At 43.3% G+C, this 144,179-nt stretch overlaps 1 protein-coding gene across 3 annotated transcripts; it reads right to left on the bottom strand.

Annotated features, from left to right (window-relative positions):
* Window positions 1–52,684: 52,684 nt before the first annotated feature.
* On the bottom strand, window positions 52,685–143,558 carry WAC (WW domain containing adaptor with coiled-coil). Of its 3 annotated transcripts, none has more exons than XM_077268459.1 (14): window positions 143,192–143,558; window positions 143,001–143,034; window positions 138,500–138,686; window positions 127,527–127,621; window positions 126,254–126,369; window positions 123,894–123,988; window positions 101,468–101,779; window positions 74,238–74,492; window positions 58,246–58,368; window positions 57,946–58,094; window positions 56,330–56,451; window positions 55,415–55,604; window positions 54,733–54,860; window positions 52,685–54,275 (listed from the first exon to the last, which is right to left on the bottom strand). In XM_077268459.1, exons 1-14 carry the CDS (start codon window positions 143,230–143,232, stop codon window positions 54,206–54,208), a joined length of 1,917 nt encoding a protein of 638 aa, XP_077124574.1. In that variant the 5' UTR covers window positions 143,233–143,558; the 3' UTR covers window positions 52,685–54,205. The 3 variants fall into 3 exon arrangements, with proteins under 3 accessions (XP_077124574.1, XP_077124575.1, XP_077124577.1); XM_077268460.1 differs by having other exon boundaries at window positions 143,230–143,369; XM_077268462.1 differs by lacking the exon at window positions 101,468–101,779 and having other exon boundaries at window positions 143,192–143,522.
* Window positions 143,559–144,179: the final 621 nt, after the last annotated feature.

The following is a 144,179-nucleotide window of genomic DNA, read 5'->3' as shown; positions in this document are numbered from 1 at the left end:
TAAAAGTTGAACTTGTTAGCAATTCCATGTATTGGCGCCGTTCCGATCCAGAGACAATGGGGCCGCTACTGCCACAATCTGCACATCACTATATAATCCCCAGCTTGCCATAATACATGAAATCTAAGCAACACTCCCCTACATACAGTATATAAAGAGACGCCAGCCCTCCAGGCTGCAGATGGGGTCAGAGTCCTCCAGGAGAGAGGTTTAGGCTCCACTGGAGGCTGCTACATCTCTCTGAGCCCTTTACCTTCAGGCTGATTTGCAGTGTTAGACAAGGGACAGTAATTATTTTACAAATGCACATTTCAAGGAGATGTCGTCATTTTTTTCCTCTACTTGATTTGTAACAAAATAAAATGTATTTTAATTTCGGTTATTTGAAGTAGCTGGGTAAACATTCTCGGGTCATGATTACATCATTTTTGCCATGGATTAAAAGAGGCAGAGGAACATAAAAAATGCAAAATATCCCAGATAATGATTAGTCCTTTTTGAGCATCAAAGGAAATATATCTATATATATCAGGTTTTTTTTTCTACTCCATCTGAGAGCAGTGTGATGTAGAGGCAGAGACCCTGATTCCAGTGATGTATCACTCACTGGGCTACTTGCTGCAGTTTCGATAAAAATCCCTGATATTTCTACTGTAGATCTAGCAGTTCTCTGAATGCTGAGCTCTGTATAACTCCGCCTACACCACTGATTGGCCTGCTTTCTGTGTATATATGCAGATAGCAGCCAATCACTGGTGGGGGCAGGGTTAAACAAAGCTCATGAAGACTTCATGGCAGCAGATTTACTAGTCCTGTAGTGATAATCTCCTGATGATAAAAGTCATTTTATAAGAGCTACAGCCAGCAGCCCAGTGACACATCTCTGGAATCAGGGTCTCTGTCTACATACAATGCTAATCTGGAATTAGGTGGGAAAAAACATAATTTGCTGCCAGTGGAAGATCAGGAAATCAGTGATACTGGTCAGTTGTCCTTTAGCACCAGCACAGAATGGATTTATTACACAGCGCTTATTCATATCCGTGGATTGTCGGTTACTGCAGGGCAGTGGCGTAACTACAAAGTTATGGGCCCCGGTGCGAACTTCCAAATGGGCCCCCCCCCCTACCCCCCCACCTTCCCCCGCCCCCACAACCCCCCCACCTTCCCCCGCCCCGCTTCCCCTAGATACGCCTCGGACTGTTGCAGGAATCTCCTGCACTGCAACATGGTGTTGGGTGCCAGCACAGCCCGCACAGTGGTATATCCAGCACAGCCCGCACAGTGGTATATCCAGCACAGCCCGCACAGTGGTATATCCAGCACAGACCGCACAGTGGTATATCCAGCACAGCCCTCACAGTGGTATATCCAGCACAGCCCGCACAGGGGTATATACAGCACAGACCGCACAGTGGTATATCCAGCACAGACCGCACAGTGGTATATCCAGCACAGCCCTCACAGTGGTATATCCAGCACAGCCCGCACAGGGGTATATACAGCACAGCCCGCACAGGGGTATATCCAGCACAGCCCTCACAGTGGTATATCCAGCACAGCCCGCACAGTGGTATATCCAGCACAGACCGCACAGTGGTATATCCAGCACAGACCGCACAGTGGTATATCCAGCACAGACCGCACAGTGGTATATACAGCACAGCCCGCACAGTGGTATATACAGCACAGCCCGCACAGTGGTATATCCAGCAGAGCCCGCACAGTGGTATATCCAGCAGAGCCCGCACAGTGGTATATACAGCACGGCCCGCACAGTGGTATATACAGCACAGACCGCACAGTGGTATATCCAGCACAGCCCGCACAGTGGTATATCCAGCACAGCCCGCACAGTGGTATATACAGCACAGCCCGCACAGGGGTATATACAGCACAGCCCGCACAGGGGTATATACAGCACAGCCCGCACAGGGGTATATACAGCACAGCCAGCACAGGGGGTATATACAGCACAGCCCTCACAGTGGTATATCCAGCACAGCCCGCACAGTGGTATATACAGCAGAGCCCGCACAGTGGTATATACAGCACAGCCCGCACAGTGGTATATACAGCACAGCCCGCACAGTGGTATATACAGCACAGCCCGCACAGTGGTATATACAGCACAGCCCGCACAGTGGTATATACAGCAGAGCCCGCACAGTGGTATATACAGCACAGCCCGCACAGTGGTATATAGAGCACAGCCCGCAGTGGTACATAGAGCACAGCCCTCACAGTGGTATATAGAGCACAGCCCGCACAGTGGTATATAGAGCACAGCCCGCACAGTGGTATATAGAGCACAGCCCGCACAGTGTTATATACAGCAGAGCCCGCACAGTGGTATATAGAGCACAGCCCGCACAGTGGTATATACAGCACAGCCCGCACAGTGGTATATAGAGCACAGCCCGCACAGTGTTATATACAGCAGAGCCCGCACAGTGGTATATAGAGCACAGCCCGCACAGTGTTATATACAGCAGAGCCCGCACAGTGGTATATACAGCACAGCCCGCACAGTGTTATATACAGCAGAGCCCGCACAGTGGTATATACAGCAGAGCCCGCACAGTGGTATATACAGCAGAGCCCGCACAGGGATATATACAGCAGAGCCCGCACAGGGATATATACAGCAGAGTCCCCACAGGGGTATATACAGCAGAGCCCGCACAGGGATATATAGAGCACAGCCCACATCTCATCTCATCCCCCCCCCGATAATGGCCCCACAGTCCGGTTAAAAAGAAAAAAAAAAAAAAACTCTCCTCACCTTTCCTTTTGCCCGCGCTGCTCCTGGCGGCTGCAGTCTGCCCAGGACACTGCAGGTGCGCGATGATATGACGTCATCGCGCACCCGCAGTGTACTGTCAGAGGCAGAGCGGGGAATGATGGGAGAGGAAGCGTCAGGTGACGCTCTCTCCTCCCATCATTGCATTGAACTATACCGGTGTCATAGACGCCGGTATAGTTAAATGCGGCGGCGGCGGCGGCACTGGGGGGGGTTCCGGGGGAGGAACAGTGCAGCGGCCCACTACTGGCATCGGCTCTTCTGGCATTTGCCAGAAGTGCCCGATGGCCAGCCTGGCCCTGCTCAGACCTGCCGGCCCGGGGCCCCTGACCTGCGGGGCCCGGTCGCAATGGCGACCGCTGCGACCGCGGTAGTTACGCCCCTGCTGCAGGGCATAACAGCCGTCCGGAGGCAAGAGCAGGACATGTAACCACACTGACCACGAGGATCACCGACAAAGGACCATTCTTCTAGCATTCTTCAAGAGGCTGTATCAAAATATTTTGATGTCGTTTTTTTTTTTTTAGCTGGAAAACCATCATAGTTCAGACCACAAAATCTCTCCCATCGGAACAGACTTGTCTCTAATCATCCCTGTCTCACAATCAGCAGAATTACCCTCTAATAAGGCTATGGTTCCACAGTGATTATTTTGTGACGCTGCAGATTTTCTGCAGCATTTCATGCTTCAATTAGCTACATTAGATTACTTGTGTTGTTTTGTTGCATTTTTTGTGTTTATTTTATGTGTTTGTATCGTATTTTTTTATCTTCACTTTTGCTTCTTTTTGTATATTGTGTTTTAAATCTACATTGTCTTGTAAATTTTCTGTCTGCTGAGCTATGATAACGTTTTATTGATAATGTCGTGTGGATCACATCCATTTCTGCTAAAGAATATAGAAACATATATGCATTTTTTATATGCTGATTTTCTGCATCTCATTAAAATCTATAGGCAAACCCCACAATTAAAATACATATTAACCGCTAGAGAAAATTACATGCTGCAGATTTCATAAACTCAATGCATGTCACATTTTTTAGTGTTAAAAAAGTCGCATGGGTGTGAGAGTCCCATACATGTCAGAAGCAAAAACATGCCATGATTATGACAGTCGTCTGAAACCCGTTTGTATAATTTAGTTATGGTTTTAGATCTCAGTGCATGGATCTCCTAAGGCTATGTGCACACGTTGCGGATTTTGCTGCGGATCTGCAGCTGCGGGTCCGCAGCAGCTTTCCATGCTTTTATAGTACAATGTAAGCCTATGGAAAACGCAATCCGCAGTGCACATCCGCAGCATGTCAATTCTTTGTGCAGATTCCGCTGCGGTTTACACCTGCTCCTCTATAGGAATCCGCAGGTGTAAAACCGCATGTGGAATCCGCAAAAATTCCGCATAAAAACCGCGGTAATTCCGCGGTAAAAGGCACTGCATTTTACCTGCGGATTTCTAAAATCCGCTGCGGAAAAATCCGCAGAGCTCCTTTCTACGTGTGCACATACCCTCATGGGTGAGCTGACTTTTTTGCCTTTTTGGCTGTACATGTCACCCACTTTACTGGAACTGTAATATGGGGGTTTTTTACATGCAAATATCCAGCAGAACGTTGCCTAAATGAGTGCGTCTCAATCTCAGATGCAGCAGCTAGTTGTAAGTGAGGTGAGGATAGGGAGGCGGTTATCATAGAAGTGACCATATGCTGCAGTCTGTCCTGGGGAGGGTCAGGAAAGGATAGTTTTGTTTGTTTTTAAAACAGCAACCGGGGAACTGGGGTTTTTGAAACTGGAAAACTCCTTTAAAGGGGTATTCCCATATCCATTATTCTATCCCAATATGTGGTAGGTGTAAAAATAAAAATATTAGCAAATACCTCCAATTAGAAATGTAGTATAGTTTTTCTGATTCACCATGTCTCTTTCCTCATGTGCAGGCATTTAAGGACCTTAGGTATCCATGATTATGACCACTGATATAGTGACAGCTAGTTGACAGTAGCCATAACCATGGATCTCTAAGGTCCTGCAATGCCTGCACATAAGGAAAGACATAGAGAATCAGAAAAACTATACTACATTTCAAATTTTAAGTATTTTCTAATATTATTATTACATTACATTATTACTACATATTAGAATAGGCTGTTAGAGATGGGAATACCCATTTAACGCTTGTAACCTCTGCTGCTTGACTGCAACTTAACCTGTCAGATCAGTCAGTAAGGATTGAGGGTGCTTTTACATATTTAGCATCAGACACCAGGAATGGATCCAAAATGCAGAAGAAGTGAAAGTGTTTCAGTTATTATTTTTCTCTGGGTTTGTTCCCCTCTGGTTTTTAGCTGACAAATACTGATGTAAATTATTGCCCCAAATATTCAGTGTGTGAATGAGGCGAAGAAGCCGCTGGCAATCCTGTGATATACTGTAAGTCCTTACTCCAAGGATGAGTGCACACTCACAGGTGCTGTGCCGTAATGCTCGTCTTCTTTTCTCCATCTTCATCACCAGAGCAAGGGCAATCCCTGGGGCAAAACTGTGGCCGGCAGATGTTCTGCCGTATGACTCAGTGATATGTGATGGACCCCGAAAGAAAGAAAATGAATCCGACAGACGCATAAAAAATAAATACACGGAGCATTGCAATTAGGTGTCAAAGGTTCTCAACTTAATTTAAATTTACATGACACCGACAATAGCACAACCCCCGACTCACGAAGAGTCACCCCCCGGCACTCAGGAGAGGAAAAACCCCTGTGGTGGAAACCTCTAGGGAACCATGGCTGGAGAATCACCCTTCCCTTGGGCTTAGAGAGTTAGTGCCGATATAACAGATGCAAATTTTACAATTTGTACATTTTACCAGATTTACAGTAAATTACATAATAAATATAGACTATAAGTGAGATAAACCGGATGTGGGAGAGATCTGGCTGCGATATCGGTCACCACATTGACTGCTAAACCCAATTTGGTTGATCTGATTCCCAGTTGGATCTACCATCTCTCCCTTACAGATCCTGGTCCAAGTCTCAGGAAGTTGGACACTTGGTTAAAAGGATTTTTCATTATGCATGACCCGTAATAGGAGAAATACCCCCTCCTCCCTTCTCCCATCCCAATTTATCACCCATGTGTGTCAGTGTGGATCTGCAGGGGATTCAGTTCAGAAAGCACTTGCTCTGAGCAAGCAAGAGCTGTCAGTCAGGCTAATGGGTGGTGTGTGGCATTTGGACCCAACCTTTATTAATAAATTGGGTACTTTAGCCTGCCATTAGGAACTTTTTTGTGCATTTTTTATACTAAGATACAGGCAGCCACAGACTGGTGATAGGTAATCTAATTTAGAATGGTTGTATAATCAGTTTTTGAACGTTTATACTCAATCATCACTCACCTAACCTGATTGACAGCTCCTCAGTGTCCCTCCTCCTCCGCTGCTGCTGAGAGCTCACACTGCTCAGTACAAGCTGCAGTGGTCAGTCAGGCAGACTTAATATACTTGAGCTGCTTTATGAGACTCATAAAATGGTATTTTTTTTATATCAGGATTATACAGTAACTTTGAAAAGGATTACCAAAGTAAGTATATTTATAAGGCAAGGACTGAGAACCGTGTCTGAAATGCGTATGCTTTTTCTATGGGGTAGTGGAAGGATTATTTCTACCTAGATTTTAATGTCACACGAAAAAGTGGTTTTAAAAGATCCTCATGCTGGAATCTCATTTTCTTCTGGATCTACGTGCAGTTGGTGTCCTTATCCTGCAGCTGACCTTCTCTTTCTATTCAACTAAAGTAAGCACTCCAGTTTCATCAAGTCTAAAAGATCTACATAAATAAGGAAAGTAGTTTGCATTGTGAAATCTGGTAACAGATCCATTTTAAATCCTACAAACATGAAATGAACAGTAGATAAAGATTTCTACATCCCATCCTATAGGAATGGTACATCTTGCAGAGTGCAAGTGCTGAACTCCCAACGCCAGTTCTTCAATATTTACTATGCCTTATTCTTCACGTAGCAGAAGCAACTGCTGCTAATGACATGTGTTTCAATGTAGAAATTCCCTCCTCTACCTACAATTATGTAGCACAGCAAGCACAGCCATTTATTATTGTAAATATTGAAATTTGTCTCTGTCGCCACCGTCTCGTATAGGGAAACCTTTGTGTAAATATATGCACGTTAACATATCCTAAGAGGTGAGAAAACGTGCCTTGGTTTGTTTAGCTTCTGTGTTTTATAAATCATTAGTCAAACCTTTCATTCATGGTTCAAAGAAAGACACTAAACTGAGAATAAACAGGGTGCTTTCTACATAAGGGATAGACTTTCTAAATGTTATGGTCTTCTGAAAAAAAATTGGGAGAAACTTTTTTTTTTTTCTTTTTTTAATTTAGTTTTTTAATCTTTGAGGAGCATGGCTTTTCTTAACGAGACCAGTTGTGTATGGACATTTATTTGTAGTGTTCCATGGGAAAAAGTATGAAATTAGCTTTCCCCCAAAAAGAAAACTATTGATGACTGCCAAAGCACAGTCACATGAGTAACGCACCAACCAGGGAGACAAATACCTAAACCTGACAGGTCCCTGTTCAGACTAGGAAACCCCTTTCTCTGACTCTGGTCTGTCTCTGTCTGACTGCAGATTTTGGCACCCTAGGATAACACAATGGCGCACCCACTCGACGGCAACTTACCCTGAATATCCTTAGCAGCTCCTAGGATCGCTAGAGTAGCTCTTCAATACGAAATTTAGGAATCAAACACAAAACAGCTGCAACTAACTCAAACTACAACAACGTGAATGATTCCAACAAAGTATTTCACCAGCAGGAAACATTAATAATGGAAAGTATTTAAAGCTGCACCCGAAAGGTGATAGGACAGACAAAATGAGTAAATGAAAAATGAAAAACACCTGTTGCCCGAAACCAACAGCAACAAAGATAATAGAACTAAAGGACACAAAGAAAAGGTGAATCTGTGGCTCAGTGGAAATAGACACTGACCACAGAATATAGATTCAAAGGTTCAAATCCAGAAGCATGACAACTATCCTGCTAGTAGTGACTGCCACCTTGTGATGAGAGCTACTGATTAAATTAATGGGCACAATTTCACAAGATGAAGGAGTGTTTGGTTGCTCGTTCATTGAGTGAACGGCAGCCTGTTTACACGGCAAGATAATTAAGAAATGTGTGTTTTTCACAAGGCTCGTTCACAATTGTCTTGCAATGTACTGTGAGTGCCCATTAAAGCTTAGTTCGTTGATAGGGCCTGCTTGCTATCCTTTTTGTTTTTACTGAAAGTAAAATTTTTCTTCTGTTCTAAAAAATGGAACATAGACAGACCCCATCATAATTGGACTCCATAGTTCTATTGGCATAACTGATGCAATAGATCGCTTATTCTGTTTGTTCCTAGAATGGAACAGATAAATGGGTTGTCTGAACAGACAAGTGAACTGAGTCTAGAGGCCCCAAACACATTAGGTAGCTGTCGGCCAAGCACTCCTGTTTTTTCTATGGCTTACATCCATGGAAAACAAAACAAATCTCCCATTGAAATTCAACAGACCAGATCCTTCTCTTCCCCAATATCATCTATTGGGAAAAAGTCAAGACAAGTCATCCACATGATACTGTAGGCCAATAGTGCCAATATCAGCAAGTTCAGCTGACTTTAGTCTAATATGCATGAGGGCCTTAAAGACCTTTCACCAAATCATCATCATTTTGTACTCTTAACTTATTCTCACTGCTCTCAAGTATTCCGATGTTGTTTTTGGTTGGTATCTATTTTTTAGTCAGCCATAATGTTCCAGAGATATGAGCCTTATTATTTAGTGCTTACCTTTATGGTCTTCACTAAGGGGTGTTGCTCACAAGGTAATAATGCAGAAAACTCTAGAGACACGCCCCCTAGGAACTCTGTGAACCACACCCTTTAGTAATGAACATAAAAGTTAGCACTAAAATAAAAGGTCTTTACCTCTGGAACCATACGGCTGATTCAAAAGAAGCTAAAGGGATTACTCAGGGAAACAGCGAGAATAAAGTAACAGCGAAATCTGGATACTTTTGACTTGGTGACAAGTCTTCTTTGAGTTCTAAAAAAAGCCAAATGGAACGGTTCAGGTCCATTTACAGTACACTGCATGATTATCAAGAACGAATGTTCCTAGGAGTTTGTTATATGATAATCATGCAGTGCCCTCCCAATGAACGAACAAAACGCTAATTCATTAGATGAATTGATCTTTTTGTTTGCGCAAAGGATTATTGTTCGCGGCGGCACATCATCCTGTATCTATGACAGTGTGCTAAGTTCTCCTGTGTAAACAGGCTATTAAACGACTGCTAACAATTAAAGTTTCACTCTGTAACGCTATAGCATGCAAACATTAAATATATGAAATTAGAATTGCATCACTGCTCTAGAAAATAGGAAAAAATGAAGATACATAGCATATAAATTGGCCAATTCAAGGTATGCCCAGCGGCCATGACAAGGCGATCTTCTTTTGCTGGGAATCGTCAGTGTCAGTCTTTGATATTTATTAAATGACCACTGACCAGCAAAGATTTTGCCGGTTGGTAGTGGTTTAACGCTGCACATCACTCAGTGTAAGTGGATGCTTACTGTTCCCTAAATCACTTTACTAGACATACACATGAGATAGCTGTCAGCCAATAACTATAGTTTTTAACTTCTCCATAAGTTGATATGCTCATGTTTGTTTCTACAGAGAGATAAGATCATTGCTGGTTATCTTCCATACATAAAGGATCAGGAATTTTGAAATTCGTCATGTCCAGTCCTGCTTTTTTCTGTGGTCCCACAATTCGATTCTCTAGCCACTCTCTAAACGCAGAAACCACAAGCTGGATACATCACAAGCCATCTCCTGAAACGTTCATCGTACACACATTGTAGTTAAAGCCGAGCCCAAGTACTTGACGCTACAGATAATAAAAGATCATTATTGTAAGTGTAAGCTTTTGGGCCCCAATGCAAAATCTCCAATGGGGTTCCCAATTAGCACAGGTCTTTAATAGTAATAGTTTTTACATTGGGCAGAGGGACCATTGGGGACCCCTAGCCTCCTGTGTCGGGGTGCGATTGCAGCCTCTGCAACTATTACAGATATGCCCCTGCTCCCAGGACTTCAGAAACTAAAGTATGGTGGACTTTAAGGTATCATTTGGATCATTGTCCTGGTTTAAGGTACAAAAAATGCACAAGCTTCAGGTTCCTCACAGAAGGAATTACTTTTTCTCCTAAGATTTCCTAATACTTGATTACAGCCATTTTGCACTCCATGCACTGTGGATTTTCTGTCTGAGGAGCCAAAGTAGCCCAGAGCTTCACCGAGCCCCCGTCATGCTTCACTGTAGGCAGGGTATTCTTTACACTGTATGTTTCATTCTACCTTGTCCAGACAGGATCCCTAAACCTGAAAAGTTCCACTTCCATTTCAGTGGCTTAATTTTATTGTTTTGATTATATTGGAGTTGATTTTTTAGTGCTTTTGAATCAGTAGAGGTAGAAGTGTACATCAGATATAGAAACTTTCAGCATGTAATGTGCAACTTACTATACAAACTGAGCCTCTAGGAACTGCTGACATCAAATTTTGCTACAGGTCTTTTCCAGTCAGTCAAGGTTTTTTTTATTATAACCTGCCTCCTCGGGAATTTGTGGGTGGATGGTGATCTGGTCATATAAGTTTCTTTTGCTGCCATGCCCTAGCCCAAATGATTAATAGGTGTTATGTGGATCTGGTATCTGGTAGTATTTACTTACTGGTAGTGTTGCCAGTGTTCATTTAACTTTGTCCTTGCCATCATTGCTTTAACCTGTATCTCTAGGAACTTTTAATATTTTGCTATCTTTTTGTATCCTTTTCCTTGTTTGTGCAAGGCAATGATCTCTTCTCTTAACTTTTTGGACCATTCCCTTGGCTTCGCCATATTTCTAACATGTAATGTAATATCATAGTCAACAAACCTCTAGCCAGTCCCAGGTATTTGATGTGCTTTTTTCTCTTTATTAATTAGTCTCATTAGTTCCATCAGGTGAGTCAACATCTGAATTATAAATGCTCTCGGGAGGGATTCTCTTCAGGGGTTGAATAACTGTGATGCGGCAATAGTCAGTAAAAGTGGCATCTTGTGTTGAATTTGAAGAAACCACTTGTAATATTATACATTTACTTTAACCTAAGAATGGCATGGCGCAAAGATTTCCATAGATTAAAGTTTATAACTTTATTCAACAGAGCTCATTTTGACCACCCAAGAAATCCAAGTAAGGTGATAAGTCAGTGACCTCACCATATTCATATAAAACCTGGTGGTTGATTATTTTTCTAAGAGCTTTTATGTTAGTTGGTCAATTTTTCCCAATAGCTAGACTTACGCTGAAGACATTTAGTGGACAGCAAACGTCCTATACATTCCCAGTTTTATCTTTCACAAAAAGTCATATATGAGCTTTTAGGACTAATTTAAGAGCACGCGTAACATTTGTTGCAACCGTAGAGATCACCGTGTTATTAGCTTTGTTCTACAAGGTGCCAATCAGAGTCATGAGAATAAATGGAAGGCATGGCGTATATAGTGTATTTCTGCCATTTTCGCCATTATTTAATAAACCTTCCCTTTTAACGTTTTTTCCCCTTTTTTCCCCCGTGAGCTCAGCACATGCACTCTCAGATCATATTTAAGAGCATAACAGTTTTATTTTTACGACATTATATTATATCACACCAGGGTCGTGGTTGCCAAATGTTATTTTCCACCAGCAACCCAAACCTCCTTTTTTTTTCTTTCCGGAATGATTGCACCATTAAAATGGTTAATAGTCCTTTGTTCACGTGGTCTACACTCCAGGTTATATGGCTGTAATGGGCTCGCCTGAGTTTCTACTCCTCTGACACAAATAATTACGGGTAGTTATTTTCCTTCACTTACTCTGCAGTTCACAAAGCTCTTTACAGAGGCCTCCAGGGATAGTTTGCTCTTGACCTCTCCCCTTTCCTCTCCTTTGCTCAGCAGGTAATTAAATTACGTTAACACAAGACTGCTCTCATTTAATGGACAGCTAACTGACAGGTAAAACAGTTGTTACGTTTGCAAACCATCTGGCCACTTTTGCTAGATACAATATCGGTTTTCCTAAATCTATCTGGGGAATTGCATTGTAAACCCAGTTGGTCCACGTGAAGTATTCTCCCTAATAACTTCATTAGCCTCGGACCTTTAATCAGTAAATAAACTTTGTCAGCTTTTCATGGGCATTATTTTATTTACTCACTTCCTTAAAAAAAAAGGGCTAATCCACTGTTTTCTTTTCATTTAAGAGGGTGCTGGTTGAGGGACGGCAGGAGTACAGAGTCATAAGCCATGAAAGTGCAATGGTGGAATTATTGGATGTATGGCCACAGCTCGCAAGTTCATTGCTTTCTTAAATAACACTTATTGCAACTCCCTACGAGAGGGAGCAGAAAACAGACAATGGAAAAACAACACACATAATAACACTGCCACTGGAGTTGTCCCGGACCTGCTAATTCCCATGAACCCTGCCATTATACATTAATCACTGGTGTCTATAAAGTAGTTGTATATGTTGGAAATGGCACAAGGCCACTGGGATTGATCACGCGAATAGCACAATTCTCTCCCATTGTATATTGTGGAAATAGACTCTCTCATAGCAAAGCGAAAATCTTCACTCCCCTCTCCTTGTATACCCCCTTTAACTACTTCCATGCACTCACGCAAGTGAAAGGGGGTCATAAAAATGATCTTGTGCCCCAAACATGTCCAGGTTAACTGTATGTATATTGCTGCCTTGTAATGTCGTTAAACCGTGTATTGTTGTATTTAATGTGCCGTATCTAGTGCTGCTATGTACATATATTTATATGTTGTGTAGATAGGGAAAGTACAGTACCACAGGATGGACACTAGATAGGGTACAACAGTGTACATAGTTTACATAGGAGGAGCCAACCGTGGATAAGATAGAGGGTTTTCCTGTTCCTAGTCAGTAGGGTCCATAGAGCCCAGTCAGGGTGGTCAGCTCCATAACATTATAAGCAAAGAGCCCAGCCATAGAGGGCCAGTGGGCCAGAAGCGCAGCAGAATAAGTGAGCAGGTCGCTCCAAGATGTGGCACCTTTCTACATGAGCAGATGCCCTCATGTCTGGGGTGAAACGGACAAGGGAACTCCTGAATGTAGTGAAGCTGAACAGGGAGGCAGTTGCAGTACCGGTCAAGATGGTATGACCCGGGTACCAACTGAAGGACATAGGGAAGAGCACAGGGAAAGCGAAGGATGTGAACTGGGCAGAACTCTGTGTTGATGCTGTAACTGCTGTGGACATGCTGCGATTCAAAAGGAGTAAAGTTCTACATTTAAGGTTGGAATTGGACTCTGTCTCTGTATGTGCCAGATCAAAGGAAGGCATGCCTCTGTGTCTAAGGGAGGCCTCGGAGAAGCAAGCAAGGGAGACAGTGGGACTGTATATATGTGATGCGGGTGGTTAGGGTGCGCTAAAGCAGACACCTGTGAGGGCCATGACTACGGCTCTGGCTGCCGCTCACACATCCTCCATCAGCCAAGCTCATTGCACCTACTCAGATTGGCAGTACTACTGCTCGCGTTGTGGAGGGTAAGGTAAGTTTTGTTCCTAGTATTTATTTAAAGGAATTTACCAGTATTTAAAAAAATTGATGACTTTATCCTTAAGATAGGTCATCAATAAAACTGGGGTCCTGAATCTGGGCATGAATTGAAGGGAGTGCGCTTGGAGTGCACCAAAAGTGGTGTACCTCCATACATTAGGTAGCTTCCATGAATGGCACGACTGTCTTCCATACAAGTGAATAGGAGAGAGTCTGCAGTACCATTCAAGGACACTACACTATATGCACACCTATATCACTTCTGTGGCACCATAGCGCTTCAATCTCCTGATTGTTGGGGGTTTGACACCCCGGTATATACAGTAGGTCATCAGTTTTAGGCCGGTTTCACACGTCATGATATTTCCAGTATCGGAAAAAAATGGTACCGGAGATATCGTGTCCGTCTGTGTACTGTGTGCGGCACACATGTGGCAACCGTGTGCCGCCCTTGTGCCACATCAGTACCAGACGGACGGCCACCGGGGAAGCAGCACTACAGTAAGCACTGTTCCCCTGCGTGTGGTGCTGAAGCCGGCTGTCATCCCTTCTGCCATGCGCGTGATTACGGGAGAATGAATGAAAGAAAAACCCGACGTGGGGTCCCCCTATGTTTTTAAACCAACCAGGCAAAACTCACAGGTGCGGGCTGCTATTCTTAGGCTGGTAAGGGGCCATGGATATGGGCCCCTCAGCCTAAAAACAGCAACCCGCAGCTGCCCAGAAAAGGCGCATCTATTAGATGCGCCAAATGTGGAGCTTTGCCTGGTTCTTCCCATTTGCCCTGTAGTGGTGGCAAGTGGGGTAATGAGGGGTTAATGTCACCTTCCTTTTGTAAGGTGACATTAAGCTGGCTTAGTAATGGAGAGGTGTCAATAAAGCACCTCTCCATTACTAATCCTATAGTTTTTAAAGAGTTAATACAACACCACACAGTAAGAATAGTCTTTTCATTAAATAAAACAATAAACACAGTTTTGCCATCTTTATTAGTCTGCCAATCCAAGCGAAGCCCTCGATCTCCTGTAAAAAAATAAAAAATAAAAAAACAACACTATACGCATACCTGTCCGGCGTATAGTCAGTCTCACGCTGTAATCCATATCTGGGGAATGTACAGTTTACAACCTGGACCGGTGCTAATGTGACTGCCCCTGGCTGTAAACTACTGGGGAATGAATGAGACGCTGCGGGCGCAGGCTCAGTAACTAGCGGTGACGTCACTGAGTCTGTGCTCGCTGCTTCTAGCGTTTTATGCCAGAAGTTTTGATGAATCGTGTCTTTTGTTTCCATTTTTTCACTTTGTTTGCACATCGTTAATGTGTCTATCGATCCTGTGATTTAGATGTTTTCACAATTTTTACTGCTTAACCATGTACAGCCCAATTTATAGTAAGTCTTACACTTCTTCACATTGTATTAAACTGTCACTTTTGTGGACTCTCTGTACAAATTTGTATATGTCCGCAGAGGCTAAACCTATGTTGTTATATTCACTCTGGATTCTAGATGTAAAATCTGGTATTTTATAAATACTTTGATAATGACAATTCCAACGGAGAGATAGCGCTTTCGAAGCTGCAGGGTATTATCAGAATGTAAGGTTTTCCCACGCAGCTGAACAATTGCTGCAGTGTATGAGGACTGGCCCTGACTTTCTTATTTTATGTATTTTTTTATTTTATATATGTATATATTATATTTTATTTATTATATTTTTTTCCTTTCATTTTCAGCATAAGTTTTCTGCCAAAGTAGACATTGCTTGAATGTAAGACAAGGTTACAGTATCTATAGTATAGACCAGGAGGAGCAGCGCAGTAGAACAAATATACAGAGAAGATGATCCTTTGCTGGTCCTAGAGAGCATAAAGAAAACCTCAATCTTCTCTTCTCTAATATTTCACATGAGATCTATGATGTGGGTAAGACAAGAATATTATATAACTGGAGAAAGCCAGTGGTCTGTAAAAAGTCAGCAATAAGCAGTCCTTAAATAGAACCTGTCAGCAGGATTTAGCACTATAAAGTAAAGGTATGGCCATAATGATGCTGATACACTGATTAAATTGATACTTTTGGGGCAGGAATCTGATCAGTGGTTCTTGTTCAATCATGTTTTAAGTTTTCTTCTGATGACGTCTTCTGTGCATCGAGGCGGGCCTGGGGGGAGTGTAGGGTCTTCTTTTGCTCCAACCCCTTCCTCTGCCTCCCGTGTTTCTACAGGTCACTGATTCTTTAGTGACCTGCCTCAATTTTGAAATTTTGCGCCGCTGCCATTACTGGTGTGGTTGGTACATACACAGTTCAATTCCAAAGTTGGTCTTCTAGTCTTCAATAAAATGGCAGCGGAGGTGGTGCATGTGTGGATCAACATGTCAGCCCAAATAAGTGCCAAGATAAGTTCCACTGTACATCACCATAGTCACTGAGGTTTATCATGATAACTGTTAGATATGTAACAGTTATTCATTGAACCCCTTCTCCCATAGCATCCACTCTTGTTATGTATAGCCCCGCCACTTATTACATGGTATCCTCTATTGTTTAGCGCTGTATGTAAAGAAAAAAATTGGCGTCTACAGATGTGCACCAATGTGTTCCTCATGTTACCTGTCACATGACCTTCCAAAAATATCATGTGGCATGTGACATGGTGCTTCAGGGGCTACTAGTGATGAGTAGTGTTGAGCATTCCGATACCGCAATTATCGGGTATCGGCCGATATTTGCTGTATCGGAATTCCGATACCGAGTTCCGATATTTTTGTGATATCGGAAATCGGAATCGGAAGTTCCCAGTGTATGGTTCCCAGGGTCTGAAGGAGAGGAGACTCTCCTTCAGGCCCTGGGATCCATATTCATGTAAAAAATAAAGAATAAAAATAAAAAATATGGATATACTCACCCCTCCGGGGGACCCTGGACCTTAGCGATGTAACCGGCAGCCTCCGTTCCTAAGAATGCAGTGAGTGTAGGACCTGCGATGACGTCGGGGCTTGTGATTGGTCGCGTGAGCGGTCACATGAGCGGTCACGCGACCAATCACAAGCCGCGACGTCATCGAAGGTCCTTCACTCTGCATTCTTAGGAACGGAGGCAGACGCTTGGACCGGTGAGAGCGAGGGGCCGTCCGAGGGGTGAGTATATCAATATTTTTTTATTTTTATTCTTTATTTTATACATGAATATGGATCCCAGGGCCTGAAGGAGAGTTTCCTCTCCTTCAGACCCTGGGAACCATCTAGGATACCTTCCGATATTTGTGTCCCATTGACTTGTATTGGTATCGGGTATCGTATCGGCGAGATCCGATATTTTGCCGGTATCGGCCGATCCAATCCGATACCGATACTTTCGTGAGTGCTCGGAGATTTAGTTTTTGCCTGCAGGTGCATGATTTACGGCTGCTAGACAGCCTGAATACATGTGGGGATTCCCTAAGAACCAGGCAACCCCCACATGTACTCAGGCTGTCTAGCAGCCATAAATCATGCACCTGCAGGCAAAAACTAAATCTCCGAGCACTCACAAATACTCGGAGACCACCCGAGCATGCTCGGGAAAACCCGAGCAACGAGTATACTCGCTCATCACTAATTTCTACCCTTTCTGCGCCCCTGATCTACAGCCAGAACATCAAAATTTATTTTCACTGAAACACTAGATTATTTCAGAGAATGATACATCTTGCTGCATTTGTGCAGTGGGGCTCTGATTCATGCTGCCTGCGGTTTGGGCAGCATGAATTAGACGACAGGTTCCCTTTAACCCTTATGCAGTTACTTGAGGGGCTTCATATGTCACCCAGTCAGTGGCCTCACAATGCAATTACCGGACCGGATGATGATTGATTACAGCAGTTAAGGCCCCGTCTCACTTAGCGATTTACCAACGATCACGACCAGCGATATGACCTGGCCGTGATCGTTGGTAAGTCGCTGTGTGGTCGCTGGGGAGCTGTCACACAGACCGCTCTCCCCAGCGACCAACGATCAGGGGAACGAGTTCGGCATCGTTGAAACTGTCTTCAACGATGCCGAAGTCCCCCTGCAGCACCCGGGTAACCAGGGTAAACATCGGGTTACTAAGCGCAGGGCCGCGCTTAGTAACCCGATGTTTACCCTGGTTACCAAAAAAAACAAACAGTACATACTCGCCTTTCGGTGTCCAGGTCCCTTGCCGTCTGCTTCCTGCTCTGACTGAGCCGCCGTACAGTGAGAGCAGAGCGCAGCAGTGACGTCACTGCTGTGCTCTCACTTCTCACTGTACGGCCGGCAGTCAGTGAGAGCAGGAAGCAGACAGCAAGGGACCTGACGGACATCAGAAGGCGAGTATGTACTGTTTGTTTTTTTTTACATTTACGCTGGTAACCAGGGTAAACATCGGGTTACTAAGCGCGGCCCTGCGCTTAGTAACCCGATGTTTACCCTGGTTACCAGTGAAGACATCGCTGGATCGGTGTCACACACACCGATTCAGCAATGTCAGCGGGGCCTCAACGACCAAAAAAAGGTCCAGGCCATTCCGACACGACCAGCGATCTCGCAGCAGGGGCCTGATCGCTGGTACGTGTCACACATAGCGAGATCGCTATGGAGGTCGCTGTTGCGTCACAAAACTTGTGACTCAGCAGCGATCTCGCTAGCGATCTCGCTATGTGAGACGGGGCCTTTAAAGGCATAATGAAGGCTCCCAGGTCTGCCATCCTAGCTCTCCTGTTACGTCCTGAGAGATACTGTTCTCAAGAGAAGTCTGACAATAACAATACACAACAATACGCAAATACAGACTACAGTAAGCTCCACACAGCTCCATCAACAGAAAGAAACAAAAGTTGTTTGACTCAGAATATGGCGTCAAAACTTTGCTTTATTTCTTAAAAGGTATCACCATAATTGTACTGACCCACAGATGTTAACAAGTCATTTTTACAGCACAGCAATTGCTATAATGATTCAAGATTTCAAGATCATAAAGAGCACAAGATACAGATGCAACCTTTCTCCTCTTCTTTACAACCACAGTGAAGAAATAATCTTGAGGAAGCTGGCCTTAGATGATTCGAGGGTTAGGGTAAAAATATGCAGAAGAACCATCAGCAATCTAAGATATGCCGATGATATAACCCTCCTGGCAGACAGTGAAGAAGGACCAAAAAAAGCTAATCGTGAAGTTGAAAGAAGAAAGCAAAAAGATGCAACTTTAACTGAGCATCAATAAAACCAAAATTATAACTAGCACGCATGAGGATGTCCACAAAAAGATCAAGAATGAAGAAATAGAAGCTTTATTTTTCTTCTGTCACTCAATCAAGGTAGTCATTCGGCAGCAGAGATCAAGCGCCAATTAGCTCTGGGGCTTGCAAACATAATGAGTATTGACCAAATATGGAAATGCAAGTCACCGTCAAACAGCAATATATGGCTGTTAGACATGGACACTCACAAAAGTAGATAGAAGACAATTTGATGCCTTTTAGCTGTCATGCTGGAGAAGACGTCCAATCCAATTGACTACTAAATAGAGGACAAATCCAATGGACTACTAAATTTACCAACAAAGTTGTTCTTGTTCATACAAACCCAGAATTGTCTCAGGAAAGCAATATCACCACACATTAACTGACCTATTTTGGACATATGGTGAGGGCAAATTCATTAGAAGAGATGTTACTCAGAATGGTTAGTGGTAAAAGAATGCACCAATTCCTAATGTTCTTATGAATCATACATTCTCTTTTCGCCTGCACTACCCATTCCCTAACTTGGGTAATTTTCTATTTCGACGATGGGGAGAGAAATGTGTGAGGTGACAGTATTGGAGTATTAGAGGAAAGAGGGTGGAACAGTATGGGAGGGCAAATGTGAGTGGTCAGTATGGGAGGGAGTGTGAAAGAACAGTATGGGGGAAAGTGCAGCAGTATGGGGAAGAGAAAAGTGTGGGGGAACAGTATGGGGAAAATTGAGAGGGGATAGCATGAAGGGAGAAAGTTTGAGGGGATAGTTTGGGGAGAAATGTGTGGGGGATAGTATGTGGAAAAGTGTGAAGGGACAGTATGGGGAGAAAGTGTGAGGAGACAGTGTAGAGAAGAAATGTGTGAAGGGACAGTATGTGGGGATTGTGAGTATAAAGTATGGTGTAAGAAATATGTTAGGGGACAGTATTGGGGAGAACATTGTGCAGAGACAGTATGAGGAGAGAAGTGTGAGAGGGCAGTATATGGGGAAAAAGAGGGAAGGGAAGTATGGCAAGAGAAATGTGTGAGTGGATAGCATGGTGGAGAAAGTGTGAGGGGTCAGTATAGGGAAGAAATATGTGAAGGGACAGTATGGGGGAGTGAGAATGGACCGTATGGAGAAAGAAATCTGTGAGGGGACAGTATGGGGATAAAATTGTGAGAACACAGTATGAAGGGAAATTGTGTGAAGGGACACTATAGTGGAGAATGCGTAAGGGGACCGTATTGGGGAGAAATGTCTTAGGAGACCATATAGGGGAGAAATGTGTGAGGGGCAGTATGGGAAGAAATATGTAAGTGGACAGTATGGGGGAGAAAAGTGTAAGAGGACAGAATGAGGTGAGAAAAGTGTAAGGGAACACTATGGGGAGAAAACTGAGTGGACATTATGTGGGAGAAAGTTATCAGGGTATTGTAAGGGGAAGAAATATAAAGTATAAAGTGTAGTGTAAGAGGACGGTATGGGGGAGTGTGATGGGACAGTGTAAGGAGAAAAGTGTGAGCAAATACGTGAGGAGATAGTATGGAGAAAGAAATGTATGAGGCGACAGTATTGTGGAGAAAAGTGTGAGGGAACAGTATGAGGAAAAATGTTAGAAGGGACAATATGGGGGGAGAAATGTGTGAGGGGACACTATGGAGGTAGAAATATGTGAGGAGACAGTATGGGGAGAAATGTGTGAGGGCACAGTATGGGGAGAAATTTGTGAGGGAACAGTATGGAGGGAGAAATTTTTGAAGGGTCAGAATGGTTGGAAAAATGTGTGAGGAGACAGTATGGGGTGTATTGTGAGAGGATAATATGGGGGGAGTGTTATGGGACAGGAAAAAAGTGAGTGGACAGTATGGAATAAAAGTTTGAGGGGACAGTATGTGGGAGAGAAGTGTGAGAGAAAACTATGAGGGAGAAATATGTGAGGTGACAGTGCAGCGCCCCAGAGTCCTGGTCGTTGCAGTACTGTGGCTCCGCCACTATGGGGAGCTATGGTGCGTCCGATGGCACTGAAGGAGTTCATCTGATCAGGTATCACAGACACCAATACATTTCACAGCTGGGCCTCCGGGGGGAGCTAAGGGTGCTATTCATTAGGCCACTCCCCACCATAGTGGGTAAACTGGGGGTCAGGCAGGAAGTTAGATCAGAAAGCTGACTGGGTTGGAACCAGGCAACACCTTGTGGCAGAGGGTGTTGTAGGGGAAGACACAGTAGGGTCTCTGTCAGGGGTGGGATCCTGACAGAGGCTTGGCAACGAGAACGAACGTAACGGGACCGTGCCTGCTCCGGGTAGCGGCAGTACCCAAGAAAGGATTAGAAGAGAGATAGATTGTGCTGAGTGAGAAACGGGATCACGCAAAAGGAGAAATACCAGTAGGAGTCGTGCTGTAAGACCGAAGCAACATCCTACTGAGGCGCACTACCGGTGGCCGGAACGCCGAGGGAATAGAATAACATTCAGCTTCAAGCAATACTCCAAACAGCGGCAGGGCAATCAGTCTCAGGCGGGCTGTCTAACTCAAATCACCTATGAAGTCTTGGGAGGCAATTGCGGGAGAGGGGCGTCTCTAGGGTCCCGGAAGAACTCCAGGCCTACCCGTCAAACGGGTGCCGTTCCTACCCGAACCTCAGGGAGGGACGGAAGATTAGCAGAACATCATCTAATCGAGTTGTGAGGGAACATCAGAAACAGACACAACAGTTGTGGGGTACTTTCCGTAAGCACAGCAGGGAAGGACTACAACACATAGCGCTAGGGGGAAGGCACAGATTTCCTCCTGTGAAGAGAACTCTGGAAGTGCCATTGGACCGGCCGGACTTGCACAGCCTGGTGAACCGTATTCTGGACTGAGGACTCAGAGATCTTCAGTAAAGAGGTAAAGAGACTGCAACCTGGTGTCCTCATTATTTACCGCGACCTGCACCCCACAACTGCACCGTTACAACATCTCTTATTTCACCGGACGTCCCCCACTGACAGACAGGGCCACGGACCGGGTCTAGCCACCGTGACAACCCCAGGACTGAGACCTAGAGGCCCGGCTCCGGGTACCCCTAGGCCCTGCGGCGGTGTGGGTGTGCTCTAGAACTTGGCGTCACGAACAGGATCTACTTAAGCCTGAAGAATCAGGTCATGTGTGCCTTGGAACTGTGATTTATTGTGCTTGAACTGTACTGTATTGAGAGACTGTGTATTGCCATTGACCGAGAGAAGTTCCCGCCAAAAGCCGCCACCATTGCTTCGCCAGAGAAGAAGGAGGGCGTGCCATGGGAGGAGACTACCAGAGTGGCGCGAGAAATGGCTACCGCCCCCTGCGCTTCTGGCTGCAAAGTGAGGACCTGCCTTCAAGCAGAGGACAACCCCCTGATTTGCAACGGCGGGAAGCAGGAGATGGAGAAGCTCGGCCCTGGAGAAATGGCAGAGTCCGATGCATGCACTGCCACCGATCAGCAGATCATGATGAAGAACAGCGAGTGCTGGAACGGGGAAGGAGCAGTCCCGGGTTGCCCTCGCTTATCGGAGGCGGACCCGTGCTCCCTGCAGCCGGAGGAGCCGAAGTCCCTGGAACAGATAGCAGAGCTGAGTCCACCAATCCCGACCTCGGAGTCAGCGGAGGAAGAACCACAGCGAGCGGAGCCGCAGTCCGGGCAGCAGCCGACTCCAGCGTTCTTGTCAGCGGACTGGATCGACACCGGTGGAACCACATCAGGCGCAGGTACGACAGATACCCCTGCCCCAACGCTCGATCCCGCTCCCGCGACCGATCCTCCCCGCAGCAGTAATCCTTCGTTCACCATCGAGCGGGTGGTCCTCGGCCCCAGCGCGATCGGGAAGTTGTTGCCGCCACTACCAACCAGGTGGGGGGAGCCCATAGAGATGGGCCCGGATAGAGTGATGTTCCGGTGGGACACCCCCTGGGTTGAGCAGGATGGGGTTCCGGTGGATGGTCTCACCATCGCGATACTTACCTGGGACCAGTACAATCAATGCGTGCTCCAGCACTGGAAACAGCGAAATGAAGTTGAACAACGGGAGACGCAACGCAAGAAGTCTGTGCATGGCAGGAAAGACGTGGTAAAGCGAGGAAGGGTGTCGGCCTTCCACCCAAAGAAAGGATGGGGCTCAATACAGGAACCGGGCCTATCGACTGCCACAGTAGTCGGGGGCCCGGAGCCAAGGCCTCCTGAGTAAGAATAAACCTCGAAACCATGATAATGTATATAGTTCTTCGTTTAACTGTTTGTTCCTGTTTTGCTGCTGAACCCGTCTAGGGTTAACTTTTAAAGGGATCCATTTGTTGACCCGGGATCCCAATTGTTTGGTTTGTTTTTCCACTTTTTGTTTCCTGTTATCAAGAACTGCCGCAATCATGAACAGTGCATGATGCAAACTTTTTGTATATAGTTAGCACCTTATTAAAGGCGCTTCCTACTGGTTTTACTTAAAGACTCTTTGCGAAGATACCATACCGGAGCTTTTGCTGAGTAAGGACTGGTAGCTTGAGAAGAAATGCTACCTCATAGAGACTTGGTCCCCTCTTAAAGGGGATGTTCACGTGTTGCACTTAAACGGTGATATTGCTTTAAGACGGGTAGCAATAATGTTTGATGAAAGAAAGTAATGATAATGTGTACATGAGAAAGTTATATGTATCCAACCAGTTAATTGTGAAGAAATGATGATGATGTTTCTCGGAAGAAAAGGAATGATTGATAATGTTGATAGAAAGTGGGGATAGAAGGTAAACCCTGAGTCCTCCATAGTAAGTTGGTTATTGTAAAGAAAGAGTTAGTAATGTGTTACAGAGGACAGAAAGTGAACCCGTAGGGGTTAGGTAGTGAGTCCTCCTAGGAGCTATACGTAGATGGCTCAGTGCTCTTAAACAGAAAGTATGTTATGTTCTATACCATGTATAGCAGTTGAAAAGGCAGTAGGTCCTGGCTGAACGGGACGGTCCTGTAACAGAAAGGAGAGGCAGTAGGTCTGGTGCCGATAGGACAGGCGGTCCTGCAGACTCAAAGAAGGAGAATGAAAAAGTTAACTTACCTTATAATGTGATTATAGGAAGGCCTTTGGTGGATACAGAGTGTATGTCCTTAAGGGCAATGTTAAAGTATTGTTCAGCAATTTTTGCACTTAGTAGAATACCCGGTTGGGTAACAGGAGTTATTTATAGCCTGTAATTTATAATGTTTAACCATGTTTTGTAACGTTCAAGTGTCCTCACCTCCCATAAAGGGAAGCTTGTTCAAGTATATGTATTGTTATTTGCACTCAACAAAATTGTATGTCTTTTTGCTAAACTTGTATTGTTGTTTTCTTCCCAGTCCCGGAGTACTGTGTTTAACCAGGGGGGAGTGCAGCGCCCCAGAGTCCTGGTCGTTGCAGTACTGTGGCTCCGCCACTATGGGGAGCTATGGTGCGTCCGATGGCACTGAAGGAGTTCATCTGATCAGGTATCACAGACACCAATACATTTCACAGCCGGGCCTCCGGGGGGAGCTAAGGGTGCTATTCATTAGGCCACTCCCCACCATAGTGGGTAAACTGGGGGTCAGGCAGGAAGATAGATCAGAAAGCTGACTGGGTTGGAACCAGGCAACACCTTGTGGCAGAGGGTGTTGTAGGGGAAGACACAGTAGGGTCTCTGTCAGGGGTGGGATCCTGACAGAGGCTTGGCAACGAGAACGAACGTAACGGGACCGTGCCTGCTCCGGGTAGCGGCGTTACCCAAGAAAGGATTAGAAGAGAGATAGATTGTGCTGAGTGAGAAACGGGATCACGCAAAAGGAGAAATACCAGTAGGAGTCGTGCTGTAAGACCGAAGCAACATCCTACTGAGGCGCACTACCGGTGGCCGGAACGCCGAGGGAGTAGAATAACATTCAGCTTCAAGCAATACTCCAAACAGCGGCAGGACAGTCAGTCTCAGGCGGGCTGTCTAACTCAAATCACCTATGAAGTCTTGGGAGGCAATTGCGGGAGAGGGGCGTCTCTAGGGTCCCGGAAGAACTCCAGGCCTACCCGTCAAACGGGTGCCGTTCCTACCCGAACCTCAGGGAGGGACGGAAGATTAGCAGAACATCATCTAATCGAGTTGTGAGGGAACATCAGAAACAGACACAACAGTTGTGGGGTACTTTCCGTAAGCACAGCAGGGAAGGACTACAACACATAGCGCTAGGGGGAAGGCACAGATTTCCTCCTGTGAAGAGAACTCTGGAAGTGCCATTGGACCGGCCGGACTTGCGCAGCCTGGTGAACCGTATTCTGGACTGAGGACTCAGAGATCTTCAGGAAAGAGGTAAAGAGACTGCAACCTGGTGTCTTCATTATTTACCGCGACCTGCACCCCACAACTGCACCGTTACAACATCTCTTATTTCACCGGACGTCCCCCACTGACAGACAGGGCCACGGACCGGGTCTAGCCACCGTGACAACCCCAGGACTGAGACCTAGAGGCCCGGCTCCGGGTATCCCTAGGCCCTGCGGCGGTGTGGGGGCGCTCTAACAGTATAAAGGAAAAATGTATGCGGAAACAGTATGGGGAACAATGTTTGATGGGACAATATGGGTGGAAATGTGTGAGTGGACAGTATGGAGGTAGAAATATTTTAGGAGACAGTATGGGGAGAAAAGTTTTAGTGAACAGTATGGGAAAAAATGTGTGATGGGACAGTATGGGTGAGAGTAATGTGAGTTGACAGTATTCGGGAAAAAGTGTGAGGGGACAGTATGAGGGAAAATTGTGAGGTGGCACACTAAAAAGACTGAGTAATATGGGGGGGCAGTTTAGGAGGACAGTGGGAAGGGACTGCAAGGATGGGACAGTATGCAGGTGGAGTGTGAGTAGATGACACAGCATAGACAGTGGGCAGTATAGGGGGACACCGTGTGAGGGACAGTTTGAAGAGGAAGCTCCGTATGGAAAGGGGGCCGCATGGTAGGTGACACTTAAGATATAGACTGTGAGTTGGTTATAGCTAATGAGGGTAGATGATAAAGTCGAACAATGTGGCAGTTATAGCAAATAAGGGAGGACAGTGAAGGTTATAGTCCAGGGTTACAGTATGAAGTCAATATTTTATAGGAAATGACAATGTGGAGGCCATGTACCATAAAACAGACAGTATGGGGCTCATATTTTGTGCAGGGAGCACAGTGAAGGGCATTAATTTATTGAGGGGCACAGCATGGGGCACATATTTTAATCCAGGAGCATTAATAATAATCTTTATTTTTATATAGCGCTAACATATTCTGCAGCGCTTTACAGTTTGCACACATTATCATCGCTGTCCCCGTTGGGGCTCACAATCTAAACTCCCTATCAGTATGTCTTTGGAATGTGGGAGGAAACCGGAGAACCCGGAGGAAACCCACGCAAACACGGAGAGAACATACAAACTCTTTGCAGATGTTGTCCTGGGTGGGATTAGAACCCAGGACTCCAGCGCTGCACTGCTAACGACTGCACCACCGTGCTGCCCATTACATTATAATTGCACTGTTATTTTTAAGGGAACAGTGCCGGGATCTGTTGCAGAAGACTGGAGAAGAGATAATTCTTCTCCCTAATTTCATTGCTTTATTTTTATTCTTTAAGTCATACACTGTGTCCCCTTCTATGGGGCCCTATGTGGTTGCTGAGTTTGCCTACAACTTGTCTCAGCCTGGAATTGGAAAGAGTTATTGGGGAACTTTCCTGGACACTCTATGATTATATTATTTGGGCATTATATGGAAAAACCATAAGACTGGAGAGTCAGCAGGAGGTACTGTACAAGGGACCAATCCACCCATAGTTGCCATATTATGCCTATATCCAACCTAAAGTTAGCACAGATGTTTTCTGGTTAGTCAGTCTCAGTTTTTCATTTATCTATTTATTTTATGGCTGATATAGTCCTATTTACCTACAGATCATGCTTCGCTTCCTAAGGAAACAATATTGAAAGGAAACAGTAATAATTATTCTTCCCAAAAAAATAAGATGATTTTGCTACTTTTTTTCCAGTGTTCTCTTAATTTGCCATTAGTAAGATCAGATACGCAAATCTTTTTTATATCTGAAAACGAGATCATCTTGAGGTCACGCTGGGGATTCTCTTTGTAATCTTTCTTGGAAAATCAAAGTAAAATTTGAGAACTACTTATTTTAAGTACTCTCGTGTAGTTTCCTTATCTATCTGGAATTTGTCTTTTCTTGAGGGCGCCTACACTATTTGCTAATAGTATTCTGAAAAGCCTGTTTCTTGTCTCAATTACCAGGATGGATCTTCTGGTCTACAAGTATGACTACTTGTATTTATCACTGTTAGGGTTTTAATGGTAATATGGTATTTTCCAACTGTTATACCGCAGTCTGTCTACGTCTTGAGTTGTGGCAGCTTCTAACAGTCCCAGAAACCTACATTGAAGACGACTTGTCATTTGAGTCCATTACACTGTGGACATATGTTTACCTCACAAAACCACACTAACATATGGCAGCTCAGCAGAGAACCTTTTGAACAAAAAAAAAGTATGAATTCTGAGCTATCATCTTACCCAGCTCTGGTGGTCCTTCCAATGTGCAGAAGGAACATACATATGGGGGCCAACTAGGGGATCCAGAGACTATTGTATGTATTCTAGGTCATGAGTGATGGATAACTGGAGAAAGCCACTTTCCAGAGGTCGTGTTATAATGTAACTACTACTATTGATGTTGGTTTAGGCAGTATGATTAAACACAGAAAAGTATTTCTGGGGTTGTTTTTTGAAGAGGTGATGAAAAATCAGGTCCACAACTAAAACAAAAGCAGTGCAAAAGTATAGCTGTGATGTAAGCGGTTTTCAGGAATATTTTATGAATAGAATACATTGTTTTGATGACAAATTAACTTAAATTAAATAATTTGGGATAAAAAGCAGAGTACTTCATATTATATCAATATGGCTGGTTTATATATGTTTAGATCTTTGTGACGCAACAAGGAATGCATTAACAAAAAAGTATGTATCGTTTAAATTATTTTGTATCACACTTTTTTTTTTTATTTATTACAAGAAAAAAATATTTTATCGCTAAGGATGACATTACCTGGTTTCTGCAGCTCTCTTTTCAGCTTTACTGTGTAGACTGAAACCGGGTCAGCAGAGACAATTCATTAGTATTAAATTACATTTTTATTGTATTATATTATAAGAAAGCAACACGACTTAAAAAAGAAACAGATAATAAATCATTCTTTGATCATGTGATAATCAAGTATTCAAATCATATAATTATTTTACTTATAGAAATGCTATCAGATGAGATAAATAATTTATTAAATTACCCTTGCAGTAGGAAATAAGATAAAATAAAAAATAACAAGCACTCTCCTGTTTAATCCTCTAGAGCTCCAGCGCTGACGCTCCAGTTGGTTCCCACCAGTTCATGTTTAGTTTCCAGTAACGATGACCTACATCCGCACATCTGCTGCAGCCAATCACTGCTGAGGCCAGTAACTAACTAAAACTTTATCACATCTGCTAGTCCTTCTGAAATAAGATCATTCTGGATGAATTGTATGCTTTTGGCCAGCTAAAGCTGTAGATTATCAAATATCTGACAGTAAAATTATCTATTTGATTCTTGTAGATATTTAGGACTATCTTCCAAGTCCTCATCACAGTGGTTGCCCAAGCCTCAAAGATGTGCAAAGTGTCAAGTCAAAGCTGTCAGCGGGAACATTAAAATTCCCAAGTCCCAACCTTGCAATAGGTTCACAGTGTCACAAGCAGTGAATGGTCAGGAATTGACATGTAAAAGCTCAATAATAAATGTGTTTCTACTAAGCTCCCGAATCCTTCAAATCGTGCCTTCAACCCCTAGAAAGAGATATTATGGAACTAAAGGAGTTGTATTAGATAAACTGGAAGTTGTAAAGGACTTCATCCTACTCGGATCAATGATCATTCACGATGTAGCGACGACACCCGACGTCCGGAAGTCATTAGCAGAATAGCTATGGGCAAATCAACAATGAAGTGACTGGTCAAGGTCCTCAAATAGAGAAACATTTCACTGGCAATGAAGTCACGGCTCGTACATAGTTTGGTTATTTCTGTGATAACATACGGATGCAAAACCTGGACGATAAAGAAACAAGACAGAAGAAGAATCGACGCTTTTGAAATGTGGTTATGGAGAAGAGTTTATCAATACCATGGATGACAAGAAGAACGAACAAAAATGTTTTGGAACAAATCTAGCCAGACATGTCACTTGAAGCAAGGATCACCAAGCTACGACTTGCCTGCTTTGGACACATCATACAAAGAGAGCAATCATTGGAGAAGGACATCATGTTTGAAAGAATAGAACGAACAAGGCGAAGTGGAAGACCAGCAATTCGATGGCTTGATACAATAAAAATCATGACGAGAAGACCCTGGTGGAACTATCCAGACTTGCACAAGATTGGTTTTTCAGACAGATTGTTCATCCATCAACACGCAATAAAAAAAATGAGATAACAAAATCAGTGCCAACCTGCATGTACCAGAATTAGTCTGTGGACAGAAGTGGGGCAATTACTGGAAAAATATAATATTATAGAAACCCTTTAATTTGCATTCTCTTTCTATTTAAATTTGAAAAAAAAAATGATAGACCACTTTTTATTATTGATTACCATACTGAAATTTAAAAGGGTTTTCCAGACTAGGGTAAAATTTCTGCAGCATGCAGAATCTTAACAGTGGGTAATATACTCACTAGTAGGAGTCTGCTCTGCTTAGCAATTTGTCACATGACAGCTCATATTCTATTAGCATGATTGCAGTCACATGTCGACCAAACTATTTTCTTACTTCTCTCAATGTTCTTTTCCAAACATCTGTCAACTCACTAATAGCATTCGGCATGCTACAATGCAAAAAATTTTTTTTTTGCCCTAACCAGGAAAATCCCTTTTAAGTCATCAGGTCTTCTAAATTTGGGTTAATTAAAACTTGAAGTCATTTATTGATCTTTTTTCTCCTCAGCAGTATCTGAAGACCGGCTTAAATTCCACATAAATTCAGTAGCACTGCTACTACTGGAATATTTATTCTGTCTCAACGTCTTTGTTAAATAAACTTTTCGAACACATTTTTTGCTTATTTTCATCTGGATTGCTTATATATGATTAGTCTTCAAGATATTGCTGGGAAAATAAACCCTCCCTTATAAAATATAAAAATTCAACATCTATTTCACTAGCTAGAAAAACAGAATAGTATTATCACATGGTGTAATAACTAGGACTCAAAATACAGTCATGGCAGCAATTCGGAACTCCAATCTTCATTTTACTGGCAATGTAGAATACAAAAAAGATTACGATAAGGGTGCAGTCAGAGGGTCGTGTAACACGGACGAGGATCACATTCCAGGTTACGGACTGGCCGGTGGCTCTCCTGATCTGAGGGAACAGCTACATAGAAATACATGCTATCTTGCTTTGGTCAGGAGAGCCGGCCAACCACTCCGAGCAGTACGTTGTGATGGACTTATGTGTTATACGGCTATCTGATTACATCCTCAGAAGGATATTCACCTGCTCAACTGTGAAGACGCCAACCCAGGTGCCAAAGGCTTGTCTGCCATTAATTTTATGTGCTGTACAGTTATGGTCAAAAGCTTTGAGACTGACACAAATTTTGTTTTTCACAGTTTGCTGCATCTGTGTTTTTAGATCTTTTGATGGTTACTGAAGTCCAATTTCATAAGTTTTTAAGCTTTTATTAAATAGATCAAGTTTACACAAAGACTCGATAGTTACAGTTTCAACCATTAAGCTATGTTCACATGTCCAGCGATGATCCATTAGAACGGATGCAGCAGCAATCCGTTGGCAAAAAAAAGTTGAGCAGACACAACTTTTTAGTCCATTTTTCAAAAACTGATCCCTGTTGGATACGTTTTTTTTTTAACATTGAAGCCTATGAACAACGGATCTGTTAATTAGCCATCTGAAGAGCTACTTCTCCCAACAATCCAGGAGCAATATGGTGATGAACAATGCTTTTTACGGCATTATGGACACCAAGTCACAAAGCCAAAGTGGTAAGTAAGTAGCTCGGAGAACAAAACATTGAGTTCTGGGTAAATGGCTAAAAGACTCCTCAAATCTCAATCCCATTGAGAACTTGTGGTTAATCTTCAAAATGAAGGTGGATAAACCAAAAACACAGAAATTGTGATAAACTTCAAGCACTGATAAGGCAAGAAAGAGTTGCCATCAGTCAGGATTTGGCACAGAAGCTGATATCCAGTTGCTAGAGCGAAGGGCAGAAGTCTGGATAAATAAGGGTCAACACATAACTACTGAATTTTCATAAAAACTTGGTGTATTTGTCAATTAATGTGTAAAAACTTATGAAACGATTATAATAGTACTTCAGTAACCATAGAAAATCTGACTAACAGATCTAAAAATACTAACACATTTTGGCTTTGGTGTGAAAACTAAAATATGACTCAGTCTCAAAACTTTTGGTCACGACTGTACATTGCAACTATACCATGTCTGACATGCAATGAAATAATTTTTCCTATTGTATTGGTTGCTTTTGGAGATGTATACATAGAAGTTGCAAATAGGGTTGAGCGAAACGGATCGGGCATTTTCAAAAATCGCCGACTTTCAGCAAAGTCGGGTTTCATGAAACCCGACCCGATCCCACTGTGGGATCGGCTATGCGGTTGGTGATCTTTGTGCCAAAGTCACGTTTCATATGACGCTTTCCCCGCCATTTTTTCAGCCAATGAAGGAGTGTGGGCAGCATGATGACATAGGTTTTGGCTTGCTTTCTGCGGCATCACAGGGGGGAGAGAGGAGGAGGAGGTTCCCCATTGACTTGCATTGGGTTTCGTGTTTCGGTCGATCCCCGACTTTGCGCGATAATCGGCCGATTTTACTCGACTCGACTTATGACAAAGTCGGGTTTCGCGAAACCCGACTCGATCCTAAAAAAGTAAAAGTCGCTCAACCCTAGTTGCAAAGGTGGTAGACAAATTGCACCCTGACCCCTAATGGCATGTCTGCCACTTAAGACCTTTTACAAGACTACCATGGTTAGTGTAGGACGTATTACAGATTTTGAATTGTATTCAACGAGCTTGAAATTGAGTCCTAATATATTCCCCAAAATGTATTTTATAGGCATTGTACTTTATTATTTATTGATTTAACCATAAATGCATGGCTGTATATTTTGATTTATATAAGTCAATTTTCTTGCAATTTAATTAAAGCTTGACGGAATGAGGGTGGTCCGCTTACATTTTCTGATTAGTAAGAGTTGGCAAACAAGAGCAGGAGCATTGCCAGGGTCCCCAAGGCTACTTGTAGTAAATGAAGATCTTTCCTGTTAAATTTAATCAATCAAGCAGTCGAGAGATAAGTCAGTCCGAGCACATTTTTGGAGTCTCTGTGAAAGCTAGGAGTCACTTCCAAATATTTGCACTTGGCCTAAGTGACTTTTATAGATTACAGAGCAACATCATCACAGTCAACATTTGGCAAAGTCTTATCGGGCATTCAACATATTTATAAGTATAAAGTTCACTTGGATTGTTTGCATTGTTTTCCTGTTCTCGGAGAAAGGGCATCACAGACTAGGGGCACATGAGTAACACGGCACCCATAGCAGATTACGGGGACGCCACTAACTTCATACAGAGTTATTTTTTATCACATTCCTATAGGACTCAATGTAAAAAAAAATACCCCTATATTCAGCATATGTGTTTAGTATGCTCTTGGTGTATGTGCCAAATTCATCCATAGGACACGTCATGCCCTTTGTCATCCCTCAGGTCAGAATATGTTGACAAAACTTTTATTGTACCAATATAATACAGTGTAGTCTGCTTCCGTCTCCTATTAATCAGCTCTAAAAACTACTGCACGAGACAATTCACTTAACAGGACAGCTATATTTCTGTGTAGAATGTATGGCTTTCATTGCAGGACCTCTGGGTTGCATCCACAGAGTAGGTGCTGGACAATGTAAGACGTTGAGGGAAGAGGTGCCAACAAGTCATGTAAGAATGGGAACGAGACTGACGGGGAGAATGACTAAATCAAGTCCAATAGCAAAATCAAGGAATAACCGGGTTCAACTTCAGAGGTTTAGGAAAAACATAGGGTAAAGATGGTAGTCAATTCACGTGGTTAGTCTGAAAGGTGTAGAAGAAGAAGCGATCTCAACACCATTTGCCCCTGTTCTTGTACTCTCGTGTATTTGTTTGCGGTTTTTTTTTTTCGGGCGTAGTGCTTATCTTCCTATCGAAGCAGTGCGCTCAAGATCATGTTTTTGCACACAAAAATGCTATATTTTGGGCTCAAAAAGGGCGGGAGACATGCGGAGGGCATAAAAGAGTGACCAAGTAAGGAGTGAGAGGGTGGCACTTGTCAGTTGTGTTAGTGCCTTAGTAAGATGGAAGTAAAGTGGTCCCACAAAGTGTATTTATGACCCTGGCATTTTTTCAAGATGAAGAAAGATGGGAGCTGTAAATTCCTGAGTTCTGGTAGCAAACTCAGAAAATGATCTTATCCACTGAACCATGAGTATTGGGTTAGTAGCACAGGAGGTACTGGATCGACGGAGATTTGAGGAAGCAACAAGGTTAGTACTGAGGCAGAAACCAGAATAGGGCCTCAGTGGCCAGAGTAGATAGAGGCAGACTTACTGGGACGGTCGAGAGCCATGAAGAGTGAGCCTGTGATACCCTGTGTGCGTCCACAAGGGAAGTCCATGAAGCAAGTGAATAAGACTTTGCTGGGTACAGTATGGTATGTGATCTGCTACAGAAGGAGAGATCAGGCGGTAAAGCAACTAACTAAGGGAAAAGTCATACTCATCAAGTATTTCACTTCTAAATGGGAAGAAGCTGATAATAAATTAAAGTTGTTTTTATGATGTTTTGGCTTGTCGGGAGGCCAAGATCGCAAGGGAGTGCAAGTCCCTGTCTCCTCGTCCTGGACCTTACAGAATGGCATCCAAAGGTTAATCCAGTAGGGTAAATTGAACTAAACTGGGTAGAAATCAGAGGTCAATCCTATATATAGGTACCATTGGCTGCTGAACCTGTTTGGCTTTGGTCCACTGGCTGACAATTACGTATTAGTTTAAGTTTTGGTGAGTTTTTGGGCAAAAAATCTCAACATTTTAATGTTCAGCAGAGTGGATGGGATATATAAAAATCTCCTACTCACTGTACTTTTTGGTACACTGAAATCTGCAACAAGTCAGTTTCTCTTGCCGGTATGCTGAGACTTACAGGTGGATTTTCCCCAAAAAATTGCAGAAAAAACACGTGTGGATCAATAAAGTTTTGTCAAACCAACACACCAGGACGTATCAAAAACAAAGCAGCTTAACTTTAAAGAAAACCTGTCAGCAGAATTGTGCTAGGTAAACTACAGTCTGTCAGCTTGGGGCTGTTATACTGATTCAAAATTCCTCTATGATGAGGAACATATTTGTGGTTGGGGCAGCCTGTGGGCAAGTCTTTCCTTAGTTTTTCTGGCCTAGAGCAGGAAGATAAGACTCTGCCTACAGTCCTGACCCGGAGCACGAGCATATCATTAACTGAAAACTTCTAACACTGATTACACAAGAACCACAAGACAGATTTCTTCACCCCAGGTATCATTTTAATGATCACCCCCGGTATCATTTTAGTGAGTATAACAATATCAACATGACATTGCCTGTAGTTTACTCAGCAAAATACTGCTGACAGGTTCACTTTAAAGCACTTACTGAGTGCTATGAAACTGGCAAAAGAGAGCCAGAAAAACTGTAAGGCATCGAAATCCCAATGTAAAGTAGTATAACATTTTATCATACAATGAAAATTATTCCTTGTATGAAATTAAAAAACATCTTTTTTTTGTTGCAGAAATAGCTCCACTTTAGTCAACAGGCAAAGTCGGGTATTGCAGCACCACTTGTTTACTGCGATAGAACGTCTTTAGGAGACCACAAGGCATTTATTGAAGAGGGGAAACTCTGAGCAAAAAGAGTAAAACAAACTATAAAACAAACTTTTGCTATTGGTGAAATATTATGACATTTTCTTGCATATTTCATAGGAATCAGGCAAATTCACACCTCAGACAGGAAACTGTATTGTGCTGCATTCACCATTCATACTCCGCCGCTGCCTTGGCCAGACGCGGCACTTAGGATAAAAGTCGTTTTCTCAGAACTTTTGCTCCACTGGAAAAGTGTGTGAGACACGGTGTCACCATAGTTTTATAGACATGGCCGCGTGTCAACACCCAAAAGAGATTCAGTACACATAGCAGAGACTTCGACATGTCCTAAAATGCCTTCTGCAGGGCTGGACTGAGGGGCAGCAGGTGAGAGGGACTAGCAGGACAGATGGATTCTCTGGGGAAAAGCATGGTGCCTTTCTCTTACACAAGCTCTTAGAAATGTTTCTTTAATAAAAGTGCTGGTGACATGTATGACGCTGGCAATGAGATAAAAATGATGAAAACATTTCAGCCATAATACATTGAAATTAATAAAACGGTCTCATTTATCAGAACTTTCTGACAGAAATCTTATCTTGTCACCCACAGCAACCAATCACAGCACAGCTTTTATTTCCTAAACTACTCTGGAAAAATGAAAGCTGAGCACTGATTGGTTGCTATGGGAAACAAAGCAAGTTTTCCATCGTTTTGGATAAATTAGCATAGAGATGAGCCAAATAAATTTGCAGGACACAGTTCAGTATTCTGTTTCCACCATCGTGGAGCCCGGTGAACCACCTTCTACCTGGATCTCTATTTCCTCTTTTTGTCCAGGCTCGCCGTCATGGGAGCAACAATGGCAACACACTAGAAAGTCTAGTCAAAGGAGCTGCCAGGGAGCCAACAGGTTGAAGGTGGTTCATAGGGCTCCCGTTTGGTGGACACAGAATGCTGGCCCTGCCCAACGCCACCTCCTCCTACTTAACTGATGGCTCCATTGTCTGAAGTCACACAGCACAGAGGCTGTCAGTGGAGTAAGAGGAGGCGGTGCTGGTTGGGGAATAGATCTGGAGTGACAGAGGCTTCAGATCTACCATAGCTCTTCAGCCTCATTTGCATAATAATTCAAATGCCGATTTCTCAGCAACAGGGAAACAAATTGGCCATGTAAAGGTATTGCTGGACTTGTCTTTGAAAAAGCTACATGCACACGGTTTGGGAGGTTGAAATACTGCTGATGAATTCCCTTTAAAGTCATTTTTGTTTTTTCCCGTTTTGCTGTAATTTGTACCAAATTAATTAAAGGGAATCTGTCACCCCAAAAATCGTATATGAGCTAAGGCCACCGGCATCAGAGGCTTATCTACCGCATTCTGTAATGCTGTAGATAAGCCCCCGATGTATCCTGAAAGGTAAGAAAAACGGGTTACATTATACTCACCCAGGGGCGGTCCTGCTGCGGTCCGGTCCGATGGGTTGTCGCGGTCCGGCGCCTCCTATCTTCTTACGATGACGTCCTCTTCTTGTCTTCCTGTCGCGGCTCCGGCGCAGGCGTACTTTGTCTGTCCTGTTGAGGGCAGCGTAAAGTACTGCAGTGCGCAGGCGCTGGGCCTCTCTGACCTTTCCCGGCGCCTGCGCACTGCAGTACTTTGCTCTGCCCTCAACAGGGCAAAGTACGCCTGCGCCGGAGCCGCGACAGGAAAACAAGAAGAGGACGTCATCGTAAGAAGATGAGGCCCCGGACCCGGACTGCGACGCCCATCGGACCCAGACCGCAGCTGGACCGCCCCTGGGTGAGTATAATCTAACCTCTTTTTCTCATCTTTCAGGATACATCGGGGGCTTATCCACAGCATTACAGAATGCTATAGATGAGCCCCTGATGCCAGTGGGCTTAGCTCATATACGATTTTTGGGGTGACAGGTTCACTTTAAAGTGTCACACAAAGCTTCATAAATTTGACACATCTTTACCTAAAATCCTTCTGTCTTCAGCTGATTTCCTACTTTTCACTCCACTCACTGGAGGGAGAATTTTTTTAGTCACAGTTCACAGATCTGCCTTAGGCTATGTTCACATACAGCGTTTCTTTATGGTTTTTTACTGCATAGCAAAAGCTATAAGATTTCAGAAATCTCATGCACACGCTTGTTTTTTTTCCTGACTGTGAGAACTTTTTAGGGACTCTATAGCGACGGGGTCTGTTCCGCAGGACTGGCGCATAGCAAATGTGGAGCCAATATTCAAAAAGGGCTCTAAAAGTGACCCTGGAAATTATAGACCAGTAAGTCTAACCTCTACTGTTGGTAAAATATTTGAAGGGTTTCTGAAGGATGTTATTCTGGATTATCTCAATGAGAATAACTGTTTAACTCCATATCAGCATGGGTTTATGAGAAATCGCTCCTGTCAAACCAATCTAATCAGTTTTTATGAAGAGGTAAGCTAAAGGCTGGACCACGGTGAGTCATTGGACGTGGTATATCTCGATTTTTCCAAAGCGTTTGATACCGTGCCGCACAAGAGGTTGGTACACAAAATGAGAATGCTTGGTCTGGGGGAAAATGTGTGTAAATGGGTTAGTAACTGGCTTAGTGATAGAAAGCAGAGGGTGGTTATAAATGGTATAGTCTCTAACTGGGTCGCTGTGACCAGTGGGGTACCGCAGGGGTCGGTATTGGGACCTGTTCTCTTCAACATATTCATTAATGATCTGGTAGAAGGTTTACACAGTAAAATATTGATATTTGCAGATGATACAAAACTATGTAAAGCAGTTAATACAAGAGAAGATAGTATTCTGCTACAGATGGATCTGGATAAGTTGGAAACTTGGGCTGAAAGGTGGCAGATGAGGTTTAACAATGATAAATGTAAGGTTATACACATGGGAAGAAGGAATCAATGTCACCATTACACACTGAATGGGAAACCACTGGGTAAATCTGACATGGAGAAGGACTTGGGGATCCTAGTTAATGATAAACTTACCTGGAGCAGCCAGTGCCAGGCAGCAGCTGCCAAGGCAAACAGGATCATGGGGTGCATTAAAAGAGGTCTGGATACACATGATGAGAGCATTATACTGCCTCTGTACAAATCCCTAGTTAGACCGCACATGGAGTGCTGTGTACAGTTTTGGGCACCGGTGCTCAAGAAGGATATAATGGAACTAGAGAGAGTACAAAGGAGGGCAACAAAATTAATAAAGGGGATGGGAGAACTACAATACCCAGATAGATTAGCGAAATTAGGATTATTTAGTCTAGAAAAAAGACGACTGAGGGGCGATCTAATAACCATAAGTATATAAGGGGACAATACAAATATCTCGCTGAGGATCTGTTTATACCAAGGAAGGTGACGGGCACAAGGGGGCATTCTTTGCGTCTGGAGGAGAGAAGGTTTTTCCACCAACATAGAAGAGGATTCTTTACTGTTAGGGCAGTGAGAATCTGGAATTGCTTGCCTGAGGAGGTGGTGATGGCGAACTCAGTCGAGGGGTTCAAGAGAGGCCTGGATGTCTTCGTGGAGCAGAACAATATTGTATCATGCAATTATTAGGTTCTGTAGAAGGACGTAGATCTGGGGATTTATTATGATGGAATATAGGAATATAGGCTGAACTGGATGGACAAATGTCTTTTTTCGGCCTTACTAACTATGTAACTATGTAACTGCAGAGGTTTTTTTAAAATCTGCAGCATGTCAATTTTTTCAGTGTTTTAGCAGCATTTTTTCACCCATAGAAAGCAATGAGAAATTAAAAAACAAAAGTTTTCACTGTATTTTTCACAGTGTTTTTTGTATGAGGCCTTTTAGAGCTTTATAAAAAAAAATTAAAAAAAGGAATTTTTCAACTTGGTATAATAACTTATCATAAAAGTAATGAAGGGGCACTTTTCCTGCAGTCTGCATGTACCTGCACCTATGTGCTCTGTATAGACACAGTGACTAGATACAGAAATACTGATGCAGTGTAGCAACTGTGCCATCTAGTGGTCAGTGTCTCAGATTACAAAACAAATTAATTTTACTAATGGCTTGTGCACACAGTCGTATGTTCTTATTCTTATCCTAGGGGCTTACATACCATTGGTGCAACCTGTGAGTTTAGAGGGCCCATTTCTTCCTCCAATGCTGGTGCGATTTTCCATTTTTAGGAGCTCTTCGGCTGTAAAGGGCACATATATTGCTCTTGCACATGGGCCCTTTTCTGTCTGTGTCCGCCAGTGTGCAAATCGATGTTTTGTTGTTAATCTATGGAGCCATGTACATGTCAAATGGAGCCCCAATAAACATTAGATCAGTGGCCGATCCAATCAATAGTCTAATGTATATCGTGGCCTGTAGGATGGATTATCAAAATGCAAGTCTTGGATGAGCGCTTTATGGTTTTGGCTTTTATTATTATTATACATTTATATAGCGCCATTTATTCCACGGCGCTTTACATGTGAACGGGGCAAATAAAGACAAGTACAATAAACATGAGTAAAACAAAGCACACACAGGTACATAAGGAAGGAGGACCCTGCCCGCGAGGGCTCACAGTCTGCAGGGGATGGGTGAGGACACACTAGGAGAGGGTAGAGCTGGTCATGCGGCGGTTCAGTAGGTTGAGGATCACTGCAGGCTGTAGGCTTGTCGGAAGAGGTGAGTCTTCGGGTTCGTTTTGAAAGTTTCCATGGTAGGCAAGAGTCTGATGTGTTGGGGTAGAGAGCTCCAGAGTATGGGGGAAGCACGGGAGAAGTCTTGGATGCGGTTGTGGGAGGAAGAGATGAGCTAGGAATTGATCACGTACGATGTCTATCCAGGGAATTTGGAGCTCTGTATCATGAAGACAAGCTCCAACTGCTATAACGATTTATTGAGAATGTAATCAGTCCTAGAAACAGATATTATGTTAAAAAGAGGACATTCATTTTAATCAATATTTCAGAAAGTAAGAACATACTGTTTAAAGGGAACCTGATGCCAGGATTATCCCACGTGAGATAAGACCACCACCTTTCAGCCTCATATACAGCATTCTAATACTCTGTATATAAGCCCCCAATCCGGCCTGCAGCAAAAGAAAGACACCTTTTATTATACTCACCTGCGGGGCGGTCCGGTCCGATGGGCGTCACTGTCTTTGTCCGTTGCTTCCCTTCTTCTTGCGATGCCGTCCTCCTTCTGTGATTCATGTGGATGACTAGTCCTCCTACATCATCCACAGTCTCCCCGGGATCGCGCTCCTGCGCATGCGTACTTCTCTGTCCTGAGTAAAGTACTGCAGTGCGCATGCGTTGGGGTTCTTTGGCCTTTCCGAGCGCAGTACATGCTCTGCCCTCGACAGGACAGAGAAGTACGCCTGCGCAGGAGCGCGATGTCGGGGAGATCGCGGGGATGATGTAGGACACGTCATCCACAAGAAGCACAAAGGAGAACAACATCGTGAGAAGAGAGGAGGCATAAGACCAAGAAGCGTGACACCCATCAGACCGGACCACCCCGTAGGTGAGTATAATAAAAGGTGTTTTTCTTCTTTTGCAGGCCCGGAATGGGGGCAGATATACAACATTATAGAATGCTGTATATCAGGGCTGAAAGTTGGTGGTCTTGTCTCACATGGGACAAACCTGGTGACAGGTTCCTTTCAAATGTCATTATTAAATAGAAGACTAGGTGAAATGCCTTGTTAGGGATTAGATGGGAGGAGATACAGAACTCAGGAGTGAACATCTTTCTATATTAACAATACAGTTAGTGAGAAACAAAAATGACATTCAATGGCACCAACACTTATGTACTCTGCACTTGAGCACAGTATTTTAACAAGAGGGTGGCGCTATATCATTAGTCCACCACTAGGTGGCACTATTCCAATAGTTCACCACTTTATTTTCCTGCAGATATATGTAAGGGCTACTGCAGACAACAGTATTTTCGGACGAATTTTAGTCTATGGGGCCATGCACATATCTGATTTTTTTCCTTGGGCCGAGTGTCGGAGGAAAAACATCGCAGCATGCACAATTTGCATCCAGAAATCGTATCGCACTCGGCCATGCAAGTCAATGGGTTCCTCAAAAAAAAAAAAAAGGACCACGCTCATATGACATACGAGTGCAGTCCGATTTTCACAGACTGACAGAATGGGGAAGATGGAGACATTTTTTTTCCCATATTCTCCACATCTAAACAGGGTGTGATTAGAATAATCGGACCGATGAGAGAAAATACGGTCGTGCGCCTGAGAGTCAATAATGATTGTGAAATTATATAAAAATAAATAAAAAACATGAGATTTAAATTGCACCGCATCAGCCCATATGTTTATTCCAGGGATTCACAGAGAAGCAAAGAGTAAATGTTGTCACGTAGCGCATTTCTTTCAAGTTTAACTATATATCAATACTAGAGGGAAAAAATGTAATCTGTTGTAGAGAGAATGCAGCCGGGTGGTGACACAGCGCCGTACAGCCGAGATTAGAGCGCAGCGCCGCCAGAACCAAAGACTAGAATGGCGCCCATGATTTAATTACCCAACGATTCAAGACTAAACTGATGTCTTATAGAGGGCTGCAATTTCATATAATCAAGATTGTGCACGTTCAGCGAGCAACAGCGTGAACTACAGAGCGGGAAGTTTATATAGGGAAAGTACCTGTAATCTGCTCTTATCTCGGAGCTCAGCAAGTCTGTGCAGCGCTGGAACTTTTTACTGATCTCAATCTACAGGGCTGTGCCTTCAAGAGCCAGAACACCAGGAATTACAGGGGCGAACATAGAAATCATGGGGCCTCATAGCACAAGTTCAAATTGGGCCCCCCACCAACGAAAAAAACCAAAAACGAATATTCGATGGGGTCACAGAAGAGCATATCTCACAACTTTGCAGTCGTTACAAAGTAATTTTCCTCCTACTGAAACCCTAGATTCCCATTTCATTGCACCCATAAAGTATGATGCCAACAAAAAGGACACACAAACACTGTGTGATTCCTCCACAGTACCCTCCTCACACACAGTATGATGACTCCATCGGCAAAGTATGGTAACCCCAACACAGAATGATCCCCCAACTGTGACCCCCACAGAGCCCATATACAATATAATGCACCCTACACTGCATAATGGTCCCTACTAGTGCTACAAATAGTATAATGGCCCCCACACAGCCCCTCACACAGCATGATGAACCCCACCTAAACCTTCAGACTGTATAATGTCTTGCATGCAGCACTCACATAGCCCTCTACTAAAGTATAAAATCTACCCCATAACCCCCCAAATATTATAAAAGCCTTCATTTCTTCATATAGTAAAATGGGCCACAAAGTTTTCTATCTAGTATACTGCACTCCATAATGCTCCATATAGCATACTTCACCCCATAGTCCTCCATACAGTATAATGCACTCTTCATAGTCCTCTATACAGTATAATGCATGCATGCCATAGTACTCCATGCAGTATAATGCACACCCTATATTCCTCCATATAGTACTGTATAATACACCCTCATAGCCCTCCATATAGTATAATGCAGTGTTTTTCAACCAGTGTGCCGCGGCACACTAGTGTGCCGCGACACATGGTCGGGTGTGCCGCGGGGAACGGGAGTCAGCTGTTCTCTGTGCCGACTGTCAAGCTGACAGCCGGTACAGAGAAGCTGCAGCGCGCCGGCTCCCGGAGATCAATTGTACTCGCAGACATCTACCAGCTGCGAGTACAATTGAGGCTCTGACTGCCGGGTCAGAGCGACGCCAGCAGCGTGATCAAGTCATGTGATCACGCTGCTGACGTCACTATCCGGCGCGCAGGAGAAAGAAGAGACTTGGTGGTAAGTGCTCCTGTGCTGTGGAGCTGAAGACACCGAAGATTCAGCGTGGGGTGGGTTTATGGGGAGTATGTGGGGGGATTTATTAAGTGTGTGGGGGGATTTATTAAGTGTGGGGGGGATTTATTCAGTGTGGGGGGGGGATTTATTCAGTGTGGGGGGGGGATTTATTCAGTGTGGGGGGGGATTTATTCAGTGTGTGGGGGGATTTATTCAGTGTGGGGGGGGATTTATTCAGTGTGTGGGGGGATTTATTCAGTGTGTGTGGGGGATTTATTCAGTGTGTACGTGGGGGGGGCTGGAATTTATTTAGCATGTGTGGGGCAGGGTGCATTTATTCTGTGGAAGGGGATGGATTTATTCTATCGGAAGGGCAGTGGATATATTCTGTGGGGGTGAGTGGGGAGATGGGGGTGGACACAGTAGCGAGGGGAAAAGTGTGTGCTGACAGTACTGGGGGCAATGGTGATGGGATGTGTGAGGACAGTATGGGGAGTCGGGGGAATGTGTGAGGGGGGAATGTGTGAGGAGGAAATATGGAGAGAGCAAAGGGGTATGTTAGCAGGGGGGGGGGGATGTACAGGAGGAGGCTATTAGAAATGTGTGCAGACAGTATGGGGGGATGAAAGTGTGAGTGGACACATAATAGATACTGAGTAGTGTGAGGGTAACAGCCAGGAGGAGACAGTATGCCAAGTAGGAGGAGTGTAATGAAGGGGCACAGTAGAGAGACTGGGCTCTCTATGAGGGACACCGTATGAGAAGGCAGTGTGAAGTATGGAAAAGAGAGAGAGGGTAGTGTGGATGGCATGTACCATAAGAGGGACAGTGAGGGTCATATTATGTGCTGGGAATAAAGTGAGGGGCAATTATTTACTCAGAGGCTCAGCCTAGGGCAGATATTGTTATTCCGGAGCATTATAATAACACTGCTGTCTTTAAGGGTGTTGTGTCGGGATGTGCTGCAGAAGACAGGAGAAGATGGAAGTCTGCAGAAACGAGCTCTGCCGGTGGATGAGAAGAGTCATCATGGCATCTGGACAAGGTGAAGATGAAAAGAAAGAGGCGACTCCACAAACAACGTCATCTATCAGGTACCTGGATGTAAATGTGTTTTTTTTGTGATACTAATTCTCATTTTTATTTGTTAGGAACATTAAAGGGGATGTCCAAGGTTGTGATGAGTCTGCAGTCATACTATGTGACTGCAGACTTCTGAATTCTCACAGTGCACACTGCTATCATAATTCTCTGATGTTGGTGATTTACATACATGCGGTCACGTGCTGACTAGACATGTGTGGCCTCATTCAATGAAAATGAATTGACTGAGGCCGGACACGTCTAGTTAGAATGTGACCAGAAGTATCCAAATCACATACTTGTGCTGTCATGACCGTCCACTCTGGCCACCGGCAAGGGAGAATCCTGAAAGTGTGCAGTGCTTGCGCTGTGAGAATTCAGAAGCCTGCAGTCACATAGAATGACTGCAGACTTTCATCTCAAACCTGGACGCACCATTTTGTGCCATTTTGGTTGGTGGTGTGCCTCGGGATTTTTTAAGTATAAAAAGTGTGCCGCGGCTCAAAAAAGGTTGAAAATCACTGGTATAATGCACTCCCCATAGTCCTCCATACAGTATAATGCACTCTTCATAGTCCTCTATACAGTATAATGCATGCATGCCATAGTACTCCATGCAGTATAATGCACACCCTATATTCCTCCATATAGTACTGTATAATACACCCTCATAGCCCTCCATATAGTATAATGCACTCCCCATAGTCCTCCATACAGTATAATGCACTCCACATAGTCCTCCATACAGTATAATGCACTCCCCATAGTACTTCATATAGTATAATGCACTACTCATAGTATTCAATATAGTATAATGCACCCCCCATGGTTCTCCATATAGTCCCTCATACAGCATAATGCTCATCTTAGTCTTCCATACAGTATAATGAACTCTCCATAGTCCTCCATATAGTATAGTACACTCCCTATGATCCTCCATACAGTATAATGCATTCCTCATAATCCTCCTTATAGTATAATACATCCCATAGTATTCCATACAGTATAATACAATCCCCAGAGACCTCCATTTAGTATAATACACCTCCCATAGTCCTCCATATAGTATAATGCACTCCCCTTAGTCCTCCATACAATATAATGCATCCTATAGTCCTCCATATAGTATAATGCACTCCCCATAGTCATCCATTTAATATAATGCACTCCCCATAGTCCTCCATCTAGTATAATGCACTCCCCATAGTCCTCCATATAGTATAATGCACTCCCCATAGTCCTCCATATAGTATAATGCACTCCCCATAGTCCACCATATAGTATAATGAACTCATCATAGTCCACCATATAGTATAATGCACTTCCCATAGTCCTCCATATAGTATCATGAACTCATCATAGTTCATTATATAGTATAATGCAGTTCCCATAGTCTTCCATATAGTAGAATACACTCCCCTTAGACCTCCATACAGTATTATGACCACAATGTACTCACTGATTTAAAAAATATTACAATACTCACACCTCCTACACGTTCCCCGGTCTCTGCAGTGAGCGTTTTGAAATGCCGAAATCAAAACAATGTATTACTTCCTGGGCTGCTTCCCATAGTTTTGATAAAATTACTATTTCATCAGCAGGAGATTAACACTAGAGGACTAGCAAACCTGCTGCCATGTATTCCTCTATATTCATGAGTTCTGGAGAACCCCGTCCCCACCACTGATTAGCAGCTTTCTGCCTATGCACAGTGTATACAGAAAGCTGACAAACAGTGATGTGAGCGGAATTATACAGAGCTCAGCAGTTAGAAAACTGGTAGATCTGCAGCAGATAAAAATGTGATTTTATCAAAACGACAGCAAGCAGCCCAGTAAGTGACACATTGCTGAAATCAGTGTCTTTGTCTTCACATCATGCTGCTTTCAGATGGAGTAGAAAAAGTTGGTGATAGATTCCCTTTAAGGATGTGTTTCCAGGTCTGGCGTGCAAACCAGATGACGGAGGGCACCACCAGAAAAATTGGGATTAACGAAACACATACTAATAAACATGGCAAGAAGTAAGCAATTGCCTGGGATCACCATATGGAAATCTTTATTATAAATAACAATAGAAAACATGGAAAACGCAGTAATTCTAAAACATTTAAAACCCCCGGGTAACAAGTTATTGACAATGTGTGTCCATGATAAGGCCACAGTCTCACCTCATCTGCCTGATACCATCCATGAAAGTTCTCGGGATGAACAATGCAAACATACAAAACCAAATAAAGGTAAAAGATGGTCAGTAAGTGAACCTGTGAAGTCAGGCAGGAAAATGGGTGAGGAGGAAACAACCACGCGTATCGCCACCAATCTGCGGCTTCCTCAGGGGTGAAGCTGGTGTTCCAGCTCAGCCTCATTCTAGTGAATTGCCACGCTCTGCACTCACACATTTCAAGCTGCTGTTTCTTAGAAGAGCGCTAGATCAGGGCCGGACATAACAAACATACCATTGGTGCGGCCTGTGCAGTGGTATCGGGGCCAAGGGGTAAGAGGGCCCACTTCTATCTTCAAAGCAGCAAGGAGCTTCTGTCAAAGACAGTTAAGGCCACATCCACACGGTCAGTATTAGGTCAGTATTTTAGATCAGTATTTGTAAGCCAAAACCAGGAGAGGAACAATCAGAGGAAAAGTATAATAGAAACGCGTCGCCACTTCTGGATTTTTCATCCACTCCTGGTTTAGGCAAATACTGATATAAAATACTGACCAAATACTGACAGTATGAATGTGGCCCAGAAGGGGTGAATTATAATGAGCTATTGGATTGCAAAGGGCCCATAAACTGTTCTTGTTGAAGGGTCCTCTTCTATCTGTCTCTGTGCTAGATTAATACCATATAACCTTCAATTCTCTCATGACCCATCTTCATTAACCTTCTCCTTTGAGATTCCCCCTACATTCTCTCTCACTGCAGTTATAGGATTGTCTCCAGTGTTTCTATTGTACATTGCAGCAAATTTGATCTGGTTATAACTTTGTACACAAGGGGGCAGCACAGGGCGAGACTAGAGTACAGACCGCGCTCCTCGGGGGCATTGTCAGGATCTCACACATTAGAACTCATTACAACCTTCTCTAAGAAAACGCTTCCTTGTCACCCAGAGCGGCTGGAAAATAACTTTTCTATTGTCTGCACTTTTTAAACATGAGGCTGGACTGTGACCTGACTGTGACTTTATCTCAGCCCCTCCGTCTGTCGTACCCTAATGGTATGTGCACAAGTTGCGGATTTTACATTACCATGTAAACCTATGGAAAATAAAATCCACAGTGCACATGCTGCGGAAAAAAACACGCGGAAACGCTGTTTATTCCGCAGCATGGTCATTCTTTGTGCGGATTCCGCAGCGGTTTACACCTGCTCCATAATAGGAATCTGCACAAAAACCGCATAAAATTCGCGGTAAAATGCAGTGCGTTTTACCTGCGGATTTCTCAAAACAGGGTGTGGAAAAATCCGCAGAGCTTCCATCTACGTGTGCACATACTCTTATGGCTACTGACCTTGGACCTCTTGATTACCCAGCCTCACGGCTTGTCCATGAGTAGCAACTAGCACTAACCATTTCCGCAGTTTATAATGTACTTGTTCTGTATACATTGTTATACACCTTCCCCAGTCTGATTTTCTTGTGTCTTACGTAGAACTTTGAAAGTAACCCTGCGTGCTCATATGTTGTCTTTCCTAGGCCTTTAAAACGCCTCCCAAGACCCACACCTGTGTCTTCATATTGTATTAAGACTTTTTAGTCACTCAGGACTCCACTCTTCTGCAGCTTAGAGTAAACCGGCTACCTGTCAGTGGTCTTCAGGACTTCACCTGTTTGTCTATGGCTTCCAGGATCCCTGCTGACCTGTCAGTGGTCTTCAGGACTTCACCTGTTTGTCTATGGCTTCCAGGATCCCTGCTGACCTGTCAGTGGTCTTCAGGACTTCACCTGTTTGTCTATGGCTTCCAGTATCCTTGCTGACCTGTCAGTGGTCTTCAGGACTTCACCTGTTTGTCTATGGCTTCCAGTATCCCTGCTGACCTGTCAGTGGTCTTCAGGACTTCACCTGTTTGTCTATGGCTTCCAGTATCCCTGCTGACCTGTCAGTGGTCTTCAGGACTTCACCTGTTTGTCTATGGCTTCCAGTATCCTTGCTGACCTGTCAGTGGTCTTCAGGGCTTCACCTGTTTGTCTATGGCTTCCAGTATCCCTGCTGACCTGTCAGTGGTCTTCACCTGTTTGTCTATGGCTTCCAGTATCCCTGCTGACCTGTCAGTGGTCTTCAGGACTTCACCTGTTTGTCTATGGCTTCCAGTATCCCTGCTGACCTGTCAGTGGTCTTCACCTGTTTGTCTATGGCTTCCAGTATCCCTGCTGACCTGTCAGTGGTCTTCAGGACTTCACCTGTTTGTCTATGGCTTCCAGTATCCCTGCTGACCTGTCAGTGGTCTTCACCTGTTTGTCTATGGCTTCCAGTATCCCTGCTGACCTGTCAGTGGTCTTCAGGACTTCACCTGTTTGTCTATGGCTTCCAGTATCCTTGCTGACCTGTCAGTGGTCTTCACCTGTTTGTCTATGGCTTCCAGTATCCCTGCTGACCTGTCAGTGGTCTTCAGGACTTCACCTGTTTGTCTATGGCTTCCAGTATCCTTGCTGACCTGTCAGTGGTCTTCAGGACTTCACCTGTTTGTCTATGGCTTCCAGTATCCCTGCTGACCTGTCAGTGGTCTTCAGGACTTCACCTGTTTGTCTATGGCTTCCAGTATCCCTGCTGACCTGTCAGTGGTCTTCAGGACTTCACCTGTTTGTCTATGGCTTCCAGTATCCTTGCTGACCTGTCAGTGGTCTTCAGGACTTCACCTGTTTGTCTATGGCTTCCAGTATCCCTGCTGACCTGTCAGTGGTCTTCAGGACTTCACCTGTTTGTCTATGGCTTCCAGTGTCCCTGCTGACCTGTCAGTGGTCTTCAGGACTTCACCTGTTTGTCTATGGCTTCCAGTGTCCCTGCTGACCGGTCAGTGGTCTTCAGGACTTCACCTGTTTGTCTATGGCTTCCAGTGTCCCTGCTGACCTGTCAGTGGTCTTCAGGACTTCACCTGTTTGTCTATGGCTTCCAGTATCCCTGCTGACCTGTCAGTGGTCTTCAGGACTTCACCTGTTTGTCTATGGCTTCCAGTATCCCTGCTGACCTGTCAGTGGTCTTCAGGACTTCACCTGTTTGTCTATGGCTTCCAGTATCCCTGCTGACCTGTCAGTGGTCTTCAGGACTTCACCTGTTTGTCTATGGCTTCCAGTATCCCTGCTGACCTGTCAGTGGTCTTCAGGACTTCACCTGTTTGTCTATGGCTTCCAGTATCCCTGCTGACCTGTCAGTGGTCTTCAGGACTTCACCTTTTGACTGCAGCCTCCAGTAACACTGCTGTCAGTTTTCTCCAGGACCCCTTTAACACTTTGTTTGCCTCTGTGTCTGCCTGCGGATTTCAGGACGTCTCCTGTCTGCTTGCGGCTTCCAGGATCCTTTTATGTACACGGATGTACAGTGTACCGATCCAGACCACCACAGCTCAGTACTTACCGTTATCGGGTACCGCAGATCAGATCCTATTGAAGTGAATGTGAGCTGAGTTTCAGGACCGGAGAATGGCCAGTACCCTATGCTGGTCAGCGCCATTCACTGTATACATTTGGCCACAGCGAGAGCTAAAACAGCTGATCTATGGAAGTGCCCAGTGTCAGAACCTCTCCGATCTGATAGTTAAGTATCCTGGCTGTGCCTATATTCAAAGATTTAAAAAAAAAAAAAGATTTTGGCGTGCTGGATTTAAACTGGATATATAAATAAGTCCCCCCAGGAAATTTTTTTGTTATTCCCTAAACTTGTGTAAATGTTTAAGTAGTGCAAGTGTGGCAGTATACTCACTAATCAGTCTTCCCCGTTCCCAGCACGGCTTTTTCTGGGTCATGTGAGTTGTGTGAATCGGCAACTCAGAATAGAAGTTACGTAACCCAGAAGAGGACACAGAGGGGAACAAACCAATCGGTAAGTATATCACCGCACTTATACTCCACATTCACACAGGGAAGAAAAACATTTCACGAAAGAGCTTTTTTTGAAGCCAGCGTTGAAGGACATGCCACATTAGGACCTCATTCAGACGTCCATTCTTCATGTATGTGTCCAATTTGTGATTGTCAAGAAAAGAACAGGTATCTCTTATGGTCTATGAATATGCTTGCGTCTATCGGCAAACAAAATTATGGATATGTGACCGTTTTTTTATTTAAGTCATTGCTCAAAACCCCCCATACAAGTCTATAGATCTGTGAAAACCATGGGCAGCACGCACAAGGCTATCCGTATGAGATTTGGTTCTAACACTGATATGGTGGCTTCACCTTTTTTTTTGCCATCTGTGACAATCACTGATGGTAAAAATTGGCACACTAACCAAACACTGAAGAAAGTCGGTCAGTTTTTTTCACACATGCGTAAAAATGGACGTCTGGATGAGGCCTAAAGAAAAACCTAGCTGAGCTTTGCCTAGCAGACTGGTATCTCTCCTCTCGCTGGGATGAGGGGCTGTATTGTATGTGGACTGGAGATGTCAGTGACCAGTTTCCTCCATTACACACACACACACGATGCACACATGTACACACCAACCATTCACATGTGAGCAGAGCTTTACACACAAGTGACAAATACCATAAAACTACCATTTAAAAAAATGTCCATTTTTCAATATTTCCTGGGTGCGGATCACATGTGTATTTTATCTACAGTACATGTTTAATTAAGTCACTTCATTTACCACAAATGCTTCAAGATTGCAGTTTTTCATTGTTTCTATGGGTGGAAAAAAATGCTGAAAAAGAAGTGCCAGGGTACAGACTTAAAGCAGTTTTCCAATTTAGGCAAGAAATAAAAAAAAACAAACAGGCATGTGCATGAGATTTCTGAAATCACATAGCTTTTGCTGGTATGGTAAAAAAAAAAAAAAAAAAAAGCCTTTAATTTGATTTTTAAGAAAAAAACCCACTACACAAGCACGACATGTGAACATAGCCTAATTCTGCCATGGAAGCACACGCGGAGGACGTTTTGAAGGGAGGTGATCCGTGACCATCATACATTGTGAATAGAAGAGATTATGGGATCTGTGGTTCTTACTTTACACTGTTATCCTGCCTGTGATGATAATGAGACTGCTGAGCGAGCATGCTCGGGTGCTAACAGAGAGTCTTTGGCGTGCTCGAAAAATATGTTCGAGGTCCCGCGACTGCATGTCTCACAGCTGTTCTACAGCCACAACACATGCAGGGATCGCCTGTTTATTAGGACGTTTTTCAGCTGCCATAACTTTTTTTTCTTTCATTGACATGTTGGATGAAGCTTTGTTTTAAGAGGGGTATGTATAATTTTTCAGCACTTACTTGGTACACATGTAAATCACTGTAATTAATTTCTTTCAATTAAAGATAGCTTTTTTTTTTAATATTTTTATTTATAATTTGTACTTTTTACATTCCACTCCAAACTTAACACAAACAATATTTTTAAACATAAATTGTCCCCCAAGAGTTTAGATTTCTGGGAACAAATGTATTCTTCATACTTTCTTCTGTAACTGGGGCATCCATAGGAAACCCAGGTTACAGGGAAAAACAATATGTATTTATTATGATTTGCTTATATAGCGCTCTCTTATTCCGCAGTGCTTTACATACATTATCATCTCTGTCTCCAAATCGGGAATCTAGATTGTGAGCCCCATCAGCATGTCTTTGGGAGGAAACACGGAACCCCAGCTCCCCACTGAGCCAACGTGCTGCCCAACATGTCGCTTGTCAGTGGTAGAACAGATCTAGGTAACCAAGATCCAGCAGCTTTGTCAGGCCACGTTCACACGTTGATATTCTGAGGACATTCCCTTTAAACATATATGCAGCTCTAAAGCGTTACAGGGCAAACTCTGCCCCACCTGCATCTTCAGCCTTTATTACTTTGTATAATAGAGTTCAAAAAATAAAAAAAAAAGATTATGTTTCACAGAAATAAAGGTGAAATAGTAGGAAGTGATTTTTTTTCTTTGTTTATTTGTAATGGTTTAGGAAACAATTTACAAAGCCGAGATTCTCCATCATTGAAAGGTAACAGTGGTTTGTATCGATTACAGATATTGAGAGAAGTCTGCGGTGGAGAGAGCAGCAGTCAGCACCAAACACCATAATACATCACAAGCATCCAATAAACTGAACTGAGCGGTGACGTCAAGACAGTAAACGATAACACAAGACAACTGCTGGGCGACAGGACGACATGGAAAAATCAACATCGTCGATGAGTTGGGCGCCTCTTAAGTGCACCTCGAAAGGAAAACGGAGACACAATTGGGCGTTTCTGTAGCAGGATCAAATGTTTTACAGCTGCGACATTGGGTCAATGTATAAAACATAGCAGCCTAATTAGTTATAGCTGTGGCAGAAAAAAGCCACTTGCAATAATGCACCCCCGAGATGAATAGAATGGCAAGTATAGCACTAAATTAACATTGGGGGTGTCAAAGGTTGTGAATTAAGATGTGAGCAAAATGATTTGCAGGACCTTGATCCAATGGACACTTTAGAAATCCATGGCCGCCAGAACAGAGCACATTCTTCCTACATACCGGAATCCCTGGCGCCTCTTATTTGACCCCTGATGAAGCTTTGGTGAAACGCGCGCCAGGTGTGTGTGAGCCTGAACCTCTTTATCATGTATATTATCTGCACTTTAGGCTACACATTGTATGGGACTTTATCACTGCTGGCAAATTAATTCATATTTCTATATCTCCTTTGTATTCATTACGTGTTTATATATATGTCACTTATAATCTTGGAACAATTCTGTGAGAAGTTTCCTAGGAGTATACATCTTTGGTATTCGGATACCACGTTTTATTGCTTCCACTTTTGGGGTAACTCCTTTTTTATTGGCTCACCCACTATACTTTTGTTTGTTATGTTGGATATTTTATTTTTTTAGAATTGATGAGGTTTTATCAATATTTACTTTAGTCCTTGCACATTTCTTTTCTTCGGGTGTATATTTAAATAGTGTTTGTGTCTGATTAGTAGCACTATGCGAATCACGTTGCAACGAGGACGTCCAACCGGTGCTACTAATCAGAAGAGGCGCTGAGGATGCCACGAGCAAGCTTGCAGGCTCTACTCTCTCCCAGAAATGAACCACCAATGTGGCTGCTGGATCAGGGTCTTGCAAATCATTTTGCTCAACTATTGCGAACCCTTTTTAGGAAAAAGTTCATACTCCTATATTTAAAAAAAAAAAGCGTAAGCTTTCCCCCTCCATCCCCGAGTTTTCACATTACGATAATCTTACCACATTGCTAGAATGAAATGAAAGCAAACCGGTAATCTCTTTAAACAGGTTTATTACAACAGATACAGTTCACATCTGACTAGCTTGTTTTCCTCTGTTCCCCCACACAAACATTTGAAGTCTTATTTATTTCCAATGGGGCAAAAAAAAAAAAAAAAAGGGAAAAAATTAATAATAATATTAATAAACTTGGTATATTGTATGACTGAGCGAGTAATGTGCGTCTAAGCGCACGACACATGTCCGGCTCGGCAGTTATCACAGGCTGCGTGTGGAAAGAACTTCAATAATTTATACAAGCGCGTGGGGTTTGTCGATTAATCACTGCAATGTTAAGCTACTGTACACAGGAATGAAAATAATACATAGAAAGAAAGTGCCATAGCAACAGTGCTGTCAAGAAGAAAAACTTAAGATGCATGGGAAAAAGTCTTCTAGTAATCGGGAGGAACACTTCCAGGAATATAGTTATTTCTTTGTAGAAATAATAATAATAAAATAATAATAATAACGTAATGAAGCACTGTCCTCAAACCGGGCCGGGGTGAGAGTCCGACATCCAGCACAAATGTTTTATACACTGCCCGAACTGTTGGGAGATGACTTCAGACACAAACATTCGGCTTGGTGCTGGTATCTAATTTCTGGGGAGGAAAGGAGGGTTGGGGGGAAAAGGAAAAGAAAAAGGCAAAATCTCTGAATGATAAATTAACGAAAAAATTAAAAAAAATAAAATAAAAAATAATAACGGCTAATTTTGCAAACAAGCTTACTTGGAAAAAAAAAAAAAAAAAAAAAGGCTAGGGTTGTTTACCACCTCAGCATTGATTAGTTTTGGATGTCAAAGCTCTGATACACATGGGCATCCCATGGCTTCAAATCTACAAAACATATTTACAACGTGAAGGATACATCTACAAGAAATCTACATTTCAAGGGTTTTTTTTTTTTGTTTGTTTGTATTTTTTTTTCTCTTTTTTACAAATCACGCTTTTAATTTTCCCCCTGAATTGACGCCCTCCAGTCCCGTTCCCCCTGAAGTGTCCGCTGCCCGGCTCAACGGTCCAAAGTCTACTCGTTTGCAGCTCAAAAGTGTTGAGACCAGGCTCGCTCTGCTTTACAGTCCCAAGTCCACGTGCAAGATATCTCTTCACACCATGAAGGAATTCTGATTTTTAAGTTTTTCAAGTTCTTTAATTTGCTGTCTCAAAAACAGTATCCTGCGGGAGACAAAGAACAAGTGTCAGAATGCCGGACAGATTGCCAATGTTTACTGCAAAGATCATGGCCTCGACGCGAGAAATCCATTCACATGTACATCAATCCTTAGTTCCCTCTTGTCACAAGGAAATCCCTTAATTTGGGACCAGACTGTCAGCACTTCTCCATGCTGGGTCCCTTTCTTATGTCCTGGCTACGGCTTCACATTCCATCCGAGATGAAAAAGATAGTTTCTATTGGCTCAGATGGCACGTGAAGGCTGTAGCCGATCCAAGACGATTGCTCCCTCCCGCATGAGCCGATATGGTAAGTGTACTGATTTTTTTTTCTCACCACACAGGGCACATTTACAATCTGTTTTAAAGTAGGGAATAACACCTTTACAGGCAATATGTCAGTAGGTTTTAGACACCCCATCTGGGAGAAGCAAAAAAAAAAAAAAAAAGTCATACTAACCTTTGCTCACGCAAAGTCGCTTGAATTTCACATACTCGAACTAAAGACCTTAAATTTTTCAACTCTGTACAAATTTCTGACATGTGAATGCTCCCCATGTTGTGAGCTTCTTCACGCAACCTTGAGGCCTAGAGAAAAAATTTAAAAAAGTTAGCCTATGTTACCTGTAATTTATAAAGCACCAGAATAATAAACAGTAGACCACCAAGATGACATTTTTTAGCACACGAATTGCACAAAAGTCCCTGCCTGTTAGTGGCTACATTGCTGATGGAGCAAAAAAAAAAAATCAGGGGAGGGAAGGCGACTTTGGCAGCAACAGCCATCGCATGGCTGAAGCTCGCTCGATGCTGGTGCTACTTGGTGGCGCTATAGATGGGAATCACTGCCACACCACCCGTAGTGGTTGCAATGAAACAGTCATTCACTTGTATAGCGCTGTGATGTAGCAGTGGCAACGAGTGAACCTTGGCTATGCAATGGCTGTCGCGACCAAAGACTCCGTACCGAGAGGTTAACTTGTTACAGAATAAACCCTCATTAATTGCCTGCTGACGCTGCAGCGCATCCTCCCACCATTCAATCACCGGACTCAGCGCTTATAAATTGCATGCAGTCAGATGTAGGCTTGCACAGAACATTTGTGGAACTCAGATTAGTGATGGAGGAACGGACAGGTTACCTGTTTCTCGGCATGATCTGCAGGCCAGCCTTGAACATGCTTTATAAGGTTTTCATTGAAGTAGGCAGCTAGCGTTGGCGTCAGTGAACAGGAGGACGATCGTGCGGACGTGCTCTGTGGTACAGATGACGTGCTGGACGCACAAGTGCTGGAGGTGTGATTTGGGCTGGGAGACGGGCTTCTCTGACTGCTACAGCAAGAGCGAGAAAAGAAAATTAATGATTGATCGAGAACTGGCAAAGCTTTTAAGTAGGTTCCTGACCACTCAGGTATGGGGGAGGGAAAAATAAAAAATACTTCATTCAGATGACACCTCATAATGGCAAGAAATACAGGCTCCCAAGAACCTCACACCACAACATAGACGAGGAAGAACGGCTCCTGGCTTTAGGAGACCTCTGCCAACGCCGTGCATGCTGATCTGGGATGGGCACCATGAAATACTACACTGCACCCAGTGATCATATCTGACCACAAGGGCAACTTTATTCTGAAGAGTGTGTCCAATTAGGCCGATATAATACATCCATGGTTAGCGGTCCACAATGCAAGTACCGGCCAAGGGACCTCTTTGTATAACGAGTAGTGATGAGCGAACGTGCTCTGATAAGGTGTTATCCATGCTCAGGTGCTAACAGTCTTCGGCGTGCTCGAATAATATGTTCAAGTCCCTGCGGCTGTTATGCAGCCACAAAACATGCAGGGATTACCTAAGAAACAGGACATCTCAGCATGTGTTGCTGCTGTTGAACAGCCATTAGATATGCAGAAGCAGGGACTCGAACATATTCGAGCACGCCGGTCATTCTGTTAGCACCCGATCATGCTCTGATAAAACCTCATCTCAGCAGGTTTGCTCATCACTAACAACAAGCTAACCTCGACATAACTACCGAATAGCTGCGGGTAACTTACCTTTGCCGTTGAAGATTTCGGGGGGAAGTGGGTTCATGTCCTTGGGGTTTGTCAGCAGTCACAGTCTGCTGAGGTACAGTCTGTGTAGATGGTCCTTGCTTAGCACCAACTGTGGTATTGGCCTACAACGGCATGGATATGATCAATTTACAATCATTGGTCAAAAAAAAGCCTTGTGTGTACTGAGCCATAATCTGTGGAATTATCAATGATCTATGGAACTAGTTAGCGTACCAGCGTGCTCCTCTCTCCCGTAAAAGGTGGTGGAAGGGCACTGTAGTCGGAGCCCATTTTGGTGGAGTTGAAATCATGGAAAATGAGGAGTCGGAGGTTTGGCTTACCGATTCCACAGCCCTGCCTGTAATGCAACTTTTTTTTTTTTTTTTAATTTAATGGCCAACAAAAAACAATTTTCCCTTTTATTTATTTCTTATCCATTTTTAAACACTGCGTGAACTGTCTGGACTTTCTCCGTAATCACATAGTAATGGATCTCACAAATGGAAAACTGATTTACAACGGCTCTCTTATGATCCCCATAGACTTACTGGCAGAAACAGATGAGAACAGCATATGCACAGCGTCTAGGGCCGGGTTCAGACTGACATGCTTCATAGTCTGTACACTGTTCACAATGCCCAGACTGCGGCTCTCCTAATCTAGATTTACCCCTTATATATGCCACTGAAATACAACCATCTGCCGATTTTTTTTTTTATTATTAATTTTTTGTCAAGCAGCATTGTTATTCGGTCACTATATAGAAACCGAAAAAGAATTCCTGAATGCTAGTGTGAACACCGCACAGTAAGATTTAGGTTTGCACCCCAAGACTTGAGCTATGCGACAAGTGAATGAGAACGCATCCTGACTGCGACAAGCAAGACAAAAAAAAAAAAAAAAAAGTCCAATAATGTCAGATTTTTGGCAACATACCTGAGGCAATACCTTGGGGAAGATTAAGGGGGTCACAATACAACCTCATGCACTGCAGCCAAAGTCACAGAGTGACCCCTCACTCAATCCTGTACTCAAATCCATCTTGCTTTATACAGTAGATTTATAGGGAACTACAGAAAACTTACAATATGGGATGCCGAAGGAAAAATGGTTGCCCAATAACCAAAACTATTTTAAAACTTTACTTTTAATTAAAATTCAACAAGATAATTTATAAAATATTACTGCACAAACTTACAAAATTGAAATTCTAACTCTGGCCAATATGATTCATCACACATTAATATATTGGTATTACTCATTTATTAGCTCTTACTGCTTTTTATTCATTATTCATACAGATTTCTTACATATATTGCAAGTTCTAAGCTGAACTCCTTTCCATCACTGGCTAAATCCATCACGCAGGTATATTATTATTAGAATTACTTTTTTCCCCATTCCCATCGTTTGCTGATGGACAGCTTATATAATATCACAAATAGCTGGTGATAATGGACACTGAGCATCTGCCATCTCATGATTTGTATCCTAGTGATTAAACCAAAAGGGTATATAACGCTATAGTAAAACTCTGCCTGACGTGTTTAACCCTAATACGGGCTTCATCAGGGGTATGATGTTGATAGCGAACCAGACATGAGCAGAGGAGTTACCTTTGGCTGTGAAGATATGGGTGTCGTGTTTATCATGGGTTTGTGAGGAACGGTGTTAGTCTGCGGTGTGCTGATTCGGGGGGATACATATGATCTTGGTGAGGAGGCATCAGATGTCAGCGACATAGGAGACTGACTGGACTGTGTTGCTTAAAGAAAAAAAAAAAAAGTTACGTCTTTTACTTTTCAATTCAGAACCAACACAAAGATAAGGCACATGTCCAATATTCCTGCACATGGGAGAAGAATGTATAACAAGCTGAAACTCTTGCAGCATGACTACAACAGGCCATCGCTCACCTTGTGCAGACAGCTGTGCAACTTGGGAGATCAGAGACGTGATGTTGAAAGCGGAGGGCCCGGCGGTAATGAACTTGTGTAGTATAGACTGTAGAGAGGCTTGTGTCACAGCAGCTGTAAGGACTAAAAACACATGTCTAGGTTACAACATGATGCTACAGAACAAAAATGCCAAGCCAATGAAAAGAAAAATGCCCATTAACCTGAAGCAGCAGCCTGAGGAGTGCACTGTAAAGTGAAAGCGAAAGTCATTGGCTTCAGGTTACACATTGCCTGTGTAGTAAGAAGATTCTGCCACTAGATGGCAGCAAAATCATACTTCTACAATATAAAATCACCTCCTAAGTGAAGAAATGCTGAAAAAAAATGAAAAAGATGTAAAATGTTCTCCCTGCAGTCAGGTGTAACAGCGCTTCTCATACCTCACACCACAGTGATATGGCTTATACTAGAAACACGGTCGTTCTACAATATAATATACTGGCATTGTCTTTATAGACAGAAGCAAATCAGCCAAAAGATGAAAATAAATCCTTTCGGTTGCCATCTCCTTATAGAGGGGGATAACGGGGCCAACTGTATTAAGAAATAGAACGGAATATTAAAGAAAAAAAAAAAAAAGGATTTCATCCTTAACCCCTTAAGCCCCGAGGGTGGTTTGCACGTTAATGACCAGGCCAATTTTTACAATTCTGACCACTGTCCCTTTATGAGGTTATAACTCTGGAACGCTTCAACGGATCTTGGCGATTCTGACATTGTTTTCTCGTGACATATTGTACTTCATGTTAGTGGTACAATTTCTTCGATATAACTTGCGTTTATTTGTGAAAAAAACGAATATTTGGCGAAAATTTTGAAAATTTCGCAATTTTCCAACTTTGAATTTTTATGCCCTTAAATCACAGACATATGTCACACAAAATACTTAATAAATAACATTTCCCACATGTCTACTTTACATCAGCACAATTTTGGAACCAAATTTTTTTTTTGTGACGGAGTTATAAGGGTTAAAAGTTGACCAGCAATTTCTCATTTTTACAACACCATTTTTTTTTAGGGACCACATCTCATTTGAAGTCATTTTGACGGGTCTATATGATAGAAAATACCCAAGTGTGACACCATTCTAAAAACTGCACCCCTCAAGGTACTCAAAACCACTTTCAAGAAGTTTATTAACCCTTCAGGTGTTTCACAGGAATTTTTGGAATGTTTAAATAAAAATGAACATTTAACTTTTTTTCACACAAAATTTATTTCAGCTCCAATTTGTTTTATTTTACCAAGGGTAACAGGAGAAAATAGACCCCAAAAGTTGTTGTACAATTTGTCCTGAGTACGCTGATACCCCATATGTGGGGGTAAACCACAGTTTGGGCGCATGGCAGAGCTTGGAAGCAAAGGAGCGCCATTTGACTTTTCAATGCAAAATTGACTGGAATTGAGATGGGACGCCATGTTGCATTTGGAGAGCCCCTGATCTGCCTAAACATTGAAACCCCTAACAAGTGACACCATTTTGGAAAGTAGACCCCCTAAGGAACTTATCTAGATGTGTGGTGAGCACTTTGACCCAACAAGTGCTTTACAGAAGTTTATAATGCAGAGCCGTAAAAATAAAAAATCATATTTTTTCACAAAAATGATCTTTTCACCCCCAATTTTTTATTTTCCCAAGGGTAAGAGAAGAAATTGGACCCCAAAAATTGTTGTGCAATTTGTCCTGAGTACGCTGATACCCCATATGTGGGTGTAAACCATTGTTTGGGCGCAGGGCAGAGCTCAGAAGGGAAGGAGCGCCATTTGACTTTTCAATGCAAAATTGACTGGAATTGAGATGGGACGCCATGTTGCGTTTGGAGAGCCCCTAATGTGCCTAAACATTGAAACCCCCCACGAGTGACACCATTTTGGAAAGTAGACCCCTTAAGGAACTTATCTAGATGTGTGTTGAGCACTTTGACCCAACAAGTGCTTCACAGAAGTTTATAATGCAGAGCCGTAAAAATAAAAAATCATATTTTTTCACAAAAATGATCTTTTCACCCCCATTTTTTTATTTCCCCAAGGGTAAGAGAAGAAATTAGACCATAAAAGTTGTTGTGCAATTTGTCCTGAGTACGACGATACCCCATATGTGGGTGTAAACCATTGTTTGGGCGCATAGCAGAGCTCAGAAGGGAAGAAGCGCTATTTTACTTTTCAATGCAAAATTGACTGGAATTAAGATGGGATGCCATGTTGCGTTTGGAGAGCCCCTGATGTGCCTAAACATTAAACCCCCCCACAAGTGACACCATTTTGGAAAGTAGACCCCCTAAGGAACTTATCTAGATGTGTTTTGAGAGCTTTGAACCCCCAAGTGTTTCACTACAGTTTATAACGCAGAGCCGTGAAAATAAAAATTATTTTTTTTTTTTCACAAAAATGAAATTTAGCCCCCAGTTTTGTATTTTCACAAGGGTATCAGGATAAATTGGACCCTAAAAGTTGTTGTCCAATTTGTCCTGAGTACGCTGATACCCCCTATGTGGGGGGGAACCACTGTTTGGGCGCATGACAGAGCTCGGAAGGGAAGGAGCGCCATTTGGAATGCAGACTTAAATGGATTGGTCTGCAGGCGTCACGTTGCATTTGCAGAGCCCCTGATGTACCCAAACAGTACAAACCCCCCACAAGTGACCCCATATTGGAAACTAGACCCCCCAAGGAACTTATCTAGATGTGTTGTGAGAACTTTGAACCCCCAAGTGTTTCACTACAGTTTATAAGGCAGAGCCGTGAAAATAAAAATTATTTTTTTTTTTCACAAAAATGATTTTTTAGCCCCCAGTTTTGTATTTTCACAAGGGTATCAGGATAAATTGGACCCTAAAAGTTGTTGTCCAATTTGTCCTGAGTACGCTGATACCCCCTATGTGGGGGGGAACCACTGTTTGGGCGCATGACAGAGCTCGGAAGGGAAGGAGCGCCATTTGGAATGCAGACTTAAATGGATTGGTCTGCAGGCGTCACGTTGCATTTGCAGAGCCCCTGATGTACCCAAATAGTACAAACCCCCCACAAGTGACCCCATATTGGAAACTAGACCTCCCAAGGAACTTATCTAGATGTGTTGTGAGAACTTTGAACCCCCAAGTGTTTCACTACAGTTTACAACGCAGAGCCGTGAAAATAAAACATATTTTTTTTCCCACAAAAATGATTTTTAGCCCCCCAAATTTTTATTTTCCCAAGGATAACAAGAGAACTTGGACCCCAGAAGTTGTTGTTCAATTTGTCCCTAGTACGCTGATACCCCATATGTTGGGGTAAACCCCTTTTTGGACGCACGGGAGAGCTCGGAAGGGAAGGAGCACTGTTTTACTTTTTCAACGCAGAATTGGCTGGAATTGAGATTGGACGCCATGTCGCGTTTGGAGAGGCCCTGATGTGCCTGAACAGTGGAAACTCCCCAATTCTACCTGAAACCCTACCCCTAACCTCACCCCTAACCGTTTACTGAACATTTTCTGACAGTCATAAGTGCCACGTATCTAAGTGCCACGTATCTAAGTGCCACGTATCTAAGTGCCACGTATCTAAGTGCCACGTATCTAAGTGCCACGTATCTAAGTGCCACGTATTTAAGTGCCACGTATTTCAGTGCCACGTATTTTAGTGCCACGTATTTCAGTGCCACGTATTTCAGTGCCACGTATTTCAGTGCCACGTATTTCAGTGCCACGTATTTCAGGCACTGAAAAATACGTGGCACGTAAATACGTGGCACGTAAATACGTGGCACGTAAATACGTGGCACGTAAATACGTGGCACGTAAATACGTGGCACTTAAATACGTGGCACTTAAATACGTGGCACTTAAATACGTGGCACTTAAATACGTGGCACTTAAATACGTGGCACTTAAATACGTGGCACTTAAATACGTGGCACTTAAATACGTGGCACTTAAATACGTGGCACTTAAATACGTGGCACTTAAATACGTGGCACTTAAATACGTGGCACTTAAATACGTGGCACTTAAATACGTGGCACTTAAATACGTGGCACTTAAATACGTGGCACTTAAATACGTGGCACTTAAATACGTGGCCACTGAAATATCGTGGCACTTATATACGTATATACGTATATAAACGTATATTTCAGTGCCACGTATGTCAGTGCCACGTATTTCAGGTTAGGGGTAGGGTTAGGGTTTTTTGTTTTTTTCTTGTTTTCTTGTGTTTTTCTATAAAAACGCATGCGTTTTACCGCGTTTACATGCATTTTTTCACACATGCGGTTTTTTTAAAAACGCATGCAGATAAAAACGCAAGTGTGAAACCAGACTAAAAGACGCTTTTTATAGCAAAAAAGTTTTTGCGTCTCCACATTTTGAGACCTATAATTTTTCCACATTTTGGTCCACAGAGTCATGTGAGGTCTTGTTTTTTGCGGGACGAGTTGACGTTTTTATTGGTAACATTTTCGGACACGTGACCATTTTTTATCACTTTTTATTCCGATTTTTGTGAGGCAGAATAACCAAAAACCAGCTATTCATGAATTTCTTTTGGGAGAGGCGTTTATACCGTTCCGCGTTTGGTAAAATTGATAAAGCAGTTTTATTCGACGGGTCAGTACGATTACAGCGATACCTCATTTATATCATTTTTTTATGTTTTGACGCTTTTATACGATAAAAACTATTTTATAGAAAAAATAATTATTTTGGCATCGCTTTATTCTGAGGACTATAACTTTTTTATTTTTTTGCTGATGATGCTGTATGGCGGCTCGTTTTTTGCGGGACAAGATGACGTTTTCAGCGGTAACATGGTTATTTATATCCGTCTTTTTGATCGCGTGTTATTCCACTTTTTGTTCGGCGGTATGGTAATAAAGCGTTGTTTTTTGCCTCGTTTTTTTTTTTTTTTTTTCTTACGGTGTTTACTGAAGGGGTTAACTAGTGGGCCAGTTTTATAGGTTGGGTCGTTACGGACGCGGCGATACTAAATATGTGTATTTTTATTGTTTTTGTTTGGTTTTTTTAGATAAAGAAATGTATTTATGGGAATAATATTTTTTTTTTATTATTATTTATTTAGGAATTTTTTTTTTTTTTTTTTTACACATGTGGACATTTTTTTTTTTCTTTTTTACTTTGTCCCAGGGGGGGACATCACAGATCGCAGATCTGATAGTGTGCACAGCACTCTATCAGATCCGCGATCATACTTTCATCGGAGCAGGCTGCAGCTTTCATCTGCAGCCTGCTCCGACCCGGAAGTGCTCCCTGCAGGACCCGGATACAGCCCCTCGGCCATTTTGGATCCGGGGCCTGCAGGGAGAAGACGTTCGGTACGAGGTGAGTACATCACCTTGTACCGATCGTCTCAGGGAAGCCCGCAGGGAGCCCTCTCCCTGCGCGATGCTTCCCTGTACCGCCGGTACACCGCGATCATGTTTGATCGCGGTGTGCCGGGGGTTAATGTGCCGGGGGCGGTCCGTGACCGCTCCTGGCACATAGTGCCGGATGTCAGCTGCGATATGCAGCCGACACCCGGCCGCGATCGGCTGCGCTCCCCCCGTGAGCGCGGCCGATCGCGTATGACGTACTATCCCGTCACCGGGAATTAAGGCCCACCCCACCTCGACGGTATAGTACGTCATACGGGCTTAAGGGGTTAAAGGGATTTTCCACTTTCAGAAAACTGGACACCAAACATTGCCTGTCATGCAAAATAACACAGACAAAGTACTTTCCTTCCCTGGATCCAGCGCTCGTCTGAGGGAATAAGCCAAAACTCAGACTGGAGTTGGATCCGGGAGGGCAGTACTGCCTGATTTTGCCAAGTTGCATACCATGCAATATTTGGGGTTCAGATTCCTAAAAAGGCTTCTTCCTGTTGTACAACTAACTACAGAAATGCATAAAATCTTGAACTTCCTAATATTTTTTATACTTTAAAGAGGATTTGTCACATCTTCCAAAAAAAATTAGCTTGCTACCTTGCCAAAATCCCTGTGTTCTCCTGAACCCGCTGCTGGTTTCTGGTTTTCATTTCAGACCACAGATGCCGCAGAGCGGTGACTGGAGAGCGAGAAAACTCTAGAAAAAAATGCACGCCGGGTCCACAAGCATAATTGGAGCAAAAGGAAAACACAGTAGGCCAATCAGAAACTAGAACAGCGCCAGGTTCAGAAAAACACAGGGATTTTGACGCGGTAAAGCTCATTTTTTACACTCGTGACAGGTCCACTTCAGTGAATACTTGTATATTTCCAGTAAAACAAGTCTGAACTTACGCCATTGCTCTGCTATTCTAAATACAAATTTATTAAAAGAACTAACAATTGGGAGTTCTCATTCCATGTGTAGAACGGAGAGTCCCTGCAGTCTGAGCAGTACTGATCCAACTGTATCAGATTGTGTAACGACTCCAACTAGTAACATCAATTTTTTATTGTTTGTTTTCTTCCTAAATGCAACTAAATGCACAGTATAGCAGCTTTTTAAATAGTCTTCACTAAAAATGTTCAATCATTTTGCTGCTGTGGAGTCCAACTTTTTTATCAAGCCTACAAAAAGGTTACAAATCCATCAGCTCCTGGCGGCTCTCTGCTTGCTGCCCACCCCCTGACAGCTCTCTACTTGCTCCTCCACTTTCCGACGGCTCTCTACTTGCTCCACACCCCACCGGCTGATCTATTGCGCCAAACCTAGCCTTATAATGGCCATCTTGTCCACTCCCCTCCTGACAGCCATCTTGCACCCCCTCCATTTTCTGTGTTACAGTAGGGGTTTTGAACAGATCTCCGAAGTGTAGACATGGAAGAAAGCATGCACAGTCTCAGAGAGGGCAGATAGAACAGGCCGTAGACAAAGGAGTAAAGCACATGAAGTGTAAATAAGCGCAGGATAGAAGCAGTAAGGACATACGAGCTACTGCAGACGTTCTAGATACATACAGAACTCAGAGTTTACATTACTGAGCATGTTCGGATCCGGCGGGTTAAGCCAAACTTTATTTAAAAAAAAAAAAAAAGTTTGGTTCATATATCAGAATGGTACCCGAACTTGATCCAGATTCAAGTAAATTGGAGCATCGAAAACCCAGCGGTTCCCATGTACACTGTTACAAATTATTATGCAAATTGGATTTAAGTGTCATAAAGATTTAATTGTTTTGTTTTTCAAATAAACTCGTGGATGGTATTGTGTCTCAGGGCTCAATGGATCACTGAAATCAGTCTTACACACGTGATAATTAGTTTCCAGGTGATTCTAATTAAAGGAAAACTACTTAAAAATGATGTTCCACATTATTAAGCAGGCCACAGGTTTCAAGCAATATGGGAAATAAAAAGGATCTCTCTGCTGCTGAAAAGCGTTAAATAGTGCAAGGCCTTGGATCAGGTATGAAAATATTAGCTATTTCACAAAAACTTAACAGTGATCATCATACTGTATAGAAATTTGTGACTGAAACAGAGCACAGACAGAGTTCATGCAGATAAAGGCATAATGAGGAAGGTTTCTGCCAGACAAATTCATTGGATTAAGAGAGCAGCTGCAAAAATACCATTACAAAGCAGCAAACAGTTATTTGAAGCTGCTGGTGCCTCTGGAGTCCCTCGAACCTCAAGGTGTAGGATCCTTCAAATGCTTGCTGTGGTGCATAAACCTACTATTCGGCCACCACTAAACTGTTCACAAGCAGAAATGGTTGCAGTGGGCCCAGACATACATGAAGACTAATTTCCACCTCTATGGGAGGTGGAGCCGCATATTCATTACTGTAATGAGCGGTAACGGTGACAGCTTAGTACAGGATGAAGCTGCGGCATCGGGGAAACAGAGACTGCACAGCGCCAGAAGCAGGTGAGTATAACGGGGAGGAAGAGCGCTGCGCGACATTCACTTGCTCCCCGTTCCGGCACCGCTCCGTCTTCAGCATCTTCTGCAGTGACGCTCAGGTCAGAGGGCACGGTGAAGTGGTTAGTGCGCGCCCTCTGACCTGAACGTCACTGCAGAAGACGCTGATGACGGAGCGGCGCCGGAACGAAGTCAGGTGAATATTGAAAGTGCTGGGGGCCTGAGCGACGGAGAGGTGAGTATGTGATTTTTTTTTTCTTTTTTATCGCAGCAACAGCAAATGGGGCAAGTGTTTGTATGGAGCATCTTATGGGGCCATAACGTTTGTGCAGCACTATATGGGGCAAGTGTCTGTATGGGGCCATAATCAACGTTTGTGCAGCACTATATGGGGCAAGTGTCTGTATGGGGCCATAACGTTTGTGCAGCACTATATGGGGCAAGTGTCTGTATGGGGCCATAACGTTTGTGCAGCACTATATGGGACAAGTGTCTGTATGGGGCCATAACGTTTGTGCAGCACTATATGGGGCAAGTGTCTGTATGGGGCCATAATCCTTTGTGCAGCACTATATGGGGCAAGTGTCTGTATGGGGCCATAATTAACGTTTGTGGAGCATTACGGTATATGTGGCAAGTGTCTGCATGGAACACCTTATGGGGCCATAATCAAGGTTTGTGCAGCACTATATGGGGCAAATATCTTTATGGAGCATCTTATGGGGCCATAATCAGCATTTGTGCAGCATTATATTAGGCAAATGTGTCTATGGAGCATCTTATGGGGCCATTATTAACTTTATGGAGCATTATATGGGGCTCCTGATTCAATATGGATATTCAAAAATACAACCTACTGATGACTCAATAAATTTTACTTTTATTGGTATCTATTTTTACTTTTGACATTTACCGGCAGCTGCTGCATTTCCCACCCTAGGCTTATACTCGAGTCATTACGTTTTCCCAGTTTTTTGTGGCAAAATTAGGGGGGGGCGGCTTATACTCGGGTCGGCTTATACTCGAGTATATACGGTAATTAATAAATTGGTGAACGAGTACTAGTATGTGGGGGTCTTTATTCAAATAAAAGTTACAGAAGAAGAAGTAAGCAGGCTCCTTGCATCTTCTCGCCCGACCACTTGCGCCAGTGACCCCATTCCGTCACATCTTCTCCAGTCCCTTTCCCCGGCTGTCACCTCTCACCTAACAAAAATATTCAACCTTTCCCTCACTTCCGGTATTTTTCCCTCATTTAAGCATGCAATCATACATCCATTACTTAAAAAACCCTCCCTCGACCAAAACTGTGCCGCTAATTATAGACCTGTCTCTAATCTTCCCTTCATCTCTAAACTCCTCGAACCCCTGGTCCACTCCTGTCTTACCCGCCATCTCTCAGATAACTCTTCTCGACCCTCCTCAATCTGGCTTCCGCTCTTTACACTCTACTGAAACTGCCCTCACTAAAGTCTCTAATGATCTACTAACAGCTAAATCTAATGGTCACTACTCCATGCTAATTCTCTTGGATCTCTCCACAGCATTCGACACTGTGGATCATCAGCTCCTCTTCACTATGCTCCACTCCATCGGCCTCAAGGACACCGTTCTCTCCTGGTTCTCCTCCTATCTCTCTGACCGATCCTTCACCGCATCTTTTGCTGGTTCCTCCTCCTCTCACCTTCCCCTTACTGTTGGGGTTCCTCAAGGATCAGTCCTAGGCCCCCTCCTCTTCTCTTTGTATACTGCCCCTATTGGACAAACAATCAGTAGATTTGGTTTCCAGTACCATCTCTATGCTGACGACACCCAATTATACACCTCTTCTCCTGTTATCACGCCGACCTTCTTAGAAAACACCAGTGATTGTCTTACCGCTGTCTCTAACATCATGTCCTCCCTCTATCTGAAACTGAACCTGTCAAAAACTGAACTCCTCGTGTTCTCTCCCTCTACTAACCTACCTTTGCCTGACATTGCCATCTTCGTGTGCGGTTCCACCATTACTCCAAAGCAACATGCCCGCTGCCTTGGGGTCATCCTTGATTCCAAGCTTTCATTCACCCCCCACATCCGATCACTGGCTCGCTCTTCTTATCTGCATCTCAAAAACATTTCTAGAATTCGCCCTTTTCTTACTTTCGACTCTGCAAAAACTCTTACTGTTTCACTTACTCATTCCCGTCTGGACTATTGTAACTCTCTACTAATCGGCCTCACTCTTACCAAACTCTCCCCGTCCAATCTGTCCTGAATGCTGCTGCCAGGATCATATTCCTCACCAACCATTACACCGATGCCTCTACCTTGTGCCAGTCATTACATTGGCTACCCATCCACTCCAGAATCCAGTACAAAACTACTGCCCTCATCCACAAAGCACTCCATGGCTCAGCACCACCCTACATCTCCTCTCTGGTCTCAGTCTACCACCCTACCCGTGCCCTCCCCTCCGCTAATGACCTCAGGTTAGCATCCTCAATAATCAGAACCTCTTACTCCCGTCTCCAAGACTTTACACGTGCTGCGCCGATTCTTTGGAATGCACTACCTAGGTTAATACGATTAATCCCCAATCCCAGACAGTTTTAAGCGTGCCCTAAAAACGCATTTGTTCAGACTGGCCTACCGCCTCAACGCATTAACCTAACTATCCCAGTGTGGCCTATAAAAAAAAACCAAAAAAAACATAATCAGGTTCCTCGCATCATGTTCTCATACACTTTATGCAGTTAATAGCCTCTGTGTCTGTACTGCTACATACTTAGGCAGTTAACTGGTTCATGCAGCTTTACATGAACACCCGAGCCTTACACTATGGCTGGTCCGAATAACTAAAGCAATTGTTACCATCCACCTCTCGTGTCTCCCCTTTTCCTCATAGGTTGTAAGCTTGCGAGCAGGGCCCTCATTCCTCCTGGTATCTGTTTTGAACTGTGATTTCTGTTATGCTGTAATGTCTATTGTCTGTACAAGTCCCCTCTATAATTTGTAAAGCGCTGCGGAATATGTTGGCGCTATATACCGTATTTTCCGGCGTATAAGACGACTTTTTAACCCTTGAAAATCTTCTTAAAAGTCGGGGGTCGTCTTATACGCCGGGTATCGCCATGTACGCCGGGTGTATATGGTGGGTGGGGGGGGGAGTGGTCCTGATAACGACGAGGGGGCGTCTCACAGGAAAGCGAGTATCCCCCATTACCTCATCATAGCGCTGCAGCGTGGGGTCTCTGTGCTGGGAGCGGCGGCTGCTCCTCTTCTGCAGTGTGGGGCCTCTGGTGCTGTGGGGCGGCGGCGGCGTATCTTCATGCAGTCGGGGCTCCTCCGGCATCTCCTTAAAGCTCGGAGGCCCCGCGGCGCTGGCAGCTCCATCGGTACAATGCGGTGGCCTCCGGGAAAATGGCCGCTGCTCAGATTCAGATCTCGTGTCCCGAGATCTCGGGACGAGATCTGAATCTGAGCATGCGCCGACCCCAGCGGCCATTTTCCCGGAGGCCACCGCATTGCACTTATTGAGCTGCCTCCGGGAAAATGGCCGCTGCTCAGATTCAGATTTCGTCTCCCGAGATCTCGGGACGAGATCTGAATCTGAGCAGCGGCCATTTTCCCGGAGGCCACCGCATTGTACCGATGGAGCTGCCAGCGCCGCGGGGCCTCCGAGCTTTAAGGAGATGCCGGAGGAGCCCCGACTGCATGAAGATACGCCGCGGCGCCGCCCCACAGCACCAGAGGCCCCACACTGCAGAAGAGGAGCCGCCGCCCCACAGCACAGCAGCCGCCGCTCCCAGCACAGAGACCCCACGCTGCAGCGCTATGATGAGGTAATGGGGGATACTCACTTTCCTGTGAGACGCCCCCTCGTCGTCATCAGGACCACTCCCCCCCCCCCCCCCCAAAAGGCACATATTCACCGGCCCTATAAGACGACATAGGGTGTATAAGAAGACCCCCGACTTTTAAGAAGATTTTATATTTTAACTGGTAAAGTTGGGGGGTCGTCTTATACGCCCAGTCGTCTTATACGCCGGAAAATACGGTAAATAAAAATTATTATTATAAAGTTTTTTCTTGTGTGTGTCTATTTTTACTACTCGGTTAGTAATGGGGGTGTGACTGACACCTCTCCATTATAAACAACAAAAAATACCCCCATTTTCACTGCACCAGACCAAACCGGGAAGAGCTGAGGTTAGGTGCCGGAATTAGCGCATCAAATATGATGCGCCAATTCTGGGGCTGCTACAGGCTGATATTTGTAGGTTGGGAATGGCACAATAACCATGGGCATTCCCAACCTATTAATATAAGCATGCAGCTTTTTCCATTAGTTGGTTGTTAAAAATAGTGGGGGTCCCCACGCCATTTTCATTTATTACTAATAAAACGAAAAACACTACAAAATAAATGGAAAAAAAAGGGGTCACCCATATTTTTAATAACCAACCAAGGGAAAGCAAACAGCTGTGAGCTGGTCTTATTATTCCGGGATGGGGCTAATATCCATGGACCTTCCCAACCTATTAATATCATCCCCAAGATGTTAGCTTTGCTGGTTATAAAAAAATAATATTAAGTGGAGTCCCCCATATTATTAATAACCAGCTAAGGCAAAGCAGACAACTGGGGGCTGATATTAATAGGCAGGGAAAGACCATGGATATTGGCCCCTTCCCAAACTAAAAAAAAAAAACAGTCCTCAGCTGCCCCAGAAATGGTGTATCCATTAAATGCGCCAATTCTGGCACTCTGCAATCGGTGTAATGGGATTGTGGGACTGATGTCAACTGTGTAATGTCTGCTGACATCAAGCCCACAAGTTAGTAACAGAGAGGCGTAAAAAAAAAAATAAAAACACCATCTTAGCTGGTTATTAAAAATAGGGATAATCACACTTCTTTTTTAGGTTCCTCCCAATTTTAAGAAGCAAATTCCAAGCAGACTGCTGGGGGCTGATATTAATAGGCTAGGAAGGTTTATGGATATTGCTTTTTTCCCAGCATAAGAACAGCTCATAGCTTTTCTTAAAATAGGGAGGACCCCACGTAGTTTTCTTTATTTCTTAGTATTTTTCATTAATTAGTAATAAATATATGGAAAAAAAAAAAAACATCGTGGGGTTCCCCAATTTTTAATAAGCAGCCAAGATAAAGCAGGCAACTGGGGGCTGCTGTTCTCAGGCTGGTAAAGTTCGATGATATTTGGCCCTTCCCAGCTTAAAAAAATAGCAGCCTGCAGCAGCTCCAGAAAAGGCACATCCATTAGATGCTCCAATTCTGGCACTTAGCCTTGGCTCTTCCCGCTTGCCCTGGTGCGTTGGCAAGCGGGGTAATATTTTGAGAATGTCAGCTGTGTAATGTCCATTGACATACAGCCCAAGGTTAGTAATTGGGTGGCAACCCGGTAACTGGGAGAAAAAAAAAAAACTCCCTCGTTTACCTATTAAATAAAAATAAATCCAGGAAGTTCCGACCGTAATGCAATAGTGAAATATCCCAAGACGCCTATCGAATCCTATGGAGTCTTGTGAGAAAGTTCTCAGGACGAAACTTCATATTTCACTCGCATTCAGCGACAGGCACAGAAATTCTCACACTCCTCCCTGCCGCTTACCGGGAGTATTGAGCCTTGTTCTCAGAATGTTATCAGAACAAGACTTAATAGGGTTACTTGCGGTCAGCAACAGACAGGAGCGTGAGAATTTCGGTGCCTGCCACTGAAAAGGAGTTTACTTTGAAGTCTCGTTCTGAGAACTTTCGCACAACGAGACTTCACAGGATTCAACGGGTGTTGTGGGACTCTTCACTATTCGATCACCGTCGGAACTTCCTGTATTTTTATTTAATAAATTGGTAAACGAGGGAGTCTTTATTCAAATTAAACATTTTTTTTCCTGTGTCTTTTTTCTAAATTATTCACTTACCAGATTAGTAATGGAGATGCATGATTGATAGATGCTGCCCCATTACTAACATCTGGGCTTGATGTCAGAAGACACTACACAGCTGACAACCCCAAAATATTAACCAGCTTGCCAATGCACCAGGGCAAGTGGGAAGAGCTGAAGCCAAGTGCTAGAATTGGCCCATCTAATAGATGTGTTTTTTCGGCGGCGGCTGCGGGTTGCTATTTTTAAGCTGAGGAGGGCCAAATATCCAAGGACCTTTCCAGCTTGAGAATACCAGCCCCCACTGTCTGCTTTACCTTTGCTGATTATCAACAACGGGGTAGAACCCAACGAAGTTTTATTTTATTTATTTAAATAATTAAAAAAAAAAAAGGGGGGGTGAGGTTCCCTCTATTTTTGATAACCAGCCAAGATGAAGCAGAAAGTTGAGGGCTGCAGCCTACAGCTGTCTGCTTTACCTTAACTTGAAATAAAAAAATAAAAAAGGGGGACTCCACGTCCATGTTTGGAGTCCGTGCACAGACACCAAAATTTACTGTTCAGATTCGCCGGTCACCAATTACTGGCAGTCGCAGAAAACAAAATCTGAAACTTAGATCAGACTGGAAAATGCCTATCAGGGGGTGAAAATGAATGAGGGAATGAAGATAGCAGGCTGAAACTTAACAATTGTAACAAACATATGATAAATATTTTTTTTCACACATCAACTGTCTCCATAGCATTTAAAGAAACGATCTACCTTCACAACCATATATATTTTCAATGTGCCAGAAGTCACCTTTCAGAAAAAGCCACTGAGCACCGAATACTAATTCATGCAATTTTGCATTAAAATGTAACGCTTTGTAGGAAATGCATACAATTCTAATTTGCAGCTGAAAGTCTAACTTAAGCAGATGCGCACAGCTACTTAAATTGTAACTTATTAAAAATTGTCTGCCGTTAAAAGAGGGTGAAATTTTTGATGTTATAGTTCACAACATGTTGTCTTGGTAACCGGCGACAACTGCAGTCTATCAGCAGTGGTCGGTCACCTAGGTAAGGAGTGCAGCGTTTTCAAGTTTTTTTTTACTATATAGCTTGTAAACCTCTTATCAAGCCTCAGAACTGCCTTTATTTGCAGTATCAAAGAACACGGTCCGGGCAAGCAAGCAGTGCAATGGTAAGTCTGGTCTAAAGTGTCAAACAGGAATGCACTTTCCCGTCCCCAACTCCTCCCCCGGCAAGCGATACCCTCCTGAAGAACGAAGAGGAGGAAACCCCTTTAAGCGATGGTATATTGTAACAATATGCCACTAGTTGTTCAGATGGTGAACACTTTTTTAATGTATCATCATGCCTTAATATTGCCAAAACTAATCAGAAAGCAGCAGGAGAGTGAGCAGAAAGACCCTCCTTGACTTTAGATACTGCTGGGAGCCTGACATGTGCCATCAGATCTTAAAGGTGTGGTCTGATCTAAATTGATAAGTCAGCAGTCACTCAATACAAATGTATGGAGCGAGGCCGGGACCACTAGTCGGGCGCATATATAACTCATATCACCGCCGGTCCAGATCAGAAAACAGCGATTCCTCGCAGCGCACAGTGTGCACGCTTGGGGGGATTCATTAGTCTACGGTCATACAGAGTGATAGCAGACTTCTCAATTTAGACCGTGCAACCCCTTTAAATAGATTTACATGCAGCATAATTTCACAAATCCATCAACAAATCCCGTACATACAGATATAGAAGTGGATGTGCCACAGATCTGTTGTGTGGATGTTTCCAAAACTGCATCCATGGTCAAACTGACCCTTGCCAGAATTCAGCCTTCATTTGGAGAAAAATCTTTATTTTTTTTTTCCACACTGACAACCCAACGTAAGTCACCTCGGCATGTCAGGCTTGACACGTAACTCTCCGCAAGGAAAAAGTTACCCCTTGGATCCCAGTCAGATGCCCTCTCACCAAGTGAAACCAGATCTCACACTTTGCACTGACGAGGGGGCAATACCCTGAAACACAAGTGTCTGCAAATTGAGATTTTGTTTTACCGAATCCCAAGTCATGTGACGAGGGTCATTAGAGAGTCGATAAGGACTTTTAGGATTGCTACTTCCTATAGGTGGCGCTAGAGTTCTAGCCCGCTTTCTCTGTGAAGTGAATGTCCAACCCAATGTCAAAACACAAACTGCTAAAGAAAAGAAAGCTGCGTGCTGTACCTTCATTAATTTTGGAGATATCCACATTAGAATTATTAATCTGTAGAGTGGCTTGCAAGGCAGGAAGCAGCTGTCGCAGGAGGTTGGGGTCCTGCAATAGTGAAGGAATTGGTGATTGTGGCACTGGTGACACAGGGACCGTAGAAGAGGAGGAGGAGGAGGACGAAGAGGAGGGAGGAACCGTAGTGGGGTTTAGTCCAGGGGCAGATGATGTGGAGGGAGTAGTACAGGATGGCTTCTCAGCAGATGATGAGTCTGTGGGGATAAAGATGGCACTGGTTAGGTAGAAATCATTACACAATACGTACAAATAATACATCACTGGTGGTGGAGTAAATTATAGTAAAAAAATCACTTTTTCAATGATATTAATAATATTCTGGCTACTAGTGTCATCACTGGGGGATGGGAGTATACAGATTCATACAGCTCCAACAAATATATGCCATGAGCGCCCTCTAGTGGTGACTGTAGCAGTACAAACCGGCCTGCATTGTATGGTGGAGTCACATAACAGATGTAGATGGTGCGAGTCCATTTGCACATGCCATTCCAGTGGTCTACAGCCGCTACATGGGAGCACCACCTCTTACCTGACTACATCAATGGCTTTTTTTTTTTTTTAAGCTGATCTGGAGCAATGTCATTGTTTCAGCAAGTCATACATGTGACGCTGCGCCAGGCCGGGTAACCAAAGGAAGAGCCACAGATGCCGGCACGAAAGAGGTGGTACACGCTCTCCCATGCGGCAGTCACATATTACCGTCATTGTGGACAGAAATATGGAAATGGATTCACACCAACAAACATAACTAAACATTTCTGTTTCCACAAAAAAACTATTTAAAAATAAATAAAAAGTTAAATTAAAAAACACCCATCATGGACACCTATAGGTGTGCACAGTATTTTTGTAGAGTTACCATGGAGACACATAGGTCTGCACAGGGGTTGTAAACAAACTTGTGTTTGAGACTTTTTACAAAGCACTTCATTACGATTTTAACCTCTTCACAACCTAAGATTTACTACGTCAGATGGGGTGCTCAGGAGCCAAGCCAGAACAACAAATGGCCGGTCGTATTACGCAGCCAGCACCGGCGGGTCGTATTACGCAGCCAGCACCGGTCGGTCGTATTACGCAGCCAGCACCGGTCGGTCATATTACACAGCCAGCTCCGGTCATATTACACAGCCAGCTCCGGTCATATTACACAGCCAGCTCCGGTCATATTACACAGCCAGCACCGGTCATATTACACAGCCAGCACCGGTCATACTACACAGCCAGCACCGGTCATATTACACAGCCAGCACCGGTCATATTACACAGCCAGCACCGGTCATATTACACAGCCAGCACCGGTCATATTACACAGCCAGCTCCGGTCATATTACACAGCCAGCACCGGTCATATTACACAGCCAGCACCTTTCTCTACCAGCAAGGATAGCTGAAGTGCAGCCACTGAAATACAGCAGCCAATCTGACAGCAATAATGCGACGATCACGAGGTACTTGGTGGTTTGCCGTGGCACTCGGGGGCTACTGAACACTTCACAAGAGATTGTGACTTATTATATACTGAAGTAATTGAAGGCTTTTAAAAGGAGTTGTCTCATGTTCTTAAATTAGTACAATTTGAAAGTGCCTGTAAAAAGAGGTAACGTCATTAAAAACCATCTCTGTTCTCAAGAACGGAGGCACGGTTTAACCTATAGTTGACTGCACATTGCCCAAGTTATTTGCCACTGACACCAGAAGTGGCCGGTCTCCTAGGGAAGGTGAGCTGCACTTACAAGCTATTAGCAATAATGCTGTGAAATGGCTGTATTCTACCAGCCTCTGTGCCCCTGCAGAGGCAGAGCTCTCTCTGAAAGCCGCATTGGAGAGAGCACAGTATGAGCCAGCAGCGCCCAGGCCACTGTCTGAACGATCACACGTTAGGAGCGCAAGGAGGACGCCGGGAGGCAGAGCAGTGCGCTCCTGATGCGAATATTAAAGATGAATTAACCTGTTTTTTCCTAATCCAGCAAAATACTTTATTTGAAAGGCCGCACACCAAAGGATATGTTCGATGTGGTGAAAGAGGTTTATGGTGATGATTACCCATCATATGATGTAGTCAAGAACGGGCATCGTCAATTCAAATGTGGTCGGACATCGGTGCAAACAGCTCCAATTCCAGGGCGACCCCACTCTGCTATTAAAGGGAACCTGTCACCAGGTTTGGCCGATACAAGTTACGGCCACCACCCTTCAGTGCTTATCTACAGCGTTCTATAATGCTGTATATCTGCCCCCGATCCGACCTGCAAGAGAAGAAAAATAACTATTATACTCACCTGCGGGGCGGTCCGGTCCAATGTCGCAGGTCCTGGTCCTCCCATCTTCTTGCGATGCCGCCCTCCCGCTTGCTTTACAGGCTCCCCGGCATCGCACTCCTGTGCAGGTGTACTTATCTTCCTTGTTGAGGGCAGAGCAAAGTACTGCAGTGCGCAGGCGCCGAGAACGGTTAGAGAGGCGCAGCGCCTGCGACCTGCAGGAATTTGCTCTGCCCTCAACAGGAAAGATAAGTACACCTGCACAGGAGTGCGATTCCGGGGAGCCTGTAAAGCAAGCGGGAGGGCGGCATCGCAAAAAGATGGAGGCTCCGGACTAGGACCTGTGAAACCCATCGGACCGGACCCCCCCAGCAGGTGAGTATAATAAAAGTTAGTTTTCTTCTCTTGCAGGTCGGATCAGGGGCTTATCTACAGCTTTATAGAATGCTGTGTATCAGCCCTGAAAGGCGGTGTCCATAACTCGTATCGGCCAAACCTGGTGACAGGTTCCCTTTAACACTCCACCCAGCAAGTGGAGGTCAAGATTAATGTGGGTTCCATGGAAAAAAAAAAATCATCCAATACCATCTTCACATGTATAAGGTATCCTGGGTTCCCCGGCTGCTCACACCTTTCCAGAAGCAGGAACGAGTCGAATGCTCTCAGGCTCTATTGATGATGTGCCATGGAAACCAGGAGTACTTTTTCCAACATTCTGATCACACAGGATGAAAGCTGGGTCCATCACTATGATCCTGAGGCTAAAGTCCAGTCGATGCAATCTTACAAACTAAACCTCTCAATGAATTAATCTAGGGGTGCAGTGATTATATTGACACCACAGGTGCATCACAGAACTTTTTTACCATTGGGCAGTGAAATTTTTTTTTTTACATTTTTACCAGCAAAATTGCGTTATCCCCAAATTTTACATTTTCATAATGGGAAATTGGTAAAAATGGCACCAAAATTTCTCCCACAATTTCTGCTGAATGTAGAAATACCCCATATGTGGCTGTACTGTACTACTTAGCCATACGGAGAGACTCCGGAGGGACAGAGTGCTATTTGCCTCCTGGAGCACAGATTTTCCAAGAATAGTTTGCGGACTTCATATACAAAGCCCCTAAGTTATAGAAAAGCAGAATCCCCCCCCCCAAGTGACCCCATTTCGGAAATTATACCCCTTTGGAAATTTATCTACAGATGTAGAGACGATTTTGACTCCATGAGTGTTTTCCAGAAACAAGCAGCAGTGGATGTTGCCAAGTGGAAATTGCAAACTGCCATTGTAGTGACCAGTACGTTGCAGTCACCAGTACGTTATGCCCAGCTCATGCTTCTGGAGGTATGCCCCCGTAAATTAGACGGGCTCTCATCACTACAGAAAAGTCAAACATGTGGATGCTAAATGTTGATTAGGCAAACTGGGGCTCAGAACGGAGGGGGTATTTGGAATTGGGAGCGCAGAATTTGCTGAATTTCTTTTAGAGGGGGCAAGGAGCCATTTTGCTTTTCCAGAGCCTTTGTGCTACCAGTAAAGTGGAAGCCCCCTATATTTCCATTAACAGATGACAGACCTGAGTGGGGACTTGCTTTTTTGTGGATTGAGTTGAAGCTTTTATTGGGAACATTTTACATAACATTTTTATCCGGCACTCTACGCTGAGCACTTCCATCAGGGTTTCCATCTAAATCTCTGAGTGACGTGACAGATGAAACCCCCCCGATGGATCAATTCACTGTTCAGCGGTGTCCTTTTCAGAAGTGCACAAAACTGTGTCCGACTACACTTTTATGCAATCCTAAAGAGACGGACACCGCCGGATCACAGGTCCTATGGCGTCCACAGTGCCTCTGCCTCATTATAGGGAATCTTCCACCAGAGGCTCCACCTATCATTCACTTCAGAAATGTACATGGAATCCACAGAGTTGTTTTCAATTGCTTGCTTTTTTATACTGATAAATATGGATAAGGCAGCTTTATTCTTCGTGTCAGTACAATTACAGCGATACCCAATTTATATATTTTTTTATGTTTTGGCGACAGTTTTATAGAGCGGGTCGTTACAGACGCGGTGATACTAAATATGTTTATTATATTAATATAAATAAATGTATGTACTGGAAAAATATTTGATTTTTTTTCTTTACTTTGGAATTTTGTACAAAATATTTTAACACTTAAAAAAAAAAAATGTTTCAACTTTTTTACATCTGTATCGCGTTGTCCTGTTGGAAGTGCACAGGGAGCTCATTCCCTGCGCGATGCTCTGCTATGCCGCTATCACTACTGAAAGCAGCATCAGAGGGGTTCAATTGCCCACGATCGGTGCTAGCACAGATAGTGGGCGTAGCTGCGGGGTGTCATCTCACAAAGAGCCGATAACCGCACACGATTGCCTCAGCGTGAGGCTGCGTGATCGTGCGGCCGTACATGTACTGCTCTTTGCAGGAACGCAGCTCCCGCAGAGTAGTACATGTATGGCACATGTTGGGAATGGGTTAATCCAGCTCCAGTGTGTTGGTAGTGACGCATTGTGCATCACTATCAAGTCAGAGGGGAGGGGGACACAGTAACGTGCACACACACATCATGTAGACACGGATTCATAGCGACTCTGGCACATGCCTGCATCTGACATGAAGCTGGGGCTGTACACCCAGAGTCAGTGCATGCCCGGGGAGCAGATGGGCAGTGTGCACACGCTGGATGTGATACGTGATTGCAGGCACTTCGGGCCAGTCATGGTAATCAAATGCAATGCTGTGGGCCTGTATAATTTACACTGAATGATCTGTGACTGAAAAGAAAGTCACCACTCCTATGACTGAAAGAAAAAGGTATGTGAGGGAAGCCTCTAATGATAAAGTGGTTTTTTAAACCTAATACTTGGAAATTTTCTTTGACAAAAACTTGTTAGTGATACACATTACATCACTAACACCACACGGGGACCAATTTAAGGCTATGTGCACAAGTCAGGATTTCTTGCAGAAATTTCCTGAGCAAAACCGGACATTTTCTGCAAGAAATCCGAGTGCGGGTTTTTTTTGGATTTTTTTCGGAGGTTCCCAATGCAATAATATAGTGGGAAATCCGCAAAAAAAAAAATCAGCAAAATTAATGAACATGCTGCGTTTTTTTTACCACGATGCGTTTGTTTTGTGGAAAAAACGCAACATAAGCACAAAAATTGCAGAATGCATTCTAAATGATGGGATGCATATGTATGTGTTTTTTATGCGTTTTTATAGCGAAAAAACACGGGAAAAGCGAAAAATCTGGAACATGTGCACACAGCCTAATAGCCAAAAACAAGGTGATTGGTTCCCTTTAAATGTTTCAGATAACTGGTCCCTGTAAGTTAGGATTTTTTTCCCTTAAAGGGCCACTGTCACCCCCCCCCCCCAAGCCGTTATAAACTAAAAGAGCCACCTTGTGCAGCAGTAATGCTGCAGTCTAACAAGGTGGCTCTTTTAGTTTTTGATTCCGTTATTCCCTCAATAAAGCGTTTTAAAATTTGCCCTAACTACCTGTCTGCAGACCTGGAGGCGGTCCGAAGCCTCCTTTGTGAATCTTCCAACGGCCGTCACTCTTCTCTTCTGGGGATGTGGTCGCCGCCCCCTTCGCGCTGTTGTTTCTTAAATCCGGCGCCTGCGCTGTGCGTGCCTGCCTGGTGCAGGCGCAGTCTTCATTGCCCGTCATAGGTCAGATGCAGGGTGCCTGACTGCGCCTGTGCGGGCAGTGCGGCCACCCTGTTGCTGAATCCCCGCCCCGCACTGTGTTATTCATTATGCACAGTGCGGGGCTGGGGTTCCTGGGCATGCGCACTGCGCTGTTCAGACGCTCCCCCAGCTCAGACGCTCCCCCAGCTCAGACGCTCCCCCAGCTCCCCCGCCTTCCAGCGTTGTTATTTGCGGCTGCTTCATTCCAAACGCTGGCAAGGAAACCTGTATATTCCGGCAACGCTGGAAGGTGGGGGACCGGGTGAGCGTCTGAACAGCGCAGTGCGCATGCCCAGGAACCCCAGCCCCGCACTGTGCATAATGAATAACACAGTGCGGGGCGGGGATTCAGCAACAGGGTGGCCGCACTGCCCGCACAGGCGCAGTCAGGCACCCTGCATCTGACCTATGAAGGACAATGAAGACTGCGCCTGCCCCAGGCAGGCACGCACAGCGCAGGCGCCGGATTTAAGAAGAAACAGCGCGAAGGGGGCGGCGACCACATCCCCAGAAGAGAAGAGTGACGGCCGTTGGGAGATTCACAGAGGAGGCTTCGGACCACCTCCAGGTCTAAGGACAGGTTATTTTGTACAAATTTTAAAACGCTTTATTGAGGGAATAACGGAATCAAAAACTAAAAGAGCCACCTTGTTAGACTGCAGCATTACTGCTGCACAAGGTGGCTCTTTTAGTTTATAACGGCTGGAGGGGGGTGACAGTGGCCCTTTAATTAAGACCTTCACTTAAAAAATCCATTTTGCATAGACATGTGTTATCTTTGATGTTTACATTTGTTTGGTGATCTGAAACATTTAATTGTGACAAACATGCAAAAGAATAGGAAATCAGGAAAGGGGCAAACACTTTCACGCCTCCGTACACACACAATCTATAATTTGTAATCGATTCAATCCTACTGACCCGAGAATCACATAAACCAGGTCATTTCTGTCACAGATGGATTGCAAAAACAAAATCCAAAACTGTAACAAAATGGCAAAATTTTAACGTTTCTTCACCGTTTTCCCAGTTTCTAGTACATTATATGGTAAAACAAATTGCACAAGTCCAAACTATAAGGCATCACACAGAAGACAAAAGTGACAAGCAATCGTACTCTTATGTAAACCCAAAAATAAAAAAAAAGGTTATGGCTCTTGGAAGGGACAGGAATAAGAGTCAAGAAGGTGTTCACTAAAAAGCATGACAGCCTTGTTTAATGCTCGCGTCAACTAGGCGGCCAAACACTTTTGGAATAGATGTTGTACCTGCACCACTGCGTACACAGATTACTGGTATCTAACAAAAGGTCTCTGCCCACTAGATCTCTGCGGGTTCCTGTACGAAGATCACCGGTAACAGAGGACGGGCATGCAGCATCCCTACAGTCTGTCATCTCCACATAGACCGTGTGACACTGCGTAGAGACATGGCCAGACATTGACAAGGGGGGGACTGGACACGCCAAGAAGTCAATTTATTCATGAATTTCCATAAGGACTCAAGGAGGAACTGCACAGTACAAAGAACAAAATGGCTACAGAATCTGTTTTAATGTGAAATACAAGTATTTTCTAGGACAGATGTCTGGAGAGCAGGTGGGTTATTTATATTTTAAGTAATAGCAGAATAGTATTGGTGACAACCCAATACCAAGTGACAGCGGCGATACTGTAAAGGATAAATGGTTTCCTTTTCCCCCATGCACTTGTGTCATCAGAGCTGGAAATCTTTATGATAATTCCCAACAAAAAAAAACATTGACATACCAATTAAAATCTGTTCACATCTGCACCATTGGTGAATATACACCCAATTGATGTATTATGGGGTTCACATGGTTCAAATGAGGCGCCTGTTTTCACATGGCGTACAAGTCATTTTTTGGTTTCACACCCCACCCCCCAAGATACAATAGTGCTTAAAATGGGGTCTGTGACAGATGTGAACAGCGCCTGGGATACAAGTTTACATTTCTATCATTGACAGTTTGCTCTAAGAATTAAAACAATTGTCAAAAGTTTCCAAAACAAAAATCTCACAGCCACCATCCGGCAGACCTCCCCATCAACTGATTATCTGTCATTGTATAGGATCACATATGGGAAATTAAGACATCAGTTCTTTTTACAAGTCTGTTTCAGTAAATACTTGCATTTCTTCTACCATTCTCAAGTGTCATGAACTAAACTCATGCACGGCCCTCAGTCTTTGCTCTTGGAATTTAAAGGGTCACTCCCAAATAAAAGTAAATTAGCCGCCAATTACACAGCAGGAGATGGGTGTCAGCAGTTAGTGCCTCAGTGATGAAAGCTTTAAAACTCTAAGAACAGTAAGTGCAGCAAGTGGTCGCAGCACAGAGGAGGGCAACAGCAACACTGAACGAATGCTGGTAATTTATTTTCAGGCAGAACTCGCTCTGACCAAGTGAGTGCTGTCATCAAGACATAGGGAGGCAAGGTCATCGAGGGGCGGGATGTGCACTGAGCTCTTGCCTCACCAAGGGTGCACTGAACACTCATTTGCATGTGAAACTAATTGCTTTTTTGCTTAAAGGTGATCACTTTCCAATGGGTAGAGCTCTAACAGCTGGGCCCACCATACACACAGCCACTGGTGCTCTGAAATGCTTTGTTGGAATGGAGCAGTCAATCGGTAAGGTGCCCGGTCACTGTTGTGAAACTGCGTCACTCGGAAGCCTCCGGTTTTCACTCATATGAGTGTACCATCGCGGCTACAGTCACGGCTTGCACTGAGCAGTCGGGCACCTTCTAACGGCTTCGGCGAAGGCGTTTTGTCTGCCCTGTTGGAGGTCAGAGCAAAGTACTGCAGTGCGCAGGCGCTCGGCCTTCTCTGACCTTTCCCGGCGCCTGCGCACTGCAGTACTTTGCTCTGCCCTCAGGGCAGACAAAGAACGCCTGCGCCGGAACCGCAGTGTGAAGACAAGAACGTCATCGTAAGAAGATGGGAGGCCCTGGACCGGACCGCAATGCCCATCGGACCAGAACCGGACCGGGACCGCCCCTGGGTGAGTATAATCTAACTTTTTCTCATCTTTCAGGATACATCAGGGGCTTATCTACAGCATTCCAGAATGCAGTAGATAAGCCCCTGATGCTGGTGGGCTTAGCTCACCTTCGATTTTGGGGGTGACAGGTTCCCTTTAAAGGAAACCTGTCAGCAGGATTGTGCACGGTATCCTACAGACAGTGTCAGTTCAGCGTCGTTATACCGATTACAATGATACCTTGTGGTTGATTAAATCTGTCTTGTGGTTGTTGTGCAATCCTTATTTTCAGTTTTGTGTTATGATATGCCCATGCTCGGGGTCGGCCTGTGGGGGTCTTCATGTGGTGCTCTGATTAGGTATTCATAATGCAGACCGCTGACAGGTCACAGATCCCTCACTGTCCTGCCCCCTAATTTACAGAATGAATTTTATATGTATGTACTGAAGATAAAAACAAAAACACCTTTCTGCAAGCTGGTGCCAGCAGTAAATTTTGACCAGTCCAGACTCCGGGCAGCATGGTAGCTCAGTGATTAGCACTGCAGCCTTGTAGCGCTGGGGTCCTGGGTTCAAATCCCACCAAGGACAACATCTGCGAGGAGTCTGTATGTTCTCCCCGTGTTTGCGTGGGTTTCCTCCGGGTTCTCCGGTTTCCTCCCACATTCCAAAGACATATACTGATAGTCAATGTAGATTGTGAGCGACATCGGGGACAGCGATGATAATGTGTGCAAACTGTAAGGCACTGCGGAATATGTTAGCGCTATATAAAAATAAAGATTATTATTAGACTTAGAAGCAATGACTGGGCTTATAACAGTTACATTTGATTAATGCAATACACACAGCCGAGCTCAGTCAGTGTGATCAGGCTGTGAACAAAAAAAAAAAAAAAAAAGGTAAAAAGCAAAACAAAACTGAAAAAAAAAAAACCTTACAAAGACAGCTGGCTAACCAGGCAAAGCCACATAGCCAGAAGTTAATGCATGTAACCGAGAGTCATACCCAGCCAAGGGCCACAAAGCCGAAGCCATGAAGCAGAGTCGGCGTGTCCACCATGAGGCCGCGGGCCTGGCATCCGCCATACATCTGTAGGCTCGACATCAAACATGATGCAGTAGGTACTGGAGGCATGGAATCTCAATTTTACCCAAGCTATTGCTAAAATTTGAATGCCCAACTGGGCTAATGTACTGATTCTTATACACTGCATTTGTACACAATGAGGGTGCTCCATGGTTAACGGCTGTTCCAGCTGTATGCTCAAGGCTCCTTTGTCTGAACCACATTGAAAGTGGGAGTGGAATTTGCCCTTATATTTTTTGCTCTTGGCACCCTGTTCAATGATGGGGCAGATCCCTCTCTCTCTGGTGTCGGTCATAGGCGAGGGGAAAATTGGTAATTTTGTAATTTTCACTCTAGTTGCTGATGCTTTTTTAGACTTCCTGCCTTTTCATTAAAAGTTTTCAGCAGGCTCCTTATTAGAGGCAGGATTACAATGACAGGTAACACCTCTATATACCACTAATAACACAGGATCCACCCAGCACAATAGGCAGATGATCCCGCTCCCCTCTCTTTACAATGACCGTAGCACACGTTCATGAGTCCAGGTTTTTCCGTTGCAGTTCTGGACATGTGTTTCCGGAAACAATAGATTTAGTGGGGGGGGAGGGGAGGGAGTATTTAGTCAGCCACCAATTGTGCAAATTCTCCCACTTAAAAAGATGAGAGAGGCTTGTAATTGACATCATAGGTAGACAACAACTATGAGCGTCAAAATGAGAAAAACAAATCCAGGAAATCACCTTGTCTGATTTGGCAAGATTTATTTAGCAAATTATGGTGGAAAATAACCATTTGGTCATTAACAAAAGTTCATCTCAATATTTTGTGATATATCCTTTTTTCTGTAAGTCTTCATAAGGTTGGCACACACTGTTGGTGGTATGCCAAAACACTTTTTTATCTCCACTGTAGCTGTAGACTAAAAAAAAAAAAAAAAAGCCCCAATGGCCTGTGTATAAGATCTCTACTTTTTAAACTTTTAAACAAATTGTGAGTGGCCTAAATGTGTTTTCTTTTATAACCTAAAACCTGATTTAAATAATTTTCTGATTATAGATTTCTTATTGGCAAATTAAACATTTAGGCTATGTGCACACGTTCAGGATTTCTTGCAGAAATTTCCTGAGCAAAACAGGACATTTTCTGCAAGAAATCCGCATGAGTTTTTCTCGCGTTTTTTTTTTTTTTTTTTTTCCGGAGGTTCCCAATGCAATAATATAGTGGTAAATCCGCAAAATTAACCTCTTTCTGACCTCGGACGGGACAGTACGTCCGAGGTCAGATACCGCGCTTTGATGCAGGGCTCCGGCGGTGAGCCCGCATCAAAGCCGGGACATGTCAGCTGTTTTGAACAGCTGACATGTGCCCGCAATAGCGGCGGATGAAATCGCGATTCACCCGCCGCTATTAACTAGTTAAATGCCGCTGTCAAACGCAGACAGCGGCATTTAACTACCGCTTCCAGCCGGAAATGGGCACATCGCCGACCCCCGTCACATTATCGGGGGTCAGCGATGCTTCTGCAATGTAACCATAGAGGTCCTTGAGTCCTTGCACACCTGCAATTCAGCTAAATAGCAGCGGCGATCGAGTTGTGCCAGCTTCTAAGCCTCCCATGGAGGCTATTGAAGCATGGCAAAAGTAAAAAAAAAAAAAAAAAGTAAAAAAAAGAAAAAAAAAATATAAAAGTTTAAATCACCCCCCTTTCGACCCATTCAAAATAAATTAAAAAAAATATATATATATCAAACCTACACATATTTGGTATCGCCGCGTTCAGAATCGCCCGATCTATCAATAAAAAAAAAAGGATTAACCTGATTGCTAAACGGCGTAGCGAGAAAAAAATTTGAAACGCCAGAATTACTTTTTTTGGTCGTCGCGACATTGCATTAAAATGCAATAACGGGCGATCAAAAGAACGTATCTGCACAAAAGTGGTATCATTAAAAACGTCAGCTCCGCACGCAAAAAATTAAGCCCTCAACCGACTCCAGGTCACGAAAAATGGAAACGCTACAGGTATCGGAGAATGGCACAATTTTTTATTTTTTTTTATTTTATTTTTTTTAGCAAAGTTTGGAATTTTTTTTCACCACTTAGATAAAAGAGAACCTAGACATGTTTGGTGTTTATGAACTCGTAATGACCTGGAGAATCATGATGGCAGGTCAGTTTGAGCATTTAGTGAACCTAGTAAAAAGCCAATCAAAAAAACAAGTATGGAATTGTACTTTTTTTGGAATTTCACCGCACTTGGAATTTTTTTCCCGTTTTCTAGTACACGACATGCTAAAACCAATGATGTCGTTCAAAAGTACAACTCGTCCCGCAAAAAATAAGCCCTCACATGGCCATATTGACGGAAAAATTAAAAAAGTTATGGCTCTGGGAAGAAGGGGAGCAAAAAACGAACACGGAAAAATGGAAAATCCCAAGGTCATGAAGGGGTTAATGAACATGCTGCGTTTTTTACCGCAAAGCGTTTTTTTTTTTTTCGCGTTAAAAAAACGCATCATGTGCACAAAAATTGTGGAATGCATTCTAAATGGAATGCATAACGTATGTGGTTTATTCGCGTTTTTATAGCGAAAAAATCGTGGAAAAATCTGCAACGTGTGCACACAGCCTTAGAAGAGAATAGTGCTTCATGATGCAACATTCTGAAGGGAAGCCTGTTTCACTTTGCATGGAGTCTTTCCAAACTGTGTCAGAGTTCACCTCCTCCCAGACTGATGATGTAATTATTGGTCAAGATGAACTTCTTATTTCATTATCATTCAGCCTACGCACCAAGCGGACCTTTAACCCCCTAAAGCTCAACAGAGTTTAATCACATATCGAGCTGATGTCCAGGCAAATCACAGACACAAGTTCTATTTCAACTTAATTTTAAAGATGGAAGAATCAACGGCCTTCACGTCATTACAGGCTGACGATTCATTGGCGATTTAGCCACCCGGTAAGCGAGGCACAAGATTGGTGATGAATAAAATATATTATGTTTTAGATACTGGGTCTCCTTTTATCAGACATGAATTATTATGTGCGTTATCTGCAGTAATGTGATCAACACTTCTGAAACTATTGCCTGAAAGCTATTAAAAATTACGTACTCAAAAAAAAACAAAAAAAAAAAACAAGTTCTGAGTTAAATGCACCATATTTTATTTATTTACTTTTTCAAATTACAACTTGTATTAAAAATAAAAACAGAAATATTAGATTTTTCACACTGGCCGAAGGGGCTATTTTAGATCATCTTTCTGTTTCTGGAAATCCAAATGTTCATCTGCAGCAATAGACTGACTCAGACCCCATCTTTTTTAATGAAACATCTTATGAGCATGTGCTAAGATCAATGAGAAAGGAGGGGCAGGGGAGAAATCGCCTATTGTAATTATTATAATTGTAATTGGATGCCTTGTTATCTGCAGCATATAGAGGGGTTACCAGTGTAATCTTGTCTCTGCTGAGAATGAAATTCTGCTGTAAGGCTATGTGCACACGTCAGGATTTCTTGCAGAAAATTCCTGAGAAAAAACTGAAATTTTCTGCAAGAAATCTGCATGCGTTTTTGCCACGGTTTTGACGCGTTTTTGGTGCGTTTTTTTCCGGACATTTCCCAATGCATTTTATAGTGGGAAATCCGCAAAAAAAACCCCACAAAATTAATGAACACGCTGCGTTTACCGCGATGCCTTTTTTTTGCGGAAAAAAACGCATCATGTGCACAAAACATGCGGAATTCATTCTAAATGATGGGATGCATATTGTATGCTTTTTTTTGCGGTTTTATAGCGTTTTTATTGCGAAAAAACGCAAAAAATCAGCAACGTGTGCACACAGCCTAAAGCTTTCTGAAAAAAAAAACAAAAAAAAACCAGGAAGCTCAGGAGTATAAAATAAAGACGCCCCATTGGCCAGTGTCAAAATGGCAAGACTACCATTTTTATTTTTAACCCCTTCATCCCAAAGGCAGTTTTCACCTTCATGACCAGGCCAAATTTTAAGGCTATGTTCACACGCTGTGGATTTTGCTGCGGATCCGCAGCAGTTTCCCATTAGTTTACAGTACCATGTAAACCTATGGGAAACGCAATCCGCAGTGCACATGCTGCGGAAAATACCACGCGGAAACACAGCAGTCTACATTCCGCAGCATGTCAATTCTTTGTGCGGAATCTGCAGCGGTTTTACACCTGTTCTATAAATAGAAAACCGCAGGTGTAAAACCACAGTGGAATCCACACACAAACCGCGGTAAATCCGCAGTAATTCCGCAGGAAATCTGCAGGTAAAAAGCAGTGCCTTTTACCTGCAGTTTTCACAAATCCACTGCGGAAAAATCCGCAGACCTCAGGAATACGTGTGCGCATACCCTAAAATTCTTACCAGTGGCAATTTCTGTGGTAACTCTGGAACGCTTCAATAGATCCCACTGACTCAGAGAATGTTTTTCATGACATATTGAACTTTATGATAGTGGTAAAATTTGTGCAAAATGTCTTTGAGTTAGAAAACAAAAAAAAAAAAAACAACGAAATTTGGTGTAAATTTTTAAATGTTGTAAGAGTTAAAAGTTTACCGGTGATTTCTCATCTTTGCAGCAAAAAAAGTGGTTTGGTAATTTAAGGGACCACCTCACATATAACGTGACTGAGGGATTTATATGACAGAAAATACCCAAAAGTGAAACCATCCTAAAACCTGCACCCTTTCAAAGGGAACCTGTCACCCCCAAAATCGAGGGTGAGTTAAGCCCACCGGCATCAGGGGCTTATCTACAGCATTCTGTAATGCTGTAGATAAGCCCCTGATGTATCCTAAAAGATGAGAAAAAGAGGTTAGATTATACTCACCCAGGGGCGGTCCCGGTCCGATGGGTGTCGCGGTCCGGTCCGGGGCCTCCCATCTTCATAGGATGACGTCCTCTTCTGGTCTTCACGCTGTGGCTCCGGCGCAGGCGTACTTATCTGTCCTATTGAGGGCAAAGTACTGCAGTGCGCAGGCCCCAGAAAGGTCAGAGAGGCCCAGCACCTGCGCACTGCAGTACTTTGCTCTGTCCTCAACAGGGCAGACAAAGTACGCCTGCGCCAGAGAAGCAGCGTGAAGACAAGAAGAGGACGTCATCTGATAAAGATGGGAGGCGCTGGACCAGACCGCGACACCCATCGGACCGGACCGCCCCTGGGTGAGTATAATCTAACCTCTTTCTTACCTTTTAGGATACATCGGGGGCTTATCTACAGCATTACAGAATGATGTAGATAAGCCCCTGATGCTGGTGGGCTTAGCTCATCCTCAATTTTGGGGGTGACAGGTTCCCTTTAGGCTATGTGCCCAAGTTCAGGTTTTTTCGTGTTTTTTTCGCGGTTTTTCACGGTAAAAACTCATTAAAAATGCATACATTATGCATCCTATCATTTAGAATGCATTCTGCATGTTTTGTGCACATGATGCGTTTTTTCCATGAAAAAAAAACGCATTGCGGTAAAAAAAAGCAACATGATTAATTTTGCGGATTTTCCGCGTTTTTCCCGTAATTCTATGCATTAGGGGGAAAAAAAAAACGCACAAAAACGCGAAACAAAACGCATGCGGATTTCTCGCAGAAATGTCCGTTTTTTGTCAGGAAAATTTCTGCAAGAAATCCTGACGTGTGCACATACCCTTAAAGTGCTCAATATAACATTCAAAAAGTTTAACAACCCTTCAGGCGTTTCACAGGTATTAATGGAATGTGGAGGGGGAAAAAAAATGAACATTAACTTTTTTTTTTACTTTAGACCAATTTATTTTATTTTATTTATTTTCACAAAGGTAACAGGAGAAAATGGATAAATGTGCAATTTCTCCTGAGCATGTCTATACCCCATATGTAGTGTAAAACCACTGTTTGGACGCACGGCAGATCTTAGAAGTGAAAGGAGCGCCAATTGACTTTTTGAATGTAAAATTTGCTTTTACAGCAAAAAATGGTTTTTTTGGCCCCAAGTTTTGCATTTTCACAAGACAAGGGTAACAGGTGAAATTACACAATACACTTTGTTGCACCATTTCTCCTGAGTATGCAGATACTCCACATTGGGGGGGAAACTACAGTTTGGGAGCATGGCAGTGCTCAGAAAGGATGGAGTGCAGTTTTGGAACACAGACTTTGATTGATTAGTCTGAATGTGTCATGTTGCATTTGGAGAGCCCCTGATGTGCCTAAACAGTGGTAAACCCCTGCAAGTGACCCCGTTTTAAAAAAGCAGTCCCTTCAAGGAATCTATCTAGATGTGTGGTGAGCACCTTGAATCCACATGTGCTTCACATAATTTTACAATATTGATAAGTGAAAATAAAAACTATTGTTCTCACAAAAATGTTGTTTTAATCCCAAATTTATTTATTTTCACAAGGATAGGAGAAAATAGACCCCAAAATTTGTTGACCAATTTCTCCTGAGCACGCAGATACCCCAGGTCGAAAATAAATTTTGAGGCACAGTGTAAAGCTCAAAAGGGAATTAGTGGAGTTCACATTTTGATGGACTAGTTTGATCGTGTCATGTCAAATTGGCAGAGCCCCTGAGGTGCCAGAGCAGCAGAACCCCCCATTTGAGACTACATTTTACAAACTCCACCTCTCAGTGAATTCTTCTAGGGGTGCAGTGATCATATTGACATCACGGGTGTGTCACAGAATTTTACATCACGGGTGTGTCACAGAATTTTACATCATTGGGATGTGAAGAAAAAAATAATTACATTTTTGACACGAAAATTTTGTTTTAGACCCCGATTTTACATTTTCACACTGGGAAATGGATAAAAATAGCACCAGTATGTGTCCCACAATTTCTGCTGATTGTAGAATTACCCCATATCTGGTCGTACAGTACTGCTTGGCCACACAGCGAGACTTGGAGGGCAGAGCGCATTTTGCCTCCCGAGTGCAGACTTTCCTAGCATAGTATGCAAACTCCACATACAGAGCCCCCCAAGTGCTAGAAGAGCAGAATGCCCCCTCAAGTGACCCCATTTTGGAATTATACCCCTTTGGGAATTTATATACAGGTGATTGTAGTGACAATTTTGACTCCATGGGTTTTTCCATAAACAGGCAGCAGTGGATGTTGCTGAATAAATATTGCAAACTGCTGTTGTAGTGACCAGTACGTTGTAGTGCCCGTACATTGTGCACAGCTCATGCACCGGTAAAGAATTTGGTTTATTATTTGTTTGGGGTTTTTTTTGTGTGTGTGTAGTGGGGGGCGAGGAGCCATTTAAGGTTTTCCAGAGCCTTTGTACTACCTGTAACATGGAAGTGCCCTATATTTACTATATTTTTCTGATTTGAAGCTTTTATTGGGAATATTTAACTTTACATTTTGGGTCACATTTATCCAGCACTCTACGCTGAGCACCAGCATCTAAATCTCACTTTCCATCTAAATCTCCGGGTGACATGATTCAGTTGAAACCCCGAAGGATCCATTTACTATAATGAGGCAGCGGAGTTACTCTGGACTCCACCTGGCCTATGTTCAGCGGTGTCCTTTTTTTTTTTTTCAGAAGTGCACAAAACTGTGGCCGACTACACATTTATGCAATCCTAAAAAGATTGACACCGCCGGATCACGGGGAATCTTCCGCTGGGGGTTCCGTTTGAGTCACATATTTGCACTTTTAATTATGTTGTGTCTCCTTAAGCCATATACTTAGTGTTGTTTAAAAAAAAAAAAAAAAAAAATCTTTACTCCTTTTTGTAAAGTCATGAACTGGATACCATCGACTTTCTTAGTACAATCAACTCACTCAAAACAGTACTCTTGAGGTTAAGGTTCTGTACACATCTCTTTGACAAGATTGAGGTAAATCAGCTGTGGAACGCCTTTCAGGTTCATCTTCACTCATCAGAAGAAAGTAACATGTTGCCTAGAACCGCTAGGCACTTAAATGAAAAATGACTTCCTTTTTGGCAATGATGTGTTTACATCACTCATCATAGCGTATGTTATACGGATGGAATCTTCTATGTTTTGCACAGAGAACTTCTCACTCATTCTACCATTGTGTTGGTGCCAATTTACAATTTTCGTCACACAGAAAACATCGAGTGTGAACTTTATTAATATCACAGTCCAGAACACTATAGGCAGACTATTCACAGATCCGTATATAATAATACCAACTGAATGCAATGGTATACTACTGTATAACAGCGATCATCCAAAGTCCACCAGAAAAGCGCTTTACCCTGGTAAATTTAAAAGGATTACTAATACAGCAAGGGACACTACATTCACAACTATGAGATTAGAAGAGATGTCCAGGGATTTACCCGACCAATTGCTTAAGGTGAACCTGTCAGCAGGATTGTGCACAGTAACCTACAGTGTCAGGTCGGCGTCATTATACTGATTACAATGACACTTTGGTTGATGAAAGCCGTCTGCCTGTTTAACCCCTTAGAGACCCTGCCCTTTTTCTTTTTTGCATTTTCATTTTTCGCTCCCCTTCTTCCCAGAGCCATAACTTTATTTTTCCCCCATCAATATGGCCGTGTGAGGGCTTGTTTTTTTTGCGGGACGAGTTGTACTTTTGAACGACACCATTGCTTTTACCATGTCGTGTACTCGAAAACAGGAAAAAAAAATTCCAAGTGCGGTGAAACTGCAAAAAAAAAGTGCAATCTCACACTTGTTTTTTGTTTGGCTTTTTTGCTAGGTTCACTAAATGCTAAAACTGACCTGCCATTATGATTCTCCGGGTCATTACGAGTTCATAGACACCAAACATGTGTCTAGGTTGTTTTTTAATCTAAGTGGTGAAAAAAAATTCCAAACTGTTTAAAATAAAATTTAAAAAATTGTGCCTTTTTTTTTTAGAGACCGTAGCATCTGCATTTTTCGTGAACACAGGTCGGGTGAGGGCTTATTTTTTGCGCGCCGAGCTGACGTTTTTAATGATACCATTTTGATGCAAATACGTTCTTTTGATCGCCCATTATTGCATTTTAATGCAATGTGGCGGCGAGTAAAAAAAACCCCCCCCCAAAAAAAACCAAACAATTCTGGCGTTTTGATTTCGGCTCAGCTACCGAGACAATGCTCAGATCTTGGGGCGCTCAGAGCAATCCGGCACTAACAACCATAAGAGGTCTCAAGACCGGCTTGACTGCTGGAAGCACGCGTTAAATGCCGCTGCCTGAGTTTGTCAGCGGTATTTAACTAGTTAATAGCAGCGGGTGGATCGCGATTCCACCTGCCGCTATTGCGGGAACATGTCAGCTGTACAAAACAGCTGACATGTCCTGGCTTTGATGTGGGCTCACCGCCGGACTCCGCATCAAAGGAAGAGATGCGACCTCTGCAGTACTAGTACGGTTAAGCTTTATTTTCAGTTGTGAGTTAATGATATGCTCGTGCTCCGGGGCGGCCTGCGGGGGTCTTCATGTGGTGCTCTGATTAGGTATTCATGTGTATTGCTTCCAACAGGTCACTCATCCCCAACTGACCTGCCCCCTAGTAATGACTATTAAGTATATATGTTGAAAACAAAATCCCCTTCTGAAGGCAGGCGCTGCAGCATGATCGCATCTGTAACATGTACATAATTCATTTCTTTGTTGTGATCCATAAATTCATTAAAAAAAACAAAAAAAAAAAACAGTTTGAAAATGGCGCAGCTGTGCAGGCGCGACCGGCTTTATTTTCAAACGGATTTCTTTTTCCAATATAAATAATATTCATTATGTAAACCAGAGGGAAGGTCATTGAGGAATCAGTGACCTGTGAAAAAGCCATACTGATGAATACCTAATCAGAGCACCACATGAAGACCCCCACACAGGCCACCCTGGGGCACGAGCATATCAGTAACTGTAAGGGTATGTGTCCACGTTCAGGATTGCATCAGGATTTGGTCCGGATTTTCCATCAGTATTTGTAAGCCAAAACCAGGAGTGGGTGATAAATGCAAAAGTGGAGCATTTGTTTCTATTATACTTTTCCTCTAACTGTTCCACTCCTGGTTTTGGCTTACAAATACTGATGAAAAATCCTGACCAAATCCTGATGCAATCCTGAACGTGGAAACATACCCTAAGGCTATGTGCACACGTTCAGGATATCTTGCAGAAATTTCCTGTCAAAAAACGGACATTTCTGCCAGAAATCCACATGCGCTTAGCGTTTTTGACGCGTTTTTCCACAATGCATAATAGCGGGGAAAATGTGAAAAATCCACAAAATTAATGAACATGCTGCTTTTTTTACCACAATGTTTTTTGGTTTTTTTCGCGGAAAAAAAAAGCATCATGTGCACAAAAATTGCAGAATACATTCTAAATGATAAAAAACGCATACATATGCATCCTATCATGAAAAAAAAAAAAAAGCGAAAAATCCTGAACGTGTGCACATACCCTGAATCTTATGTCACTTCCAGAACTGGGCATGTGAACTATTATTCATTGCTGATCTATACGGCTTGTAATTTTTGGAATACAGATAGATGGATCTGCACCAGGCTTGTTAATCTAGATGACTGACATACAGGTCATTCATTTCCGCCCTGCGGTCAGACTTCTGCTCATTCATGGCTTGTCACACCGAATTCTACTGCCGGTGGTCAAATGCTGCATCCCTATTCCCACTTCTGCCGCCAACATCGGGATCTTCCCGACATATGCCCTGGGTACAAAGGGAAATGTGTCGTCATGAAATGATGTACTGAATAAGTCAGGCTTGTGTTACATGTAATTTTTTTTTAAATTTTGGCAATTTGTTTCATATCACAATCTATTAAAAAAAATTGAAATGATCAAACTTGCAGTTTCACACTTGCAACTGGGGCAACTTTAGACTTCCTGTCCTTTTAAGCAGGTTCATCAACAAAATGAGACTTCCAAAATCATTCTGATTGACAGCCGGCTCCCCTAGATAGGTAGCAGGTATCCACCTATCAATCAGAATGGACCTCAGAAGTGCCACCCTGTTGACAGAACCGTAACAGAGCACAGGGGAAAAGAAGCTTCCGCCCTGAAGATGTGACGTTGGCAGAGACTTCTGAATCCCGGCAGGAGCGACAGCGCCGTGCACAACAGGCAGTTACCATTAACTGCCTGATAGTGCTTAGGTACTTTTCTTGTAGAGTCCCAGTTATTCCCTTTACTTATTTTATTTGAATTGATGCCCCTACTTTTTTCTTCTGCTTTCTTTCCCACTTTCTGGAGTATCTCCTACATTTTACCTAAATTTCTCTTCTACTTCATAACTCTACATTACTTCCACTATATTGTTGTATTAAGGCATATCAGATACTGGCATTGCATTACCAACCATTGTTATCGGCGCCATTTTCCTGTATATTAGGAATGTCTTGCACATACACCCTGGCTTCCTCTTCCCAAAATGTTGGCCAGTTTGGAGCAACAAATGCTGGCAATTCAATAAAGCCATCTATTTTTGTTCTACCTGTAATTTTGGAGTGCTGTGGTTTTCACTGAAGCTGATAGTTGGCAATAATCTTATAGGGATCTCTGGAAATTGTGCATATGCTCCGAGGATATATGAAGCGATGGCTCATTCAAAACTCCAGGCTTCGTGTCTGTTTAAGGCCGGGTTTACAGCAACGTTACGCTCAACAACCACCGACCGTCAATACGTTTGTTAGTCGGCAACAGACTGTTCATACGGCCCAGCCACAGTCTAGATGCACAAAGAACAATTGCTATATCATTGTTCTTGACAAGATGTGTCCCGCTTACCCACCAAGATGTGCTGCCGAGAATAATGATCGTTTCATACGATGAATGAGAATTTTGCTTGTTGAACATGGGCTGATCAGCAGCCTGTTAACTCTTCCTGGGAACGCTCGTTTATGATAATCAGCCGGTGTCAACCTGCCCTAAATCAATGCTGATGCTGCTGAGATCACACGTTCTATGGTAAGTTCCTGCCATAGACTGCCTGTACCTCCGAGTTTAGGTCACTTATTCAAGTTACTGCGGAACATTAAATTCTCACCTACTGTGACCCATATTAACATGAGTGGAATGTGCAGCTTGCAAGTGAATTACCGGTAAGTCTTCATTCTTCAAACCTACATTCTAAGCTTGCCCACTTGACGAACTGTTTAGAGAAGGGACTCCCAAACTCCAGTCCTCAAGGCCCCCAACAGATCAGGTTTTCAGTATACCCCTTAGTATTGCACAGGTGATGGAATTATTATTTAGGCTTCAGAAATTTCCACAAGTTCTGTCACCTCTGCAATACTAAGGAAACCCTGAAAACCTTGAGGACAAGGTTAGGGAAACATTGGCTTAGAGGGTTATTCCAAACATGGAAAGTCATCACCTATTCACAGTCTTGGTGATCATTTTCTTTTCATTTCAGTCTGACTGCTGATCCCCCACCTTCCCTTGTCTCAGAAATGTCCTGTGAGAATGGGGCTGTGAACATACATGCGCGCCCTATTTAATTTAAAGCACTGTACTTTGCCATCTCCGGCAACCCCATAAAAACAAATAGATCAGTGATGGGCATGCATATTAGTGAGGGTTCCACTGGTGAAAGTGACACCCACCAATCAAAGTAATCACTTACCCCGAGGCTAGGAGATATATTTCAAAAATGGGAATAATCCTTTAAAATGTGTTTGTCCCTAACAGTTTCATACCTTTTTTTTTCTTGTTATAAATTTTTTTTTTTTTTAAATACTGTATCTTTAATTATTTGACCACTAGGTACCAGCTTCTAGTATAAACCAATAGCTGCAACTCTGTGCTCCTTTTCATCAGTATTAAAAGGGCAGCATGTGGCTCAGTGGTCAACACTATTGTAGCAATGTGGGTTCGTGGTTCAAACCTGAACAAGGGCAACACATATATGGCGTCTATATGTTCTCCCACTGGTGGCATCACTAGCCATATGGCCTTCATATACATTAGAATAGTGTGGGTAAAACGCACACACGTCCGCGAGATCAGCCAACAGGGGGGTGCCCCCAGATTATGTCAGGGGAGATAAGAGTCAGGAGGTTTGCATTATTAGCACCCAATGCTTTTGTCATTTTGTGAGATTATCTTTCTTGCAGAGATTTTCTCGTCTTTTGAAGCAGATTACTCAAGTGAATGGGGCAAGTCAGGAAAAATAAACAACATCCGAATGAGCATTTGGTGTTCTGAGTAATTTGGTTTACTCCCACCCAGCAACTTACAAGATATTTTGGAATTGAGATTGTGAGTCCTACTAGTGACAGTGACCAATATTTATGATTGATGACATCCCTACACAGTGCTGGGAATGTTGCTGGAACTATAGAATAAGGCCAGAAGGTGGGCTGATGCATGCAGCCTAACACAGCCTTGCAGCTACAGCACTGTCCGCCTGATAAATTAAATGGGCACAATTTAGATTAATGTTATTTCAAAAACTTAAAGGAATAAAGGGCACTAAGTGATGTCCTTTCCTTGACTTCTGGTAGCAAAGCTAGTCAGCTGTTTTACAAGTTAATGGGGATGAGCTGCCTTGTAAGGAAAAGTAACAAGTAAAATTAAGACGCTGTGTAGGCTAAACAATGAAGGCAACACGGCGCTCAGAATCATGGCTCGCTCGTACTAAACAAAACGAAAATAAGAAAAAAATATTCCAAAGCTCGTGTCATTGGCATTATTACCACTTAATAAATAACAGGCTACAAACAAATATCAAGCAAAATATTTATGAAGGGGTTGTCCACCTTTGGGAAACAATTTTTTTTTTTTTTCACTTAAAAGCAAATATTTGGTACTCTAAAACATTTTTGCAATTGGGTTTCATAAAAAATGTAGTATTTTGCTTTTACAGCTTCTCGTTTCCCAGCAGATTCAAGCTTGATGTGATCTCTGATTATAAACTAGACAAGGATCCGTTTAGACAGACAAAACCGGCGGCAAAATACCACCGCCAATCTGTAAACTTACCGAATGGTGGTGATCTGAATGAATGTTTCTACAGCAGACCAAGCCCAACTAAAGGATCTTCACCGAGCAATCTACTACATTGCTCAGGGCACATAGCTTACCAGAGTCTTAAGCAGTGCAAGTCCTGTTTGCATAGGACGACGCGCCGCCGAGTACAAGATTTTTTTTTTAAACTTTTCTGTTTTTTGTTTTTTTAAATACGCCATAAAAGATTTCACCTGATGAACGAGCATTTTGCTCAATCATCAGGATATCGGCAGCCTGTGTACACGGCAAGATAACTGCCAACCGAGCATTGTTAAATACACTGTTCACGATCATCTTGCAGAGCAGATGTTCCTTAAGAAGCGAGCAGGGGAAAAAAAAAAAAATGATGGATGTAAGAAAATATTATATATATTTATTTATTTTTCCCTGATAAGATTATCAGAACACACTCACTGTTGGATTCACAATGAATTAACTGGGCAGCCAGCAATGGACAGTACAATACACAGGCTATAGGCGGGAAACTGAACAATGTTTAATGAAACCCAATAGCAAAAATGATTTTTAAACCATAAAATCATGTATACTTATTTACAAATAGAAACCCACAAAGCTTCAGTTCGGCCTCCAGCTTAACAGGTGCACTACTGGCAACATGGCTCCCAATGAGAGGTATATAGTATGGCCTGTGAACACTGAGGCCACAGATTACAAGGAGCAAGAATGATGGAGGCAAAATGATCATGATCAGGAGGACCACAGTGGCATCAGCGGCAGAGGAAGAAAGGAAAGTATAGTTTGTAGTGATGAGAGAACATGCTAAGATAAGGTGTTATCTGAGCATGCTCGGGTGCTAACCGAGTGTCTTCAGCGTGATGGAAAAATATGTTCAAGTCCCCGAGGCTGCATGTCTCATGGCTGTTAGGCAATCGCTGCATGTGGGGGTATCTGTGCAGTCCTTAGTGCTGTCCTATGGGTGAGCATTTACTTTCTCAGCGTCCTTTTTTGCCTCCATACTTGTTCACATGTTACGGTTTGATGTTGTGGTTACTATACCACATTATATGTACTGAATAAGGGATGGGCTGATTGCTACTATATGGAGCTCACCCACTTGGATACTTTTTTGAGGTTACTCACATGTACATTTTTCTAACATTAGTATATGATAGTATTGGTGGAGTACCCCTGTGTTATGGATAGCCTATCACTGCTTGTATGCATCATCATTTAATCTACCTGTCCATTGGGTTTTATTGTGTATACTTATTTGCCTGTTTTTTGTATTTGATGTGCTAATAAAGCTTTGTATACATTTTTCTAAAAAATATTTTCATGGCATTTGTTATTTATTTGATATTAGTAGCTCCTTGGGAATTGTAGGCTTTTTTTTCTTTCTTATGGTTACCATGTGCTGTTGTCGGCTAACAAACAGGCCATCAATGCATGTTTTGCGGCTTTCAAGACACGCAGCAGCGGGGACTAACATATTTTTCGAGCACGCCAAAGACACTTGGGTAGCACCTGAGCATGCTCAGAATACACCTTATCCGAGCAAGTTCACTCATCACTAATAGTTTCTTTATACATTCTGCTGACGTTTTAAATTCATAAACCATACTTCCCTATGTTTCACGGTCTTCCCTCTCCTCGTTTAAATTGCTTTGACGAAAGGTAGCATAAATGTGTCTTTGAGAGGCTTAAAGGGGCATTCCGATCTTAAAGCTCCTATCCCAATATGTAGTAGGTGTAATAAGAATATTAGCAAATACCACAAACTAGAAATGTAGTGTAGTTTTTCTGATTCACTGTGTCTTTCCTTATGTGCAATCATTGCAGGACCTTAAGGATCCATGGTAACAACCATTAGCAATTAGCTGTCACTAGATCAGTGGTCGTAACCATGATACCCAAGGTCCTGCAATGCCTGCACATGAGGAAACAGACATAGCTTATCAGAAAAATTATACTACATTTCTAATTGGAGGCATTTGCTAATATAACAACACCTACTACATATTGGTTTATGATCTTGGAGTCAGGAATACCCCTTTAGATGAAGAATTGTTTTAAGGTATGGAACAGGAGTGTACCGTCAGGATCTTTCTTTCTAAAGTTAAGTTCAGGCGAGCAAACTCAACGAAACTCAACGCTGATCTGTAGTTAGCCCAAAACGTAGTCTGTTACAGCAGCTGCAGAGAAATTTTGTATACCCAGACCATAAATGTGGGCACACAGCAAAGTGTCTCCTGCTGGGAAGACTCCTTGTAGCCTAAGGCTACTTTCACACATCAGGTTTTTGCCGTCAGGCTCAATCCGGCTAATTTTCAAAAAAATCCGGTGAATGTTGCCGCCGGATCTGTTTTTTTTTCCCATAGACTTGTATTAGCGCCAGATGACCTTGCGTTTCGTCTGGTTTTCGCCAGATACGGCAAATCTGTTTCCAGTTTCTGGAAAAAAAGTCCATAGTAACGTGTTTTTTTTGTCTCCGGCTGTTTGCTAGAATGGAATCCTATGGGAGCCAGAAGGTGCTGGATCCGGAAAATGATAGATTCCGGCACCGGATTCCGTTTTTTGTTTTTAAACTGAGCATGCTTTAAATTTTTTTTTTTTATTTAATTATCTGGATATGCTAGTCGGATTCGTTGAAAAAAACAGATCCGTCGCATCAGTTTTTCACAATCTGCGACAGATCCGTTTTTTCCAACATTCGACAGATTGTGCCTGATGCAAAAACCTGGTGTGTGAAAGTAGTCTTACAGAGCTGTCCTGAGTGCTGGGATTCTCAGACTTTCCTCTTTACCTTCCCCACAACACAGTCCACAATCCACATTTAATGGCAATGATTTATCTTCTGATAACGTGCCAGTGAGATATGAGCGATGGCTCCTCGTAGTTGTACAGATTCATGTGCTTATTACAATTTAAGTCTAATCATGTAATGAATGACACTGGAGGACCACGGCATGTATGCTGAACTTCAGGTCCCTCTGCCAGATCCAACCATGTAACCAGGCACGTATACCGCACTAATACAACCGACAGTTCAGCCATGATGGAAATGTGATCATAAAGCAGAAGAAAATTCTTATTCGCGCTCACTATGCAGAGCACCTCCCCTCCCCCCAAATATTCCCATTGTCACACATTACCTTTTCTGTCCGATTTTTGAGCTGGGATGGAAGATGTAGGGATATGCAGTTTCGATAAAGCGGCTGCTCCATTTGCGTCAAATGACTTTTTTGGAGGAGGATTGTCAGGCTGTACTGTAAAAGTACTAGAAGGAACAGAGCTTGGGGCAGCGGAAGGGTGAACCACCGGTTTAATGGGGTGCTGCGCCGGGGCAGCACTACTGTGAGTCTCTGTTCTGGGAAGTCTGTAGTCTCTATCATTGTGCCGGCTTGTCTGCGACAAGATATTCTGTGGAAGCATGCTGCTGGCGTCATTGGAATGTTTCTCATCAACTGGGGGGAATTTTTATAGAAAGAAAAAAAAATAAAAATAAAAAAAAAAGCTTAATACAGCAACATGACCATTCATGTTAAAACGATGTACATTGTACAAAGCTCGGCTTATCCTTCTATTGGAAACTGTGTTCAATTACAAAGAAAATACAGAATTCTCACAGGTTCCGAACGGATAACCCTTCACTGGCGGAGCATAAATTGCTCTTGTGCGCCCTACATTTATATGTTACGCAGGGAAAGGGGGTTTAGGTGTAGAGAATATACATTTTTGGGGGGGTAAATAAAAAATAAAATGCACAGTTTCTTAATTAAACTTACTTTAAACGTTTTTTATTTTTACTTTATTTAATCATCTAGGCTTGGGGTAGGATCTCAGACCACTAACTTCCCAAGTCCTGCCATGTCAGACGACCTGAACAGTGGTCCTGAGCCCTTTCCACTGCCAGGATATCCAGCGCCTTGAAAAACTATCATATCATGGGAACTTTTCCAGTCTTTCACCTAACACCAACAAACTTAAATGTATTTCACAGAGATTTTATGTGATATACCAACACAAAGTAGCAAGTGTTTGTGACGTGTACAACGATTAGTCCTATACTTCACAAATCTGACCTTAATAAAAAAAAAGTGGCAAGAAAGATATTTTTGAAAGCAGCCATAAGAAGTCCCATTTGGAGTTTGCAAAAAGCCATGTAGCTAGCATATATGAAAGGAGGTGCTCTGTTCAAAATGAAACCAAAGTACAACTTTTGGGGCTAAATGCAAAACGCTATTTGTGGCGGAAAACTAACACTGGACATCACCCTGAAAACATCATCCCCACTGTCAAACATGGTGGTGGCAGTGTCATGCTGTGGGGGGACTTTTATTCAGCAGGGATTGGGAAGCTGGTCAGAGTTGATGGGTGGATGTATGGCGCTAAATACAGAGTAATCCTGGAGGAAAACCTGTTAAAAGGGAACAACTTGTCACCAGTTTTTGAGCCTATGAACAAATACCACCACCATTAACTGCTCCTGTGTTGCATTCCACAAACATGTATACCAGCTCCTGACTCCCCCTGTATACCACAATAAAATCCAATGGGTGTCCTCGCTGCAGCGTTTTTCCCTCCTCTCCTAATTGTGTCCTCCTGCTTTGAATGATGCAATGCATCATCCACATAACGAACAGAGATCTCACGCCTGCACAGTAGCTTTACAGGACCACGGAGGTGCACTCTGCACTGCCCTACTTTGAGCAGAGCATAAAACAGCACTGCACAAGCACATAGCGACATCATCGCAATCAGGCTACTGCGCAGGCGAGTATTCTTGGTTCTCAGCACAGGAGCAGTTAAAGAAGTTGTTACCTTTTTTTTTTTTTTGTTTCCATAAATCTTGCTATTATGTGCCACTCAAAACATCCACTGTGTTTATTTTAGCAATATTATCTTTTATCATGTGGTAGCAGCACATCCTCAGTGCTGGATCCAGCTCTCATGGGGTTAATCAACAACTTCCTTTCTCCTGACTTATTATGCTCTAATACTATAAATTCCATGATGCATTGCACTGGCCTGGAAGCCAGCACCTAGCACAACCACTCCAAAACACACCCAAACCCCTCCCTCCTTTATCTTTAATCTGTGATGTAATTTCTGTCCAACCTCCTCTTTTACATTTGTCCATCCCACACTCCATTACACACACAGATAGACAGCTACAGGTCCTTCTCAAAAAATTAGCATATAATGTTAAATTTCATTATTTACCATAATGTAATGATTACAATTAAACTTTCATATATTATAGATTCATTATCCACCAACTGAAATTTGTCAGGTCTTTTATTGTTTTAATACTGATGATTTTGGCATACAACTCCTGATAACCCAAAAAACCTGTCTCAATAAATTAGCATATTTCACCCGTCCAATCAAATAAAAGTGTTTTTTAATAACAAACAAAAAAAACATCAAATAATAATGTTCAGTTATGCACTCAATACTTGGTCGGGAATCCTTTGGCAGAAATGACTGCTTCAATGCGGCGTGGCATGGAGGCAATCAGCCTGTGACACTGCTGAGATGTTATGGAGGCCCAGGATGCTTCAATAGCGGCATTAAGCTCATCCAGAGTGTTGGGTCTTGCGTCTCTCAACTTTCTCTTCACAATATCCCACAGATTATCTATGGGGTTCAGGTCAGGAGAGTTGGCAGGCCAATTGAGCACAGTAATACCATGGTCAGTAAACCATTTACCAGTGGTTTTGGCACTGTGAGCAGGTGCCAGGAAGCATGAAGTGCTCCAAAATCTCCTGATAGCTAGCTGCATTGACCCTGCCCTTGATGAAACACAGTGGACCAACACCAGCAGCTGACATGGCACCCCACACCACTGACTGTGGGTACTTGACACTGGACTTCAGGCATTTTGGCATTTCCTTCTCCCCAGTCTTCCTCCAGACTCTGGCACCTTGATTTCCGAATGACATGCAAAATTTGCTTTCATCAGAAAAAAGTACTTGGGACCACTTAGCAACAGTCCAGTGCTGCTTCTCTGTAGCCCAGGTCAGGCGCTTCTGCCGCTGTGTATGGTTCAAAAGTGGCTTTACCTGGGGAATGCGGCACCTGTAGCCCATTTCCTGCACACGCCTGTGCACGGTGGCTCTGGATGTTTCCACACCAGACTCAGTCCACTGCTTCCTCAGGTTCCCCAAGGTCTGGAATCGGTCCTTCTCCACAATCTTCCTCAGGGTCCGGTCACCTCTTCTCGTTGTACAGCGTTTTCTGCCACATTGTTTCCTTCCAACAGACTTACCATTGAGGTGCCTTGATACAGCACTCTGGGAACAGCCTATTTGTTGAGAAATTTCTTTCTGGGTCTTACCCTCTTGCTTAAGGGTGTCAATGATGGCCTTCTTGACATCTGTCAGGTCGCTAGTCTTACCCATGATGGGGGTTTTGAGTAATGAACCAGGCAGGGAGTTTTTAAAAGCCTCAGGTATCTTTTGCATGTGTTTAGAGTTAATTAGTTGATTCAGAAGATTAGGGTAATAGGTCGTTTAGAGAACCTTTTCTTGATATGCTAATTTATTGAGACAGGTTTTTTGGGTTATCAGGAGTTGTAGGCCAAAATCATCAGTATTAAAACAATAAAAGACCTGACAAATTTCAGTTGGTGGATAATGAATCTATAATATATGAAAGTTTAATTGTAATCATTACATTATGGTAAATAATGAAATTTAACACTATATGCTAATTTTTTGAGAAGGACCTGTATATAGATAGATGATAGATAGATAAAGCTTCATGTGATTCATGACCTTTTTCTCTCTCTCGCAATCTTGCCTTCCTCGGCCTCACAGAAACATGGCTAACACCCTCTGACACCACCTCCCCTGCTGTGCTGTGTTACGGCGGCCTCCACTTCACCCACAGCCCTCGTCCAGGCAACAGACATGGTGGAGGAGTGGGTCTTCTCCTTTCTTCAAACTGCACCTTTAACCCAATCCCACCTCTACCCTCCCCTCTTTTGAAGTCCACTCTGTCCGCATCTGCTCTCCCTCCAACCTCCAAGTGGCCGTCATATACCAACCTCCGGGCCCGGCCACTGCCTTTATTGACCAATTCTACACCTGGCTTCTTCACTTTCTCTCTGCTGACATTCACACCATCATCATGGAAGACTTCAACATCCCCACTGATACCCTTCAGTTAACAGCCTCCAAACTTCTGTCCCTTACTTTATCTTTGGACTTACTCAGTGGTCCTCCGCAGCCACCCACAAAGACGGACATACACTAGACCTGGTCTTCACCGTCTCTGCTCTCCAACTTCACCACCTCCCCTCTCCCTCTATCCGACCACCATCTGCTCACCTTCTCATCCCTGTCCTCCTCAACGGTCACCCATGTCCAGCAACTTGTGCACCCCTGCAGAAACCTTGCACACTTAGACTCCCACACGCTGACTATCCTACCACTGGCATCCATATCCTCACTCCACGACACAGACAGTGCCACTGCTTTCTACAATTTCTACAATGCCACTCTCGCATCAGCTATTGACATGGTCGCCCCTGTGGTTCATGGCAGAGTGCGACGTATCAATAGACAACCCTGGCACAATTACACCACTAAAAAGCTCCGCCAACTGTCCAGGGTTGCAGAGCGGCATTGGAAGAAAACACATTCGCAAGACGACTTCACTGCATTCAAACAGGCAACACTCGCTTTCAAATCTGCCTCACCTCTGCTAAACAGGCCTACTTCACAACCCTCATATCTTCCCTATCCAACAACCCTAAGCAGTTAATCAAAACCTTTAACTCCCTCCTCCGCCCCCCACTGCCCCCTCCAACCTCCCTCATCTCTGCTGAGGACTTTGCCACACACTTTAAAAATAAGATCGACCGAACAAGGCAAGTCTTCATTGTTCAACCACCACAACCCCCTTTGTATACCAGACCAATGCCCAAACCCCATAACCTCCCTATGCAACATCACTGAAGGGGGGGCTTAATTGTCTCCTCTCCAAATCGCACCTCACCACTTGTGCACTCGACCCCATCCCACCTCCTCCCCAACCTCACCACCACTCTTATCCCATCACTAACCGACCTCTCCAACCTATCACTAGCTTCTGGCACCTTCCCTTCTGCTTTCAAACATGCCACAATCACGCCTATCCTTAAAAAGCCAACCCTCGATCCAACTGCTATGTCCAGCTATCGCCCAATATCGCTGCTCCCATTCGCTTCCAAACTCCTGAAGCAGCACGTCCATGCTGAACTTTCACCTCTCATCTAACTTGCTCTCTGACAATCTACAATCTGGTTTCCACCCCATCACTCAACTGAGACAGCCCTGACCAAAATTACTAACGGCCTACTTACAGCCAAAGCTAACGGACAATACTCTCTACTCCTCCTCCTAGACCTGTCCTCTGCTTTCAACACAGTTGACCACTGCCTCCTACTACAGATCCCCTCCTCCTTTGGCATCAAAGACCTCGCCCTATCCTGGATCTCCTCGTACCTTTTCAATCGCACATTCAGCATCTACCACTTCCACACTACCTCCTCATCCCACCCTCTCTCTGTTGGAGTCCCCCAAGGCTCTGTTCTAGGACCCCTACTCTTCTCAATCTATACACTTGGCCTGGGACAACTCAGTCACACGCATTCCAGCACCACCTTTATGATGATGACACTCAGATCTACCTTTGTGGCCCAGACATCACCTCTCTGCTGTCCAGAATCATGGACTGTCTGTCAGCCATATCATTTTTCTCCTATACCTTCCTCAAACTCAATGTGGACAAATCTGAACTCATCATCTTTCCTCCATCTCAGATCTTCCTTACCTGACCTATTGCAATTAACAACATCACGCTTTCCCCTGTCCTGGAAGTCCGCTGCCTCAGAGTAACCCTTGACTCTGCCCTGTCCTTCAAACTGCACATCCAAGCTCTTTCCATCTCCAGCTCAAAAATATCTCCAGAATCCGTCCTTTCCTCAACCGTCAATCTACTAAAATGCTTGTGCATGCCCTCATCATCTTCCGCCTTGACTACTGCAACATCCTTTTTCTGTGGCCTCCCTGCTAACACCCTTGCACCTCTCCAGCCCATTCTTAACTCTGCTGCCCGACTAATTCATCTCTCTCCTCGTTACTCCTCCGCTTCCCCTCTCTGTAAATCTCTTCACTGGCTCCCATTCCCTCAGCGTATCCAGTTCAAATTACTAATACTGACCTACAAGGCCATCCACAACCTGTCTCCTCCATATATCTCTGAACTAATCTCCCGATATCTTCCCTCACGTAATCTCCGGTCCTCCCAAGACCTCCTTCTCTCCTCCACACTTATTCGCTCCTCATCCAACCGCCTCAAGACTTCTCCCGAATATCCCCCATCCTCTGGAATTCTTTGCCCCAATATGTCCGACTATCAACCACATTCGGATCCTTCAGACGGAACCTGAAAACCCACCTCTTCAGGAAAGCCTACAGCCTGCACTGACCCTGCTGCCTCCTCACCACTAGTGAAGCTACCGCCTCACCAACACCGGAGCTCCTGCAACCCTCAACCTATTGTCTCCTTCCCCATAATCCTGTAGAATGTAAGCCCGCAAGGGAAGGGTCCTCGCCCCTCTGTATCAGTCTGTAATTGTTAGTTTGTTTACGGTAAGTGATATCTGTAACTTGTATGTAACCCCTTCTCATGTACAGCACCATGGAATCAATGGTGCTATATAAATAATAATGATAGATAGATAGATAGATAGATAGATAGATAGATAGATAGATAGATACGGGATAGATAGATAGATAGATAGATAGATGGATACGGGATAGATAGATAGATAGATGGATACTAGATAGATAGATAGATAGATGGATACGGGATAGATAGATAGATACGGGATAGATAGATAGATACGGGATAGATAGATAGATACGGGATAGATAGATACGGGATAGATAGATATAGATAGATAGATACGGGATAGATAGATAGATACGGGATAGATAGATACGGGATAGATAGATACGGGATAGATAGATACGGGATAGATAGATAGATAGATAGATAGATAGATAGATAGATACGGGATAGATAGATAGATAGATAGATAGATAGATAGATAGATAGATAGATAGATAGATAGATAGATAGATACGGGATAGATAGATAGATACGGGATAGATAGATAGATAGATAGATACGGGATAGATAGATAGATAGATACGAGATAGATAGATAGATAGATAGATAGATAGATAGATAGATAGATAGATAGATAGATAGATACGGGATAGATAGATAGATTGATAGATACGGGATAGATAGATAGATAGATAGATACGGGATAGATAGATAGATAGATAGATAGATAGATAGATAGATAGATAGATAGATACGGGATAGATAGATAGATAGATAGATACGGGATAGATAGATAGATTGATAGATACGGGATAGATAGATAGATACGGGATAGATAGATTGATAGATACGGGATAGATAGATACGGGATAGATAGATAGATATGGGATAGATAGATAGATACGGGATAGATAGATACGGGATAGATAGATAGATACGGGATAGATAGATAGATAGATAGATACGGGATAGATAGATAGATAGATAGATACGGGATAGATAGATAGATTGATAGATACGGGATAGATAGATAGATAGATAGATAGATAGATAGATAGATAGATAGATAGATAGATAGATAGATAGATACGGGATAGATAGATACGGGATAGATAGATTGATAGATACGGGATAGATAGATACGGGATAGATAGATAGATATGGGATAGATAGATAGATACGGGATAGATAGATACGGGATAGATAGATAGATACGGGATAGATAGATAGATAGATAGATAGATACGGGATAGATAGATAGATAGATACGGGATAGATAGATACGGGATAGATAGACAGACAAACCAATATGGGACGGATAGATGGATACATACAGAGATATATCTATCTATATAGATATATCCAGATTTCTTAATGAACAATATGTTTCAGTTAAAAAAAAAAAAATGGCGTGGGCTCCCTCGCAAATTTCTGCGCTAGAGGGGGAAGCCGACAGTTGGGGGGCCAATATTTGTAGCCTGGGAAGGGGGTAATACCCATGGCCCCTCTACAGGCTATGAATATCAACCCACAGATGTCTGCACAGCCTTTACTGGCTATTAAAATAAAAAAATGACGTGGGGGTCCCCCTATATTTTATAGCCAGAAAGGCTACGCAGACTGCTGTGGGCTGATATTCATAGCCTAGAGAGGGGCCATGGATATTGCCCCCCTCCCCCCCCCCCCCGGCTACAAATACCAGCCTGCAGTCGCCTCAGAAATGGCGCACCTCTAAGATGTGCCAATTCTGGCACTTAGCCCCTCTCTTCCCACTCCAGTGTAGTGGTGGGATATGGGGTATTAAGGGGTTAATGTCACCTGTGTATTGTAAGGTGACATTAAGCCCGATTAGTAATGGAGAGGCGTCAATAAAACACTTATCCATTACTAATCCTATAGTAATGAAAGAGTTAAATAAAGACAGCCAGAAAAAAGTATTTTAATATTCTTAATTTCACCATACTTACAAGCACGCCTAATTCCTGCGACGCCCTCGATCGCCAGCAAAAAAATAAAAAATAATAAACCAACCGTATACTCCCTGTCTGACGCAGTCCAATTAATAACGAGTGTCCCACGACAGGTGATGTCACTGCTCTAAAGGCCCTTGTGCACTCGACCCCATCCCACCTCCTCCCCAACCTCACCACCACTCTTATCCCATCACTAACCGACCTCTCCAACCTATCACTAGCTTCTGGCACCTTCCCTTCTGCTTTCAAACATGCCACAATCACGCCTATCCTTAAAAAGCCAACCCTCGATCCAACTGCTATGTCCAGCTATCGCCCAATATCGCTGCTCCCATTCGCTTCCAAACTCCTGAAGCAGCACGTCCATGCTGAACTTTCACCTCTCATCTAACTTGCTCTCTGACAATCTACAATCTGGTTTCCACCCCATCACTCAACTGAGACAGCCCTGACCAAAATTACTAACGGCCTACTTACAGCCAAAGCTAACGGACAATACTCTCTACTCCTCCTCCTAGACCTGTCCTCTGCTTTCAACACAGTTGACCACTGCCTCCTACTACAGATCCCCTCCTCCTTTGGCATCAAAGACCTCGCCCTATCCTGGATCTCCTCGTACCTTTTCAATCGCACATTCAGCATCTACCACTTCCACACTACCTCCTCATCCCACCCTCTCTCTGTTGGGAGTCCCCCAAGGCTCTGTTCTAGGACCCCTACTCTTCTCAATCTATACACTTGGCCTGGGACAACTCAGTCACACGCATTCCAGCACCACCTTTATGATGATGACACTCAGATCTACCTTTGTGGCCCAGACATCACCTCTCTGCTGTCCAGAATCATGGACTGTCTGTCAGCCATATCATTTTTCTCCTATACCTTCCTCAAACTCAATGTGGACAAATCTGAACTCATCATCTTTCCTCCATCTCAGATCTTCCTTACCTGACCTATTGCAATTAACAACATCACGCTTTCCCCTGTCCTGGAAGTCCGCTGCCTCAGAGTAACCCTTGACTCTGCCCTGTCCTTCAAACTGCACATCCAAGCTCTTTCCATCTCCAGCTCAAAAATATCTCCAGAATCCGTCCTTTCCTCAACCGTCAATCTACTAAAATGCTTGTGCATGCCCTCATCATCTTCCGCCTTGACTACTGCAACATCCTTTTTCTGTGGCCTCCCTGCTAACACCCTTGCACCTCTCCAGCCCATTCTTAACTCTGCTGCCCGACTAATTCATCTCTCTCCTCGTTACTCCTCCGCTTCCCCTCTCTGTAAATCTCTTCACTGGCTCCCATTCCCTCAGCGTATCCAGTTCAAATTACTAATACTGACCTACAAGGCCATCCACAACCTGTCTCCTCCATATATCTCTGAACTAATCTCCCGATATCTTCCCTCACGTAATCTCCGGTCCTCCCAAGACCTCCTTCTCTCCTCCACACTTATTCGCTCCTCATCCAACCGCCTCAAGACTTCTCCCGAATATCCCCCATCCTCTGGAATTCTTTGCCCCAATATGTCCGACTATCAACCACATTCGGATCCTTCAGACGGAACCTGAAAACCCACCTCTTCAGGAAAGCCTACAGCCTGCACTGACCCTGCTGCCTCCTCACCACTAGTGAAGCTACCGCCTCACCAACACCGGAGCTCCTGCAACCCTCAACCTATTGTCTCCTTCCCCATAATCCTGTAGAATGTAAGCCCGCAAGGGAAGGGTCCTCGCCCCTCTGTATCAGTCTGTAATTGTTAGTTTGTTTACGGTAAGTGATATCTGTAACTTGTATGTAACCCCTTCTCATGTACAGCACCATGGAATCAATGGTGCTATATAAATAATAATGATAGATAGATAGATAGATAGATAGATAGATAGATAGATAGATAGATAGATACGGGATAGATAGATAGATAGATACGGGATAGATAGATAGATAGATGGATACGGGATAGATAGATAGATAGATACGGGATAGATAGATAGATACGGGATAGATAGATACGGGATAGATAGATAGATACGGGATAGATAGATACGGGATAGATAGATAGATACGGGATAGATAGATACGGGATAGATAGATAGATACGGGATAGATAGATACGGGATAGATAGATATAGATAGATAGATACGGGATAGATAGATAGATAGATAGATACGGGATAGATAGATAGATAGATAGATAGATAGATAGATAGATACGGGATAGATAGATAGATACGGGATAGATAGATAGATAGATACGGGATAGATAGATAGATAGATAGATACGGGATAGATAGATAGATAGATACGGGATAGATAGATAGATAGATACGGGATAAATAGATAGATAGATAGATAGATAGATAGATAGATAGATAGATACGGGATAGATAGATACTAGATAGATAGATAGATACGGGATAGATAGATAGATAGATACGGGATAGATAGATAGATAGATACGGGATAGATAGATAGATACGGGATAGATAGATTGATAGATACGGGATAGATAGATAGATAGATAGATAGATAGATAGATAGATAGATAGATACGGGATAGATAGATACGGGATAGATAGATAGATACGGGATAGATAGATTGATAGATACGGGATAGATAGATACGGGATAGATAGATAGATACGGGATAGATAGATAGATACGGGATAGATAGATAGATACGGGATAGATAGATAGATAGATACGGGATAGATAGATAGATACGGGATAGATAGATACGGGATAGATAGACAGACAAACCAATATGGGACGGATAGATGGATACATACAGAGATATATCTATCTATATAGATATATCCTGATTTCTTAATGAACAATATGTTTCAGTTAAAAAAAAAAAATGGCGTGGGCTCCCTCGCAAATTTCTGCGCTAGAGGGGGAAGCCGACAGTTGGGGGGCCAATATTTGTAGCCTGGGAAGGGGGTAATACCCATGGCCCCTCTACAGGCTATGAATATCAACCCACAGATGTCTGCACAGCCTTTACTGGCTATTAAAATAAAAAAATGACGTGGGGGTCCCCCTATATTTTATAGCCAGAAAGGCTACGCAGACTGCTGTGGGCTGATATTCATAGCCTAGAGAGGGGCCATGGATATTGCCCCCCTCCCCCCCCGGCTACAAATACCAGCCTGCAGTCGCCTCAGAAATGGCGCACCTCTAAGATGTGCCAATTCTGGCACTTAGCCCCTCTCTTCCCACTCCCGTGTAGTGGTGGGATATGGGGTATTAAGGGGTTAATGTCACCTGTGTATTGTAAGGTGACATTAAGCCCGATTAGTAATGGAGAGGCGTCAATAAAACACTTATCCATTACTAATCCTATAGTAATGAAAGAGTTAAATAAAGACAGCCAGAAAAAAGTATTTTAATATTCTTAATTTCACCATACTTACAAGCACGCCTAATTCCTGCGACGCCCTCGATCGCCAGCAAAAAAATAAAAAATAATAAACCAACCGTATACTCCCTGTCTGACGCAGTCCAATTAATAACGAGTGTCCCACGACAGGTGATGTCACTGCTCTAAAGGCCTCCCAGTGATGAACTGACAGGAGACAATGGTTCCTGCAGTGCATCACTGAGGTTACCTGAGTTCAGGCTCACTTTACAGCAATGCTGTGTGAGAATTAGGGTTACAGGACCTCTTTCCCGGCGGTGGAGGGATACACAGCAGAGGATTACTGCCCCTGTCATTTCATCGCTGGAGCCCCTGGAGAGCGGCTGACATCACCCGATGTTTGTTCTACACGGGAGATTATCGAGGGACCCTCGTTATTAATTGGACTGTGGCAGAAAGGTAAGTATAGGTTGGTTTATTATTTTATTTTTATTAAAGGAGACGAGGGCTTCGGGGAATTAGGCAATTGGCGAGTATGTACTCTATGTTATGTGTTGTATGTTATATGTATGTTCTGTATGTTATATGTACTGTATGTGGTTTTTGTTTTTTTTCTTTTTATTAACATTCAACACATTAGTCGGATGACGGGACTACTACTGTCCCATAATTGGCTAACGTGTCACTCGTTGACAGTGCAGCAAGCATAGCCGGATGAGACTTGCACACACAGCCAGCAGACACCCCCCCGCACAGCCAGCAGACACCCCCCCGCACAGCCAGCAGACACCCCCCCGCACAGCCAGCAGACACCCCCCCGCACAGCAAGCAGACACCCCCCGCACAGCAAGCAGACACCCCCCCGCACAGCAAGCAGACACCCCCCCGCACAGCAAGCAGACCCCTCCCCGCACAGCCAGCAGACACCCTCCCGCACAGCCAGCAGACTCGCCCCCCCACACAGCCAGCAGACTCCCCCCCCCAACCAGCAGACTCCCCCCCCCACAGCCAGCAGACTCCCCCCCCGCACAGCCTGCAGACACCCCCCCGCACAGCAAGCAGACGCCCCCCAACACAGCCAGCAGACACCCCCCCCCACAGCCAGCAGACTCCCCCCCCCCCACAGCCAGCAGACTCCCCCCCCCCCCACAGCCAGCAGACTCCCCCCCCCCACAGCCAGCAGACTCCCCCCCCCCCACAGCCAGCAGACTCCCCCCCCCACAGCCAGCAGACTCCCCCCCCCCCCACAGCCAGCAGACTCCACCCCCCCCCGCACGGCCAGCAGACTCTACTCCCCCCCGCACAGACAGCAGATTCTCTCCCCACCCGCACAGACAGCAGACTCTCCCCCCCGCACAGCCAGCAGACTCTCCCCCCCCCCACAGCCAGCACTCTCCCCCCCCCCCCCCGCACGGCCAGCAGACTCTACTCCCCCCCGCACAGACAGCAGACTCTCCCCCCCGCACAGCCAGCAGACTCTCCCCCCCCACAGCCAGCAGACTCTCCCCCCCCCCGCACGGCCAGCAGACTCTACTCCCCCCCGCACAGACAGCAGATTCTCTCCCCCCCGCACAGACAGCAGACTCTCCCCCCCCCACAGCCAGCAGACTCTCCCCCCCCGCACAGCCAGCACTCTCCCCCCCGCACAGCCAGCAGACTCTCCTCCCCCCCGCACAGACAGCAGATTCTCCCCCCCCGCACAGACAGCAGATTCTCCCCCCCCCCCCCCGCACAGCCAGCAGATTCAACCCCCGCACAGCCAGCAGACTCTCTCCCCCCCCCCCCCCCGCACAGCCGGCAGACTCTCCCCCCCCCCCCGCACAGCCGGCAGACTCTCCCCCCCCCCCCCCCCCGCACAGCCAGCGGACCCACCGCCCGCAGCCCAGTCACTCTTGATGAGTGGCCGCTGTCTGTGGAGGCTGGGTCACGCCTGCTGCTGAGGTCACGTCAATTTCCCGAGTCAGGAAATTGACGTGACATCGTCGGATATTAGCGGCGGCTGCAGCCTGGGGGTCACGTGACCCTGGACGCAGCCTGGGGGTCACGTGACCCTGGACGCAGCCACCGGTATAGCGCCGCTCACAGGCAGTATCGGCAACATAAGGTATTTACAAAATTCATTGGGGGGCCCGGGGGGATACATTGGGTGGTTAATTGAAAGTAGTTGACAACCCCTTTAAAGGTGGTGGCATTTGTTCATAGGCTCAAAAACTTCCCTTTAAAAGCTGCAAAAGACTTGAGACTGGGTTGTAGAGCAGGACAAGGACCCTAAGCATACTACCAGAGCTACAATGGAGGGTTTAGCTCAAAGCATTATTTGTGTGTGATTTGCCCAGTCACAGTCCAGACTCCAGACCTAAATCCCATTGAGACTGACAAGACCTGACAATTGCTGTTCACGGACATCTCCATCCAATCTCACTGAGCTACAGCTAGTTTCCAAAGAATGGACAAAAAATTTCAGCCTTTAGGTGTGCAAAGCAGGTAGAGGCATGCTCAAAAAGACTAGCACCAGTAATTGCAGCGAAAGGTGGTCCTACAAAGTACTGACAGGGGAGGGGGGACATGAATACAAAATGCATCTCGCAACTTTCAGATTTATATTTTTAAAACCATTAGAAAACCATGTATTCTTTCCTTTACACTTTGCAAATGCTTGCTACTTTGTGTTATATCACAATCTAAATAAAATTTATTTAAGTTTGTGGGTGTAACATGAAAAAAATTGACAAAAAGTTGAGAAGCTCACAGGTTATGAATACTTTTTCCAAGGCACTGTAAGTTCTTAACAATTGGGTGGCTAATTTACAATAATCTCCTGTTCTAGCTGCTACAATAATAGTGCACATTACGTATTGTTCTCGGGTTGCCTGGCATTAGTACTAAGCAAGCCCCACATACAGCTTTAGGCTATGTGCACACGTAGGAAAAGAGGTGCAGAATTTTCTGCACAAAATCCGCATCTCCTGGCAGAATCCACAGCCGCAGATTTACCGCGGTTTTTATGCGTATTTTGTGTGGAATTGATGCGGATTTCGTGCGGATTTTCTGCGGTTTTTGCCACTGTGGAATTTTAACATGGAGGGGTGCAGAAACACTGCAGAACCGCACAAAGGAAGTGACATGCACTGAAATCCGCAGCAATTCCGCACTGATTTTTCTGCACCATCTGCACAGCTTTTTGCCATTGAATAACATTATACTGTACATCACAGTGCGGATCCGCAGCTAATCCGCATCGTGTGCACATAGCCTTAAACACACACAGAGCAAATAGCAAGATGGTTCAGCAACCTTCTATGATAGTTTGATTTCCCCCTGTTAAAACCAATTTTAGCACACAAAAAAAAGCAACAACTACATTAATAAATCATTGACTCTCACATACCGATTTTCCTTTGAGGAGTTTATTGCTGATCAATGACAAATCTGCTTCAAAATTCACATCTGTTACAGACTTGTCGCAGATTCTGAAGCATCTCTGCTTTGAATTTCCCTTTATCAATTGCAAATGGTGAATATCCCCGGCATATACTGGCCTACCTGGGATTAAAAATCTGCACTGATGGTCAATTTCAGTCACAGATTTTCCCTACAGAATATTGCAGAGCTTTTGGAAAAAATCTCATCCACTTTGGTGGCATTGAAAGAAGCTGTGGATTTTTTTCATCCTCAAATCAGGATGGGAAAACATGACCTCAGTAACGCAAGTCGAGAGCCTGATTAAAGGGAACCTGTCACCCCGTTTTTTCGGTATGAGATAAAAATACTGTTAAATAGGGCCTGAGCTGTGCATTACAATAGTGTAGTTTGTGGACCCCGATTCCCCACCTATGCTGCCGAAATACGTTACCAAAGTAGTCGTTTTCGCCTGTCAATCAGGCTGGTCTGGTCAAAAGGGCGTGTTGTCTTCCCCCAGATTTTGCGTAGTTTTCCGTTGGTGGCGTAGTGGTGTGCGCATGTCCAAGGTCCAGAATCCTCTGCCAGGGGATTTAAAAGAGCGCGCTGTTCGTTATTCATTGGTGATCGGTGGGCGCGGCCATCTTCCTTTGGCCGCGCGTGCGCAGAAGCGGCGCTCTGCTGGCCGCGGCGCTCTGCTGGCCGTGGCTTCAGGAAAATGGCCGCCGCGATATCCATCTGCGCACACGCGGCATCCCGCGGCCATTTTCCTGAAGCCGCGGCCAGCAGAGCGTCGGGGCCAGCAGAGCGCCGCTTCTGCGCACGCGCGGCCAAAGGAAGATGGCCGCGCCCACCGATCACCAATGAATAACGAACAGCGCGCTCTTTTAAATCCCCTGGCAGAGGATTCTGGACCTTGGACATGCGCACACCACTACGCCACCAACGGAAAACTACACAAAATCTGGGGGAAGACAACACGCCCTTTTGACCAGACCAGCCTGATTGACAGGCGAAAACGACTACTTTGGTAACGTATTTCGGCAGCATAGGTGGGGAATCGGGGTCCACAAACTACACTATTGTAATGCACAGCTCAGGCCCTATTTAACAGTATTTTTATCTCATACCGAAAAAACGGGGTGACAGGTTCCCTTTAAACGAGTCTATTTCACCACCCTCATCACATCACTACCAGACAATCCATAATGACTCTTCTAAACATTTCACTCCATCCTGTGCCTTAAAGTACAGGCCCCAGTCACCAACCACAGCACTGACGATCTGGCTACTTATTTCCTTGACAAAATCAACCACATCCATCAGATTATTATTATTCACTCTTGCCTGGGCTATTGCAACCCTCTCCTGACCCATCTCCCTCTAACCAAACTTTCTCCTCTCCAATCCATCCTGAATGCAGCAGCCAGGGTCAGATTTCTGTCCAGCCACTACAGATGCCTTTACCCTGTCACAGTCATTGCACTGGTTGACAAATCGCTACAAAATACAATATAAACTCATCTCTCACTGACAAGGCCTTCCACCCTTTTCCACCACCCTGTATTTCCTCCGTCATCTCGGTCCATCCTGCCCTTGCTCTCCACTCCACAACTGATCAAAGACTAACATCCTCCATAATCCAAACCTACCCTCTCTGTCTCCAAAATATTTCTCGTGCTGCACCAGTTTTCTGGAATGCACTACCTCCAACAATCTGACCAATACCTAGATCTCACGTTGGCCTGACCATACATAACAAGCACTTTCTACCTACTGTGCCCCCCTATTTCCTTACATTATTTTCCTGTAAGCTTGTGAGCAGGGCCTAAACCCCTCCTGTAACTGCTAAACTATGTGTTACTTTGTGATGTCTTTATGGTTTGTACATGCCCCCGCTTAATTGTAAAGTGCTGCGGAATTTGTTGGCACTATATAAATGATTATTATTAGGGCCAGTATAAGGAAGACCTGTCCACTTTGCTAACACATGTTTTTAGTTAGTTCTTGTATTCGCCATAAAACAAATTTGGAGCCGCTTTTTCTATAACTCGTTACAGGAAATGTTAATAAATGGACAATTAGTGCTGCCGGTTCCCTCGTCAATAGGGGTGTGTCCCTACATAGTGCAATAGTCAGCACTGATTGGATGATGTCAGGAGGCGTAGGGGACACGCCCCTCCAGATGTAAAGAGGGCACCGGCAGTATATTCACCTGCTGTCTGAAGAAGGGCGTGCAGAGCAGAATTGAGAAGTATACTTTACAGTATACAACTTTTCTTTTGCAAACACAAAAATATCTAGAACGTACCATAGAGGATTACAACCAATCAGTGCCAAGAGCCACAGTACTGGCATTCAAATAGAAATGACAACTGGGAGGAACACTGTGAGAGATAAATAATGCAGCATACATCGTTACAGGGATGAAAGAAGGAGTTACACAGATATTTATTGACTACTACAAAATTTTTTAGACAAAATATATTGAAGATATAAATATCCTTTTACTGAGTGCCATTCGCTCCTGCGGTACATTTGTATCATATTTTGGATACGGTCAGCCATCGTGTCTGTGCTGTGGACACTCACTAGACACAACACAGCCTAACCACCCATAATTAAAAGGCTACACAAAAGTGAAAGTTAGATATCAAATCACAGAGTGCAAAACATTTCAACCAAACGTTACTGTGTTCAGAAATGCTATGATGGCTTCCATCTGAATGACTGAAAAATAGGATTCATATGCGCCCCTGACAAATCCATTACAATGAGTACGAATGGCCTCCTTTACGGCAGCGCCATTCTTTTCACAGGGGCATAAGAAGGTATATGACTATGCTATGTTGCCCATCAGAAAGTATGTACATTCTTCAGGAATTTGGACGCAAGTCATTAAAGCACTTCTGAAGGCTGGGTGAGCGAAACCCTGGCTGCCATCTAAATTACCAAATATTACACAAAATCAAAGCACACAATACTGTACAATAGTCAGGGATACTCAACAACCTGCACAAATATATTGATAGCAAATAAAGTAGGGGAGACCAAGTGCTGCAGCAATTCTTGGATTTACCAAATTCTGCTCTTCCACTTTAGACAAAAAGTTCCTGCCCAAACAAAGGACAAATCTCGGTAAGACTAGAGTAACAAATGCAGGTTTTTTTTGTTACTTAAGCCAGAAACGGCTCAAGATAGAAATAAAATCCCTCATATACTCATGCTTATGAAATCTACTTGCTATGCTAGTAAAAAAAAAAAAAAAAACTGCGTGTGTGACTTCAGCCTTATAGAAATACAAGAGAACTGCAGAGTTTTTGCTGTTCCCGGCGTTCTACAGATAATGGCCAACTCTTACTAAACCCCTTTGAAATATCTGACAACTGATGACAACAAATCCAACAACAGCCATGTAATAAACCACTGCCGGTGTGTAGAAAAACAGTTAAAAACATCCAGCCCTAACAAGTAGTGAAGAGGAGGTTATGTGGCTAACAAAAATATATACAACTCCTTTAAAAGGGTATCTGTCAGCAGGATTTCACCCCAAAACTATTTTCATGCACATGACTTTTTTAAAGAAAACTCCATCAATATCTTTACATGGCCAGTATGTTCTTCCATCATTGAGAAATCAGGATTTGATAGGACAATGAGCCTGTACAGGTCCTTCTCAAAAAATTAGCATATAGTGTTAAATTTCATTATTTACCATAATGTAATGATTACAATTAAACTTTCATATATTATAGATTCATTATCCACCAACTGAAATTTGTCAGGTCTTTTATTGTTTTAATACTGATGATTTTGGCATACAACTCCTGATAACCCAAAAAACCTGTCTCAATAAATTAGCATATCAAGAAAATGTTCTCTAAACGACCTATTACCCTAATCTTCTGAATCAACTAATTAACTCTAAACACATGCAAAAGATACCTGAGGCTTTTAAAAACTCCCTGCCTGGTTCATTACTCAAAACCCCCATCATGGGTAAGACTAGCGACCTGACAGATGTCAAGAAGGCCATCATTGACACCCTCAAGCAAGAGGGTAAGACCCAGAAAGAAATTTCTCAACAAATAGGCTGTTCCCAGAGTGCTGTATCAAGGCACCTCAATGGTAAGTCTGTTGGAAGGAAACAATGTGGCAGAAAACGCTGTACAACGAGAAGAGGTGACCGGACCCTGAGGAAGATTGTGGAGAAGGACCGATTCCAGACCTTGGGGAACCTGAGGAAGCAGTGGACTGAGTCTGGTGTGGAAACATCCAGAGCCACCGTGCACAGGCGTGTGCAGGAAATGGGCTACAGGTGCCGCATTCCCCGGGTAAAGCCACTTTTGAACCATAAACAGCGGCAGAAGCGCCTGACCTGGGCTACAGAGAAGCAGCACTGGACTGTTGCTAAGTGGTCCCAAGTACTTTTTTCTGATGAAAGCAAATTTTGCATGTCATTCGGAAATCAAGGTGCCAGAGTCTGGAGGAAGACTGGGGAGAAGGAAATGCCAAAATGCCTGAAGTCCAGTGTCAAGTACCCACAGTCAGTGATGGTGTGGGGTGCCATGTCAGCTGCTGGTGTTGGTCCACTGTGTTTCATCAAGGGCAGGGTCAATGCAGCTAGCTATCAGGAGATTTTGGAGCACTTCATGCTTCCATCGGCTGAAATGCTTTATGGAGATGAAGATTTCATTTTTCAGCACGACCTGGCACCTGCTCACAGTGCCAAAACCACTGGTAAATGGTTTACTGACCATGGTATTACTGTGCTCATTTGGCCTGCCAACTCTCCTGACCTGAACCCCATAGAGAATCTGTGGGATATTGTGAAGAGAAAGTTGAGAGACGCAAGACCCAACACTCTGGATGAGCTTAAGGCCGCTATTGAAGCATCCTGGGCCTCCATAACATCTCAGCAGTGTCACAGGCTGATTGCCTCCATGCCACGCCGCATTGAAGCAGTCATTTCTGCCAAAGGATTCCCGACCAAGTATTGAGTGCATAACTGAACATTATTATTTGATGGTTTTTTTGTTTGTTATTAAAAAACACTTTTATTTGATTGGACGGTTGAAATATGCTAATTTATTGAGACAGGTTTTTTGGGTTATCAGGAGTTGTATGCCAAAATCATCAGTATTAAAACAATAAAAGACCTGACAAATTTCAGTTGGTGGATAATGAATCTATAATATATGAAAGTTTAATTGTAATCATTACATTATGGTAAATAATGAAATTTAACACTATATGCTAATTTTTTGAGAAGGACCTGTATAGCTATGGTAGATCTGAAGCATCTGTCACTCCAGCTCTATTTCTCGCCCGGCACCATCTTATAAGTCGAGGACAAGATCCTGATAGGGGCTGCACAAATTTCCTGACGTGTCCAAAGCCAGAGAGCACAGACCTGGACCGTGGATTGGGGCAGCACAAAGAGATCCACTCATCTGTAGTCATCAGTAAAGTAGTGAAAGGGAAATAGAGCTGGAGTGACAGAGGCTTCATAGCATAGCCTCATTTACATATCAATGCTAACACGGATCTCTCAGCAATGGAGGAACGGACTGGCCATGTAAAGGGGTTGCTGGACTGGTCTTTGAATGAGTAGTAAGGGGTGTGAAATCCTGCTGACAGATTCCCTGTAGGGTGAGGCCTACACAGCAACTTGTGGCTGCGCAACATAAGACTGCAACATGGCAATGCCACATAGTGATTAATGCTGGTGAATGATAGCATTACAACACATGAAGTACCGCAACATGACAGTTATAGAAAACACAATGCTGCTAGATTTCTGCAACTGGAGATTCACCATCATTAGTTGCAATTTGGGCAGTGTGGCTTTGCGATCTTAAGTCACACTGCCACAAGTCAAGGTGTAGCCCCTGGATAAAAGGGACACTTCCATCTCGGCATATTGTTGTGACATACCAATACACAGGTTTGGTGACAATTCCTCTAGGACCCTTGTAGTTACTGAGACTAAAGTGGCAGAAACCATTCATTAGCTGCCGTCCCACTGTGCGGGGAACTGCAATACCGTGCTTTTAGTGAAAGGGGCCGTATGGTTGCATTCTCCTTTAAAGAGTATAGATCCATAACGTTTACTACAATCCCATCATTCCTGCGATAGAGAGGATCCAAGCAGTAGTGACAAGATTGTTTCTAGTGGGAAAACTCGATCAAAGAAAAATGTTGCGTAGAGATTGATTTTAAATAACCAAGTAATACACATAAAACATAATTCGATACTTTTCATTAGGTGCTATTAAACAAACGGCAGTATTTACAAGCGCTATTTTTGCAAAGTTTTTTTTTTTCTTTAATTTTTAATTTTCCCAAAAAGTATTTACAAATAATTAAAAATATATGTAAATAAAAATAAAAAAGCATGTAAGCACCAAGCTTAAAACTGTGTGGCAAAAGTCAATCTTAACAGGCTACATTCAATATATCCACAAGGTGCAAACACCAGACCCCCTGCAGAGTAGTCAGGCGTCCCTAACATTTACAGACATAGCCAACAGTTTAATATTGGATTAGCTTCCTCTTGCTATAAGTGACATTTCTACAGACATACGATAGTCTACAGTTTGAGAAAAGGGTATATAAAAACGGCAGGGCAACCACAAGGAATATTTGATTTAAGCCCTGCACGAGATTAAGAAACTGCTGTTTGTGCAATTTGTAAATGTATATTCTTTACAATAACCCCCAGAAATGAATATGTCGCTCGCTCACATTATATGCACATTTCTTTACAGGAAGTCAAACAAAAAAGAAAGAAAACAGTCAAATGTGCAAAAATGAAAAAAACTTAAAGGGGCTGTCCACTTTAAAATAGATATTTATGTAAAGAAAATAAAATTGTCAAAACTCCATCCCTCATTCATCCCTCACCGGTTTGGTTTCAAAGCTATCCAGGTTTCAAATTGGTCTCAATTTTATGGATCCTCTGGAACCATGAAGTGACTTGCTCAACCAATAATTGGTTGTAGCAGTCAATCACTACCGCCAGTGATCGGCTGCAGCAGTCACATCTTTTGTCCTGACATCACAGCTGCAGAATGACTGGTGGATGAGCTAGCAGTCAGAATAGAGGCAGCAAGGGATTGGTGAGGAGGCGCTTTCTTAACTCTGCAGATTTCAGTAAAAATGTTTACACATTGGACAACCCCTCTAAGCAAAGACGATCCTGCTTTACAGTGAATAAACTCACCTGTAGCTGTGGCTTGCATCGCTTCTCTTCTATAGTCTCGGTCTTTGGGGAAACTATTAATTGCCACTTTGGTTGAATCCTTTTGGCGTTGTTCTCTATAGAGTTCAAAGAAAAGAACATGAGAACATGAACCATTAAAGGGTAATGCTTTGTCAGAAAACACAAGCTCTAAATCAATTCTGAAATAAAAATTTCTGAACAAAATAAATTTCTTAAACTGTCAGCAGAATTTTGCTATGTAATCCGAGATCAGAATGATGGAGGAGCCGATTTCAGAGGTGTCACTTACTGAGCTGCTTGCTCTAGATTCAATAAAATCAGTGTTTTATCAGCAGGAGATTATCACTACAGGACTAGGTGTCCTGTGCCTCCTCGTCAACTGCTCGTGTAACCCCCGTCTCCACCACTGATTGGCAGCTCACTGACCACACATTGTACACAGAAAGCTGCCAGTGATGTGGGCGGGATTATACAGAGCTCAGCATTTGAGCTCTGCTAGACCCAAAAAAGAAGATTACAGTGAATTTATCAAAAGGACAGCATGCGCTCCAGCAAGTGATATCACCAAAATCAGAGTCTCTGCCCCTACATCAAGCTGCTCTCAGATTACAAAGCAAATACCTGGTGACAGATCAACTGTCCTGGACTCTGGAAGGAGGATCGGTCTTAAGTTCATCTCTTCCTAAACAGCATTAATCGATTTATGCCTTTCCATCTATTTACTCATTTCATTTTGCACCAGCCAAGGTGTAAGCTAAAGGAGAAGGTGTGCTCAGTGAAAAATCACATATGTAAGGCTGGTTTCACATTGGCGTTTCTGTGCGCTGCGTATGATCCGCATACGTCATGCGTACATATCTTTAACAGTGTACGCAGGGATATGCGTTTGCACGCGGATGCGTACGCATGTGTCGTTTTGCGGTGTGTGTCAGTGTCCGGCAAACGCAACATGTTGCATATTGTGAGGCGTCAATATTGCGCATGTTTGTGGTTGAGTGCGTCAAAACAACGCATTACTGTCTATGGGAACGCATTGGTACGCAAGGACATGTGTGCATGCGTTTGATGCGCTTGCGTACTTCGGACTGCGCATGCCCAGGAACCGATTGAGACACGCCCTCCTGGAAATACCGAATGCATGCGCATAAACAAAGCAAACGCAGGCAAAACGCATACACGCAGCGGTTTTTTGCATCATGTGTAAGCTGATGTGGATAAAAAAATGCAGCGCAAGCATGCAGATAATACGCTGCGCACAAATACGCTAATGTAAACCTAGCCTAACACACTTGATTGAATGCATAAAAATGAATGCGCTAAAACTGACTACAATGTGGATTTATTACATCGAGTTAATACGAATTTTGCAAAGTATCAACCTTTGCAAATAATGGAAATCACATCGATGAAATTACTTAATACTCCAATTGAAAATATGTTTGTTTGCCTGTGTGTTTAAACTTTAGGGACACCCTGTACATAGAATAAATTCCCGACTGCCACAATGTAACGTGTTGAAAGAAAATCAGTCACCCAGAAGAATAAATGAATCATATGATTTCATTTGTCGTATGAACCACAGAGTGACTAGAGGAAAAAAAAGGGAATGATGAGATGGCTTACAGGGGACTCTTCAGGCGATTCATGCTGCCTAAACTGTGGGCAGCATGATTGCAGCCAGGAATATATTTCTTGGCAATGCTGTGTTTCAGAGGAAATATACTTTGAAGATCCGGTCAGGATCAGTAGCCTAAGAGACTAGTTCGGAGCCGTCCACTGTCTACCTTTCCCAACACGGATGCAGCTGATTGACAGGTCTCTCCCTTGCATGTATATAGGTAGTGTTTGTAACAAGAGTCATAGTGATCACAAGACTATATATTAGATACTACTGTGCACATTATCACTGGGCATTGGGATTGTGCCAATCACTCAGTAAAAGAAAACGCTTAGACACTTTGAAATATGATCTTGGATTTATGTGACCACTGCTCGAGGTATGTAAATAAGTAATCTAAATACCAAAGTATTATAATACATATATGTATAGTATAAATGCATCAATCAGGACAACTTTGTAAGTGGGCGTTCATACTTCGTTTAGGCACCCGTTCAGTGGCTGTGTCGGGGCTTTTGTCAAAGCCCCCCAACAAAACATGATTTGGGCGAATGCCCGACGAGGCCATAGACAATGGTGAGCAAACATGCGCTCTGAATATGCATCATTTTCGGGCATGCACACCTGCTGGAGGCGACACTCGCACACCGTCTACTACGGGTGCCTGAGCGCAGTATGAAAGCACCCTAACCAAAAGACCATTAAAAAAACAACATCTACAGAATGATATCTGTAACGTTACCTCTCGAGCCATTCTTTTGGCTTCTCCCACTGAGATACTTCTGTTCGGCAATTGTAATAGTACTTTTTACCAGAAGAGCTGATATGTTCAGACCAGTCATCTGTAGGATCATATGTCTACAAAGCATAAAGAGACTTTAAGGATTCAGTGACAGCTACACAACACTGGGCTGCTCAGTGCAAGAAGTACAAACCATTAAAGGGAACCTGTCACCAGGTTTGTCCCATGGGAGATAAGACCACCACCTTTCAGCCTCATATACAGAATTCTAATTCTGTATATAAGCCCCAAATCCAGACTGCAACGTAAAACACCTCACCTGCAGGGTTTTCCAATGGGCGTCCCATGTCATCCACAGTGTTCCTTCACTAGGGCAGAGTAAAGTACTGTAGTGTGCATGCGCTGGGAAAGGCCAAAGAGCCCCAACACATGCGCACTGCAGTACCTTGTCAGGGCAGAGAAATACGCCTGCAAAGGAGCACGATCACAGGGAACACTGATGACGTAGGACCCATCATCCACACAAAGCACAGGAGGAGGACGGCATAGTGAGAAGAAAGGAGGCACCTGACCAAAACTAGCAACACCCATTGGACCAGATCGCCCGGCAGGCAAGTATAATAAAAAGTGTAATTCTTTTGTTGCAGGCCGGATAAGGGGCATATAAACATATTAGAATGCTGTATATCAGGGCTGAAAAGTGGTGTTCTTCCCTCACATGGGACAAACCGTGTGACAGGTTACCTTTAACTAAAAAGAGAGAAAAAAAAGAAACAGTCTATTTAGACAAAGGATATGCCCTAAATGTCTGACAGCAAGTCCAGCACCAGAATCGGGAAAACCGGGGTACCACAGCGCCATGGGGGTCTAACTCTGGCCAGATTTGGACATCAGGCTGAATGTGATTGTTGCCCAAAGACACGCATTAGTTTTGTGCCGACCCCATGTGACAGACTGAGTGGAGTTAGATGTGGAGGGGCAGGAACCCCTCGTTCTCCAAATAACCACCACTCCTAGCGTTACATCTATAACACATTTACTCAAGATCCTGTCCATATGTCAAACATTTAATGTGGGAATATCACTTAAGTCGCTCCATTTTTTTTTGTTTTTAAAAAATAAAAATCTGTAATACCACAGCGTGAATGACTAAATAAAGTTTGCTAAGCTTTTGATGAACAAAGTGATGCAATCAGGCAAAACTGCAATTCCACATTTAAAATAGCCAAAAAGAAAATAAAGCCTTAGCCAACAAGTCTGTTTTGTAACTTACAGAATCACTAGTCTTGCTTGGAGTAGAAGAATGTGAATTGGAGCTATGAAGAGCACTGTGGTTATGTGAGTTTTCTTGTGGAGAAAAACTGGTCCCTAGAAACAAAAGCAAAACTCATTAGTCTCAACATCAGCGCCATTCATTCCTGCAGGAAGTCTGCAACGCAAACAGTGTACAATGAAACTCTTAAGACGAACGCCAAATCTGCTAAACAATGGTCTTCTGGATGGAAGGTCCTCTCATAGAAGACCGCCTATACACACGTACACTTAAAAGCTGCCGGAGTAATAGTGAGCCTACATTGGGGTGGTGGTCTGGGGAGATACAGCTGCATTCCCGGTAAAAAATATGGTATTGCAGAAGAAATGCCAGACCAGTGATGTTTATCAGGAAGCCAATAGACAGCATTTTATAGCACGGGCGCTATGTATTACACAATGTTATATGCCAAATTCACACAACCAGCACCATTTTAAAGTGGCTGTCTAGGTTTAACTTTTAGGACTGAAAAGGTAGGAAACATCATACCCAAGCTCACCCTTCCCAGGTCCATCGCTGTCGCCCCAGTCTTAGTTTACAGGCTACACCAGTGATATCACAAAGGTGGCTACTCCAACTAAAGGTTTCAGCAGCGATTCTGGTGCACGTGAACCAAGCTGCTAAGAAGACCACTGATTGGCTGCAGCGGTCATGTGTGCGGTACTTGTGACGTTACCGCAGGAGCCAGTAAATTTAAAAAAAAAAATTTAATACATTAAATGACCGGCAGGTAGGAGGCGTTTCGCTGGGTTCCCATCCGCAGCCACAGGCTAATGATGTGGTCCTGCGTATCGATGAACCCGTGTTACACCGCAGCGCCATACACTGTTTAGTGCTCCGTTTACTTGGTCATCGATATTTAAGTCCCGGACTTCAGGAGGAAATGCAAGAACAAAGAGCTGCAATCTGAAATTAGTTGGGATGGAGGGACTAATAGCAATGTCAGAAAATAATTCAAAGAGCAGCAGAAACTTTGAACAAATATCCAGTTGATTTTACTGAAAAAAATTCAACAGAAGGTGAATACAAACAAAAGACCACCGTAAGATAAGATGGGAAGGTGCTTTTTTCTGTGGTAAATTTTCTATGCCAAGAAAACTTAAATCTGAGATTTTTATCTGTTACAAAGTGTCAGATCAACATTCAGGAGAGGGGAGAAAAAAAAAAAAAATGGTTCTTCAGTTGCTCTCCTATGACTCTACTGAAACCCACTTAGGACGGGTATGCAGAATACGGATGAACTATGCACCAAGTTATAAGCAGAAAGTGAAGTGAACCGCTACCTACGGGAGCATCTAGGAATTGAGAATGTGGAAACAAAGATCTGTGCAGGTACCGGACAATGCAACCACCACAAAATGACACGCAAAACATGTAAGAGAGCAAAAAGCTGCCAGAATCATAAAGGCACCGAGTCTCTACACTACATTCCTATGCAAGCAAGTGCTAATAAAGGCCGAATCACCTTCACAATTTCCTCTTTATTGCTCATTTGCTCCCTAAATGTAAAGTTAAACAACTTTCTAAATAGTCTTCATTAAAAATGTTCTGTCCAGAAAATAAATAAATAAATCTGTAAATCCTAGGTTCACACCTGTGTCAAAGCCTCCAGTACAAGGCTGTCTCAACTCGTAAGTGTAGTCATTTTTGCCAGAAGAAAAATCACACCATGCTTTTCTTTTATTTGCTTCAGCTAAAGTGACGCCACCTGAACGGAAAATAATCCGACCCCATTATAGTGAAAAGGACTTTTCTGGCACTTGTTACAGTATGGTTTGTATGTTCTTCTAATGAAACACGCAAAACAGGCCACTAATGTGAACCTAGTCGATCTGCAAAAATGGTACAAATCCATCAGAGCACAGCCTCCGGATAGCCCACACTCGGCTTTTCCCCCTTCACTCCTTAGTGTTAGAGGTGGCAAAAGGGAGGAATAGGGGTTGTACACAGATCTATAAAGAGGGGGGGAAAGCATGTACAGTCTCAGGAAAGGCAGAGATAACAAAACAAAAAATACTTAATAGCTCATGTAACAAGAAAAAGTCTTGGAATATGCTAACAAAAACAAGGTACCAGATTCATCATTTTGTGGGGGGCTTTTCTTAACTCCCTAAGGAATTGGACATTTTGGATCTTTAGGACAAAGCTGCCTTTTTCATTTTTTTCAGTTCTTACTTCTAACTATTCATCTGCTGCAAAGATAAGACATCACTTTATTCTGTGAGTCAGCACAATTGTGGCAATATTAAATTTATAGCTTTATGACTTATACTTTGTACAATAAATACAGTTTCAAAGAAAAATGGTCTGTCGCCATATTATGACAAGTTTAACAATTCTCCATCAATGGAGCAGTATGAGGGCTTATTTTTGCTGTGAGAAGATGTAGTTTTCAGTGGCACCATTTCTGATCTATTAGGCTTTTTGATCACGTATTACACTTTTTGGGAGGTGGAATGTGCAAGAAAGACAATTCTGGAATTGTATTTTTATTTTTTAAACACTTCACTATTCAGTTTAATTGACAAGTTAACTTTATTCTGCAGCTTGATACGATAATGACTATACCCAATTTTAGTTTTTAGGTGTCACTGCTCTAATACAAAAAAAATAAAAAATACTGTTTTGGAAGTGTCATTCTTTTTCATTTTTTACTTTTTGAGTAGGAAGTTGTATAAGGGCTTATTTTTGCGAGACAAGTACAAAACTTTTTGACCAGTTTTTATTTCACTTTTTTGTGAAACTAAATTAACAAAATCCAGCAATTCTGGTATAGTTTCTATATATTTTTCTCACAACATGCACCATATGGGGATAAAGAACGATAAAATTTTATGTTACAGGTCCAAACAATTACATTAAATAGCCAAGTGGCTGTTTTATGTTTAATTCCCCACATTTAAAGTTTTGTTTGTTTTTTGTTAAAGTACTTAATGGATATAGATATTGTTTGCATCATCTTCTGGCAGCCATAACTTCAGTTTCTCATTTATAGAGCAATGTGAGTGCTTGTTATTTTGTGTAACGAGCTGTATTTTTTGTGTCATTTTGGTGTAATTACAACTGTTTGCCCACTTTATTTTTTTTGTGAGGCAGAATTAACAAATAAGGGAACCCTGGCCTTTTTTTTTTTTCTTATGTCATTCACTTGACGATAAATGACGACAGTTTTATAGTACATGTTGTTATTGATTTGGCAATACCAAATATGTAACCTTTTTAAGCAACAGGGATTTTTTTCAAAATTAAATCAAAGTTTTTCTTCATGTATTACACAGTCGAGGGGACTTTAACATGAGATCTTATGACCACTATTAATACACAACACAACAACACTACCTTAGCAGTGCTGTGTAATACACTATACTGTTAGTACTTGACTGATTGGTAGCCTCAGGTCCCGCCCCAGCAGAATATGATTGGCTGCGGTGTCTGTCAGGCTTCTGGTTGCCAGAGCAACCCATTAGCTCCTGTAATCCCACTGTGGAGGGTTCTAACAGAGGGTGGGAGCGCTTTACTATAAACTCTTGAACTGCTGCTAATCACAGAAGTTACAGCAAGAACCCAGCTGTATACGACCCCTGACAAAAATTATGGAATCACCGGCCTTGGAGGATATTCATTCAGTTGTTTAATTTTGTAGAAAAAAAAAAAAGCAGATCACAGACATGGCACAAAACTAAAGTCCTTTCAAATGGCAACTTTCTGGCTTTAAGAAACACTAAAAGAAATCAAGAACAAAAAATGTGGTAGTCAGTAATGGTTACTTTTTTAACCAAGCATAGGGGAAAATTATGGAGTCACTCAATTTGAGGAAAAAATTATGGAATCATGAAAAACTAACATAAAAACACTCCAAAACATCACTAGTATTTTGTTGCACCACCTCTGGCTTTTATAACAGCTTGCAGTCTCTGAGGCCTGGACTTAATGAGTGTCACACAGGACTCTTCATCAATCTGGCTCCAACTTTCTCTGATTGCTGTTGCCCGATCAGCTTTGCAGGTTGGAGCCTTGTCATGGAACATTTTCTTCAACTTCCACCAAAGCTTTTCAATTGGATTGAGATCCGGACTATTTGCACGCCATGACATTGAGCTTATGTCTTTTTTCAAGGAATGTTTGCACAGTTTTTGCTCTATGGCAGGATGCATTATCATCTTGAAGAATGATTTCATCATCCCCAAACATCCTTTCAATTGATGGGATAAGAAAAGTGTCCAAAATATCAACATAAACTTGTGCATTTATTGAAGATGTAATGACAGCCATCTCCCCAGTGCCTTTACCTGACATGCAGCCCCATATCATCAATGACTGTGGAAATTTGCACGTTCTCTTCAGGCAGTCATCTTTATAAATCTCATTGGAACGGCACCAAACAAATGTTCCAGCATCATCATCTTGCCCAATTCAGATTCGCGATTCATCACTGACTATGACTTTCATCCAGTAATCCACAGTCCACGATTGCTTTTCCTTAGCCCATTGTAACCTTGTTTTTTTCTCTTTAGGTGTTAATGATGGCTTTCGTTTAGCTTTTCTGTATGTAAATCCCATTTCCTTTAGGCGGTTTCTTACAGTTCGGTCACAGACGTTGACTCCAGTTTCCTCCCATTCATTCCTCATTTGTTTTGTTGTGCATTTCCTGTTTAGAAGACATATTGCTTGAAGTTTCCGGTCTTGACACTTTGATGTCTTCCTTTGTCTACCAGTATGTTTGCCTTTAACAACCTTCCCATGTTGTTTGTATTTGTTCCAGATTTTAGACACAGCTGACTGGCAACAACCAACATCTTTTGCAACATTGCGTGATGATTTACCCTCTTTTAAGAGTTTGATAATCCTCTCCTTTGTTTCAATTAAGATCTCTTGTGTTGGAGCCATGATTCATGTCAATCCACTTGCTGCAACAGCTCTCCAAGGTGTGATCGCTCCTTTTAAGATGCAGACTGATGAGCAGATCTAACTTGATGCAGGTGTTGGTTTTGAGCATGGAAATTTACAGGGTGATTCCATAATTTTTGCCTCAGAATTGAGTGATTGCATAATTTTTCCCCTCTGCTTGGTTAAAAAAAGTAACCATTACTGACTACCACATTTTTTGTTCTTGATTTCTTTTAGTGTTTCTTAAAGCCAGAAAGTTGCCATTTGAAAGGACTTTAGTTTTGTGCCATGTCTGTGATCTGCTTTTTTTTTCTACAAAATTAAACAACTAAATGAACATCCTCCAAGGCCGGCGATTCCATAATTTTTGCCAGGCGTTGTATATCAGTCAGGATCCTGCAGCTGATCGCACCTGTACAGAAGCAATACTGTGCGATCAGCATGTGTATGTACATATCCATCATGGAGCACTAAGTGACCTGTGTCCATGACATGTATACGTCAAACTGTGTTAACGGGTAAAGTCACTTTTTTGTTTTAGATATTGACTGAATTTTTTTAGAGCAAAATTCTTTAAAACGGAGCACGTGGTTCAAGAGTTTTATGCAAAAGCACAAATTCACTTTAGTTTTGCCTTTTTAAAGCAAAAAGTCACATGCTCTACTATAATGTTACTAAGATCATGGGATTGCAGGGTGTCCCAGAGCTCAAGCACTAGTAAATTGTACCAGAAGAGTAGAGATAATTATTTTGGGTGGAGAGAGTGGTGTTGGGAGGAATAATGCTAAAGTACCAATCAGTGCACTGCTGTCCCTTTGACGCTGAAAACTTTGCATAGAGGAGAGCACTTCCACTGCTTCATTTTGGCAATCAATAGTTGGGAGATTCATGTGCACAGACTCTCAATCAAATTAACATGTCAAACAGCTTTATTTAACAGAAACATTAACATTTTTAAATTAGATTTCTTCCAATGAAAACCTGATTTTTTAACTTGTTATTTAGAAAGGAGGAATTATCTATATAGTAGTTACGGAATACACATCAGATGGACGCGTTAAATTAATAAGAGGTATATAGACACACACCCTCTGGATGGGTAGTTTCACAGACAACGCTACAGCATTTTAATGGAGAACAGTAAACCTTTCTTGCTGTACAGGTGAAAGAAACGATGGATTTTCAGCTGGGGAGAAGATGAAGATCTTGTTCTTCACAGGGATATCTAGATATATAGCTGCTTAATAATGATTGCCCTAACTCACGTAGCAGCCAAGATTGTTAACGGGTGCCAGTACTATTATTGATGATGCACATTTTTCCTTTAAAAGGTTTTCAATAGAATAGACATCTAACAGGTGCTTCTCACAAAATATATGTGAAACTCATTTTATAGAGTCATTACAGAGTGGATTACTCTGGTGGATCACTTCAAGTGTTTATTTCTGTCAATGTTGATGATTATGGCTTACAGCCAATGAAAACCCAAAAGTCATTATCTCAGTAAATTAGAATTAACAAAAAAACACCTGCAAAGGCTTCCTAAGCGTTTAAAAAGGTCCCTTAGTCTGATTCAGTAGTCTCCACAATCATGAGGAAGACTGCTGACTTGAAAGATGTCCAGAAGGCAGTCATTGGCACACTCCACAAGGAGGGTAAGCCTCAAAAAGGTCATTGCTAAAGAAGCTGGCTGTTCACAGAGTGCTGTATCCAAGAATATTAATGGTAAGTTATGTAGAAGGAAAGAGTGTGGTAGAAAAAGGTGCACAAGCAACCGGGATAACTGCAGCCTTGAAAGGATTGTTAAGATAAGACTATTCAAAAATTTGAGGGAGATTAACAAGGAAGATTTCACTATTTGTATTGAAGAACTGAAATATAGTTTTTGATATTCTAAATTTGTGAGAAGCACCAGTATTATTTCTTGGATCCCAAACTATCGGATGGCAAGATGACCACTTTTGCCACTGTAGCATGTGGGAGCTGCAGAAAAGCGCTGCCTTTACGCTCCATTTAATCTGCGTAGAAGCAGGATGCTGTGGAAATTGATGAGGCAAATCTTAACTTTATTCCAAACCCATTACGGTGAGTACAGAGATCCACCGGCTCTCATGCTGTCCTCTGTTTGACAACGAGGGAAATACAGTTTCTAACCGGCGGTAACTTTACTGAAGTCAACACCGGTCACAGTAGCTGGGTATCGCAGACCGCTGCGGGTTCCCATGCTGTCAAAAAGAGGAGAGCGTGTGATCCAGAGGCTGTGACCCGCCGTGAAAAGGTTATTGCCTGTCAGGCGTCAGCCGATGACTACTGTCATCAGCGTCGCCTGCTCTCGTCGACAGCAGCAAGAGCAAGCGAAGCTGATGAGAGAATTCACCAGCCAGCGCCTTGGCATAGGAACAAACGTCAGTGAGATACATAAAATTAGTGAAGTGCATATGAACCTTACTGTACATATATTTAGCTAATAAAAGGGAAGGGAAAAAAAAAAAAAAAAAAAGGGCCCCCTTATTTTTATTTACCAGTTGAGGGCAAGATATCACGGGGCTGTTATTGTTCTGAAAAGGGACCAATATCCATGAAGTTTGCCAGGCTATTAATATCAGCTATTATAACCAATCCCCCCCCCCCCCCAATACCTTCAATAACCAAAAGCTAAGCATACAACTGCAGGCTGATATTAATAGGCTGAGAAGGGGTCATGAATACTGACCCCTTCCCAGACTAATAACACCAGCCCTCAGCCAACCAAGAAATGGAGCATCCATTAGATGCATCAATTCTGGCAATTAGCCTCTGCTCATCCTGGTTGCCATGGTGTGCTGGGAAGCGGGGTAATAGTTTTGAGGCGTCTTAAGCTACTTTCACACAAGCGTCGTGTGACGTACGTCGCAATGCGTTGCTTTGTAGAAAAAAAACGTATCCTGCAAAGTTGCCCGCAGGATGCAATTTTTCTCCATAGACTTGCATTAGCGACGCATTGCGGCGTATGGCCACACGTCGCATCCGTCGTGCGACACATGCGTCGTGTTTTGGCGGACCGTCGGCACAAAATAAGTTCCATGCAACTCTTTTTGTGCGTCGCGTCCGCCATTTTCGACCGCGCATGCGCGGCCGAAACTCAGCCCCCTCCTCCCCGGACATTACAATGGGGCAGCGAATGCATTGAAAAAACTGCATCCGCTTCCCCCGTTGTGCATTTATTTCACAGCGTGCGTCGGTACGTCGGGCCGACGCAAGTGTGAAAGTAGTCTTAAAGACGACTCTCCATTACTAACCCTTGGACTTGATGTCACCAGACACTACACAGCTGAAATCAACCCCAACATATTTCCCCGATTGCCAACACACTAGAGCAAGCGGCAACAGCCAAGAAAAGCGCCAAAATTGAAGCATCTAATGGATGCGCCTTTTCTAGGGCGGTTGCAGGCTACTATTATTTTTAGACTGGAGGAAGGGGGCAAATATTCACGGACCTTCCCAGCCTGAGAATACCAACCCTCAGCTGTCTGCTTTAGCTTAGCTGGTTATCGAAAATAGGGAGGACCCCAAACCATTTTTTTTTTTTTTTTTTAATTTATTTATCAGCATCAGATTTTGACTTCGGTAATGGAGAAAACCCACAACAAATTCACATGCATCATATTTCCAATCCGCTTTACTGTTACAGTAGTAATCACAGATTTCCCACTTGCAAATCCAATGAAAATGTGCAGCATTTCCACCATGTGTGGACATAACCTGAAGATTACGTAGTATGACAAAGTGCCGTAACAAAACATCTCCCTAAAGTAAAACTATTCACAGCTCACATAATCTCTTTCTTCCTAGCAGGAAAAGTCAGGCTGGGTAAATAATGAAAGGCAAACGATTAGCATGTACTAACATTAGCAACTGTCCATCACATCAGATAAATAGAAAACCTAGGAAAACAGAAGCTCCAATTGATTAGTTGCTGTGAACACTGGCTCCATGTTTCCCTGGCACTCATTTGGATAACTGTCCAGTTAGCACTGAGTAAAAGATGGCAAAATGGCAGTGTGTGCAAAGCTTCATCGCCAAACTGGAAGCAAAAAGTGTTATATAGAAATATCCTACTATTTGTCTACAGCTCCTCAGCAGACCCATGAGTTGCCATAACAACAGGATAAACCCTGTGGGGTCTGCTCCTACAGTCGAGTGTTTTGTACGTTGGCACAATCTACGCTGCGTGTGTTTTATAGCCAAGGATGTGCATACCTCTACATAATAGCTGTAGACACAAAATTGCAGTTTTATTTTTAAAACCCAGATAATTTGCCACTATTTTATTGGCCAGTTGAAGCTAAAAAATAAAAAAGGTGAAGATGTCATGCAAGCGTCTATATGCAGCATTCATGTAGTGAGTAAGTGTCATTAAACACACTAGTGGAGAGACCATTGGTTGAGTAAACCGTAATCCCATTGCCCATCAGATCAAGTCTAGCAACCAGCAAAATAGCTTTCTACACATTTGCCTCGGAAAGCCTTTTTATTGTTAATTTGCTTCTTAAATGCCACATTAAGAAACTTTCTAAGTAGTTTTCATTACAAATATCCTGTCATTTTTCTGTTGCGGAGGGTCTGTAGGCCTTTAATGTGAAAAATCCATGCCCCCGACCACTCTGCTCTCAGTATTAAAAGACAGCAGTGGTGAGAAGGAGGTGGATATACATAGATCTCTACAGCACATACAGGGAAAAGCATCTACAGTCTAAGGGAGGGCAGAGAAAACAAGCTACATAAAAGGAAAGCAAATGAGGAGAACACACATTATACATGAGTGAATCTTTCAAACCCTCAGTGCACCCACTGTGGATTTGATTTCATACGCGCATCCTGCAAAATTACCGACTGTGTAAATCGTATTTATGACTAGATATTTTCACAGAAAATTACAATGCTCGGATATACTGTAGTAATCTTTTACGGGAAGAAAGAAGCTTTTGCCAATTTTTAAAATGTTTGTAAAGCGAACAAAAAACATTTATTTGAACACATCTTAACTTCGGGACTCCCCATAGGCTTCTTATGTCCTGGCAGACCACACTGGACCCTGCACTGATGTTCTAAAACATCAATGCAGCCTAAGCAGCTTCCACAAGACTGTGAAGCAGTGGAGAGAAAAAAAAACTGATGTCAGACACAGCCAGACTTCCTAGAGAGAAGATAGACTTGGTTTATTGACAAGTTTAGAGTCTCAATCTCTGCTTACACAGAGCTGAGCCAGCGCTTATATGTATATAGATCAGGAAGCAATAACACTGACAGTGCTTCCTCCTCAGTACCCAATGAACATATGATGGTCAAGTGTAGGGAGAGAACAGGAGCTCCTGGGTCCTAGGCGGCCAACTCAGCTCTGCTATGCAGACAGGAGGCTGAAATTACCCTGCAACTAAGGCCAATATACCACTGCAAGTTTCAGAGGATAGCAACAACAACAACAAAAAAAATCTATTAAAATGTCCCTCAAAAGAGCTTTTAAAAAAAACTTTTAGGGAGCACAGTATGTAAAGTAAGAAAAAACAAGAAGCAAAAAAAGACACTTGTTGAGAAAAAATACATTTAAAAAAGTGAAAAAAGATATTTCCTATTTTTCTTAATCTCCCAAAGTTATCAATTAAAAAAAATTATACACTGTAAACATTGAGCCCCATGTGTACATGTACATGGGAAAAAGGGGTTGAGAATTTTTTTTTTAAACCCACCAAAAGTGAATGTACAAAATAATCCAAAAAGGTATCTGGTCAGCAAAACGGGGGCGGGAGGTTTCCTGCCTTTTTTTAAAGTCCTATATGGAAGCATGTGTAACCAGAAAATGGCATAGTTAATGGTACGCTGTATGGAAAGAAAACAAATACAAATCCCAGAAGTACCATAAACATTTTTTGCTGGGTATGTAGACTTTTCTACATTTTGCAACACACTTTAATATATTTTGTTTCTCCCTCCTCCCATTAAACACCATCAAAACCTCTGCATAAACTGTGTGACACTCCAAGTACATAACAAATGTAAGCGTGTCTTACCTCCATCCCTCTCCCGCACCCTGTGAATGTGCACACTTTTGGCCTTGCCATGTCCAACACTGTCAGCATATTTTTCAGGGCTATCTGATCTGCGCATTTTATTTGGGGGAGATGGATCAGCAGAATCTCGCATCTTGTCATGTCGGTGATCACCGCTGCTTGGGTGACCCTTTGAATATTTAAGAGTCTGAAAAAAAAATAAAAAGCAGATTTCAAAATTAGGATTTTATTTATTTTTTTAAAAAACACTTTAAAAATGTAGTAGCCCAAATTAATTTTGTAATGTCACTGATGCCTTCTCAGGCTAATGATACATTAACCATGAACCTTTTTTCCAGCTGCACTGATTACAATATGTCACTGAGGGTCAGAAAGAAAAAAAAAAAAAAAAAAACACATGGCGTTATCGCACTTTCAACATATCCCAAGGCTTGATGAGCAAAAGTCTCCGCGGAGACCTCAGTGGTCGCTAAAAAGGGGCAGAAATGCTCAGCCGAGCACTGTTCTCTTCTGCCACCATAGACTGGCTCAGAAGAAAATCTAGAGCCCTTCTTTGCTTTAGAAGAGTAGACCTTGGACAAACGCTCCCAACACTTTTTTTTTTTTTTAACCAAAGGGCGAGGGTCTTGGCTTTTGGACCCCAACTGGTGAAAACTTGTGATAAGTGTCAGTTTTTTGTTTTTACACACACAAGTGTATTAACACTTCAGACAAGTCCTAGACTGGACAAGTATCTTGATCATGGGGGAGATAAGTAACCACTTCCCAACTATGGGGGTATCCGGCTCTGAATATCGATTCCCGACAGCAGCCTTACATTAGGATCAATGATTAATATTCAACAGTGATGGGTCCCTGTTTAATCTCATTAGGGAGTCCCACTATTATACAAGAAAAGTATTCTGTGAAAAATATATTGTTATACAATACCTAGCCAAGAATAAATTAATAAGAAGTTACGTGAAAGACCAGTAAGCACAGACGACGTGCAGCAGTAATGGATCAATGAGAGGTCTACTATTATAACAGGCTTAGGTCGGAATATTATCACCCTAGAGGACCATATAGTTCACACTATAGGAGTTCATTTCGAGTGGAGACAACAACAAAAAACTCCGGGGGAAAAAAAAACAAAAAAACAGCACAGTGTCCTACATGCCATTTAGCTCAAGTGAATGATCCAGTACATTCAGTGCAGACCACAGGCTTGAGCTGACCATTTGATGTGACACTGCCCACTGCAAGGTGAGGGCTTATTCACACATGGTACATTTCTTCCCCAGTGTTATCTGGCTGTCCAATTCATCTGCATTTCGGAAACATATTCAAAATTCTGCAGGAATCACCATATAATTTTCAGAGTAGAGACGATATGGATGTCTGTTTCCAGATTTTGGCAGCATGAGTCATCCAGTGACAGCAAAGCTGCCAGCACATTAGACTTACATTTTCGGTGACCGTACACATCAGGAAACTGTGTACACCTGCCAATAAGGAGCATCCAGACAATATTAAGGTGTATCCATCCTGTGTGTACAGAGCCATGTGCATGTGATGCTCTACAGTGAACAGAACTGCGAGTTGCAGCATGGCATCAGCCACAGCTTAGTGGACTTCGAGCATACCTGCAGCTTTCTTCTCCACACAATAAGCTTCAGAGATGTATATTTGAGAAAAGTCCCATGCACCACAAGAACGTTGGCTCAACCTTCCACTCATCCGAAGAAACTGTCCAAGACACCAGAAATCAGTTTTTGTCTTGTCTGATAAAGGCCATAAGGCTGGAACATTGGTACATTGCCTTGCTCCTATTTTAGTCATTTAATCTCATAGAATGAATAAAATATTACGTTCTCTGGTGCTTTGGACATCGGCTATGTGGGGCAAGGCTTATTCACCCACTGTATGGCCGAGTGAGCAGTGTATTCCCTTTATCTATATAGACTGATGAGAGAAACACCCCCCATCCATGTATCACATAGTTGCACATTGACTGGTGTAGTCACCACATACAAGGTTTCCTCTGCTCCATCCCACAATAAAGATATTATGCAGTTCTTACACATTCTTGAGATTAAGGCCTCATTCAGATGTCCATTTTCTCACATATGAATTCTATGTTTTTCACGGTTAGAATGCATACCCATTATAGTCTATGGGGCCATTCACGTCCATATTTAGTTTTTTTTAAACATATCAACTTGGCAGCGACTGAAAATCTGATCCAATACACTGATGAAAAACAGACGTCTGAATGAGACGAGGAGCAGTCATTGGATGCAATGCGCAGGGATGGTCCATATCGGAAAAGATTTCTTTTTTCGCACCCATAGACTTGATTAACGAGATAAGAAATACAGAAGAGACTAGGGCATGCTGCTTTGTTATTCAGACACTCGGTCCATGTAATCAAAAAATATCTGAACAGCGCTATCCAATAAAGCTGGCCCGTGTGCTGTCAAAAAATATCTGAACAACCCTATCCAATAAAGCTGGCTCGTGTGCTATCAGATTTTTACATTGACAGCACACGTACGTATAGTTTGCTGAACGAGCCCTAGAGATGAGTTTATACTGATTTTTGACAAATCAGATTTAACAGATTTTGAATTTGGTCAATTACACAGAAAAATATTTTGTTCGGATAGAAGCAGCGTTCATCTTTCTCATCCGTTATGATCTGCCTACAATAAACTCTTTCCCCTCCGTATAAAACTGTCATCATCCATAGGCTGTTCACATGTAAAACTCTGATCAGTGGACAGATATTTTACAGATCAGTTCATTTTTCTCCCAGATGACAGATTTCCTTCAGACCAATTACACACCAATTTAGACTCATACTGGTCACATATATATGTATGTTTAAAATGATAGTGTATGCAAACTGTAAAGCGCTGCGGAATATGTTGGCGCTATATAAATAAAAAGATTGTTAATAATTCTCTCACTGAACACTAATATTTTCATGTGTCCTCCCCTCGAACCTCCTCTGTCCACCAGTGCTAATGACATATGAGCGGTCACAGGACAGATCTGTCACATCTAGGGGCAAATGAGAGCAGACATTAGGTGATCACCACCGGAGCCAGAATATTTTTTTTTTTATGTAGTGGCCACATCAACAAAAACAATGCCCAAAATATTAATCTTTATACACATTAACAAGTTGGCCTCTAGAATCAGTGCTTAACACATTGAAAGGGCTTTCCCATCATATTCAGCATTTAGGCACTGCTCCTCTGACTCCTGCTTGGAAGTGCACTACTATGGCATTCTTACGCCGCCTGCCCAAACTGTGCGCTGGCCGACGAAACTATGTATCAGAGAAGCTGGCCAAGAGTAGGAGCCATCGTCATGCAGCAGCGATCCTCGTCAGCTTCAGAGCAGCATTAAGAAGCTTCATAGCAAAGAGCTTGTAAGCGCTGAGCATGTACGTGGCTGCTAACCTAGGTGATTAGTCAAATAATACAATTAAAAAAAAAAAAAATTTTTAAAGGTGTTGTCCAGTGAAAAGTTATCACCTATACCGGTTGGTGGGGGTCTGACCATTAGGACCCTCGACGATCGGCACAACAGGGACATTTTTATCCCTGTTACAAAATGGAGTGGAAGTTTTGATGCCGGACCTATGCTACATGCTTACGCTCTATTCACATATCCGCGTATTACCATATAAGAGAAACAGATTTTATGGTCAGGTGTCAACCTATTTTTTTTTCTCGTCGTTTTTAGCAGATAAAAAAATAAAGTTTAGTTGGTCTATCCATAAAAAAAAAAAAAAAGTGAAACTAGGACTGAAAACTTCTCTACAAAGTCAGTCTACTTTCTAGTTTCATCCAAGTCTGATCTGCAAAACAGATGACAGTAAGATCTGCTCATAGTCTCGCAGGCTGGACGCAACCACCTGTTTTGTTTTTTTTTTCCTAAAACTGAGGGCTTTGTACGAGTTCATGAATCCCTATGGGTCAGCGCGCTGCCCGGAGGAGACTGTAGCCTCGTGGGGATAAAAGTCCTCTACTCTGACGAGCGGCGCTGGCCCCCGCAGTGGACATCGTCACCAATTCTGAAGTCATGACTTGTTTTCAGTGGACGACCCCTTTAACAAGTGAATTGCAAAGCTATAGGATTGATTTACAAGCGCTTTGCAATTTTACCCCCCTGGGGTTAACCATTTCAGTGACATCAGACAGCAAAAAACAAAAAAGTGACAGCTCACTAGAACTTAAATGTTGCCTACAGGAGTAAAAAAAAAAAAAGAAATGTTGGGCTCAGTGGTAAGAAAAAACGCCATCAGGGCTCTTGTGGGGCCAAGACTTGGGCTGCAGCTCGCCCCTGCACAGCCATAATCACAGGACACAGGGCCAGGACTGCGGGCCAGCCTGTGCAGGGCACCGAGCACACAGCGGCCGCCGGCCCCCACACAGACGCCAGGATCCCGGTGCTCGGGCCTAGCGCACAGGCCGCAGCCTGCCTGGAGTAGCCGCAGCTCCGTATATACCTGGTAGGGTTGGGAGTCCCTTCGGTCGTGACAGCTGAAAGAGACAAGACAGAGAAGCCGTGTTACCGGGGAGGAGAGGAGCGGGGCCGGGAGAGGGGAGCTCCCGCCGCCGCCGTCACCAGGAGGGGGGGTAAAAATGGCGGCGACGAGAGGAGGAGACGGGGGAAGAGGAAGAACCAAGTTCTCATTACCCATCACTGAGTCTCGCTTGTTTCCTTGCATACATTACCATCAATGCCGTGTGTGAGTGGGGTGTGGACGCGAGAGGGCTGCTGTCAACAGGAACCCGTCCACCGGCTGACGCGGTACCGGGGCACGGTGCTCGGGGGGAGGCCCCAGTCTACAGCACTATATGCTCGGACTATGAGGGGTGACTGGGAATACTTTGTACGTTAGTGGGGCGAGCGCCCGTCATCCATCTCCCCCCCGCACACACAGACACAGACGGCACGACACAGCGGCGGCGGCAGCGGCTGCGCGGACACTCGGGAACGCGCACTAAACAGTTCCCGTCTCGACGGCAAGAACGCGCATGCGCTGCCCCGCCTTACCCTGCTTCCAAACGAGCAGGCGCAGCACCACCTAGCCGACTGACGTCTATACGCATGCGTACTATCGGCGTCTGGCAATGACGTGTACATTTTTTTTATGGTACAACTTTAATGAAACTGAACATAACAAAAAAAAAATGGCTGCGGTGCAGAGTGTAGCTCTATGTATTTTTTTTATGTGCGTTTTCATACCAAATAACGCTTTCAGGTAGATTTCGCAAAACCGTTTAAAAGGAAAAACTGCCTTAACCGTAGCAACCAATCACAGTGCAGCTTTTATCTTTATCACAGTAGTTAAAAAATTGAAAGCTGATCTCTGATTGGTTGCTATGGGGAACAAAGATGGTTTTTAATAAATGAGGCCTGATTTTTTTTTTTATTCTACAGTGCAATAATAAAGTAATATTTTCCGCACATTTATTACAGAAAGCTGTTGATAGTTGTAGTGATATTAATGTCAAAGTGCTCAAATTATGAATTCACAGTTTTATGTAAACACATATTTTCTAACTCCTCAATTTCCTTGCCCCAATGACCGAAAAGAAGGACACGTTCTTTACAACAAAAGAATCAGGACATTTTTAAAGGAGCAATCCGGCTCCACTCACTTCCACGTTGGGAGGTGATT

Source organism: Ranitomeya variabilis, chromosome 6, assembly GCF_051348905.1.
Source record: "Ranitomeya variabilis isolate aRanVar5 chromosome 6, aRanVar5.hap1, whole genome shotgun sequence".
In the NCBI taxonomy this organism is placed as follows: domain Eukaryota; kingdom Metazoa; phylum Chordata; class Amphibia; order Anura; family Dendrobatidae; genus Ranitomeya; species Ranitomeya variabilis.
Note: the sequence above shows the minus strand (reverse complement) of the source record. Positions and strands in the feature narration are given on the sequence as shown.

Bases quoted from the DNA above. Each gene is read 5' to 3' on its own strand.
- WAC (XM_077268459.1), bottom strand. From the start codon at position 143,232: ATGGTAATGTATGCAAGGAAACAAGCGAGACTCAGTGATGG. The intron at 126,370-127,526 runs GTAAGTTACAAA...TATGCTTTGTAG, and splicing joins CAAGCAAGACTAGTGATTCT to ACATATGATCCTACAGATGA. The intron at 58,095-58,245 runs GTGAGCGATGGC...TTTTTCTTTAAG, and splicing joins TGCACAGCTGTCTGCACAAG to CAACACAGTCCAGTCAGTCT.